This window comes from Tyto alba, unplaced genomic scaffold, assembly GCF_018691265.1.
Source record: "Tyto alba isolate M040663 unplaced genomic scaffold, T.alba_DEE_v4.0 Super-Scaffold_39, whole genome shotgun sequence".
In the NCBI taxonomy this organism is placed as follows: Eukaryota; Metazoa; Chordata; class Aves; order Strigiformes; family Tytonidae; genus Tyto; species Tyto alba.
This window is the reverse complement of record NW_024881314.1, coordinates 7,295,336-7,405,686: the sequence shown is the minus strand read 5'-3', so window position 1 is coordinate 7,405,686 and position 110,351 is coordinate 7,295,336. Positions and strand designations below refer to the sequence as shown.

At 53.4% G+C, this 110,351-nt stretch overlaps 8 protein-coding genes across 20 annotated transcripts; 5 read left to right on the top strand and 3 right to left on the bottom strand.

Annotated features, from left to right (window-relative positions):
* Window positions 1-520: 520 nt before the first annotated feature.
* Window positions 521-45,423, bottom strand: TMEM104 (transmembrane protein 104). 6 transcript variants are annotated; one of them, XM_042802402.1, is made up of 10 exons: window positions 45,408-45,423; window positions 43,936-44,046; window positions 41,746-41,867; window positions 39,687-39,768; window positions 38,720-38,822; window positions 38,226-38,306; window positions 33,706-33,805; window positions 32,829-32,937; window positions 16,641-16,734; window positions 521-4,161 (listed from the first exon to the last, which is right to left on the bottom strand). In XM_042802402.1, exons 2-10 carry the CDS (start codon window positions 43,978-43,980, stop codon window positions 3,401-3,403), a joined length of 1,497 nt encoding a protein of 498 aa, XP_042658336.1. In that variant the 5' UTR covers window positions 43,981-44,046; window positions 45,408-45,423; the 3' UTR covers window positions 521-3,400. The 6 variants fall into 6 exon arrangements, with proteins under 6 accessions (XP_042658336.1, XP_032858243.1, XP_042658335.1 ...); XM_033002352.2 differs by having other exon boundaries at window positions 45,352-45,418; XM_042802401.1 differs by lacking the exon at window positions 45,408-45,423 and adding an exon at window positions 45,161-45,176.
* Window positions 45,424-45,605: 182 nt separating this feature from the next.
* NAT9 (N-acetyltransferase 9 (putative)) lies at window positions 45,606-50,306 on the top strand. Its single transcript, XM_009977008.3, has 6 exons — window positions 45,606-46,030; window positions 46,819-46,928; window positions 47,848-47,988; window positions 48,203-48,262; window positions 48,447-48,541; window positions 48,632-50,306. Exons 1-6 carry the CDS (start codon window positions 45,954-45,956, stop codon window positions 48,776-48,778), a joined length of 630 nt encoding a protein of 209 aa, XP_009975310.3. The 5' UTR covers window positions 45,606-45,953; the 3' UTR covers window positions 48,779-50,306.
* A 1,660-nt stretch (window positions 50,307-51,966) lies between these two features.
* SLC9A3R1 (SLC9A3 regulator 1) lies at window positions 51,967-62,270 on the bottom strand. The gene is made up of 6 exons (XM_042802565.1): window positions 61,834-62,270; window positions 55,485-55,646; window positions 54,522-54,675; window positions 53,875-53,915; window positions 53,226-53,324; window positions 51,967-53,101 (listed from the first exon to the last, which is right to left on the bottom strand). Exons 1-6 carry the CDS (start codon window positions 62,227-62,229, stop codon window positions 52,937-52,939), a joined length of 1,017 nt encoding a protein of 338 aa, XP_042658499.1. The 5' UTR covers window positions 62,230-62,270; the 3' UTR covers window positions 51,967-52,936.
* A 2,099-nt stretch (window positions 62,271-64,369) lies between these two features.
* On the bottom strand, window positions 64,370-80,967 carry RAB37 (RAB37, member RAS oncogene family). 6 transcript variants are annotated; one of them, XM_042802722.1, is made up of 10 exons: window positions 80,843-80,967; window positions 74,687-74,797; window positions 70,173-70,283; window positions 68,047-68,088; window positions 67,815-67,881; window positions 67,676-67,728; window positions 67,183-67,248; window positions 66,341-66,397; window positions 65,986-66,062; window positions 64,370-65,871 (listed from the first exon to the last, which is right to left on the bottom strand). In XM_042802722.1, exons 1-10 carry the CDS (start codon window positions 80,900-80,902, stop codon window positions 65,766-65,768), a joined length of 750 nt encoding a protein of 249 aa, XP_042658656.1. In that variant the 5' UTR covers window positions 80,903-80,967; the 3' UTR covers window positions 64,370-65,765. The 6 variants fall into 6 exon arrangements, with proteins under 6 accessions (XP_042658656.1, XP_042658657.1, XP_042658658.1 ...); XM_042802723.1 differs by lacking the exon at window positions 66,341-66,397; XM_042802724.1 differs by lacking the exon at window positions 67,183-67,248.
* A 4,458-nt stretch (window positions 80,968-85,425) lies between these two features.
* LOC104366649 (CMRF35-like molecule 7) lies at window positions 85,426-90,171 on the top strand. 2 transcript variants are annotated; one of them, XM_009973603.3, is made up of 8 exons: window positions 85,426-85,468; window positions 86,473-86,719; window positions 87,576-87,905; window positions 88,240-88,372; window positions 88,890-88,999; window positions 89,355-89,395; window positions 89,503-89,613; window positions 89,829-90,171. In XM_009973603.3, exons 2-8 carry the CDS (start codon window positions 86,677-86,679, stop codon window positions 89,901-89,903), a joined length of 843 nt encoding a protein of 280 aa, XP_009971905.3. In that variant the 5' UTR covers window positions 85,426-85,468; window positions 86,473-86,676; the 3' UTR covers window positions 89,904-90,171. The 2 variants fall into 2 exon arrangements, with proteins under 2 accessions (XP_009971905.3, XP_032858441.2); XM_033002550.2 differs by lacking the exon at window positions 85,426-85,468 and having other exon boundaries at window positions 86,435-86,719; window positions 89,358-89,395.
* Window positions 90,172-95,843: 5,672 nt separating this feature from the next.
* Window positions 95,844-98,991, top strand: LOC104366647 (CMRF35-like molecule 7). The gene is made up of 5 exons (XM_033002430.2): window positions 95,844-95,877; window positions 96,296-96,631; window positions 97,093-97,180; window positions 97,408-97,492; window positions 98,932-98,991. The coding sequence occupies exons 1-5, from the start codon at window positions 95,844-95,846 to the stop codon at window positions 98,989-98,991; spliced, it is 603 nt and encodes a 200-aa protein (XP_032858321.2).
* Window positions 98,992-99,306: 315 nt separating this feature from the next.
* On the top strand, window positions 99,307-100,358 carry LOC122154420 (CMRF-35-like molecule 4). The gene is made up of 3 exons (XM_042802766.1): window positions 99,307-99,420; window positions 99,538-99,879; window positions 100,053-100,358. The coding sequence occupies exons 1-3, from the start codon at window positions 99,360-99,362 to the stop codon at window positions 100,232-100,234; spliced, it is 585 nt and encodes a 194-aa protein (XP_042658700.1). The 5' UTR covers window positions 99,307-99,359; the 3' UTR covers window positions 100,235-100,358.
* A 90-nt stretch (window positions 100,359-100,448) lies between these two features.
* Window positions 100,449-105,991, top strand: LOC116964067 (CMRF35-like molecule 9). Of its 2 annotated transcripts, XM_042802765.1 has the most exons (7): window positions 100,449-100,562; window positions 100,675-101,016; window positions 101,856-101,937; window positions 102,776-102,882; window positions 103,444-103,496; window positions 104,096-104,233; window positions 104,517-105,991. In XM_042802765.1, exons 1-7 carry the CDS (start codon window positions 100,523-100,525, stop codon window positions 104,622-104,624), a joined length of 870 nt encoding a protein of 289 aa, XP_042658699.1. In that variant the 5' UTR covers window positions 100,449-100,522; the 3' UTR covers window positions 104,625-105,991. The 2 variants fall into 2 exon arrangements, with proteins under 2 accessions (XP_042658699.1, XP_032858346.2); XM_033002455.2 differs by lacking the exons at window positions 100,449-100,562; window positions 100,675-101,016 and having other exon boundaries at window positions 101,109-101,937.
* The last annotated feature ends 4,360 nt before the right edge of the window (window positions 105,992-110,351 follow it).

The following is a 110,351-nucleotide window of genomic DNA, read 5'->3' as shown; positions in this document are numbered from 1 at the left end:
GTTTTTTATTTTTCCCTTCCCCGGCCGTTGCTCTTCAAAGTGCTGCAAAAGACCAAATCCATCCCTGATGCCAGTTTGATCTCAGATTTATGGCCCAAGCCCCGAAAGCCTCCGCTGCTTGTGAGGTCCTTGGAGAGAATCACAGCAGAAAGTGTTTATTTCCATCATAAAGATCTGTTTTAATATTTTAACATAAATCAAGCTGCGTTTTATGGTGATAATAAATTTGTTGGCAGAAACAGCCTTTGCAGCCTGAGGCAGTGGAGCAATTCAATTTGTTTGGTTTTAAGTGTAAGGAGCCGTAATTGAGAAGGGGAAAGTACAGATGTTTTAATTGAGTTTGCAGCTACCACCCAGAGTCGCGGGAGGCTAATAGAGAAGAAGAGGTGAGGGTCTCCATTAGCCTCTCCGCTTGCCATTTCTCCTTGGCCTGCAGCCCCATCAGTCACAGCCATCCCCTCCAGGAATAGCATGCATGAGAGGAAGAAGGGGGTGAAAAAAGAGGCCAGACTAAACCAGATGTATAATGTGCATTTTATTGGTTTTAATCCCATTTTTGGAAAACTAGTTACAGTCAGGACAAGCATCGTGTGAGAATCTGTAATAATGAATTGTTAGTGTTGATAACGGCCAAATAAAAATAGACACATTTGTGAGGGGTGAGAGGAGGGAGCTCCTGCCCCGCACCGAGCCCGGGTCACCCAGCATCTCCCCAGCCAGCGCTGGCTCTGCTGAGCCATCCCCTTCCCACTTTCTCCAGTAATTTTTAAGGCATTGCTGTCATGCGTTAGATGAGAAATGTTCTCTCTACTGTAGAGTTTCTTTCGGTTAAATTTGTTTTGGTGCTGTGCAAGGACAGCGGGTGTCTGGGAATTGGTGGTTATTTATTTAAGAAGCACTTGTGCTCCATGGGGACCAGAGTCCTTCTTGGTAAGGTACCCCAGCAAAGGCTGGGGCCAGGACGTGAGCCCTCATCGTGCCACTGCCTCCCAAACCTGGATGGAAGCAGCTCTTAGAAGTCGCTGCCACACAACGTGCCGAGGAGGAGGTGGCCACCCTGGCCAGGGACAAGAAGGCACATCTTTAAATGTACCAGATGGCAGGAGAGGGTGTTTCAGGCTGGGCCCCCTGCTCCCACCCCAGGCAAGGCATGGGCAAGGACATCCTGCCTGACGTAGGGGCAGGAAGGGAGGGAGGGAGACCAAGGGCAGCCCTAAAGGGGAAGGATGGAGGAGAGGAGATGAAATACCAGAGAACAGCCCTGTTCAGTGGCTGGCAATGACATGTGAAGGCAAGAGGCTGGGAGGGATGGAGGCTGAGCCAAGTGCCTTGCAAAACACAGGCAGCCTGGGGCAGACAGCGCACCAGGAAAGGCCTCAGCCCCTTCCCTAAATCCCCACCTGGGCACTTGTGCACAAGAGCAGCCCCCACTGCCCCTCCAGCTTCCCAAGGCTCAGTTCATCAGCATTAAATTCCTCCCTCTGGCTCTGCCCAGCTCCCAGCTGCCTCGCAGGTGGCTCCCAGCTCCGCTGCCCCACGAATTTGCCCTTCAACCCACCTTTTTCTAAATGAGACACCCAACACCAGCTACCTGCCCCCCTCCTCAGCTTCCCCAGAGCACTTGGGGATGTTTGAACTCATGGGCGAGGGCTGCCAATGCCTCTTTAGGATCAAGCTGGAGGAGGCAAACAGTCCCTCCCTGGATGCTCTCCAAGCAGCTCGGCAAGGACACACTGGTGGTGCTCAGGCTTGAGAGGTGCAGGGTTTTGCTTTAAAAGCCATGAAGTGTTTTTATACAGCTCCAGGTACTTGCACATTCCCCCAGGAGGAACACTTCAGGTCATATGGAAACCAGAAAGTCCTACTTGAAAACAGAGCTTGATTAAAAAGAGCTGCAGTTCAAAGCTTGCTTTAGTGAGCGGTGACACTTAATACTGCAGCAAGTGCAGAGGGCAAGAGGATCTAACAGAAGTGACATGCACCTGGCTTTGAACTTGCTTTAATAAGGGGGTTTAAAATATTTCAGGTGGAAACTTTTAAATTTCTCCCTTTTGTTAAGAAAACCCATGACCTTTGCCCAAGGGCCTCAGAGCACAGAACCCAGTGCTGTTTGTCACTGTATTACAGTGACCACCAGAAGCAAAGACTCACCTAGAGCCCTGGCTGCCCACGGTAGCAGGCCCAGCCCAAAGCCCATCATAACCCTGTGCAGAAAGAGAAGGCGGTGGGAGGGGAATTCAAGCCCAGTTCCAGCAGGATTTCAGTTTTTGCTCCCCTGTAGCACTTGGGAGCTCTGCTCTGGCAGGCAGGCAGGGCTGAGCCAGGGCACCGCTGCTTCCTCCTGGCACCAGCCCATACCCTCGAGTTAACACCCACCTTGTTTCAAGGCTCATTACCCAGCGCAGGAGGCTGGAAACGCATCAGTGTGCACAGCCAGACCCCTTGCGGGCCTCCCGCGTGTCCCGACTGGGTAATTAGCACCTCCCCAGCCGACAGGAATCCTGACCGCTGGAGTCAGGGGCTGGCTGGCTGTACCAGCCCCGTGCGAAGGTGGGAAGGGAGAAGGGTTCTGCCAGCTGCGTGCAGGAGCCAAGGGAAGCACAACTGCAGTTTCCTTTCCCAGGGCAAAGAGCTGTATCCCTGCGTATGTAGGGGCATTGCTCTGGCTGGCTGGGGCTGCCACAGCACAGGATGAGAAGTGTGAATGTAAACTCCTGGGCTGGAGAAATCCAGCTCTAAGTGAAAGATCCCAGGCAACCCATGGTGCACAAACAGGTTAATGCCGCTAGGAAAAAAAAAAAAAAAAAAAAAAAAAAAAAAAAAAAAAAAAGAGCACAAAATTATTTTCTTCTGAATTAGGTCCAATCCCACTCTAATATCCTCCCTCAACTGGCCCAGGAGGTTAGTTTGAAGGGGTCTCAGCAGAAAGAAGAGACACAGTTATCTCAAAGTCCTGCCGGATTCTGCACAGCACATCCCTGCCTTTGGGAGAAGGGACATTTAGCCGATTAGCATAGTGAGCAGCCAAGGCTGTCTGCTCTCCTGTGTGCTGAGACCCGCAGCACACAGAGAGCCACTGTAGGGACAGACAAAGTGATGCTCCAACAGAGCTGAAGGCAGAAATGGCTGGACACTGGGTAATCGTGCAGGCTGCCAAGGGCTCAGCCCCATGGCTTTGTATAGAGGGTTTGAGAACCAGGACTGTAACAAGGCTGAGTCCACTCCATCCACACCCAAAGTGGAGTGAAGAAAGTCTGTGCCCAGGTTGAACCTGTGCCACCAAGCCAATGGCCTGGAAAATTCCCTTCATGTTGACTCTCCCCCGCTCCACAGTCCCAGAGGGGGAGCTGAAATGCTGAAGTCTCTGGAACCCAGGAGGGAGCATGCTGCTGCCCCCACATCAGAGTTTTGACTCGCTCAGGACGATGTTTGCAGTCACAAACACAAAGCAAGAAAAGCCCCATATAAGCACGAACACAATCCAGAAGGTGTGCCGGAAAGGCGAGAGGTGCTTGTTAACAGTCCCGCTGCCGAAGACCAGCTGAGTGTCCTTCCGACTGCAGTACGCGAGGAAAGCTGGAATGAGATACTGGATCCCGTTCCCAGCATAGGCTCCCGTGATCCCCACCAAGGACTCCAGATCGTGGGTGCAAAAGGCCACCAGGACTGGGGGAATCAGTGTGATGGCAGGAAAGACAATCCTATCCACCACCCACGGGTAGGTCCCCCCTTCTCTGTGGAAAAGGGTCTTCCAGTTGTTGCGCAGGGTCACTGCGATGATGGGGAAGTTGGTGCTGATGGTGAAGACAGGGAAGAGGCCCAGGAAGTAACGAATGAAGGCAACGTTGATGATCTTGCAGTTGGTGAAGTTGAGCGTGTACATGTCCATGAGGGTGTCATTGCGGAAGCAGTAAATGGCAGTGAAGGACAGGAGGCTGTAGAAAGCCAGGATCAGGATGTAATCGAGCAGCACGAGCTTGTTGACATGCTTCTTCTTGGAGATGGGTGTGATGAGGGACGGCAGGGAGTGCTGGCACATGAAGGAGTAGACGCACACCCCAAAGAGATTGCGGATGCCCGACAGCTGGGCCATGGATGGGTGACCTTCAGCTTGGCCTCTGCTGATGCGGATAAGGGCCAGAATAATCATGAGGATGAAAGCTGGAGAAAGAGAAGGTTTCAGGTCAAGGCCAGGTCTGCACTCCTTACGACCCTCCTCCCATCAGCACCAGCAGTCTTGGCACCAGCTCACTCTCTTCTGTTCCACAGGAGCATCTCCTTATCTCTGGAGAAGGTGGTACAGCAAAAGCAAGGTGCATGGGAATTAATCCCGACTTGCTCTCAGTGCTAGTCAGCAGACAGGGGAGTGGGCTCTGGACAGCCTTTGGCAGGCATCTCCCTCCAGTCTCCTTCCTGCAGGGACTCACCCTCCCACCCCCGACAGCAAACGCTTGCTCTGGGCCCTTCAGAAGCCAAACGCTACCACGGCTGGCTGAGCACACAGTGTATGGATGCTTCTGCCATGCACCTTGGCTAATTACCACCATTTAAAAATGGCTTAGAGATGTTTGAGCTCTGACCTCTAAAGGAAGAAAAGATTAAACCTGGCTGCAGTCAACCCCAGTATTATTCCTACACATTCGGAACTGGAGCAATGTTTCCAAGACCTCACCTCCATACCCAGGCAGATGCACGGGAGCAGCAGCTACTACCAAGCTTTCCTGTCCCTGTGATCTGTTAAGCATGATAGAGCAAGAACCAGCCAGCCATTTCCAGGGCAGGAGGAACAGGCTGTCTGTAGTTAATCCCAGGGTGGAGAAGCCAGTCTGGAAGGGACTAAAGCAGCACTGAAAGACTGCTAATAAAATTTATCACTTCTAGGCATAAAGTCTGCTCGTCTACCCTTCACTTATGTCAGGGAAAAGCCTAACAACATTTTACAAAGCTTATCACAAAAACCAACGTGCTATGGACAAAAATGAATTGAGGAGATTGGGCTAATGCCCTTATTTACTCTGCGGTGGAAATCTGAGCCAGAAGCAGTTACTGCTAGACTGTTATTCCTAGCATGGCACATAAAGCCAGCAGAAAACGAATTCTGGTGTCACAGAAATCACATCAACCTGGGAAAGATGATCATCAGCTTCTGGAGTTAACAAGTAACAGGGGAAAAAAACCTGCCTGGCAGGACAGCAAGCAGCAATATTTACAGTCTGGTACTGGCAATAAATGGACCACTGTGGCTTGAACAGAACTGTCTCCTGCACTGGTTTGAGGCATCAGAGCAGAGCTGTGAGTTATCAGGTAATTAAAAAAAAAAAAACCAAACCAAACCACAAAATGCTGAGATTACTCCTATGGACAACTTTGAATGTCATAAATATAAATACAGAGGAATTAACAGAGCAGTGCACAGTCGTGTGCCCAAGCCCACAGCAGGCTGGCCACTGGCGCTGTGAGCTGGGCAGGCTCACAGTGGGGTGACAAGGACATGGGCTTGCTCTGTGCCCGGCACTGCTCCGCCTCACACAGGTGGCTGGAGGAGGGAAACCCTGCCAGCGACAAGACCAAGAACGATAGTTACAGACCAGTTCCTGAATGCTGCCTCTTCTGTTCCCAGCAAGCCCAGATTAACCTCAACTGAACGCTGTCTCCCGCGCACCGCCAGCACTCTGAAACCCGGTTTTTCCTCTCACAGAAATCCTCCTTTTCTTCCTGTGGCAAACACCAGCTTTGTGCTGAACGCTTACCAAGCCACACACTGCATTTCATCTCGTGCTGCCTCAGGAAACCTCTTGCTTCCAACTGTTTGCCAGTGACAAGGTAAGCCTAACAGCTCTCCAGGAACACTGGACTGATGACAGTGGATCCGTTCCTTCACGGCACCAGGAGGGCCAGGCCACTCTGGATGTGCCAGGCTCTATTTACTTCCCCAAGAGCAGTCACAGAGGGATAGGGAAAGCAACAGCTCATTGCTCTGGGGGTGTGCAATTCCCCTCGCCTTCACTCAAGCCAGCAAGCGAAGGGCACTGTGAACACAGGTACGGTTGTTGTGCCTCCGCCCTTGCTCCCCGGAGGGGAGACGCTTGCCAGCAGTATCTGCTGCAGCAAGATAGCCAGAAAGATCTGTGTTCAGGTGATGTGACATTGGCTGCACTCCCTGGGGCTGCACAGGCTACAAGGAAGAGGAGAAGGTGCCCTGAGCAATAAGACAAACCAGGTTAGGCAGCTCTGGAAATAGAGAGACCGTTCCTTTCCTCCTCACTTGCGTGCTCAGCCTCTGCGGCCCAATCCTGAGCTGGTCCTGTTCCTGGGCTAGATGTAACTGCAGGGGTCTCATACCTCTTTCCCTACACACTAGACAGTAAATCTCCACCTGCTCTGCTCAGCAGTGTAAGGAGTGACCTATTTCCATCCCCCAAACTCACTCTCACCATTAGCTCAAAGCCTCGCTTTCTGCACTGGCGCTAATGGGACCAGTTAAGGGGAACTCCCAGGTGGGCATCCCCCCCCTCAGAGCATCTCTTCAGTTATAGACCCACAGGCTCTCCTCTGCCCCAACATGTGCTTTTCTGGCAGGGAGCAGTGAAGGAACAGAACCCCTGTGGATTCCCTAAATGATGGATAGAAGTCTTTGGCTTAAGCAGCTAGAATTCATAGCCTTTGTTTTTCCTGAAATATTTATTTCAGAAATTAAACGTATTAAAGTTACAAGGAGTGATGATCCAATACTAAGATTTAAACTACTACTGTTTTCAACAAGGCAAGCTGTTCTCTCCCTGTCCCAGCACTGGTGCTCTGCGGATGCATGAGCCTTGAGAGAGGTGGTGCTGGGAAAACTGGAAACCTCCCAATTCCAGCCCAAGAAGACAAGAGCAGCCCTGCCCCAACAGTTGTGTTTCTTCTCACTCCCTGCAGCAGAAGAGTCTCACTCCCGGAACCAGAGAGCTAAAACATTTGCATGCCAGATTTATCTGTCTGTCCCTAGGAGGAGGCAAGCCCAAAAATGAAACTCAAACCTAGTTATGCTGGATGATAAATCAAGATGAAAAGCAGATGACAGACTCCGACTGACAGGCAGCTTTGAGCAGACAAGAGGCAGCACAGGTTCCTCAGGCACACACAAAGCTCCTGCTCACATCCTCCTCTACTGAAGACAGCAGGCTGAAGGCACACTACACTGTTTCAAGTCACCTACAGTTGCCACATCAACTGTCCAACAGCGTTCCTCCACCACAAGGACCCTGGTGAAGTCAAACATGGGTTCATAAAAAAACCCCTTGATCTGTTCCTCTACACACAGGACACAGAATATAAGCAACATGCTCCAGGGATGAAACACCTCCAGATACCACGACCAACAGCACCCTGAGCCACAAAGTGAGGTGGACAGTGATGCTACCATGGGTTGTTAGTAGGTTACATGAAAACTTTGTTTTAAGCCTTGTTTTAGACAAGTGCTTAAAATGCAATCGAGGGTTTTGCTTGTCCTGATTTTCCAGCAGTGTCAGACCCACTCCAAACCCCCACACTACAGACAGGCTTGGCAGTCAGCAAGGCACAGAGGATACTTGTCTCATCTCTCCTCTAGATGTTTGAGCATCATTTTTACTGAAGGATGTAAGTGAGGCTGTGGAAAAAAATAAAGAGGGGGTATGCCGTAAAGGAGAAGTGATGAATCTCATCACAACTGCCCAGCTGCCTCCCCTACAGATGCCTCCTCTCACTCTGAGGAGCAAACACTGTCTCTTCTCAGGCAAAGCAGACCTTGCAGACAGCTACTGCTGCCTGTCCTGCTCAACTCAGGAGACGTTGATTCAGAGATAGGGCAGCTCTGCTATTGTTCTTGCATGTGTTAGAAGGATGAATACGGATGAGCACACATACAAATAAGAACACTTTGGGAAATAAGAGAGTCTGGGGATATTAAAACATACATTTTTGTGAACTTTGATAGAAGTATAACAGAGCTGCAGAGAAGCAGTGAAGATAATTTAGCCATTCTAAGTTTAAGGATTGTTTTGCAGAGTCAGAGCAAACACCTTTGTAAATGAAAAATGCTGTTTTGTACATAAGCTTCATCTCTCTGCACAAAGGCTACTGCAGAAAAAGTCATCATCCAAGGCTAAAACATGTTTTTTTCCCCCACCACGGTAGGTTCCTGGAAGAACTGATGTTCAGAACGAGTTCCTGGCTTAACCATCCGTTGCAAGACACTATGTTTTTGAGATGTTTCACCTGGTGCCCCACTTCTGTCTCTCTGCTGGTGTGTGGAAAATAATAGAGAAGATCCTGAACTGAGCCATACTGGGAAGCAGGGAGGAGAGAGATGCTCTGCCATGTAATTCAGGAAGAGGTGGCTTGGCAAGGGGGAAGCAAACTCCATAGTGAGGTTCTGCAGAACTGTGGCACTGAATAACCTCTCTGTGATCTCAGGAGGGAGGGCCAAAGACAGATGTCGCCTCCCAGGTTCAACAGTGAACTTCAACCTTCAAAGCATTGCTCTCAGTTAAAACAAGGATGGTTTTAGTGGCTCTAGAAAGCATGGGGGCAGAGAGCCTTAAACTAGGGATGAGCAAAAGCTTTACTGGGGGAGAAAAACAGAACAAAGGTTACGTGACAACCACTTGCACTTGCGTTCACCACAGCTCAAGTCACATCTCCAACTCTGTCCCTACTCTCATTCCTCCTTCCACGAGGAAAGCCTGGTGAGAGCACTGCCGTACCTGCCTGCCACCCCTCCCAGGGATCCAGAGAGGCAGTGGCGTGCAGCCACACCACCCTGCACCCACGGAGCAGCCCATGCCTGGCTGCTCCCCCACCCACAGCCATTTGTTTAAGCAGGCACCACGTTGCGCTGCTGACACATTTGCGGCAGGGCCATCCGTCACTGCTGGCTGATGGTGTGACAGAGCTTTCTTGTCGAAGCGGAGAATCAATATGCCAGGAAATAATGATAATGAATCACCCTTTCACAATGCATGCCACTTGCTTCCCTTTTTATACATTAGGTGGCATGATGGATTCCAAGAGCAGGATGTTTTCATGAGCTGCCTGAGCCCATTCTCTCTAGAAGGAGGAAGATCTCTCCCCACCTTAACCTTGATCCTGGTCTTCCATCAAGCCAAAACACAGCAGACCACTCAGAGGAACAGATCTCATTTAGTTTGTTAGGCAGTTCTTTCAGGAGAAAGGGCATAAAAGCAAGAACATCTGCTCTGTACTTACTGAACAGCACAGCATCATGTCAAGACAGTTCTACCTTCTGCATCCCTACCCAACACTTGTGTTGTCTGCCTCACTACTGATGCCATTCTAGGATGCTGGTGCCTCCCATCAGTGTTTTGGGCAAGTTTAAGAGCCCACTGCAACTCTGGAACTGCCAGGCATTATGGATGCTGTGGCATTTGAAGTATTAAAGCATGGCTGGAGTTCACCATGCTGGCAGAAGAAAGTATCTGAAATGAAGACATTGATTCTTAAATTTATAACTCAGTTATAAACTCAATTACCTAGTTTTTCCTGTAGAAGCTATATCCTGTCATTTGTTCACGACTTCCAGCTCTCTGTAAACTCCAGAGCAGCAACTGATAAATTTCTCCAGCCTTCAGAGGAGTTTTCTACATGAAATGACAGTAAAGAGGTAACATGAAAACCAGGTTTGCTCCATCAGATGTGGGAGCTGGAGTAGTTAAAGATCAGATTTGGCAATGACAGAGCCTAAAACACTGTCTCTAGGAAGATGAAGAATTTATGAGTGCAGAGACTGTGGGGAGGAAAGATGGGTATGTTCATAGAAGACAGCAATTCTCTGGAGAGAGGTGTCAAAAGAAGAGGAAGAAAATTACTGCCCAGAAGAAAGGTACAAGCAAGATTTGTGGGACATCAGTGTGGCTCCTTTCTCTAAGGGAGAGCAGGGACTTGCAGGGACAGTGTTACCCTCCCCGCCCCACAGCCTAAGGCAGAGCCTGCATGGCAGGGGCAGGTTGCTCGTGCAGCAGGGGAACCAGCCACAATGTTGGGCACGTTAAGATCACAAAAGTGTGATCCAGCTTACCAGGAAGGCAAGAAAAAGCCTCTGGGGCACCTCCACTCCCCCTGCCATCTCACCCACTCTGCCAGGTTTGACCAGCTCCTGCTCCAACTGCCTCAGACACTACTGCTGCCCTGGCCTTGGGCCAGGCAGAGCCGGTTTCGTTTACAATGGGAAACTTTATTAAAAAGTACCACCAGGACTTTTTGACTGTCAAAAGCAGTTCAGCAGGGCTTCTCTGCTGTAAAGGCAAAATTTCCTCACTTTTCTTAATCTTCTAGGGTAGGGTTTGCTAGGCAATAACCAAGATTTACAAGTAGCCTCCGGTACTGTGGTAACAACTCCTGCTGTGAAACCAGCGGAGCTGCCCCCTCTCAGCCCCTATCAGCTGGTCTCCACAGACATCTGCACACCAGCAACAGTTCACGGGGAGAAAAATGGCTCTGCACTCTGGTGTTTATCACGGATGCTTTATCTCAACATATGGGAAGGAAAGAGCAGCCAATAAGGCTTGTTTGCTTCTGGTGGAAAATTACCCGTGTAGTTTATTGTCCTCTCTCCTCTGGTCACCTTTGGCAGAAGCACCATAAAGCCTCTGCAACCAGGACTTAGCTCTGAGCACTGCTGCTGACTTGGTCTATTAGCTTTGACAGTCACTTCTCTCTCCATATGGGAATTTACTCTTCTGTGAAAAGGGAATAACACACACTTTGGTGTCCCCATGAGCCTGAGCTAGGGTTGTGCATGCTTTGGAAAGCACTGGGTGCAGAGCACCCATGTCTCATGAAATCTAGGTACTCTACAGCCTTAGCCACACCTTCCCCATCCGGCTTTTGGGCACTACTCAAAGTTTTTTATCATTTTGTTCCAACAACACACACACAACAGAGAGCAGCTTTGCATGCCACACACCCACTCTGAAAACCTGTGTGGGCACCATCATCAGGACCCTTTTGCAGGGATGAATATGTCCTTACATTTCCAGCTCCCCTCCTCCAGCTCTCAGACCCATCAGTTCATCTCCTTCTGCCTGGATAAAGTGCTCTTTTCAGGAACGTCAGCTCCTCAGGCAGGATCTCAGTGGTGCCGTCCAGCACCGCATGTCACTCTCCATCCGCATCCGAAGCTAACAAGGCTCTTTCACTCACACAGGCACTGCTTCACCCCACTGCCCCCCACAAACAGCACTGAAACGAGCTCCTCAGCTGACAGCTCTGAAAGCAGCCATGACAGAAGCACAGCCTTTTAACTAACTCTTCATAAATATATTCACTTCTCTTACTGAATTATTTACCCTGGGCTCTGGCAGCAGCTTTCTCTGCTCCAAAAGGGATGCAAGAACATGAAGTAAGTTGTTGAAGAAGCCTGTCCAAACGAACATGCAACAGTGTCCTGATTTACAGTTCAATTCCCTTTTCCTTGCTACTCCCTCTCACATGCTCCGCTCTGTGAAAAGAAATGGGCAGCGATTAAACTGGTCCCTCCTTAAGGTGTTTGCAGCAAGCTCCATTTCTGACGCGGAAAACAGGCCACCTTGAGGAACACAGACACTGGCAGACAAACCTCTCTGCAGGAGACTGGAAATACAGAACTTCAGATAATTGTCACCAGCTCCTATATCAGCCTCCTCAATAATTCTCAGTCTCTGCAGCTGAAAGGACATAGAGTGACTCCAGGTTTCTGCACTGAATCAACTCTAGCATGGCTGGTTAAGCCTGCTAAGGATGGCAGCGACAGTCACTGCACCAGCTGAAACCTGCTCAGAGTGAGACGGTCTGAGACAAGTTCTCTGCAGAGACGTGCTGAGGAGTCCTGTAAAGAGCAGGGTTCTGGTGGAGAGAGTCAGAGAAATTAGTAGATATGGAAAAGTCTGCCTCACCAGCATGCTCTGGAGAGCCCTTTCCTAGTTTCTTCCTGAGAAGCCTTCTACCAAGTATCCTGGAAGGGGACAGGACAGAGGTAAAAAGAGCTTAACACAAACCTCCTGGCTATTCTTCTCCTTTTTCCTCTCCATCTTACTGGCCAGGGGAAAGAGGCAGAGGAGAGATTTTATTTCTGGGCATATAATTGTGAGATCATAGTTTGGGCAGGGCTGGGAATGCTTTGTCTTGAGGGCTGCAGTTACTTGAATAGATGTGGTATGATATGACTGTGCTACAGGGAGAGAGAACTGAGCCTGCAGCAACGAAACCCAGAAGTTTATTCCTCTATAAAATGTCTCTTTATTAAAATACAATATTTTCTAATAACTACAATACAGCATCAAGAACAGCACACAGAGCAAACGTCCCACATGGGAGCTGTCTGGGGACATTTTCCAGAGACTATTCAATAACAGCAGCGATAATCATGCTACCAATGTTTTTAAAGCCAACAGCCCTCACCTATAGAGCTGGGCATCTCAGGCTGTAACAGGCTGCAATTAATCGGGTTAGCTGCTTAATACACAATAGCCCAATGTTTGCTGCTGAGCCCCACCAAGCCCTGGCCTTTTGTTATCTTTCCTAATCCATATCCTTTCCCATGATGCTGCTACACAGTTATTATCCCATATTATCCAATAATAAAGAGGCAGGGCTGTGCCCCAGCGAGCTGTGTCCCCTCTGCTTTGAGAAGTGCATCAGACTTGCCTGGCTCAGTCCCTTTTGTGGTGCAGTGCCCTCCAGAAACTCGCCCCTAACACCATGCACTTGATCAGGACTGGAGAAAGGAGGGGAAAATAAACCAGCTAGATATTCAAGTCTCTTTAGGGAGCAATCTATTGCCACCACAGATTTAAAGCCTCCAGGAAAAAAATAGCCTGAAGTCCAAACAGCAGAACTGAAAATACCAACAGCTCTAATTTACTGATGGCTTAGTTGGTTTAGCCTTCTACAGGAGACACCCTGTTCCAAGAACTGTGTAAGAGACCTGGAAACAGGTTCCAAAACTGGTAAATGACGGGCTAATAACAGAACTTGACTTTTGCAAGGATGAGGTGGAAGGGAGCTGAAAGGAAGAAAGGAAGGAACTAGTTTGGGGAAGGAACCCTCCTCACCCTAAGGGGATGATTTGTACTTACCCAGTCAACCAGTCTGGGCCCTGTCTCTGATCTGAATAGCATTGCTCAAGAGCTGGGTGAGCCAGCAAGGTTTTATCCCTAACTCAATTCACGGTAAGCACTATTACCAGGATTTAAAACAAGTGATTTTTCCCAACTAGCCCTATCTCCAGGAAAGCAGAGCAGACAGGCTCCCTGTCAGGCCCCTTAGGGTGCTTGTGCTCAGTCTCCCAAGGCACTTCAGGCACAAGCAGAAGGCTGGCAAAGCAGCCTGAGGAGATTTTACAGTTGGGAAAGGGACAAGAGCTTGTGTAGGCAAACCCTTACACACCTGCCAGCTCTGAGAGAACAGAGATCTCTAAGCACAGATAAGGCCAGCAGTTCAAGCACCAACTGCTGTACTGAATTTAACCACTGGCACTCACCCATGCTAGGTGACAATCAGTTTTGCAGCCAAGTGTGTAAGCTGTTACTCTTCAGAAGACTGCCAACAGCTCGATGCCTCTGGAAGCCCTCTCTGCCATCAGCCCCACTCCACCTGGAGACACAGATCCACCCTCTGTGCTCCTATCAGTCCTGACAGGGAACTGCCTCGCCATGCCAGCCGTGTTTCCAGATGAGCTCTCTGTGTTCAGCAGGCCCTGACAGCAAGAGCCCATCTGTCTCGGCTCTCTAGCAGCACAGCACTTAGGCTTGGAAGCTCCTCCTTCAACTTTCTCCTTTTAGAGAGACTTCAGGGGTGCCTGTCCTGGCTAGTCCCTTGCCCTGCGAGTTAAAACACAGCTAGATGAAAGGCTGATCCCTGCCACATCTCCACATTCTTCGAACTGATCCATTTTTAATTTCCAGTTCAGATCTCAGTGTTTCTAAGACTGTATTTTTCAGAGACAGGATGAATTTTTTTTTTTGTCCATGAGGTGTGAAGAGAGATCACCCTAGGCTTTGTTAGCTGATGTGCTGTTTGCAATGAGCACGAGGCTCTTGAAAAAGGCTAGTGACATTTGATTATCACTTAGATCAGGAGAAAGAGGGAAAGCAACTTTCAAAGGCAAGGCTGACACTGTTACAAACACCAGCAGAAGTGACCTTCACACACAGCTAGCTCTCACTGCTGCCAAGAACCACCCTCTCAGCCACTGTCATCTGAATCACCAGTACACCTGGGGCAGTGCAGGTTTACCTCAGCCACTGCTGCTCTGAAATCCAGGGGCTTTTCACCAGGCTGGGGAAAAGGGTGGAAATGGGTGTATGGTGGCACCCGCAGTAGGTGTGTTGCAAAGCCTGTACTGACCTCCCAGCTCAAGTAGGCTTGATTTTTTCAAATTATGATGCAAAGCATGGGTCAGCTTCCCATGCACACCAGGCCAGTGGGCACAGGTAAGCTGAATAAGCCTCTGTCCATGTGGGAATTTTTTACCCAGCACAACAAACAGGGAGGCTGGCAGCTCCAGTGTTCAGCTCTGCTGCTCAGAGCTCTTTGCAGAAGAACCACCTTCAGCACCACATGGCTAAAATCAACTAAAGGGAGATGAAAAAAAGGCACAGATTATAGCAGGACAGAGAATCCACATCTGACCATTGGCATTCAGGCAGGAAGAGTTTAGGAGACCACAAAACACCAGCCAAGACCATTCTTTAGGATCTAAGCTCTCTAAGCACCAACAAAAGATTAACCCATGTTTAACTCGCAGACCTGCTTTTGGAAGAGGGGACAGCACTGATGTGAGGACATGGGAGAAGCCATGGAAGAATCTCAGCAGTATGGGGTCCATCCTTACCCTGGAGTCTGCAGCAAGAGCTTTTCTCTGTTCCCTGCATCACATGGCTGTTTGATAAATTGTCTTTCCTAATAAATCTATCCCTCATTGTACACATACGGAATCCGTTGCTCTAAGTAGCCACTGAGGTGCTGTCAGGGTCATTAAATATCATTATCTGGGGCAGCTGTTCCCCAGCGTGCTGATGCAGGAATCAATCAGGCTAAAGCATGAATTTCCCCTACACTTCTCCAAACACTGTCTTTGTCCCTTTCCATCAAGCGATGAAAAAGTGAATCAGTTCTACCTTTACACCAAGGTTTAGCAATCCTCATACTGGAAGGAGCTGGCTAAAGGTAAACCAGTAGCAAATCAGGCAGGTGTCATGTTGTCACAGAGATAGGATGAAGTCTGACTGATGTCTTTACCAGGAAAGAGGAGGCAGGCTGATTGGAAACAGGCCAGTGACCTGAGCAGAGATTACTATTTTTTCAAAAAACAAAACAAAAAACCCACCACCCAAAACAAAACAAACCCCCCAAACCCCACTTCGTTTAATACCCCTTAACGAGATAACCTCTTTTTCTGAAGAAGATGGGGGCTTTCAAACCTTTCATGTGCTCAGACAACAAAAGGGAAAAACAGACATTCAGAATTTTCACACCATCTGAGGTCAGAATTTGTCAACTTGAGCTGTTCAACATCTGAGACTTGAGGGCTTAAAATCCAACCTCATTTTCCTGGGTGACAACTGCTTAACCCCATCTCAGATGTCCTCCAGAACAGAGGATCTTTGCTCCTCTGCAGTGACTGCCAGCTACTTCCAAACAGGATCACACTTTGAACTCACAGAAAAGAGGCAATACCCAGCTGAAGTCAGGTCAAGCGTATGTGTGTGGTGGGATACAGTCTGAGAAGCAGCTTTTCTTCCTACTCCAGGTCAGTGATAGGTATAAACAGAGCTAATTCAGTGCTTGAACGGTCTGGACCCATGAACCAGGGTTAACCTGCAGAAATGCTGCCGGTGCTGTAACATTCTCTCTTTTAGCCCTGCATATCAGTTACTGTGTCTAGGTTACACAAAACAAGACAAACCTCAGCATAAGCCTCCATAACACAAACACCCCTCTCAGCCTTTAAGGGCACGTACACACAGCCAGATGCAAGGCAGCTGCATCTTTGGATGACAGAGGCACTGAAAAAGGCCACAAAAATAGAGATGGCTTGTTTCCCTTAATGGAATTCTCTGTCTTCCCAGTTCTTGGCAGTAAGATTTTCGAGAGAACTTACGAGAGTGGGGCTTCCCAAGAACAACATACATTGGTTTGGGGGTTTCCGATGTAGCAGATCCTACACTAAAGGAAAAAGAATGCAAACAGATGATACAACTAAGGGTGGAAAGTCTGACAGAAGTGCCTTTTGTTCTCAGATCAAAACAAAGATTGTTTAAAGTCTGTTGTACATATGCTGAAAGAATAAGAAATTTATTGCTGAACACCAACTGGTGGGTATCATGGTTAGCCCCCACATAGGAGACTTCTAAATCCCTTCTGCCCCTCACACAAACCAGATTAAAGCTTCATCTATCAGCTCGCATCTGATTGAGAACAATTTGTTTTGTTTTAATCAGAAATTTCATCCTAGAAAAAAAAATCCTTTTCCTCAAAGATTTATCAGGCCTGGACAATCGCCTCCTCAAAGAGGTTGCTTTGACAAGCACTTGCTTCTGAACAAGAGCATCTTTCCAAAGAGATGCGTTGGTAGCATGACTTGGGTTCTATCTATGGTAAAAGAGGTGGCCAAGACTTACCTATCCATCTCATGAGAGACGTCATGATTTGAAGATATTTGGTCTTCTGCACATTGAAGAAGGTGAAAGGACCCAGGAGGAGAGTGAATGCTGCCTGGAAGAACAATAAAAACACACATTAGGTTAAAAACCAGAAATTCTGCTAGTAAGATTAAATTATCAGTAAAGTAAAGCTTGCCTGGAAAGTTCACCTCCAGACATGTCTGTCTGTCGTGCATCTTGCTTTGTTGCTGAATTTTATAGCTAAGTTGGCTGAGACATTGAGGGTCAAGCAAGATGCTTGGTATCAGAGAACATGCCTCAGGCAGAAGTAGCGCACAGGATTCTCTTGGATCTCAGCCGCTTGCTATCACTGCTACAGCACTCCTCTACTGATACATTTCAGTAAAAGCTCTCAATGCAGCCTTATGGAACATTAAATATTAAACTCTGGCCTCTTTGTCCAAGTACATGCTCAGTGTGCTCACATTAACATTGATAGGACAGCTTCGGGGTGTCCCAGGCTCAACAGCAATGGAGCCAGGTCTGCCCAGAACATTTTTTCCCACGCTTTAAGTTGCTTGTTTTATAGCAGGAAACTATAGCATAACAGTTAAGCTAGTGACTCGGAAGCTGAAAACCTGTGCAAAGTGAGGAAAAAATAATAATCAGAGATACTCATAAGGATGAACTTCATTCAGTGTGGAAATTAAAGGTACTATCGATGAAGATGGATCTTTCTTTACTGCCCTCTTAGACGTATATTAAGAGACCAGTGTTGCTTGATGAATTAAACTGGGGTATGATGCTGTACCAGTCTGTTGCACCTCTTTCAGCTGGGTTGCAAACATATCCAGCAGAGCTGGAAATCAGGACAACACAGCTTCCCAGGCAAGTTTCCTCCAGCTGTCTCCTAGGGCACACAAGGCTGTGCCCAGAGGAGCGGTGTCCTGTGCAGCACCATTGCCTCTGCAGGGGCACGGAGCAGCACTCGAGCCTTTCCTACTCCAGAGAGAAGAGAAGAGGCTTTACTGCAGAGAGACAGACCTTGCCTGAGTTCTGAATGTGAACTGAGAAAAGCTACTTGTGACAGGGAGACAAAACGGGTGTTACAGAAGAGAGCCCTGCCTGTCATCCATGGGATGGCATTGGCTAGAGATATACCAACAGGTCCAAAAGCCGTAAGCAAGCGGTATCTAGAAAGCCACAGCACACACAGTACAGATTTGTTTAAAATCCCTTTAGGATGCTCAGGACAAATACTCAACTTTAATATTTACATATTGCTCTTTTCCATGACTTCTTAAAGCAGTTCTGAAGAAAGGTGTCACCAGAAGGGAAGAATTAGGACTCAAAAGGGCAGGCTGTGGAGCCTCAAGGTCTCTGTCAACTCCAACAGAGTCAGTGAAAGACAGAATCCAAGCTATTTTAAGACTAGTACAACCCCAAGAAACCTTTTTTAAGACAGTTCAGAATATCTGCAAGGCAAATTGGAAATGCCTTGCATCACAAGTATTCTCAGACAACCCAAGTAAACCCAGAAGAGGACCAGAGGAGAGAACCCTTGGTTTCACACATCGCTCAGTGAAGACATATTCTGATCTGAGGCCATCGTTTACACCAAGTCTTGTTTTTTTTCTGCTGGAAAAAAAAAAAAAAAAAAAAAAGGGACGGAAAGCATGCATAGAATCCAGATTTGTGAAGCAACTGATGATCCTTAGAGGAAACACTGAAATCATGCAGAATAAAACACCACTGGCATAACTGGCAAGACTAAGAGCTAAACCAGTTAAGACACTTCCAGTTTTAACACAAAAGCAAGCCAGACAGTTAGAAGGTTTTTTACTCTTCTCCCCCTTATTAATTTCTTCTAATCAGTAGCTTAACTCCACTCTCCTGCCCATCTCCAGACTGCCACTCCATCCTAGCCTAAGTGCACAAACCCCAGAGGACTAAAAAAATATTTAGACTAAAGAGTGACATAGGTCAAGGACCCAGAGCAAACCAGTCACTAACCTTCTTACTGGAAATTATTCTTGAATTTGTGACTAATCTCTTTCAACCACCTCTCCCAACACACACACACTGTTCAACACAGACTCACTTCAAATCATATTAATATCTCATGCATCAGAAAGAGCTGAAACAAAAAGAGACAGATGAAGGACAGTGATAATTAAAGAACAGGTGTCTTCTGCAAATCAGAATGCACCAGAACCAATTGGCAAAGCAGAACCTCCAACCGTGGCAAGGATTGACACAAGATCACTGAGCACTGAAGCAGCTGGGTCTGAAATGTAGATTTGTCTTAGGCACTGAGGAAAGAGCTGCGTTAAGGTGGATTTGGGGCTCAGTTGCTGAAAAGCAGCAAAAGCATCATTAGGTGCTGGAAGAACCTGGGTCTCCTACATGTTCTCCAGCATCTGCTAATAAAGCAGAAAGAATTCTGGATGTTACGCTCTGCAGTTATTCTCCAGTGCTCAAGGCATCTTAAACAACTAAATCCATTGAGTGACTCTTTCAACTCTCTTCCTCCTCTGTGGGATTTACTGCTCAACTCATGGGGAAGAGATACAAGCTGTTGTGCCTGAATGGTCAGATTCCCCTCCCATCCTTTAAGATGACCAGTGTCTTCTGTTCTTAACAAGATCCTGGAGCTGGTCCAAAGAAACCAAGTGAGAGATGAATTCAAGTGCACTGAAATGTATTACCTTTTGCACTTGATGCCCATTAGTGATCAAAGATAGATATCCACGGATCAATACAAGCAATGCTAAGGCCTGCAATGAGATGAGGTTGCCCTGCTTTGCAAGGATTTGTGCCAACCACTTTTAGGAAGGGGAGCCACAGCACACACTGGACTGCTTGAGAGGAGAAAGGCAGGGCAGAAGAGGCCATTAAACAGCCAGATTAGCATCACTTTGAAGTGAAACTGGGTAAAGCTCTACAGGACTGAGCACAGGTCAGGAAAGAGGGCCAGTTCCTCACCAATAGCCAGGACACAAGGGGCAAGGTCTCACTCCACCGATTAGAGCTAACCTCACCATCAACCCTCAGAAGAGTCCCAAGGCCACGGAGCCTATTTAAAAACACAAAAGGACGAGAAGAGCCCATGATGCTTAGAAGGAAGATGTCTACTTTCTCCACCTCACTATGCCAGACACCTAGATGCTCTTCCGACCTATTAATTAGTTTTATAACTTCTCCCTAAGGAAAAAGTAAGCCCAAATAAGCACCTCAGACATACACCCAAACTTTCCACCCGATGTTTTCCAAGCTCAAGTCTCCCCCAGAGGGATATAATTTACAAAGTGCTTCATTACACATGTAATTCAAACAATCTGAAACCTACATAAAAAACTGCACTAGTCAGCCCTGCCAGAAATCAAATATGCCGAGCTCTGGCACATTAAAAAGCTCTCCTAAGTTTTCCAGTTCACCTCTTGAGCTAGCTGAGATGTTCTAAGAGTTTATCACCCTCTCCCTAAGCATCAGCAAATTAACCCAAGACAAAATGAGCATAGTCTACTTTGATAAGAGATTTTTCTACTAGTGAAGTGTTTTCCTATTAGAAACAAGCAGGTGTACATCGCTGATTCGTTGCTAAACTTAAACAAGGTAAGGGAATCCTCCCTTTGGCTAAGAAGGAAGATCAGATCTATTAAATGATGTTTATATTCAGAAGGCAGAGAGAAACTTTTACTGTGTTTTTGCACAGGACTGGCTATTAAGAGCGATTCCTTAATTTCTCTCCAAGCTCCTCCACTAAAAGGGAAAGGCCAGACAGTTGCCAGGCTCGTTGCAGAGGGTGTGTAGAACCCCCCAACACAGCAAATAAATGCAACAGACAAAATTCTTTATTTTTCCTTCCTTTCTCATGCTGAAAAACAACATGAAGATCCAGCACATTAGTGACTGAAAAAACAGTGGTTTTCTTGCTCTTATTGACATTTCCAGTCAAAAAATTAGAAGCCAGATAGTGTAGAGGAAAGAACAGCAGCTTGTCACCCTGAATTACACTCTTCCCTGCAGGCGAGTAGCAAGCAGCACACCAGCACACACAACCCCTGGGAGAGTCTTCAGATCCGTTCCTCCCACCAAGCCAAGCCACAGCGGTGCAGGCACCAAGGTTTGGGAGCTGCTCCAAGGCAGCAGCTCGGCTGACACCACTTTCCCAGCCGCTGTACCTGTCAGCTCTTAGTATTTCAAAGTGAAAAGCGGGCTGGTCAACTCCAGTCTTCTTGCCACAGGGGAAATGAGCTAGGGCTTACCACTGCCTGGAATATTTTTTATATATATTTATATATTTCTAAAAGTATGCTTTATTAAAGCTCTTATGTTAAAACTTGGTTACATAACCTTGTTTATTGGCTTATTTTAAAAAAAGCAAAAGATCAAGTGTTAATAGGACATCTGGCTGGTTTTATCAGCTTAGTTTCAGCCAAGAGGACCACCAAGAGAGCCCTCAACCACGAAGTGATGGCCAGCTAATGCCAAGAGTCTTTCAGAGCGTACAAACATGCTTCAAGCCAGAAGGCTATATTGACCAAACAGGTTCTTTATTGACCTGAATGATCCATCTATCACTGAACCAGTACAGTTCAATAGCTTTCATCTGCTTCCCAGCATGTGGATTTTATTGAAAAAGCCAATACAGCTCAGGAAGCACAATTAGCATCCCAAACGTAGCTGATTCACTTATTAGATGCAGTAGTTACAGCATTATGGCTAGTGCCTGCATACATTTGCAAGAGGACCATCTGAAAACCAGCTTCATTCATAACTGTCATCAGAACTTGCTTGTTTTCATGCTCCGCAAACTCATCTGTAAGAATTGCATCTGTCTTTGGTGCTTGCCGAGTAGTGAATTAAAAACCAGTAGCTACTGTTTCTTGTTGATTCAGAGCCTGGAAACTTTCAGACAGGTCAAGTAGAAGCAGGGTATTGACCTAAGCAAAGTGAAACCATGAAGATTAATCTTGTTAAATGCAGCAAATACACCAGCAGCAGAGCTAAAAGAGTTTGAGAGTTTTTGAATAAATGCATTTGTGTGGCACAGGACTATCATACCAATGTGAAGTTAGTAAGTCTCAGATATCAGGGCAAGGATCCCTCAGTTTTAATATGAGGATGGTAAAGAAGTGCTGTAGTGCTCTCCCCTTAAATATCTTTCTTTGGTCCCAGCCACCCTTCCTCTCACTTCCTCACCCTCATTCAAAACCAGAACTCACCCCAAACCAAATCCTTCCTTAGAGGCTCTTGTTTCCCCTTGATAGAAGTGGTGTCAACTTCTCAGACAAACTTTGCTTTAGGATAGTATCAACTTCACCTCTGCAGATACTGCTGTTTAGATTTTACAACTGCTGAGCAATAGTACCACTCTCTCAGAAGACGGAGTACAGAAAATATCCTTACTCTAACAGGGAGCAAGCTGACATTTAAAAAGAAAATTTCTGGTTTAACAAAATGGATCACTCTCCTTGGCAGACTTTGACACCTTGGCTGGAAAGCTAAGAGTTCAGTGCTTTATACAGGACTATGGGTGTGCAGCATTCCCACAGCAAAGAAAGACACTGACTGGAAGACACTAGCTCTACTGAACAAGGACCTTCCTGAGGAAGCTTTGATTCAGTGCTCAGATACAAGGAAAGTCTCTTTGAGCACAGTAGGAAAAAGCAGACATTTCATACACACTGTCAGGAGTGGCAATTCTGACACCCATTCTGCTTCTGCAAGACATCCATGAACTCAGAGCTATTTCACAACCCAGATGAGCACTAGAAGGGACAGACAAAACAATCCAACAAAACAAGACTGCACAAGTATAGAGATCAAACAAGATGTTAGGAGAATCAGGGACTGACTGCTCTGTTCTCACCTCAGGTCCTCTCCTCTAGAGTGTGCCTAAAAAGACATCTAGGAAAAAAAAAAAAAACACAAACAAACAAACAAAAAAAACCCCAAACAAACAAGAAGAAAACTTGATTTACCAGTGTTGACACAGGTCAGAGATTTTATCCCTGGATGGCAGCTTCAACCAGACCTATTGTCTTCAGTAGAGTAGTTTCTTACGAATTGGTGTTCTTAGTCACATCCTCAGGGAATTTTTAGGGCTGACTTTGGAGAGAAATATTAAATGCAAGGTGCTTTCCCCACTCCCATTTGGGACTCCTAGATAAAGAAAGCAGAGCTTTATAACATTCCAGAGCTACTTGGAGCTCCATTAACACCTACCTGTAGCCTCTGGTAGCTCCTCTACACCCACTTCAAGTTGTGGCAACTGCTATGCTACCCAGCAGCAGGCTCATGCCAGGGCTTCAGTGCTTTTCAGCTAAAATACGTCAAAGGAAAAGGGTCTTGAGTGCAACATAGTGCCTTCTCTGCCATCTCTCCTCCCCTTCACTACGGTGACAAGGCCACATTTCTCTCCTGCATGAGCTCATATCTCAAGCTAGAGAGCCAGATGGCACATCAGTGAGGGCAGGGATCCAAGCTTTCGTTGGTAAAGCTTTACCCCTTGCAGTGGACAGTACAAATATAAATACATGAAAGAAGTCTGATTGTTCAGGAAGGAACTTTTTAGAGAGCTAATTAAAAAAAAAAAAAAGCTGAAGATCCCCAGCCTTTCAAGGCTGGAGGCAGGGCTGCAGCAGTGGCCGTGCTGATAGGCAGCAAGTTATTAGCAGACAAGCTATTATGAAGCTCTTAAAGTTAGTTTAAAAAGAGATAAACTGGCCACAGAACAAGGATTGCTCAAAGAAGTCAAGAGGTAAGAGGGATTTTTCACCTTCAGTTCCCCCTGTAGAATCAGGAAGTCACAATGGAGGGAGGATGCAACCACCAGACATCCCACAAGGAATATTTATAGATAAAGCAACAAGGGCAGTTATGCTTTCAGTACAGCAGGCATCTGCTGCCACAGCAGCTCTGGTAATTAACGTGCCGCACTCTGGACACCTGGCAGAGGTTTACAGTCATAACTCACACGAAGCATATTGCTGGCACAAAGGAGCCCTCACCCACCCTCTTCCCCAGTACCTTAGAACCAAGACCTCAGCTGCTGCCAGGCCAGTTTTTGCCAGTGAAGTGGCATTTCAGCTACCCGCACCCATGGGTGCCTCTCATGGTTCCTGTGCCACAGCGCTGCCAGCACTTCTTCCAAACTGGAAGACCTTCTGTGAGAGATGGAAAGAAGCGCCTATATCCCCAAAGCTACTGACTTTAGTGGATCTGAATATGACTGAGATTTTTTAAAGCCTCTAGTCGAGCATCAGCTTTTGATTTTGACTGCCCATCCAGCAAGCAAGTGTACTTGTCCCAACTGGTGTCCTTGCAAGCTATGATCTTGCTGGGCATCCAACACACCAAGGACCAGCCAGCAACTGAGCAGCCTCGACGTGCAGCTCTGGGAGGTCAAGGCAGAAGCAACACAAGGACAGCGGGGCAGTACTGGGGGGTGCTGCTCTCCTCTCCCCATCTTGACTCAGGGCTACAGTCTGTTTCTGGAGCTGGTCCATCTCTGAGCACCAAGAACTTTCCACTTTGGAAAGAACACCCTGGAAAACCAGTTCTTCCTCTTAAAGTGAAGAAATCCAGGCACAAAGTGTTTTCAGAAAGTCATCTGGTGCAAGGATTGCAGTCCCTGGCACACCTGGGATGTGCAAGATCACAGCCAGTGGCAAGCTTGCACTCTCCAGGGTAAATACACTTCCATTATCATTTTTCACAACAAGAGAAAAATAGAGGCCAGCAATAACCTCGAGGTGACTGGCATCTGATTTTTCATCACTGGAGTATTTATGGCACAGCCATTTGCAGCATCTTGTAATCACTTTACCACTACCTTGACCCCTGGTTCCCCCTATTCTGCATTTCCTAATTGCATCTGAACAAATGGGAGGAAAGCAGTAAAGTGGATAGATGCAGGAGAGCTGAATGGTTGGTTTGTGGTACTTGGAAGGACAGCAGAGGAGTTGCAGATCCTCCCCACAGCAGCTTGCTTTGATGTCTCACAGGCTATGAAACAGGAGCCTTCCTCCTTCCTGACACTGTGTAACTTTGAGGAGTCATCCCCCACCTCCCCAATTTATTAGCATGGTACAAAAGATTAACCAGTTCCGTTCAACAAAGTGTGAAGGTGTGATCATTATCCACATTCACTGCCCAAAACTCCTGCATATTCATAGCCTCTCCTGGCAGAGTACATGCAACCATAACAATATTTATATTGACTACAAAAGCCCCTGAGTTACACAGCATAAAGGGAGGGGGACATGGACCACAGTGACATGGATGCTCAGAGGGCCCTGCAAACATATCAAGCTACAAATTGCCAGGTTTAGGAGATACTTGGGTTCAGCAAGGATGACTGATGGCCACTAACCCCTTGTCTGCCACAACACAAGCAGTGCCTCCATCACTAAGCCATTATTTTTCCTCTTTACTTTTTCCTCTACAAACTTCTCAGCTTCAGCTGTCTGGAGGATGCAGTTTCAGCGACAGCATTATCCTGTTCACTGTGTCTGGCAGGAGTTGCCTGAAGGGAAAGGAAATGTCCCACACTTGGTCACTACTTTGCAGCAGCACAAAAGCAAGAGATAAAGCCTTGTGCCTGGGGCTAGCGAGGAGCTGGCTTGCTCTCTGCCTCCTCCTTTGCCTTCTCCGTACAGTGCACACCAAACTGGTGCAACAGGCTTCAGAGATCAGCTCTGCCTGAGAGCATTACAGCGACTTCAACTTACAAGATAAATCCCAGCTGCATTATTTGTATTTATAGTCCTGCTTACAGAAGCATGAGCCATGTGTGGGATTTGCTGATGTAGTCCAAAAATCCACATTTTTGGACAAGAGCATCAGTGATCTCACCCAGACATAAAACGTCATTTAGGAGGATGTTAAGAAGTTGCAGACTTATTTAGGTGTATAAGGAGATACCAATCTGTGCAGAGCTCTTTCCTCCACAGCCTCTGGTAATGTTCAGAGCGGCATAACTACACAGTTTTGAAGCCCTGGTGTTTTCTACCTGTATATTAAGGAATTAATGATAATTTCAGGGGAGGAGAGATCCAGACTGCTGTCTTACTCAATGAAAATGCTGGTGCAAATCAGGCAGGCTGCAAGGTTTAAAACCAAAACTGGTATTAAAAAACCGAACAAAATACTGGAAAATAAGCTGTTGAGAAAAATGCTTGTATTGCATCTCCCAAGGGAGTGCTTAGCTGACTTAACAGGTCTTCTCCAGCTCTCGTTTCTAGGATGCTGTCACTACCACTGCACAAAATAACACCGCACAGGGGAAATGCATTTATTCCTACAAGTGTTCCAAAAATGAAAGATCTGTGAGTCTACTGGAACAGTCTAGTCCAAGAAATAAATTTTAAAAGGCCCTTTTAAACGTTTACAACTCTGTGTAGCGAGTGGGTGATCACAAACAGATATCTGTTCTGACACCTGCCCTGTTCGGGAGAGACTGGTTTCCAATATCAAGAGAGAAAAGTGTCAGCTTTGGTGCCTCGCTGCCCAAGTGAGCTTACTCCAAAGGACAGGTTTATTTAGGAAGAGCAGCAGCATGGCCTCTCAGCCTTGCCGGGGTGGCTCTGCTGAGCAGCAGAGGCTGTAGTCTGAGCCCAGTAAACACCACTGGCGAGTTCATAAGTGCAGGAAGTGCACAAAAGCAAATGAAGATATATCTAGGGCCACTTCTTTGCCCACCTTGTTTAGCTGGCTTGCTCCCAAGGTTCATGCCCACCATCCATCATCACATAAGCCAAACCAAGCACTGAAGTGTGCAGGACATTCTTCTGTGGGGAAGCCAAGGGCATCTGAGTTCACCAACAGCCTCTGCCCATCACATCAGCCACTTTGCTTCTCTTACAGGCTGGTAGAACCTGCAGCACACCTGGCCAGGCACACAACCAGCAGCACAGCACCCTTCCCTTCCGCACGGCCTTTGCCTGTCAGATGGAGGTGGCAGAGGGGAAGGATGGGCCCTTTGGAAAAGCTCAGCATCCGAATAACAGTGTAACCCAAGCTCCACTTAAGGAAAAAAAACACTTATTGTTGTGAAGTGAACAGACAGCTCTGTGCAGAAAACACATTTCAGTCCCCCGCACTATTGATTTTTCTGTGAAAAGAGACAAGCTAATCCTTTAAAGTTAGTTGCTTCAATACATGGTCTTACAGTTGCTTCACTACTGTACCAAAGGCTGACTCTCCTACCCAGCCCTTGCAGCAGGGAGGCTTGAGTTCTGGCTGATGATTCTTTTACTCAAAATGCTATCAGTTACCAGGAAAGCAAGAAAAATCACACACCAGAAGCTGAACTCCAGCTCTTAGGTCACCAGTACAACAAGTTTATATTCCGTTTTCACAACACCACACTCAGCTGCTTCTCCTCCTGCTAGGTCAGGAAAAACCTCTTATTCACAAAGCCAGTTATTATCTGAAGTTCTCTTCACATTAGGAAGCACAAGGGGTGTGGGAAAACTCCAAAAGAGCTAGTTTATCTGTCATAGGCATATGACAAGTGAGCAATCAAAAGAATTTATTGACAAGCCCACAGAAGAAGAATGGACCAGGATGAAGGAGGCAGGATTTATGCCATGTTAACAAGGCTGTGTGCCAATTTCAACCTTATTAGTTTCGTAATAAAAACAGCTGAGAATTGCCTTCCCATCCCACATTCAGACACCATTTATTTTAAACAAACTTGGCTCATGTCCTTCTCCAACCACTTCAGAGCAAAGCAGCAACTTAACTGACCTTACTTTTTGGAAGCTGACTAGATGAGAGGCATGAGAAGACTCCAATCAGCCCCTGAGACCAGGCTTTTAGCCAAGCAAAGCTGTATTTCAGAGGCACCTGTAACAAACAGTTAGGGCTACTGATATTTATGCTTAATGCAGTATTAATACATCTTCTGCCACAGCAATGGCTCAAATCTCAGGTGCTTGTACATACAGAAATGGTGTAGTATTCTGGACCCTGAAGAAGCTTTTCCCTATTTTGAAGGCTTTCATAACTGCATCTACACACAGAAGTAGCAGCTGCCTTTTTTGTACACTTGTTTCTATCTCTATATCAGTATCATAATAAAACACGTCAGAGTATTTGTGGTAAGGAATATAATGCAATATCTTTGGCAAGAAGGTCTTACCATGAATAACTTCTTTTAGGATATGCAGGGTGACATGCTAATAGTGCCTCAGTCCTGCTGCATCCTGACTGTAAGCTGGGACAACCTGGAACATAACAATGCTACAGTTTAAGCAATTTATTTTAACAAGGTGATGGCTTTACACCAGCAAGGTGAACTTCCATCAGCTTCCCTTCCTTTCCCCTAGCTCACCCTAGGAGCCCAGAGCAAGCACCCCAAACCTTTCTGATTGATGCACTGTGAAATCAGCCCCCTCTGCTCCGTACACCTGCCACCGAGGCAGCTACCTTCCCCACCGCTGGTTCTCAAGGTCTCTAGACACTGAGACCTGTAAGAATAAATATCCAGGAGATAGCAGCTGTGACCCATTTATTACTGGATGCTGCTGCAGGACACAGCTGAGAAAGGCAGGGCAGAGGAAAAGCACTTGCTGCAAAGGAAACAAGCAGAGCAAACCCAGGTGTCCTTGGAAGAAGCGTTTTGCTTGCAGCACTGCTCCAGCTCCATTTCTCCAGCTCCCAGATGGCAAGAGACAGCTTAGATCAAGCATGGATATTCAAGTACTGCCATGAGGGCTCTCTTCATATCACTGCTGGGAGGTAGAAAATAAAACAGAAAACCCACAAAGAAAGCCCACAGAAGCCAGAAGGCAACCATGGACATAGAGGCCACGAGAGTTTCATGCGCTGAACAAGCTGATAAAACTGCCCTAGTACAGGCAAATGTATCTGGAAAGATGCATTCTGACAATAAAAAAAAGTCACAGATACCTTTACCCAGAGCAGAGGGTGTGCACACACACGCGGCACAGTCAGGAAGGAGAAATGCCGGGGAGGGAAACAGAGCACGTAGGCTGGTGGCACAAAGCACGGCGCTCTAGCCTGCAGCTGAAGAGGGCTGGGAAGGCTGCACCGCACCGAGGCAGACGGGATCTACATCAACACTTATCTGTTCTGCCTTCGCATTTGCCGATTAAGTTCTGCTGGCACTGAGCAATTGTACATGTCCTCAGACTACCTCCTCACCCCCCTGCACAGTCTCCCGCAGCTGCGGTCCGGCCCCGCTCCGGTCGCTGGGTATTCTGATCAGAGCGTCAGGCTGGGGTGACATTGTCCCCTCCTGAAGAGGGACAGTAAGCGCCTGCAAGCCCACTCATTTTATTCACTGCACAAGCACGTTTCCAACTGGGATAATCTCCATTAAACCATCTGCACTCCCATCTTCGCTCGGCCTGCACCCGCTGGGCTGCCTGCGATACTGCAGCATCTGTGAACCGGCAAAGCGGATGCCACGTCCCTTTCCCAATCAGCTAAAAAACCAACAGAGACTCAGACAGAACAGATGCACCTGGTAGCTTTGACGCGCTACTGAGCCAGGCTACCAGGAGTACCTGTGCCAGTGCCTCTTCTGAAAGGCATACAGCTCCCCCTGAGAATTTAAGCCATTTCCTTTCCATCATGGGAAGACACCATGCGCCAAATTGCCAGAAAAGGAGGGCTGAGAAGAGAGTAGAGGTTTTAGCTACAACGGCCACCCTGGTGCAGAGGAGAAGCACTGTTTGCCAGGTCATGAATGTATTTTGGATCAGACACTCTGAATGGCTGCTGATCCCCAGGATTTAATCTCTTATTTATCTCAGTATCTGCTTTCTAGAAACAGGGACTCTCATGTCACATTCTCACATCACTGTAACAGAAAGACAAGAAAGCATTATCATGACAGATCCAAAACTTAAATCTGCTGCCCCCTCTCCACTGCCTACAGGGAAGATGTCCAGCTGACCTTACAGAAAGCATGATAGAGCGACTGCACTGAAGTGTGAATTCAGTGCAGAGGGAACTCAACCCTGTCCTTAGCATTGCCATCAAGACAGCCAGGGGACTCGGGAGTCACTTCAGCTGTCGAGGACATGACAACATAGTGACAGATCTGAAGCAAAGATAGAAAGCCATCGATCTGCTTTAACTGTAATCAGCACTTGCCTTCAACAAGGTCGCTGGGCCATCTAACACATGCCTTTCTTCCTGCTGATTTGCCCTGCGTGATCTTGCCCTCACAGGCATGGAACAACACAGCAAGGCTTGCCTTTTAAACCTCCCAGGAATCCTATTGTCCCAAATATTAGCAGCAAGCGATGGGAGAGGAGCAAGAGACTATTTCAGTATTTCCTGCACTTGCCTTCACTTATTTGTTTTGCAAGCCTTTATTTTCCAAGGCAATTTACAAACAAGAAGCAAGACAGCCGTTTGTTCAGACAAAGGTTAATAAGGGCCTAGTGGTCTCTGAAGACTCTGCAGTCACACTTAGGTGTGAAATTTTGAGGCAGCAATAAAGATGCTGCAGACAAGCAAGTCTCAAGAGAAGGATTTAATCTGTCTAAATATTCTCATTATGTACATAGTTTTCAGCTTCCATTCACAGTGATCAGAGCAGAGAGCTTCCAGAGGCCTTTTTGGACAATAAACCGTGAAATAGGATTTTTTTACATCCGTCATTATTCCCCTGTCCACCCCCAGCTCAAAGAGTCAATGTTTGAAATGGTTTTTGTTGAAAAGAAGACATGGTGTCGGGAGAGAAAGAGTTGACAGGAGGAAGGCAGCACAGACCTTTGGCAGACTGGTGGTACTTGGCACAAGAGAGCTCCCATTGGCACCATTTTCCAAGAAAATCTCAAATAGATTATTTCTCCTGGTAGTCCAAAAAAGACTTTCTGTGGGGTCATGCACAGAGTAAGAAATACAGCACTACATCCAGAGACCTATTTCACTGGAATGGGCAAAAGGTTGCAGTTACATCCACCCACCTTGCCCTTAAAAGTCACTTAAGCCTAAATACAGTACTAAGACAAGGTGAGAAAACTAGAGGCAAGCATCTAGGACAAAAGGGCTGATCCAAAAACTAGCTGCTTGCTTTTGGGATCGCAGTGTCCATCTGTCCCCTTGCCACAGGGGAACTTAGCCTGCAAAAAGAGACCTTGTTTGACCACTGAAACATGGAACCTGAATTATTCCAACAAGCAAGAATTCAAAGAAAGAAAAAGACAAGAAAACAGAGCAAGCTCTCTATGGGTATGATCCCCTGGGACCAAGAGAACAGCTATGTTCTTGATGCATCTCACCCCTCCTCACTTCCCTGTTGCCTTTTCCCCTTCAGACAGGCAGGTTTCAGCTTTTCTTGCATGTTCAAGACTCCACCTCAATACAGAAGAAGTTTGGACAAAATTTGAAGAGACAGTTTACCATTCAATTTTTTGCTCAAAGTCAAGCAACTTCCTACCCTTGCCCTTCCATGCCCAGGTTTCTCAAAAAATTTAAGAGCTTTAACTACTGATCACTAGCTGTCCACATTGCAAACAGGACAGCAGTAGAAAAATATTAACCAGCGGTCTCTTCAGAGACAGCCTAAACTTGAAGACTGTGTCAGTGCTGTGGGACTGAACGTTTTATAAATTATTACTTCTGTTATCTTTCTCTAGGCAAGCAGTCATCATCTTTGTTTTCTGGAAAATCAAAACACACAGGTCAAGCAGAGAGTGGGACCAGGAGAGCTGGAGGTAGAACAAGTCCCAGTTTACTCCCATACTCATCCAGGAAGAAATATGAGACATCTTAACAAAACCCCACAACTCAGAGGTGATGACCCAGCAGTCTCCTGAGCACAGTGATTGTGAGACATGACACCTTCCAGTAACCCACCACAGACTGGAATGTTCTCCCACAAACAATCCTCCCCTACTTCTGAGGGGGAGCAGAGAAAAGCACTGAAACCCTCATCTCAATTACTGAGCTGGGGAGGATTAATCACTACTGAAGACTTTACAGATATTTATTCTCCAAATCCACAAGAGGAGACAAGCAGAGGGAAAATCTCCTCAGAGTTATGTGCACAGACGGCAAATCTAATGCTTAGAGAGTCTTAATTTTTTAATTTTTCAAGTCCCAACAACAATTATCTTCATGAATTACAGACATAATATCCAAGATATGCAGGCAGTAATTAATGCATGTCTGCCTTTTTCTGACTATCTCCTTCTGCTGGGTCAGGAAGAGTTATTGGAATTCAGCAAGGAAATCTTCAATCTTCTGGAAGTTTTAAAGAAACAGACCAAGACACAATTTAATAAAGCAATAATATTTCTCTTAAATAATTAACTAGGCTTTGACATTCACTGATATTTCTGAGGCCTAGCTCTTACTTTTGCAATAAAACTGGAACAAGTACACTCAGGGATGTGATTCACCACAGGACCAGAATCTACTAAACTACAAAACTGCTTCAAATAGTCTCTACACCTGGATTTCTCTGCACACACATGGCCACCTTCACTCTTTTTTCTTAAAAGTCTTACTGAGACCCTTAACAGAAGCCACGCTATGCAGCACTCCCATACCTCCCTCTTCTCATTTTGCCCTACTGACATCTGTCTCCAGGTATGAGCACCCAACTCTTTCCAAGCTCAGGAGCAGCAGTGTTTTATCATCCTCTGGGAAAAATGGGAAAAACCTTGGTTTCACAGCAGAACCACAGCACAGTAATAGAGGCAATAGACAATCCTAAACTAGACAGAAAGCTATTACTAAAGCAGCATATAGCACTGGATGTTGTTTAAGTGGGCTGTTTCCATCATCTCTCAAAAAGTAGATGCTCCTGCAGCATAAACAATTTTATTCACATAAAGAATGCACTTAAGAGAGTTAATATACTCAAGGATATTGACAACAGTTATCTCAAAGCAACAATTACTTAGCCAGCCACTGGAAAAAAACCCCACCTTTTGGCATGGATGTATCACCTGCTTAAGCAATATAAAACTACACAACAAGGACAGAACTCTACTTAAAATCATAAGGATTATACTGATGGCCACCAAACTGAAACGCAGCCATGTCACCAAGAATAGAGAGGGCGTATTTGGCCAAAAATGTCAGACAGAACTGAAAGCTTCACACCTCTCTTGTTCACTGGAATCACATCATCACTACAGGAAAGAGCCCCTAACCAATAGAAATAAATTTTAATTGGAAATAATGGTCATCCCAGTTTCAGAAACTCACCAGATACAGCCTGTAAGCATCAATCCGTCGAATTGGCCCCCAGCACTTGTCTGTATCGTTATACTTTGTGCCATCTCCAACACTGCAAGAATGGTTGCCAGTGACACTGCTGGGAAAGGAAGGAGAAACAAAAGACAGTAATTAACTCTTAGCAGATGTCTTCCCCCTCTCCTGCATTTATGAAAGAGGAATGGTCAGAGACCTGAAGTGTTCATTCCTCTCCTCCCTCCCTGAACACCACTCCTCATTGTATTTTCTGGACTGTGTAACAGAGCAAGTCACTGAGTACCATAATCTAAAGGCAAATTCTTGAATTGCCTGCAGTTATTTACAAGTTTGGTTATTTGGCCATCAAGCTAGCAAGTTTGGGTCGTCAGATCACTGACATTTACCATTTCCAAGTCAGAAGTCCACATCCAGCCCAGATTTGATCAAATATCTTTCATTATCTGTTTCTTTGAGAAAGGAACTGGTCTCAGTCCAGAGCCAAGTCCACATAATGACACCACTTGCTGGTCACAGACTTGGTAAGCATCACACCTCTCAGCTCTTACCCAAAGAGACAGAGAATCTAAAATATTGCACAGGGTATGGCAATCAAACTGTTGAGCAACAAGTCCCATGGCTGCAAGCTGCTGAAGCTGAGAACTCATCTGAAGTCATGTCAGCTACTTTTCAGGCAGGCAGCAGGCACTTGGGTGGGGAATATAAAACAACTTCACCTCCCCACCCACAAATGGTGAGATGTCCTTGAGTCATTTCTCTACTCTGGTCTTCAGAAAGTAGAGCTGATCCTAGTCACACTTATCACCCCATTAAATCTAAAAGCCTGCTCTCTTCTGTTAGCACACAACCCCACAGCAGTAAGCACACTTACCAGGTCACTTGCATGAGAGAGACAGGTACAGCTGCTGCGTAGATTGCCAGATCCCCATAGAGGTAGATAATTATGCAGAAATAGAAGAGGTTGACACCCACTGCAGAAAAAGGAAATATTGTACAGAGACAGCAGAGTACACAGGAACTCAAACTCTGCACTTCAAATACACAAAACTTTTTCAAGGTCTTAAAAGTAAATCATCATCTGCTTCCATAGTTTACTTCTTCCTGCAGCAAAATCCATCCAAGGGTCACATCAGCAGCTTAGGGAACTCGGCCAAAACACAAGAACTGACAGGACACAAGGTACCTCAGAGCTCAACTCTGCCTCCTTCAATACCTGGCCCTGACACTAGACCCTCTAGTTCAAGCATATCCTCCAGTCACTGGTCAAGACCAACAGGTCTCACAGAAGCCATCTGCCAGATGAAGCTGTCAACTTGGAACAGCCACAGGCAAACATCGAGCTGATGCTCACAGACACTGTGTGAGTGTAGTTTGACAAATAGTGAAATGAAGAGAGAAGATGCCTTTAGTCCTCTGTCGATTCCAAACTGCTTGCAAACCTGCAGGACCTTCACGTTAGGGATTTGGCTCTGCAGAGCTCAGGTTCCACAGCATTGAAATGGAGTCACTTTGGGAGATTCCTTGTCATCAGCAACTTGAGCCAAGGTTCAAACCTGCAAAGCTTTGAAACCCTGTTTCTGCAGCCCTCTCACCCTACTGCCACATGCTGTTCCTGCCCCATACCATTTTCTTGGGTGCTTTTTTTTTTTTCTTTTCTTTTTTTTAAGCTTCCTCTGCCTTCACCTATGAGATTAAAAAAGTCTTACACAAGTTAATTGGGTGCACAGAACAGCCTTGCTGGGGCACAACAAGACACTACTGTAGAGTGCTAAAATCTGCAGGGATTAAGAAATGCTTGATGCGACCCCGGGATTCTTTTCTTCCAAGCAATTCAGTATAAATCTCACCAAGGAAAACCAAATTGTATCGTATTTTAGTTCAGAGGCAGGTGAGCTACAAAAGAAACAAAAAGCCTCAGATTTGTTTAATTTAGGAAGTTGACACTGAAGGAAAACAGCTCAAGGAACATGCTCATACCTTCAATTTGTGATGCCACCTGATGCTTAATCCCAGTGCAGCTTGAGCAAATCAATTCACCTCTCCCAAGCCTTGCATGCGATAACTATCAAACAAGGACAGCATTACTGCAGGAATGCAGACTAATATTTCTACAGCGCTTGGATGCCCCAAAATTTTACCATGTTTTGCCATTATACTGCCCCTGGATCTCTGAATGTCAGGAAACATTAATAGGCATTCTCCTTTGTTTAAATAAATTATTCAATATGCTGAACCTACTTATCATAAAACATTCCTAAAAAAATGGCAGTATTGGGAAAGCAGCAAGAAGACTTCCCTGCTTCTGGAAGGCAGCACAAAGCCAGTACTCTAGAGTTGTTCCTGGTTTGTCTAAACAATCAAATGGAGATCTTGTATGAAATGATGACAGTTTCTGCAGTTCCCCCCTCGTTTTCTACCTCTGTGAAAGATTTAAGAAGGCTTCACAGTTAAGGAGTGTCTGTATTGTTCTGAAGATGGCAACAAACTACCTACTAGTTTTCTCCAATTTTCCATTAAAAAAGGTTGAAGGCTATAACAAATATCTGACACAGGACAGAAGCTGCAAGACACACCAAGTACAGGACTACACAGACTCAGATATAGATTGTGTTTTGGGATTTGCTATGGATCTCAGGCCTCAGAGGTCCCCCTGCCCTCCCCAAAAATAATGCTGACAGAACCAGCTAAGCCACAGCAGCACCACCTGGGTACCCACCCACCAGCACACACTATATCCCTGTTTCAGTGCTGACTTCTCTGTCTGTGAGAAGTGCAGGTGACACTCCTCTCCCTAACTCATCCTCTGGAAGGCAGAAAGACTTTATCATCAATTCTTTTATAAACTGCTCCTGACCCTCCCTGATCAATACTTTCATTACTGGACACAAAATGGGGAAAAAAAAATAAAATCAATGACTTCCTGTAGTGAAGCAGCATGATAGATGTGCCTAGAATCCCTTATTGCAATAAATGACTGCTTGGTCTCAGAAGAAAGCACCCAACATCACAAATTAAAAAAAATAAATAGATAGAAAAGCAGTTCTTCAAAGCCAGATCTTTTGAAAAAGCACACAGGCTCTCTCTCTCTTAAATCTGAGTGAGCTCCCTTTAAGAAAGCAGACAGTCTGAAATTGAGATTTATCCCCAGCTTACCTCCCAGGTCTACAGACTCAACTCCTGTCAGACTGTTGAAAATAAAAATCAGCCAAGAGAAAGGAGCAGAGAACTCACTAGAAATCAGAGGCTTTGAAGCCCTCGGATACCTTGGGTTTGGATCCATGCTTTGTATATCATGAGCAAAACCCCACTGAGACATTTGCTAGCTGCAAAACCACAGGGGTTGGTGCTTGGAGCTGGGACTTCCCAAATGTGGCCCAGTTCCTCAGCACTAGGCAGCAGCAACTGGTCACTGAGCAAATGCCCTTACTGAAGGCCGTTCTGTGCAACTCTCAGAAGGAAGCACCTCAGCAAGGATCTGCAGAGGGAGGTACTTGTCTCTTCTCTGCAACCGCTCAGCAGACCGGAGGGTGTCTCTGAACTAGGACTCAGCAACAGTAGAGGGATGGAGCCTCAGTGCTGAGCCCAGAGGAAGGGAAAGCAGCAAATGAGTTACAACTGCCCCAGACCTTTGCAGTGTGTGTACTTCATCCCATCTGGAAGCCAGAAGCCATTTCAGGCTATGGTCTGCAGATGTTCCAGATGCCTTCCTGCAGAGGGATTCATCCCTTTGCATCGTGCTGAGTAGGTCCTGGGGAGGATCCCTAACACAGAAATCAGATAACCCTGGCTAAAGCAACATTAAGAAGGGGGATTAAGATTTAGAACACTAAGCAGTTTATGTCACTTTGCTAGGAAGTGTACATCAGTTCCTGACTGGACAGGGGACGCGTATTTCCAGCACCCTCTCCTGGCTGAGCAGCAACCAGCACCTAGACAGAGAAGTCTAGAAGGCAATTGCCCAATGCCTGGATGGCTTTGGGGGGTCCTTATCATCTCCCCCTGTGAAGCACATGCAAAAAGCAGGGGCCTTCTGGAACTTGCTTATGGGCGCACTCTGCCTTCTGTGGTCCCGGAAGCCTCTACAGCTGAATCCTCAGCAATACTAAGTCCTGTTATACAGTGGTTGCTCTCAAAGCACTTCCCAAATATTACTCCCCAGAGAATGATCAAGAGGTAGGGAAGTGTTCATGGTGTTTTACAGCTGGCAAAGCATACAAGCAAGAAGACTTGCCTAGAGTCAGAGCAACTCAGTGCTACAGGCAAGATCAGGAACAAGACATTTCTGAGTCTCCAACCCATACTTCAAGTCACTTCTCTGACCCAAAAAGTGGCAGCCTCACCCACGGTGGATTATTTTGATAGTCCTAAGTGATTTAAATCTATAAAGGCCCAGAAAAGGCAGGCAGGAAAAATAAATTTTTTTCAATTGTACTTTAAAATCAGAAATAATATAGTTCAAAGAATCTTCACTTCTTAAGCCCAGCTGTCCTTCAGAGGCAGTAGGCTTACACTGGCACAAAGCTGATGTAATGTAATGGAAAAAACCAGCCCATCGTGTCTTTGTAAGATGGCCAGTGAACAAGAGAAAATGTCACTTTCCAAAAGAAATGGGGCCTGACAGGCTCAAAACTGAACAACCATGGTGTCTAACAATTTTCTGGTTCTGCACAGCACTTCAAATGTGCTGTTTACAAATTTCAGAATACCTAACATTGTAGTTTGCATTTCTATCACATGCAATGGATATGGCTTTATTGCAGCATGGTCACAAGTTTGTTCCCTGGCATTCAAGAGACATTTTAAAGAAAAGAGACAAGACAGCTGCTTATCATACACACACCAGGGACCCTTTCAGCATTTCATGTCCCAGCAGCTCTCTTGGTGACTCCCCAGACACACACAATTCTCAGCTCTCCCCAGCAATCTCTCCTTCAGACTGATACTTACAGGGTTCAGGGAAGCTCGTACATCTTATTCTGAAATGCTACAACCAAGATGGAACTAGCAAATGCTACAGCTGGGCTCTACTGCTTTAGACAGTGGAGATCACAGAGAATAGATGCAGTTCACAGTCAGGTTAAGGGCAGTCAGAAAAGGCACTGACTTACACTTACCTGTCTCAAGAAACTGGGCCCATAACCTGCAGCGTTTTGGCTAGTTCTGCTATCACCACAGTACACTCTCCTTCATGCAGGTTCTGGCCCACCTGGCCCATAAATACTCCACATAGGTGGATTAATACAGTCCACAGAAAGGAGAAGTGACACTTTTGAGTGGAACTATCACAAACTCAGGATGCAAACCCACACTGAGAAGCACGCAAACTTAAGGAAAAGCCATTCCTTATGGAGGTGGACCTGAATGGTCTTTTGAAAAATGTGAATCACTTACCTTTATTGAAGAACATGGAAGCCATCTGGCCCATTTCTACTCTCTCAGTGATTTCAAAGATATTGGGTGAGCCACGTCTCTCTGTAAGTTGAAAACAAGAAGTGTTTCAACCAATCCCTCCAATAAACCCAGAAACCAGACTATCTGAAGACACTGGGGAAGCTCTAGCAACAGTTTGAAGGACAGTGTGTATGACTCCACAGCTGCAGAGTCACCAGTCCAATTACTCTGCTGAAGTTAGTTTTAAAGTGTTTTCAAAGTAAGATGTTCTCATCTTAGTGACCTAAAAGGCAAAGATCTTTATCGGACTACATGTGATGAACTGAATTCTCAATGAGTCTTATCTTGCAAGTGCTAAGGTCTTTGGTATGTGAGCACATGGAATTATGAGTGAAATGGAGAGGAGAGTCCTGCTCCACTTACTGGAGCCCACTGGGACACTGTCTGCAGGGAAGAGGTCTCGGATCCAGTGAAAGCACAAACTGGGTACTTACGAACTGACAGGATAGGTCGTGTCTCTGCTCGCTCATACCCATCTTGGAGAAGAACATCACTGTCAGACACTCCAGAGGAAGAATCCTCATCCTCATCATCCTCCTGGAAGAAAAGATCAGACTACTGCTGAGATGTTTGCTACCCACAGTACAGGCTGTGGCACCACCAGTGTCATGGTCTCACTTCCAGAAACTCAAAGAAGGTCACAAAAAGGGATGGGCAGGACATGCAAGCAAAGACAACACCAGGGAGCCCTTGGCCATAGACACACCAGCAATGTCCAATTCACATAGTGTTAGGTGGCACAAGGAAGTTAGAAACTTCTGGCAGATCTGCAGGGTTGCAGAACTGGTGAAAAAAAAAAAAAAAAAAGATCAAAACAGATATAGTCTTAGCTAGTCAGAGCAGACAGATCTAGCTCCTAACTCCAACCCACTAAAATACAGGCAGGGATCTAAATTAGTGCAAAGAATTATGCCTCACACTGATCCAGAAAAGCCACTACAGCCAGGATCCAAAAAGCCAAAAGTAAGCGTTACAGCAAAGATATACTTCAGGACTGTCCACTCACTGGTACATAGCCCAAGTGACAGCAAGGACATTCCAGCCTGTCCCAGTTAAATGACCTGAGATCATCAAGGATTTATAGACCTCAGCACACTCCAAATGGCACCAATATATCCCCTGCCACCTCTCCACATTCACTGAGCAGCGCTTCTGGGCAAGGAGAGCACAATCAGTAAAAAATGTGAACTGCTCAAGAGATTTTTCAAAGCAGGAGCAGAAAATCCTGTCTTTAATGAGCAACCCCACAGGGAACTAATAACCATATTTTATATGGCAAAGTTAAGTACAGTAGAAATTTACTCCTTTAGAGTTAACAATGAGGCAAGGCAAAGATGCAGAGGAATCTCAGGCAAGTCCTATAGGATAAAAGAACAATGTGAAATTAAATCCCACACAAACCTTGCGTTTTTCCATTCTCTTCCATCGCAGCTGGGCATTTGCAGCAGCCATGGCTTCTACCACAAAGGTCGTAGTCATATAGCTAGAAAGAAAAATTCATTTGATATCAATAATAGTCAACAACTGCCACTGAAGGGAGATGGAGAATTATTCCAATCTGTTTGCAGGAGCAAAGAGACAAACCAAAACAACCCTTTCACCACCTCCCTATACACACTGCAGTTTTGGTACAGTGGTTCATCTCAGCTTGCTGCTCCATTCTGTTCTTGAGATTAAGGTGTTCAAGCAGACCACAAAATGCAGTAATATATCACATGCCTTCAGATAGAAGACAACACTTTAGATATCTGGAAGGCACCTTCCTAGTGTTTTTGTGGGCTGAAGAAGGCAAGTAGACTTCCCCCTTTGTTAGAAAGCAAGCTTCCTTCCTCTTTTTAAGGCCTAGTATGAACACAGTACTATTCTGAAGTTACTTATAAGGGCCTGTGACAAAGGTATTACAGTGCCTTAAAGAATCTTACAAATGGCATCAGAAGCAAAGCAGCAATACAAGACCAAGGAGCAGATTACACATGTGCATGCAAATACACTTTGCTGGAGGCCAGAGGAAAAGATGTCCAGGGAGACAGTGGGAGCCACTGATGGAAAGAATATCATTACCTCATCTAAAACAGTCCTATAATAATAAAAAACCCCTCAAATCAATCTTATTTAAGGCTTTAAAGTGGTTTCTCACTGCTTCAGGAACTGGACTTACTTATCAAGCTCAAATGAGAGATTAGTTTTGCAAGAATAAAAGCAAACAGCCCTGTCCTGAGGCCCATGTAGCAATTTCCACCCAGACTCTTCTTACACTGAAGGGTTCCCAGCGGGCAGGAGGAAGTCACAAGCACCAGAACAAAAAGCAACAGGGCAACACAGCTCCTAAAGCACGTAGTACTTCGAGCTGCATCTTCTCAGTTGAGTCCAGCGCAGTTTTGGAACGCAGGTTTGAGAGCCTGTGCTCTTCTTTTGACCTTGAAGGATTGTCTGCTGGTGCTGAGTTTCATACATTAGTGTAAAAGCGTAAATTCAGTGTATCTAAAATGAATTGCTTCCAAAGCTCCCAGTTACCAGTACTCCTGGAGTTTACATTTTACCATGCCTTTGCAGCACACAGATTTGAGATGGGGAACTTAAAAGCATTGCTAATCAGTACAAACCATACAGTACCTCTATATAGCAGCACCTAACAGATCTGAAAAGCTCTGCCTTCAAATCAAAGGCACATTGAGGCTGAGAGAGCTGGTTACTAACAGGAAAGGAACTTCTAAATTCCATTCTTACAAACAGCAGGAAGGGATTTTGTTTTATTTTATTTTAAAACCAAGCAAGAAGCAAGCAGGAATTCACAGCCCAACAGAAGATGGCAATTCTATTAATAACTACTTAGACATCAGTGCTGTATCAACAGCCTTCAGCTCCACCTGCTGCTCCAGCAGGGAGACATCTGGGCAGAAGCTCGTGGTGAGCCAGAGTGAAAATCATGAGACCAGCTTCAAGGTCTTGAGCAGCAAAGGTCAGGGACGGGGATGGGAATAAGATGGGCCTGACTATACAGTAATTTGTTTTCCTGACACTCTAGCAGCTGCCCAGAGCATTGCCAGAAGCCAAGAGAAAGCTAAACACAACAGCTCTGCATCACATCTGCAAGTCACAAAGCAGAGAAATGACCCTGTGTCACCTGTGACCTGGTTAGTGTCTGGGGAACTGATCTGTGACAGAGGCGAGAGTAGGATGTATCCACAGTGAGGACAGTGTCAAAAAAGGGAGCTGGGAGAAAGGTCCCGGAAGACTCCGGACTGAAGAAAAAGTCTTTCCCATCAGTCAGGAAATGGGATGTAGCACCGTACTGCAGGTAGTCAGACAATGCATCCCTCCAAACGTCCACAGGCAACACAACTGCAGAGACCAATGCTCAAGCAGCAGAGGGACAGGCTCACTTAGAGAAGCAGCAAAAGTCTTAGTGCTGCCCTTACAGCCCCATGCAGCTGAACCCCCCAGTGCCCTCACATCCTACCTCATAAATCCCAGGAACATTAGGAGAATGAGGCTGACGAGCCACCCTGCTGTCGCAAAGGCCTTCGGCATGGTTAGGGCTCCGGTTCCAACGATGAGATTGAACATGTAAACCAGACCAACCTGCAATCATCCACATAATCCAACATGAGAGTATGCAGCTGTGCCAGAGATCATCCAAGACACCTCACATACATACTGATTTAAATGGAGAGAGCAATCTTTGAGCAAGCAGGGTGGGAGCAAGCCCATGGCAGAAATAAATATAGGAAGGGACTGATAACCAAAGAGAACAAAGTTGAATGTCAGCACATTTCTGGAGAAACTGATAGTCTGCTCCATTTTTCTAATTATTTTGAAGTATTTTGTTTCCTTCTAACTTTTAAAGTTAGAAAGCATGTAAACTTTTTGTTTGTTTGTTTTAAAATCCACTGCCTTCTACCAGAAGGGTCTACACTGAGGACAAAGGTCTCCCTTGTTTTCTGACCTGAACCTAAGTAGTTACGACTACATATATAAATTACCTTTCAGAATCTCTTGTTGTTCTTTATTCTTAGTCAAGCAGGAAATATCCAAACAGAATTCTAATTCAAAGCCTGCTTGCTATTTTACCATTAAGCAGCTGAACACATTCTGAAGAAGGGATTTTACTTCTGGAGAGGAAAGGATTTTATCCTCTCTAGCAATAAGCTTTTTTCTGCCCAGGGGCAAAAGATAACTCTGCACCTGGACAGGACCCCCCCAGACTATAAATTTAGCTGACCTCAAGATCAAAAATTGCCCCAAAGTTTTTGGTTTGTTTTTTGTTGTTTTTTTTTGTTTTGTTTTGGTTTTTTTTTTGTTTTGTTTTGTTTTTTTGTTTTTTTTTGTTTTTTTATATATAGGTCAGAGTCTCTCCAGAGAAGAACCAGTAAAGAACTGTATCCAAGTACAATTTTCTGGTTGTGAAGCAATTAATAGCTGGAGAACTATTCCTCAGAGACCCTGGGAACACTCCTGCCCTTCATTCACTGACATAAGCACAGCAAATTCAGCTTTTGACGAGTCACCCAGAACAACAACAACAAAAAAAATCAGTCACTGTAGCTTGCAGAAAAGTTCTTTCCATTCAGCTAACAGAGTTGTCATTACTTAAACACAACTCAAGTGCCCAGGGCCATAGTTTACTCTTCAGTGAAAGACTTTTGAAAAGATATCTCAGGTGATTCTTCTTGACTTTGGTCAAGTAGACAGAGATGAGAATGGTGCCCGTGTGTTTGGTCTGGCTAGACATCTTCAGGGAAAGAGGAGAGAGTCATAACCTTTGAGATTAGGCTCTAGGAAATTAATACAACACTAACATAACAACATAAGAGCAGGTGACACTAGTCCTTTAGGGTCCAGATGTCCCAGTTACTGCCTTGTTCTCCATTTTCTCAGTTGTGACCTATTTCTGCAGCCTAATATCGAGTTCTTCTAAATTCAATCATTAACACGGGGATAAAAGTTTGCAAGCATTTAAAAGCCAACACAGAGATTTCAGGACTAGTTCTATATTTAGTGAGTTCACTTCAGAAAAAAACAAAAATGTTTGCCAAGTGTTTTTAAGAGCTGGCACTATATGAACACTTGTGGCTATGAAAACCAGTATTTCCAGTAACATCAGAAAGTAGTAATTGGCTCTGCAGTCTCACAGGACACCACATTACAAGGAAGAAACATCTTAATTATTAATTTTAAGTGAAGTGGTTTAAAACAAATTGCTACAACACCTACAAATAAGTAAACTTTATGAAATTCAAGGGAAAACATATATAAAGTAAAAAAAAAAGGAAAGTGGGATAGTTTCAATGTTACAATCCCCCCTGTTTATGCTAGTTCCATTGTAGCAATTTGGGTTGACAAAAACATTAACAAAATACAAGGAAGTGGGTTGAAGGACGAAAGAGCTGGTATGGGACATGAAGCTCTTTTTAACACTTTTAGAACTATACCTGAAGTAGACGTCAACCCTTTACATCATATAAAGCGATCTGTGATGTAAAAAAAACCCAACAACTACAAGTACTAAGTGTTTTTAAGTACCCTTTAACCTCCAACATTTCTTGAAACACTGGTTAGGTCCATGGTAAAGTAGGATATGAAAACATAACGTGGAGAAAAGAGGATTTTGAAAAGACTTGTGAGCAAACCCACAAACAGCAGTACTTACGTAGGGAGAGTAAAGCTCTCCTGTGTCAGTAATGCCACCAGCCATGTTGAAGACAGTGGGGAGACTCACAGCAAAGTGAGGAGGGTGTTTTCAATTTCTCTTGCCTTTAACCTGGGAAAACATCATAAAGTTGTGTTAGCTTTGTCAGAAAGAGGAGTAACTCATGAATCAGACTTTGCATATTGGTCTTCTGATATTTGAACAAAAGAGGATTTCAGCAGGACCTTGCACTTCAGACACACATACCCCACTCACCAGCACCACTTGGTTCAAATACTCTGAAAAGTTCTCGTACCTGTTTAACTTGTTTAAAAGTAACCAAAGGGCTCTGCCCTTTCACAGCACATGATGACCAAACTTTACCTTCCCCAAACAGCCAGAGGGGCCATTTCAGACACTAAAACCTCAAGAGGAAGAATGCCTGCCTTGAGGATGAGCTCATTCCACTGCTTCTCATGCAGCTACTACTCTTACAAAGCACGTGCCTCCTGCAAATTAAAGCAGTATAAACAACCTCCAGCCTCTCCTCAGAGTCATAAGTACAGAAATAAGTAGACAAATGAAAATAATGGACCTATAAAAAACACACCAAGATGTTTTGTTACACATACTGAGGTTTCCCAAGCAAAAGTATTTTGGGGAACTTCAAATGGTCTTAAAAAAACTATGGGGGGAGAGTCAGCACCCAAGCCCTCTGAAAGGTTTCAGTCGGTAAATAATTAGCCATAGCTGAATTGTTTTAAAGTTTTATCAATTTTCTCATACTTCTATAAATGTTCCTACTTAGCCATGACAACTGGGACAAATCATCGGTGCAAACTTCATAAGCTAAGCGCACTATTAAGAAACCCAAATAGTTCATAAACTTACACACGGGTTAGAGGACAGGGCCCAGCCAGGCAGCACAGCTCGCTGCGGCCAAAACCAGACCCGCCTTCAGCAGAAGAGCCCAGACATCTTTTATAAAAGACCTCCACTCAAGTCACTGAAGCCAAGCTTAGCGAACCAAGAGAAAGCAGCAAGGCCGCGGGCTTGCTCGCAGCCCGGCGTGGCCGGGGAAAGCGTGGCCGTGCCGGGCACCCACCCGGGAGGGGCCCTACCCCACGCCACGGAGCCGACCAAGGCCTCCAGAGCCCCTCAGCTGGCAACGCTGCTCGCCCAACCTGCCCTCCCCGGACAAACTCCCCCCGCCCCACAGAGCCCCCCCCGGCCCCGGCCTTCTCACCCCTCCCGGGCCTTGTCGCCCCAGCTCAGCGCCGCCCCACACCGGGACCCCCCCCCCTCCCCCGCCTCACCCCGCAGCCCCGCCTGTGGGACCCCCACCTCGGGGCCCCTCCCCAGGCCTCACGCCACACTCCCCCTCACAGAACCACTCCCCGCACACCCCACCCCGCCCGCCCCCGCAGCCCCCGGTACCTCCCCACCGGCAGCCGGTGCCGGGAGCACCGCCCCCCCCATCGCGGGCCGGTTACGGCGCATGCGCAGCCCAGTGGAAGGAGGGGGGGGAACGAGGAAAGGCGGGGGGGGAAAACACCTTCCGCGCATGTGACCGGCTTCCCCCGGGGCGGGGCGGGGAGAATGAGAGAGTGAACCAACCGCGATTGGGCGCCGGAGGCACGTGAGGGGCGGGACGATAACGATGTAGGGGCGGGGCACGGGCTGTGGGTGGCCCCCGCGCATGCGCGGACGGGCGCCGGGGTTCCCCTCAGCGTCTCCGCCCGGGCCCGCCGCATGTCGGAGCCGGGCGCCGCCGCCTGGGTCACCAAGAGTTGCGTGAGGCCCGTCGGGGCACCCCCCGGCCGCTGCTGAGCCTCCTCGGGCCCTCGGCAGCGCTGCAGCCCTGCCCTGGGGGGAGCAAGAGAGGGGAGCGGGAAGGTCGCTGCGGGGGGAATTGGGAGGAGCTGGGGCCTGTCCGCTGGGTGAGAGCGGCCGGCGGCGGCTCCGGGGCGCTGCCCCATCCCTTGGCCTCGGTGGAGACGTGGAGCGGGGTGTTGGGTCCCTCTCTCGGTGCAGAGGCCATGAAGATCAACCAGAACACGGTGCTGCAAGGACAGAGGGTGACCCTGGTGCCATACACTTCTGCACATGTGCCCCGGTACGTGGCTCCTGTCCTCTTCACCGTCTGCTCTTTTTCAAGGGTGTGCGGTGCTCAGAAAGGGTGCTGGCCTGGGAGCTGCAGGGCCCTCTTCCCCCAGGGAACCCCACAGCAGAAAGAGCGCTCGTGGAAAAGGCAGTCAGTTTTCCCCATGGTGTCTGGCAGCAGACGTCCCTGGCAGGTCTGTGCTCTTTGCAAGGTCTGCTGACAAAGAGAACTCTGTCCGTGCTGCTGTGCACCCACGGAAAGGGAAATACCTGGCTGTGAGTGAGCTGTCAGCAGTTCTCTTGTTCATTGATGTCTTTCCCTCATGACAGTGGAAGAGCAAAACTTCAATCTATAAAGCCAGATGGATATTTGATAAATTAGAACCAGGCATGCAGGCAGTTTGTAAAGTGCTGGCCTGGCCAGCTGCAGCCTCAGCACAAAGATGCCAGTATTAGTCTTGTATTAGTCTTTTTGTCACTGTCCAGGAGATGTTGTATCAATCTCAGTTGGGATGAAATGCGCCAGAACTCAATGTTCAGTACTTTTAAAAACATCACATTTGCGTTGGGCATTCTTCAGACAAAGTGACAGGATGGACAAACTTGCTAAATTCCCACGGAGAACACCAGTTCCTCTGTTAGATAAAGGAGGGAGGCTTGTGGATGCTTTTCAGTTGCCGCGAGTGCCAGGCTGGTGTTTCCAGAACTGGTTGATGGCAGCCCGCTCCTCAGAGCACTTGTGGAAGTCAGAGTGCGATGCTGCAGCTCAGGCAGCGATCTGGTTGTGGGTCCCATTGTCAGGTACCACGAGTGGATGCAGTCAGAGGAGCTGCAGCGCCTGACCGCCTCTGAGCCACTCAGCCTGGAGCAGGAGTATGAGATGCAGCGCAGCTGGCAGGACGACGCAGACAGTGAGGGTCTTAATCATTTTCTAAGGGTGGGTGGGCGTGGGGAGCAGGTCCCTTCTGTCCTGTAAAGGGCCCACAACGGGCTGAGGTTATCCAGTGAGTGGGCTCTACTTGCTGAAGCAGAGGGGACGCAAGATCTACAACAGTAGCTTTGAACCGACTTTCTGTTCATAGTTGGTATATGCTTAGAGAAGTAGAGAATGTCCAGGGTTGTTGGTGTTCTTTTTATGCAGTTTTTCAAAGATTACAGTGATTTACTTCTCACAGAATTATCTGCTGAGATGTTGCTGCACAGTCAAGACTCCCCAGGTCTGATTGTCGTAAAAAGGTAGAAGGGGATTGTTTTTTATCCGGAGAAATTGAATTATTTTATAATTACCTGGTTGGGGTGTGTTGACTGAATTAGTTCCCTGGCTCTCCTACAGGTAATGAATCACTGCCCATAAAAGCCTGGTAGAAATATAGTGAGCTGGAAAATACTGAGGCTGGCAAAGACGTCAGGCTGGAGCATTTGTCTTAGCTGGCATTAAAAGCCTTACTAAAAGCAAAAATAATATGGACTAGGTGAATCACTAGGTCTTAGTCTCTTGTGCACCAAAAAATTCTTTGCCCAAACTTGCTACTGAGTGAGACAAGGCAGGGAGACCTTAGACATGGGATGGAAGATTTCATGCTCCTTAAGTAGGCTGTTTCTAGTCTTGGTGTCTGCATCACCATCACAATAGGTTTTTCAAAATATTTCTTATGTTTCTATGGATGGGAGCAGGCTTACTTGGCATGGGAGGCTTAATTATTAGCTCTTCCTTACTGTTAACATGTAGAAACTGTTGTTCCTCTGTCCATTGCATGCCTTTAATTTAATCCTTTAGTAATTTGTGAATAATTCTCAGCATGCCCTGAAAATGCTTTTTGTTTTCCCCAGAGTGCACCTTCATTGTGCTGGACACGGCGCAGCGGTGCGGGCAGGCGTGTGCGGATGAGGACTGCATGGTAGGGGACGTGAATCTCTTCCTCACTGACACTGAGGATCCGACTTTGGGCGAGATTGAAATTATGATTGCAGGTCAAGTTCTGCTTCATAGCTTGGACCTTTGTCTCCGTGGCTAAAACCAGCTGTAGACAGTTGTTGCGTACAGCAGTGTTTTATTCTCATTGCTTTACCGTGGCCGATCAGCATCCTTTGCTGGTCCAGGTCACAGTCTCTTCTGAGAATTGTCCAGCATGGCTGATTTGTTTCATGTAACTGGATGCTGACTTCTGTGGGCTCTCTCTTTCAGAGCCCAGCTACCGAGGCAGAGGGTTTGGCAAGGAGGCAACTCTGATGATGATGGCCTATGGTAAGGGTGGCTCAGTGCCTGGCAACGGGAGTACAGTCAGGATGTGATCTATAAGTTGTATACCCAGTGGTACAGACAGGGTACTAAGGGATGCACCTGCCCCAGAAACTGTGGTCCTGTGCCTTAATAGATGTGGCAGATGAGCAGGTCATAGAAAAGCTTCTCTTTCTGATCTCTTTTGCAGGAATGAGAAACCTGGGAATCACCAAATTTGAGGCTAAGATTGGTCAGGAGAATGAACCCAGTATCTGCATGTTCAAAAAGCTTCATTTTAAGGAGGTGCTGTAACAGCCCATCTTCTACCCAGGGAACATGAGCAGCATTTGCCCTGAGGCTGGGCTTGAGCTGCTTTTCCTCTGTATGATACAGGTTGCTGTGAACAGCATTTTCCAAGAGGTGACGCTGAGGCTGGATATCAGTGACCAGGAGAGACAGTGGCTCCTGGAGCAGACGAACCACGTGGAGGAGAAGAGCTACGTCGAACCGAAGCTGCCAGCCAGGGTGCTGGAGACCTGACAGACACATCCAGACACAGGCCTGTTCCCAGGGAGGAGTTGGACGCTGTTGCAAGGTCGGGGTGCGGAGGACACCAGTGAGCCGACGCTGCACTTGACTGTTTTCATCTGTCTCTTTCAGTTACTTTGCCAGCTTTGCACCTTGTTGCACCAGCCAGGAATACTGCCTGAAATTTGGACTTGGAGAACAGTCACTAATTCACAGGCTTGACTAGGAATGACTATAACCTTAACATGCTGTTCCAGCATAGCCTAAAATCACCAGCGGTTAATTGATTCCTGGTGCCACCAGTTTCTGGACAAGTAGCACCTACCGTTCCTTCTTCCACTGCCCTTTCAGGATTCATCAGTTTGACAGGCAGCCTCAGTACACTGGCAGCTCAGGCTGATTTGAATAAAAAGAATCACAGAGATCTGAGGTGCGTGAGCATGATCTGGGAGCACTGGGGCTTATCTGCTCGCTTTGGCTGCTGAAAGGGTGGTTAGAAGTTTTAAAAGACAGCAGAGACTTTTTGAACCCTATTTTCTGGGTGTGGTGGGTTGCAGGGGGGCACTGCTGCGTCCTGGAAGTGCAAGGCCCAGGTATGGGGTGAGCACAACCAAAGGGCAAGTTAACATGATGAAAATTACTGATATCAGCTGAGAGAGACTAGAGCCTCGCCACGATCTCTGCATAACGGTGGGGCCGGTGGCTGCAGGAGCCTGCTGAGACAAAACCCCTTGAGGGCTGTGCTTTGGACCTGGAAACCTCAGGCCATCAGTGAAGGGATATTGCACTTCGTTTTACCAGGCTGCTTTTGCAAAAGTGAGGAGGAAGAGAACACAACTGAAATAAGGCAGAATGGTGATTCCCTGCTTCGAGAAGCTCAGGACTTGCTCTGCTGAGCCTGGGGGCTCCATTCGCTGCTCTCCAGTAAGATCAATGAGGGGAAAAATACCTCTTCCTGGGGACAGATATATTTAGGGCAGGAGCTAGCCAGCCAGCCTCCGCAGGGGTAGATCAGAGATCCGTGGCTGCAGAAGAGGCACTCGCCTGACTCCCCCTGGACAGACTTTTTAATGCAGTTATTTAGCCTGACCTTCCCTGCCCTACGCAGTGTGCTCTCCACAGCAGGGAAGCTTGCTAAGAGGAGAGGACAGAAGGTAAGGAGGATAACTGACGCTCCTGTATGTTTTCTCAGTGTAGTAGCAGCCGTAATGGCTGATTCTACACCAGAGATTATTTATTCCAATTATGCAGTATCAGGTAATAGCTTTCAGATTTGCCCAGGGATGTTTTTATCGGAGATTGGTAGACTGTGGAATTTTTAGTGTTACTGTGCCTGTATTTTTAGGGCCTAGGGGTTTTAGTTTTCCAATTTTAGTTAATTTAAATACATCATTCCTGTGACTAATATTAAAACCAAGCGTGGGAACAGCGTATCATGGTATTTTAAACAACAAGTATTTAGCGTGGATTTAGTTGTAGCGAAAGCTTTGTGCAGTAATAAAGTGAAGAGCAGCTCTACTTCCAGCTGGGATTACCATGACAAGGGCCACTAATCCTTGTGTTCTTCGTCACCTGCTGCAGGCAGGGATGGATTCTATCCCCCAGACTGAGATTAGCAGAACCTGCCGGGTGAGCTGCCGGCTCTGTGCTCCTTCCCTGGAGGATTTGATCCCTCTGCATGAGGACTAACGTTGGACTGGCAGGAGAGATCTAGCTGGAGAGGGATTTTCCCCCCTAAAAAGTGACCAAGGTGGGAAAAAAATTTCTTTTATATTAAAAAAAAAATTTCTTCTGGCGCCAGGGATGAGGGGGACACAGTGAAACCATGCTGCCCTCCCCGTGCCCGGCCGGTTGCTCTGGAGCCAGTGAGTGCCCCTCTTGGCATCCCCGCTCCCCCAGCAACGCCGGCGCGCTCCCCGCCTCCATGGGCGGCTGCAGAAAGCCTTTGCCCTGGCAACCCAAAACAAAGTTGGGTCTGTCCTGGAGCCACAGCCCTCCCTCGGGGTGGGGGGGTAGGATCCCAGCAGAGCTCAACTATCATTCCCACCCAGAACCAGTCCCCAGGCTGCTTGCACTGGACAAGATGTTCCTGGGACCCACTGGGTGCCCCCACTCCTGCCCCAGCCCATGGCCCCCTTGCCCCCAACCCCAGGCAGGGACACCTTGCTTGGCCCAAGGGGGTGAGGGGGGAAAAGGAGGGGACAGGGGCTCACATCCACTCGGCAGGGGATGGTGGAGGACAAGGCAGGTTGAAATAGGCTCCCCCAGCTTCCACAGGGAGTGACAGCCTGCAGATGTGGTGGCACTTTGTCACTTGGTCATCATTTGAGCTGCTGACCTCTGACCACACGCCTGCTCCGGTAGAGGAGCTTGTCTGGGGGGTTTGGAGCACGGAACAGGAGTGTGCAGAAGGGGAGGAAGCAAAGATGCTGGGCAGAGGCTGGGACTGCGGGTCCACAGCACACCCCGGCCACTGCTGAGAGCCCCCCAGCACAGCGTGGCCCTGTGCTCACCCACTGCAGCACCGGGGCTCAGCTCAGCCCTGGCTAAGCTGCCCCACCTGGGCTTAAAAACAGCCCTGGGAAGCAAGCAGGGTGGCAGAGCCAGGGGGGCATCCTGGCCCCACCATGCTGAGCCCCCATCCCATTCCCACCGCAGCACCATCACCACGCATTTCTCTACCCTGCTCTCCTTCTGCTTCACTCCCCGGCCAGGGCTAAAATCCCTCTATTTAGAGGAACAAGCAACCCTCACCCCACCAATCCTCCCTGCAGTCCCCCAGGCCAGGATACAACCCTGGGGCTCAGGCTCACCCCAACCCACCCACCCCAGAGGGGCAGGGGGCAGATTTTGGCTGCCCCTGGCCAAGCTGCCACTCTCCAACCAGACCAGGAGACACAGATTAGAGCCTTGCATCACACATACACACGCACACACACCCCCCAAACTCCCCAGGGGATTAGAGCCCTTTAATCACCTTGAGGCATTAACCCACACTGGGACCAACCAGTCCCTCCCCAATCCCCCCCAGGCCTGGCCCCAACTGGGTGCTGAGGGGCACCCAAACCAGCCCCAGTGTCCCCACCACTGGGCTCATTACCTGCCACCTCTTCCCCCCTGGCCCCCACAGCACAGTGAGCCCCCGTTGAGCCCTCACACGCTCTCAGGCTTCAGAAGGATTTAGCCTTAAACTGGACACATGAAGTCAGGAAGGTTTATTCCAGTAAACAGAATTTCTCTTGAGCTTGACAGTACAACACCACCCAAATGGCAACACATGGAAACAAAACATCCACAGGAAGAATTTTCACAATACATTTAAAAAAAAAAAAACCAAAACAAAACAGAAAGTGTGATTGGAAACCTCCTATTTTGGAAAAAAGAGTCTATTGAGAAGCCTTTAAAATAAACACTCTCAGATTCAAACCCTGACCAGCTCCGTCTCTGGGAGCGAGCAAGAGCAAAGGAGATGATTATTGCTTGCTGCACTGGCTCCAGACACCCTCTCCTCTCCCAAAATAGCCCTGAGGACAGGGTGCTGGGGGCTCCCTGCCATGCTGGGCACCTGTGTCCCTCCGTGCAGCTGGAGGGGCAAAGGGACAGGGTCATTGTGGACGGAACTTGCCAGGTGGGGGGTCAAATACCCCAGGGAGGAACTGCTGTGGTCAGCAGCCAGGCAGGTGGGGTTTGCTAAGTCACTAAAAGCCTCAGGTTTTGCAGTTGAAGGGCAATCTGGGGAGTCGGGGTCGGGGGGCTCAAACAGAGATGGAGTTTGGGGTGGGGAAAGAACCAGGGAACAGCAGAGATAAGTGTTGGGCATTAGGCCACCCCAAATCCTCGATCCCTCCCCCAACCCCCTTGCCTGTGCCTACCAGGGTGTGCAGGACTTCAAGGTAGGGCTGGAGGAGCACCCAGGGATGGGCTTACAGGAGAGGGGACCTCCCAGCACCCCCCCCCAACACAGCTCTCTAGCCTAAAACCACCAGCCAGGACCCTGCTGTGGGGATGCTCACTGGCCACTGAGCCCCATCGCTCAGGCCAGGGCGGTGGGGAGCAGCCCCACATCCCCACTGGGAGCCTGTGGCGAGGAGGAAGGGGATGCAGGAGAGGTGGGTGTGAGGCCGGGGGCGGGGGGGGGGGCAGCAGACCCTTGCCCCCGCCTCAGGGCCTTCACAGGTTGCTGAACAGTTCGTTTTTCTTGCTCCAGTCCATCTGGGGTGCCCGCTTACTGGTGCGCTTCTGATGCGCCCGCTCCTTGGCCACCGCCAGCGGGATGTCGAGGTCCAGGAGGGAGCCGGGTGCCGAATGTCGCTTGTCACCCTCCTGCGAGTCAGGCTGGGGGGGGGGGGGCGAGAGGCTGCATGAGCCCCACCATGCCTCCTGGGACAGCCCCATGGTGGGGGCTCAGCTCGGACCCCTATTTCCAGCCACCACCTCCCCCCAGCATCCCCAGCCCTACCTCGCTGTGGGTCTCGCTGGAATTGGGGGACACGGTCAGTGGCCCGGGGCTGGACGGGCTCTCGGACACCGAGCTGGACCGCGGCTCTCCGCCGTCTTCCTGGGGGTAGGGGGGAACAGGGAACGAGCGTGAGCAGGGCGGCTCCAGCTTTGTGGTTTGGGAACAGCCCCCGGAGTTGCAAGTCCCACCCCAGGGAACGCGAAATCTGTCCTCCCCACATGTAATCCCCTGCGAGCTCCAGGCTCATAAATAACCTCGAGCACTGCCCATCCAGGGAGGGGGAAGGATTAAAGCCTGGCTTGGCTGCCCTGGCTTTAGTGGGTGGAGGAGGAGGGTGGTTGCTACTTCCCTGGAGCAGCACAAGGGCTCCCAGCCCTGCAGCATCATGAGGATGGAAGAGGAAGAGGAGGAGGAGGAGGGCAGGCATTGCAGCTACCTCCACGGCATTCAGCCCCACAAGCAGCCCTCTTCCTGGGGAGCACCAGCTCCCAGTTCCCTTCCCAGTGGCACCTGCTCCAGTGTGGCAGCCTGGGAGCACTGTGGTTGCTGGTGGCATCACCCACCCTCGGGCAGAGGGGACACCTAAGCAGGCAGGGTCTCTGCCTGGAGACTGGCATAGCTGGGATTAAAAGCAAGAAGAGGCTCTTACCTTCCCTATATCGCCATTGGCAACTGGTTCTGGCAGGGGACCTGCAGGGCGAGGACACGGGTGCTGGGTGAGGATGCGTTTGCTCTTCACCCTCGCCGATGGGCACAGCAGTGACTGGCAAAGGCTGTACATGGCCAGCGGGCACCCAACGCTGTCCAGGTCCCAAATTTTTGAACCCACCCCTCACTGCCAGCCCCACAGCACAGGGGGGTGCTGCCAGGCACCAGGCACATCGCCACGATGACAGCCATGACATGGAGCCCAGTGGGATCCCCCCCCCTTCCCCACTATCCTCCCAGGGTCTGCCCTGACAGCAGGGAGGGGGCCACAGCTGAGTTGAGGCTGCGGAGGAGAGTGAAGAGCAGCTGCTGCCCGTTTGCTCCCCAAGCCATAAACCCTGCCAAAGTGCAACCCAGGGCCATAAATGTGCCTTCCTGCAGAGCCCACATCAGCCCCACCACCCCAGGGCCCTCAGGTGGGCAGGGAGATGCCAAGGTGAGGTGACCCTGCTTGGCCCCAGGGGGGTGAGACCTTCACCTCCCAGGGCTCAGGGACTCCCCCAGCACACCCAGATTGGGTGACAAGGTGACACAGAACCAGCAGAGGTGGCACAAACACCCCTCCCTGCAGCACATCCCCCAGCCCACCTGCCAGGTGCTCCTCCGAGGGCACCACCTTGCACTTCTTGAAGAATTCATCTGTGAGGATGTCCACCACCAGCAGCCTGGTCTCGTCACCGCTCGCCTTGATGGCTGCCACCACGTCAGCGTGCTGCTTGCCCTCCATGCACACCCCGTTCACCTGCGGGCACGGCACCATGTCACTGCTGGGGCCAGGGGACATCCATCCCCCAGGAACTCCGCAGAGGGGCTGGGTACCAGCCTTGGTACCGGTCACAGCCCCAGCACGGCCGCCCCACGGTCCCCACAGGTATCCGCAGCCTCGCAGGGATTAGCAGTGAAGCCAGCAAAACCTCATTAAAAGCAGATTTTCCTCTGAGTGATTAGCACAGCATCGTACGGGCAAAGCTGGCAGGGCGTGCCTGGCAGGGCATGGACTCGGGGCTGGCACAGGAGGTGGAGCACGGGCAAGGTACAAAGCCCTTGGGCCATGACACGGTCTCCAAAGACCCCAAAGCTTCTCCCCAAGAAAGGCAGCAGCCCCACGCCCTGGTGAGTGGTGGGGTCGGAGCTCAGCTGATTCTTGCCCTTGTGGGTCACCATCCTGCCAGGCACAAGCCCTGTCCCCGTCCCCACCCCGGTCACAGCCAGCAGCAGGGCTCAGGGCCATCACCTCGTCCTCAGCCTGTCCCACCTCAGTGACAGCCCAGGGACACTCCTGCTCCAGGCAGGGGACTGTGCTACTGCTGCTTAACCCACATCCAGCTAATTAGTGCTCAGCTCCAGCCCTCTGCAGTGCTGCTCCCCGCCACCCGCACCCCTGGGTGGGGACCGGCAGGCTGACACAGGTTGGGTGGCTGCACCGTGAATCACTGCCGGCACCGGGGACACCGCTGCGCACCGTCCCGGCAAAAAGCACCTCCCTCCCAGGCACCGGGATGCAAGGGAGCGCTGAGCTTTTTGGGGAGACCCCCCCCTGCCCCAGCATACCTCAATGATACGGTCATGGGGGGCCAGCCCCGCCGCCTCGGCCGGCGAGTCGGGGTCGACAGCGCGTACGTACTGCCCCGGGCGGTTCTTGTCGCTGTGCAGGTTGAAGCCGTAGCCGTTGGGGCCTTTCTTCATGCGGCACAGCCGAGGCCGCAGCTCCTCCTGCAAAGGGGACAGCTGGTGGGAAAACTGCTCCCCGAACCCCCCCAACACCCAGGGACAGCACCAGGACCACCAGACAGCTGCTTGGGTAGCAGGGACACCATCCTCAGGTGGTCACCTGCACCCACAGGCACCTTGAGTTAGGACACAGGGTGCCAAAACACCCTATGAACCCAGGCTCTGCTTAATTAATTAGCTGCAGAGCACACTAATTGCAACAAAACCTTAAAGAAACATGTTATTATCTCTGTTGCAAGACCCCGATCTTCCTTTCGGGATCACGATTGCAGGTGGAGGAGGACACACAGCCCAGGCTGCTGGCAAGCACCCCCATCCCACCCAGGAAGCCTTTGCTACTGGAGAAGTCTCAGCTGCTGGTGCAGGTCCCCTCCATCACCCCCTTGCAAGCTGCAGCCCCCTCCCCAGCAAACCCAACCATGGGAACCCCCACCCCAAAGCACCCTGCGGCCACTGCTGGCAGGGAAGGGGCACCCGGGGCTTGGGCAGGCAGTGGGATCCAGACGGAGCAGCCCCAATATCCCGGCATGACCCTCTGCGATGACAAAACAGAGAAACCAGCTCAACCAGGACAGTGCAAGGTGGGACGTTCACTTCTCCAGGAAGCAACACCCAGCTCATCTGCACCCGGTTTCACCCTGACCTGTGGATCCACCAGCACCCAGAACTGGGGAACCTGACTGGGGCAGCCATGGCCCCACACCCAGGCCCTCTAGAGCCCATCAATAGCACAATTCCCCACATTGTGAGCAGGAGCATCCTCAGGAGTTTGGCAAACAGAAGTTGCACCTTTGCTTGCCCAGTGGGCAGCCGGATGCCCGGGAACCATCAGAAGAACCAGGCGCCGGCACGCAGCACCCTCAGAACCGCCCCAATGCCAGCACCCAAACACCACTTCTACATATTTATATTCAAAATGGTTTGGTCCTTCCTTGACCACCAGCTCCTGGGCTTTGGTAGGGCTCTCCCAACAGCCAAGCCATGCTTGAGCTCCTAAAATATTCCTCATCAGGGCAGTTAATATTTATTCTTTCTTCTGAGATTGTTTTTCCTCCTCTGGTGCCCATAGCATCACTGGGGACATGCACTGCAGGAATTTCCCCTACCACACCCACACCATGCTACTCTCTACCCCGCTATACAGCACACTCACTTCTTGCTTTTAAAATCCCTTTGCCCCCTGCCTCAAAAGCCTGGTCCTCAGGGTGCTGGCACCCCACACCTGGCAGCACTGCAGTGGCCCAGGGTCCCGCATGGGCCAGGATGACACATTTGCAATCGCTAAGCCCGTGATAAAACCCCATCCTCTTGCACAATGTCTTCCTGCAAGGGTCAAGCCCCGGCACTGCTCACCAACGCCCCGGGGAGGGAGGTGCACGCAAGCACCCACCCGGGTCTGCTGGGGAGCGAAGGGGAGCCCGGGACGCCGCAGCGCTGGCAGTCACACAGGACTCGGCTGGGCAATGCCCGGTGCGACAGCCCGGCTGCACCCCAAGGAGATGGTGGTGTCTCCCTCCATCCTCCACACAGGCTGGCAGCAGGTTCCCGGGCTGGGTGGAGGGTTGTGACACCTTGACTTCGCCCCGGCCACCCCTTGGTGTCCACCCCACCCCCCCCCCCCCCCCAAGGGCAGGCAGCTCTGCCCTGGTCCCCATGCTGGGATGGCAGCAGGCTCACAGGGTGCCCAGCCTGCTGTGACTGCACCCTCCACCCAGGCAGCAATCCCCAGCAGGACTGGGGACAGGGAATACCTAAACCAAAACCAAAATGCAGGAGCCGGTGGAACCTAGAAGAAGGCAGCACCTCCCCAAATCCCCTGCCCTGGCTGGCCCTGGAAAAGGGGTTCGAGCTCTGCGAGCACCCACGCTCTCAGTGCCCTTGGCAGCACCACGGGGTTGCTCCACGCCGATAGCTCAGGACAAAGCTGGAGGGAGCACCCGGCAAGCTGTGCTGGCAGAGCTCCCGGGCGAGGAGAAGGAGGAGGGAGGACTTTGCTTCTACCCGTACCAACAAAGCCCTGGCAGCCCAGGCTCCCCGAGACACTGGGGCCATGAATTGGGGGGGGGGAAATAGTCCTGCAGGATGGACAGATGCCTCGGGGCAGGGGGACAGGTCACGGCAGCGAGGGAGGCACCAAGCCCTCAAAGGCAGCGGCGAAGGCAGGAGCACCCGGTGTGAGGGCAGCCCGGCCGAGCCATGACCTGGCCCCCCCAGCATCCCCCTGCCAGCGGCTGGCAGCTCCTCCAGCCCAGCATGCCAGGCCGCCTTCGCTCTCCCCAAATCCCTCGTGCCAGCAGAAACCCTGCGAGCAGCCACCGTTCTTCCTCCCCGAGAGAAAAATATAAATGCATCCGATGCTCCAGGGGCCATATCCTGCCCATCCACAGGGTGAGCACCCCATGGTAGAGCATCTCTCCAGCCCCAAAGTCTCCCTGGCCAGAAGGGACCTCAGGTGAGAAGGTTTGGGGTCAACACTCAGGATGCCAAGAAGTCCCATGGCTGCAGAACCAGGAGCTGAATAGCAGGAAAACGAAAATGCCCCTAATTTTTATAAGCTTTTGCGTCCTCTCCTCCAACACCAGCAGCCCTCCCACTTTGCTAGGGCATGGATTAGCTGGCAGAGCTTTGTTATGAGCAATTACAATCTCCAGCAGGGAGGGCAGCGGGGGAAACTGGACTCAGCCCCCGGCACGGACATCCCGTCCCACCCCTCTCCTCTGCACCCAGGGGTGGCAGAGGGACATCTGCCTGCAGGTATGCCCACTTGGGACGGGGAGATCGGCAGCATCGTATCCCTGTTCCTGTCCTGGAATGGGACTTGGGGCACCTCCAAACCCTTCTCCTTCCAGGAGCTTGCCGGATCATTCCTCCCCAGGATTTTCAGCCATCCAGCAGGACCGACAGCCCCGGGAATGTGGGGACTCCAACTGCACAGTGTGCCAGGACCTGCTCCCCAACTCCCAGCCCCCCAACAGCAATTTCAGAACAGCCTTTGAAGCCCCAAATCCCAGGAAACTCCCTACAGCCCTACAAGCAGCAACAAGCCCATCGACAGCAGCATTCCCGGTTACTCAAAGAGAAACACAACGGCTCCGAGGACGCCTGGGCCAGCACATTCACACGGGTCCTGAAATCTGGCGCACGCATTCGGGCTTCATACAAAGGAGATGCAAAGCAGCCTCCTCGCAGCATCCCTGTCACGTCCCATTTGACTGGAGCTGCTTTTCATGCAGCTGCCTTGAGAGGAAATTTAATTCATTTCCTAATTAGACACCAGCTACTCCCAGTGCAATGCTCCCAAGTGTGTGTGTGGGGGGGATCTGCTCCCTGTTACACCCCAAAACCCAGCCCCTGGGAGGCTCACCCGGGTTTTACAAGAAGGAATGAGCACTGCTGGCAGGGAGGGCTTTAATTTAGCACTAAATTTGCAAGAGGGAAGACCAAGGGCTGGTAGCAAAAGCCTTGCTCTGGTAAAAGCAGCCCCAGCCTGTGCCAGGGCACTGGGCTGGCAGCGACCAGTGCTGCTCTGCTGATGCCATGCGGTTTGCATGAAACGTTCTCAAGACACTCCCAAGCAGCTGAAGCCTCCGGAAACGCAGGCGGGGGGGAGGACAAGCTGTCACGGCTCCCAGCCGAACCCTGGGGACAGTCCCTGGGGTGCAGGGCCCCAGGAAGCGGGGATGGCCTCAGGGGTGTAAAACCGTCACCTCTCTGGCTCAGCTGGAGCAGCTCCCCAGGTGCCTTCAGGGAGGCTCAAAGCCTCCACCACAGCATCAGGGGGATTTGCACCCTCAAGGTTTTATAGGAATGAGAAGGGAGCCCATGATGACCCCCCCCAAAACCTCCTCAGCCTGTGCCCAGCACTGGGAGCTGTGGGAGTGCCCGAGCCCACTGGCACAGGGGGTTCCCATCTGTGTAGGACCCAGCAGGGTTTGAGAGGGGTCCGATCCTGCCTGAAGGTGGGAGATGTTAAACCCTTGCTCAGTCCCATGCAGGAAGCGGGTGCTGCCGGCCAGCTCTCCCAGCAGCGAGCGTCTCCAGGCTCGATAAGCAAATAAAGGCAAGTCCAGCCCAATAAAGCAAACAGGACTCTGACACATGCAAACCTCCCGCTCCCCACCACAACGATCTGGGGGGAATCCCACCAACCCGCAGAGCTGGGGCTGCAGGGGGGATGGGGCCACGGGCACCGGCTGCCCACCAGCAGCCAGAGAACAGGCACACCAGTGTGTTCCCGGCTTGCTGGAGAGAAATCCCTTTCTGCCTGCTCCAGCTTGGCTCGGCATCCCGCCCGGCATCTTCCCACCCTGCTTGGTGGGTGCCTGGCAGGGGCGATGTCTCCAAACCCGTTCGCCTTTGCTTTGCTACCCAGAGCACCGGGCCCTTCCCCCAGCCACAAGATTTCCTGTTACCTGTTGAGAAACCATGTGGGGCCGTGCAGCAGTGTCACCCCATGTCACCCGCTTCCTGCTCCAGTACAGAGAGAAACCACCCGTGGTAACTCTGCGTGGGCTGCACCCCGAACCTGCCCCCCCCCCCAAGACTGTGGGGCATCTCTAGCCAGGGCCACCCCCCCAAAGCCCATGGAGCATCTCCAGCTTCCCAGGCCCTTTGCATTGCCCCGGCCAGCACAGCCCCTGCGAGCAAGCAGCCACCTCGCAGCACGTCGGGGCTCCATCCCCCATGGGGACTGCACATCCTCAGCCCCACAAACCTGGCAGGGGACTCACCCAAGCTGCATGAATATGTCTCTTTTATTTTTCTCAGCCCATGGAGAGATCTGGGAGCAGAAAGCACAGGACAGACGGCCTTGCTGGCCCTGAGGGAATGCTGGCACGGTGGTGTACAGGAGGGCAAGCACGCTCCCCCCGCATAGGGCAGCACCACAGCCTGGCACCGGGCCAGACCCCAGGGATGCCACGGGGGACAGCAAGCAAGTGGGGCAATGACGGACAGAGCCTGGTTGTTCCCACCTTAACAAACCCATCAGGGAGGTGTCGAGGTGGTGGTTTAGCTGGACAGGGATGAGACCAGTGCCCTGAGGTGGATCAGCCCGACTGGGGGCAACGGGCAGCTGTCACCGGGCTAAAGTCCAACAGGAGACACAACTAATAAAAATACCTGATCCTCAGCAAAACCCTGTGTGATAACAGCTCAGTGAGGCACCAAAGTCTGCCCTGGAGCTCAGCACCAGCACTGGGGAGGCCTCGTGGCACCAGCCCTTCACAGTTGGTCTTTGGGAGCAGGTCCTAAGAGCTGCTCAGGTGCCCCACCCCAGGGACATCCAGACCTCTGTTGTGACAACAAACATGTTTTTGCTGGGTAAATAAAAAGCAGTATTATCTCCATCAGCCCACAACGTCTCTTAGGAACTGCTCTGGGCAAGAAAGGTCAGCTATTTCTCAATTCCTCACCTTTCTACATCGCTTTGTTTGTGCAACCACTAACTCCCACGCGCTGCTTAAGGCCGACATTCCTGAATTACTAAGTGTCTGTACCCGTAGACCGACGGACCAGATCAGTCCCCTCCAGCCCAGAAGGGCTCCACCACCTCCGCTCCCCAGCAGAGACCGGACACACTCAGGGCATGAGTGACTGCCACCAACACCTGCAGTCACAGCCCCCCCCCAGTACCCTACCACAGCTGTTTTTCTGTTGTATTTTGGAGCAGGTTAAGGCCAGCTGCCCCCCTGGGCAGGGGCCCACCTGCACTTCGAAGCTCTCTTGCTTTTCTCACCCCGTTTTATCGGCCCTGCTGCACAAGGATGGGCCGAAGGGGGGGATGCGCGGTTATGAGTTCAAACAGCCCCGTGTGCCTGCCCGCCCCCACTCATCACCCAACACAATAGGTACTGAAAAGTGTTAAGCAAAAAAAAAAAAATAATTAAAATAAAAAAAGGAAAAGCAGCAGGGCGCAACGGTGCCCCGGTGCTCCTGGGGAGCCGCGTTTAAAGCAAAACAAAAAAAGAAAGAACCGAAAGCGAAACCCCACAGGGCACCCCGGGGAGCCTGGGGCAGACGCGGCGGTGGCTGCTCCCGCTCGCTCGACTGGGTGGCGACGACCGGGGCCGGTGCCGGGAGGCCCCAACCCCCTCCCCCGGACACCACCTCCTCCCCCCGAAAACTTTCCATCGCCCCAGCTCCCAGCTCCCCCCGGTCGCCCGTTTACCCGCGGGCCGCCGCCGCCGCTGGGCTCCCGCGCCGGGGGCTCCGCCGGCTCCGGGGCCGTCTGCCCGCCGCCCCCGGGGGGCTCGGTACCCGTCCCGCCCCGCTTCTGCAGCTGCTCGTCGGCCACCGGGTCCACGACGAGGAGGCTGACGGCACCGGCGGCAGCGCGGATGCGCTCCACCACCTGCTGATGGCTCTCCCGCTCCACGTTCTCGCCATCCACCTCCAGCAGCCGGTCGCCGGCCCGCAGCCCCGAGCGCTCGGCCGGTGAACCGACCTCCACCAGCCGGATGAACTGGCCCGGCTTGCCCTTCTCGCCGTGCAGGTGGAAGCCGTAGCCGTCCGGCCCCCGCTCCAGGCGGCAGAGCCGCGCCGCGGGGCCCGCGCTGCTGCTCATGGCGGGAGCGGCTCCGCCCCCCGTACCCGCCGCCGTGCCCGCCGCCTCTGCGCGCCCGCCCGCCCCGCCGGCCGGTTTTATACACGGGGGCGGGGCGCGGGGAGCGCGGCCGCCAATCGAAGAGCGGGGCGGGGCGAGACCCGCCAAACAAGGAGAAGGGGCGGGGCGGTACCATGTAAATAGAGAGGGCGAGGTCACCGTCGTTGGGACGGGGGGCGGGGTTATGCAAATATAGCCGCGCCCCTGCTGCCGGCAGCGGGATCCCGAGCCCCCTCCGTGGGACCCTGAGCCCCCCCTCGTGGGGCCGGATCGCTCCCGCGTGGGGTCTGGCCGCTCCTCCGGGGCCACCTGCGCTTCTCCTCGCATCCCCCCGCCAGCCGACCGGGGCAGCCGCCCGCTGAGCCCCCGCCGAGAGCCCCGACGGTGGCTGGAGAACGGCGGGGCGCTCCCTGCTCTGCACGACTGGGCTGGCACATCTCGGCCTCTCAGGGCACGTCCTCCCCGTCCGGGATGGTTACTCCTGCTGCCGGCCCCGGGCAGAGATCTGGAGGGATGCTCGGAGCTTCAAAAAGAGAAATAAAAACCCCAAACCAAAACTGCGTGGGGAAGCGGCACGGGAGGCCATGCTCACTGGTAACCCGCTGTGCGGTGGAAATGAGAGCAGCCCCACTCCCCCGAGCTGCCCTCAGCCCCTGCTCAGCACCCTGGAGCTGGGGAACCCGGAGGTGGGTAGATGGGGAAAACCCTGGGGGGCGAATTTGCTCTGCCCCAGCCTCAATGGGCTCTGCTCCCGGCCTGGGAAGCAAAAATGGCTGCAGGGGGTTATGAGAGTGTGAGATCCCGGGGTTTGGGGTCAGGCAGGGCAGAGAAAGGCAGCATCAAACCGGGGCTGCTCCTGTACCCAGGCAGGGCTGCTGGTGCCAGGTAGAGCTGGCCCCTGGCTCCTGGGATTGTCCCGGGCACGGAGGTGCCATCGGTGTCTCTCACTGCAGGCTCCAAGGCCTGGCTGAAGTTCAGGCTGGCCAAAGGTCCCCAGGGCAGCCAGGATCACGTTTAACTGTGCTGCAGCCGGGCGAGCAAGGAGGTGACGGCAGCACGCTGCAGGACTTGTCCCTCCCGGGCAGCTCTGCACCGCAGCCCTGCTCCAGGGAGCCCAGTGCCCGAGAAACCCCCCATGTGCTGGGGGTGGCCGTGCTCCAGCGCCGGGGGGCTGAGCTGGGAAGGGTGGGCTCATTTGTTTCCTCCACTCGGCTGAGCATTCGCCCACAGCCGCTCGGCCCTGAGAAAGGCAGCGGAAAGGAATCCCACGGCGGCTGGTGGCAGATGCCTGCAGAGAGGGAAAACCAGGGCAAGCGTGTTGTGGTACAGCCCCAGGACTGGGGGGGGGGGGGGGGGTGTCCATTGCCTGTGGCATCAACAGATCCCTTGGCAAGGGGGTTCTGAGCAGCACAGTCCTGCAAGCGTGCGTGTTCAGGGGGGTAACAAGGCGAGGACACTTTTCAGGAACGCTGCCCTAAGTCAGGAAATAAAACCCAGCTCTAAGAGGACTGGTTCGAGCATGGGACTGTGATAAGAAAGAGAGACAGCAGGAAATGAAACAGCCTAAGCTGCTTTTGGGACCGGCAGACCCCGGCAGCGCCCGCGGGATGGCTGGGTGCAGGCATCACCATCACACCCCAGCTGCCTCCTCCTGCCACGGCCCTTTGCGGCTCAGCGTGACATTGAGGGAGCCCAGGCCGGAGGGGGGGGAAAGCAGAAAAGACCCAACGTCTGTTTGTGTTGAAGCCATCCAGCATTTTTTGCAGACATCAGCCAAGCGGCAGCAGCAATGCCATTGGTGGGAAGACAGAGTTATTTGGGGAATGCTGGACTCCGCACCATGAGAACAGCAGGGGAGGAGGTTGGTTTTAATTTAACAGACCATGTTTACTCTTCCCCTCTCACCTTTGGACTGTCTGAAATGTGCAATGAAAGCCCCGGCGGGGAGGAAGGGGCCGAGGGTGCTTCCCCCTCCCCACAGCTGCTCCCAGGGGCCCCCCCCGCCCCGCTGCTCTGCAGCGCCTGGATGCAGCAGCCTCCCACGTTGCAGACCCAGGGCAGGGATTTCTCACGCAGTAAAAAACCAGGCAGATACAAAGCCTCAAAAATACCCAGCTTTAATCTGTAAACTTGCAAAGAGAGACCTGGGAGCAGAGCTGAGGCGAAGGAGGCACCGGGGCAGGTGGGAGACAAGCGGCTCGGGCGCAGGGCCAGGGAAGATGCTGACAGGGACGGATGTGCCGGACAGTCCCCAACTCCTACATGCAGCAGTGCCATACCCTCCGCAGCTGCCCTTCACATCAGCTCTTCAGCTACGTGACCAAATATTCCCTGTCTCACCACCCCAGGTAGTGCTTGGGGGAGCCGGCAGCGTGCTTGAGGGGTCGGCAGGGCCAGGCTGAGCGCCGGGGACGTGCAGCAATGCGGGGCCCAAGTCTTGCACCCTGCGCCCCGCTGGTGCCCAATGTAGCAGAGTTTGCTGGCTGAAGCATCTCAAGCATCTGGTCTCCAGAGAGTGGGTTTCAGCTGCTATTTGCCAACAGCGGGAAGAAACAGTTGTGTTACACGTGCAGGGATGGGAGAAACCCAGTCCGCCCTGGGAGCCAGCAGGCACAGCAGCCCCAGGCCACTGCGGGCACCTCCTCCCCACCAACTCCAGCCTATGTGAAGCCAGAGATGGTTTTGTCTGGATTGAAAAGTTTTTTTCTCATTAAAAAAAAATCTCTAATCCTGTGGCTACGAGAGGGGAGAAATAAAGGTTTTTCCAAATTGCCGTGTGTACAGGAAGTGCCCCAAACATCACCCGGGTGCTCCCAGGGGAGTTTTATTTCTCCTGCCAGCTGCACGGGCAGGGAGCAGGCTTGGCTGGATGCTTCCCCATCCTGGCCCTTCCCTCTGGAGGAACAGGGACACAACGGGGACATCGCTGCCCTCGTGGTGGCAGGAGGATAAAAGCCGACAGCAGCAACCACAGCGGCGAGGAGCCACGGCCGAGCGTGGGCACCGGCTGCACCCCGGCGTGGGGCAGAGGGAAGCCAGAGCCCGGCAGCACCGGGGACATGGGGGCTGGATCAGGCTCTTTCATCCGGGATGGCTGAAGGAGACGAAAGGGCTGGGGGCTGCACGGGGGCTCATCCATGGCACACACACGGCCCCTCCAGCTGCACCGAAGGGCCCTCGGCGTGGGGCCGTATCCTGCATCCTGCTCGGGTGATGGAAGCATCCCCGTGGCTCGCTGGCCGGGCTGGCAGTCATCACACCGCAGTTATTCCCTGGGGGCACGCAGTAAGCTCCAGGCGTTGCCCCACAGGGCGGCAGGATCCGGCCCCGTGATCCCCGTGCCGGGGCGATGGCTCTCCTCGTGCGCCGCTGTACTGTCCTGTCCACGCTTGGCTTGGCAGAGCCTGCTTCCCTCGGACCCTTGAGGGCAGGATTGGGCCCTGCTCTGCCTCCTGCCTGCCTGCGCCCCTGGGGCTGCTGGCTCCTCCCTGCCGCTCTTAGGCGAAGGCACAGCAGCTGGATTTCTTCTTCTGCGACTCGATGTAGTCGTGGATCTGGAAGCGCGGCTCGTCCGGCGGCTGCACCGCGCGCTGTTTCAGCTCCCTGGGGTGGTGGGACCACGTTACCCCCACCCGCCTGCTCCAGTGCCAGTGTGGGAGGTGGTGGGGCTGCAGGGGACACCTCCCTTGACCTGTCCCCTGTCCCCCAAGTACTCACTTGGCAATGGCCAGGAAGGCCAGCTCCACGTTCATGCCTGTCTTGGCGCTCGTCTCCATGAAGGGCACCCCGTACTCCTGCAAGGGCAGCGTGGCCCCATCAGCACCCAGCCCTGAAATGCCCTCCTGCCCCGCTGAATCACCCCTGTCACCTGGATGAGGCTTGGGGACAAGATGCCATCCCCTCCCTGCCTTGCTCCAGGTTTTGTGTGCAAGCAGCTGCCACGCTGTCTGTGCTAGAGCCAGGTGGGTCTGGGCTCCCATCAGAGGGGGTGGCATGGCTTTGGGGGGGACCCTGAGCGACGTGCAATTGTCTGGGGGGGGCTGCAGCTGGGTTAGACTCTAGCATGGCTCACCCTGGCCAGCGATGCTCCATCCTCCGTCCTCACAGCCCTCTCGCTGCTCACATCAGCCTGCCGAGGGAAGGAAAGTGTCACCGCGTCCGAGGGCCAGCTGGCACCCTGGGGGCATCTGGCAAGCAGGCAGTGTGGGGTGCGCAGGGGGCTGCCAGGAACTGGGGGTGTCAGGGACCTGGGAACATCCAGTGCCCAGAGAATTGGGACCTGTTGAACATCTGGGACCTGGTGGCATCGAGGATGATGGGGGCGTCTGGGACCTGGAGCAGCATCCAGTACCTGGGAACATCCAGGACCCAGGGGAGATATTGATAAGACCCCAGCTGGGGACTGGGCATCAGGTACCCAGCATCACCCAGGATTCAGGGGGCATCCAGTCCCAGGGGAAAATCCAATACCCAGTCGAGCATTGGGCATCCGGTAGAATCTGGGACCCCCGGAGAATATCTGTGACCTGGTTGAGCATCTGGGACCTGGGGCTACTCGGGATCTGGGGGTGCATCCAGGACCTGGGTGGGCACCCATACCCAGCAGCATCCCGCACTGGGAGCATCCCGCACCAGGAGCCTCAGCCTCGTGCTGCCCCCACTGGCTGTTGGGGAAACTGGTCTCCACAGCCCCCTCCAACCCCCCCAAACTTCTGGGGTCACCTCTGGGCCTGGCTGAGCCCAGAGGGCAGCAGAGCTTGGCAAAGTGGGGTGGGTAGGCAGGCTGCACCCAGCTGGCAGGCAGAGCACCCGCTGAGCCCTATCCCTCTGCAGCCACCTGGCTGGCACAGGCAGGGCTGGCATGGCACGGCACAGCACGGCACGGCACGGGGTGACGGGGAACCCTGCACGCACCTTATTGCCCAGCAGCATGATGACCACGTCCTTCTGGGCGTACTCATGGATCTCTGTCAGCCAGGCCTGTGGGGCATCGGGGCTGTGTCGGGGTGAGCGGTACCCCCATCCCTCCCCTCCCAGCCCACAACGATGGGGAAACCAACTTTTTTTTTTTGGCATGGGAACCATTCTAGCATCACAGCCGAACTGTGTTAAAAACGCCCTGTCTCCTGGCTACAGCCCAAGCCTACACATGGTTCACATCCATCCCAAACCACGTTTTCTCCCTCCAGCCATTTACCATGTCCCTAAACAAAACTCACCCAGCCATGCAGCACCCAGCCAGGCACCCCAGGGACGAGCTCCCAGCTGGCTGGGCCTGTCCAAAACAGCCGGTGCTTATGTGTAAAACAGGCTCCAAATTGCCCCAAACACCCAGCAAGCCACACAGGGCACCCACGACCTCGATCCCCGGGGAGAAACACACTCCTGACCCACGGAGGGGACTCACGCGGATGTTGTCGAAGGACATCTTGCTGGTGATATCGTAGAGCAGGAGCAGGGCTGGAAAGGAAGAGGCAGAAGCATCACCCTGCTGCAGGGATGTGCTCCGACCAGTCTCCCCCATCCTCACTGGACCCCAAACCCACCTTGGGCATCCCTGTAGTAGGCATGGGTGACGCTGCGGAAACGCTCCTGGCCTGCCGTGTCCCAGATCTGCCAAGAAGCCATCCCAGTGAGTGCCGGGAGGGGAATGCCCCCCACAGCTGGGGGTGCCCCTGTGGCTCCCGGACCACTGTGCTCAGCCTGGGGGCGGGGGGGGGGGGGGGGAGTGTTTCCAGCAAGCTGGCTGGGAATTGCTCACCCCATCCCAAAACTCACCTGCAACTTCACCTTCACACCATCCACCGCCACCACTTTGTTCTGCAGAAGAGAAGGAGAGCGCATTCATCAGCCCAATGCGCACCTTGGTGTGGGTGCTGGCCATGCCCCAGCCCTTCGGCTGCTCTGCCCCGGCCGGCAGGATGAAACCAGATTGCCCATGGGGCTGGATATTGAAGCCTCATTGCTACAAACCCTGCTCCTGCTGGGGGGCTGCGATGCTGCCTGGCAGCTAAAGGGACATCCCTGAGCAGCATCCCCTCATGCCAGGGAGGGAAAGGGCAGAATCAGGCCCTGACAGAGATAGAACAGCAAGATCCCAGCCTGCTTTGGATCCGATGCCTGGCTCATCTCCTACAGCCAGTGCCCCTGTCCTGTGGCTCCCAAGTCCCCTAACGAGCTGGCTAACGAACGACGCAGGCTGCTCTGCAACACCCAGGGACACTGACCCTCTCCAGCTCCTACCCAGGGCTCACAGAAGCCCCTGCCCATGTGGCCAGGGGAAGTTCAGCAGAGCTGGGGAAGTGGGGAGATCTTGTACGAATTACATGCAAATGTGCATTTATTAAGAACATCTTGGTGTGCTTTAATAACGTCTGCCCACCATAAAGCCCTGACCCTTCTGCCAGGATTCCTCTGCTCCATGTGCTGAAGGAACCACCGCTGCACTAAAAACTTGGGCTATTTGCACCAGTTTAAGGCCTTTGGATGCTATGAGCTTCCTGGGGATGCTCAGTGGGTGATGCTGGGGGTCCAGCTGAGGTTTCTTTGCTGGTGGGAGCCTTGCTTGGCCCTTAAAGGTGGTTGCACACACTGAGCTGGGGGGTTGAAGGTAGCATATGACTTTATCCAGCATGGCAAGAGGAAATCTCCTGGGTCAGGGCAGTTTGCAGCCAGGCATTGGGGCTGCTCAGCCCTGCAGCTGGGCTGGGACTGGGGAAGGGAAGCAGCATTTGCAAGTGAGTGGGGAAGGCAGTTATCGGGGCTTAAGCAATCGCTGTACCCAGCTCGGAAGTGCAGGGACTTCTCTCCAGAGGCCCAAGCAAAGACAAGCAGGAGTTACCAAAGGGCTATTTTAAGACTCTTAAAGAATTGTACTTGGAGGGATGATTCTGGAAAGAGGAGACCCCTTTAAGTAATTTGCTTGCCTGGAATTGTTTGAAATGGAAATTCAGCCCATGTGGAGATGATAAAAGTTGAGGAAATGGGCTGAATAAAACAAAAAAAATGTGCCCTAGGAGACTCTGGAAATTACCTACCAGTAGCAAGCTGTGAGCTGATGGAGGGGATGCCTGCACGGGGCAGAGCGGGTACCTACGAGCTGGCAACACCCCTGGGACCACCTGTGCTGAGCTCAGCAGTGGGAAACGGCAGATTTTCCTTCTTTCATTACTTTATTGGAAGGACAGGCCACGAGACCCCTCCAAAGCAAAGCCACAGTCCTCTCCCCCAGCCCCTGCTCACCAACCCCCCCCCGCAAGCCCCGGGCAGCCCGGGCAGTGAAGGCAGCAGAAAACCAGAGCAGCTGCAGCTGTGGAGGCAGAGGAAGCGCCGACCGCACTCGACACGTGTCGGCAGCCACGAGCAGAGCTCAGACCAGGGACATCCCCCCGTGACTTCCAGCCTGCTGAAACACCACTCTACCCTGTGCTACAAACAGCTCTGCCGACCCGTGCACCCCCTGAGAGACCCTGCAGCTGAAATTCGGTGAACAGAGAGCAGCGGGAGGGTTTAAATGGGATACAGGGACCTTAATAACCCCTCAGCAGCCCATTTCAGCTCTTCCACGGCACAAAATGACAGCAACCAGTGTTTGTCCCCCTTAGACATTGGCCTCAGTCTGGCCAGTGGAGTGCGCTGGCTGCCCACCGCACACCCCCAGCTCACACCCCCAGCCAGGATGGGCTAAGCCGAGACGTTTTGCTGATTTAAAGGCAAGAGGTGAGATTCTCAGCAAGCTCTTCCATCTGTTACCGCTCTCCCAGGGAGAGGTGGAAGGGTTTCATCAAGCACTTGCTGCCGGCTGGTGCAGAGGCTGGAAACCTCCCATCTCCCCTTCCCAGTGCCCCATCATGGTGGGGTGCGGGTCGGGGCAGGCAAGGGGCTAGCAGCTGTGGTGGTCTCACCCGGAAATCTATGCCCACGGTGGCTATGAACGTCCCGGAGAGAAAGGCCCCGTCTTTGAACTGGAGCAGGAAACAGGTTTTCCCCACGCCTGAGTCTCCAAGTAACATCACCTGCAAGATGGGCGCAGGGAGAGGTGTCAGCGGGATGGGGAGCGGGTAGCACCCCTGGGTGAAGCTGAGCCCTCCCCGTCCCTTATGTCCCTCCATTTCTTTCCCCAGGGCTGGTCCTGCCAGGACTGAGGAGCCCCGTGAGAGCTGGGGGTGGGATGGGACCCCCAAGGGTGCAGCCATTCAGTGCCCCAGGGCAGTGGAGCAGTCCCCAGCCACCAAAGAAGTGGAGAGCAGAAGAAGAGAGCCGGTGGGAAGACAGGTACCGCAGCAAGAAAAGATGTCTCCTGGCCAGCCCCTGGCCATCTCCCAACCCAGAAGGCTTCTTGGAGAACCCGTGCAGCTCCTGGACACATGGAGCCACCTCTGCCCCCAGCCCGGGTATGCCCAGCCCACGGGCTGGTGCGTGGATTGGGCAAACCCCGCCGTGTCCAGGACTCTCATCCTGTCGGTGCCCAGGGCCCTGACTGCCACAGACACCAAAGCAAACACGGTGCTTTTCCCCTCCTGCTAAGCAAACAGGCTCAGTCCAGGATCCCAAGCCGTTGTGGCACTGCTGGACCCGGGCAGGCAGCAGCCAGGACTGATGCTGGTTTCGATAAGCACAGCCTTACCTCCTGCCCCGACGCCTCTCTCCTCCCTGCTCACCAGCAGCAGCCCTTTCCTGCCCAGCAATAATTAACCTGATGCTCACTGCATCTATCCCCTGCCTAAAAATGGCAGCAAGCAGGACTCCAGCAAGAAGGTCCATCCCCACAAGCCCACCCTGCAGGGACACTGGAGCCTGCAAAGCAAACCCACGTGGCCCCACAGCCCCCCCCGACCGGGCAAACACAGCGAGCCATGGCCACCGTGCACAGGGATGGCACAGCAAACACCCTGCGGGCCAGCACTGCCAGAGCTGGGGGCTGAACATGCTCACTTTGAGGGTCAAATCCTTCCCCAGGACACCCCAACCCAGCCCAGACTGGAGGGCAGCTGGGAACACCACCCAGTTCTGCCTCCACCTCACTCCAGATCAAGCTGGCAAATGATTTCCTCCCTCAGACACAAAAATCGCCCTCCACTGAAAGGAGCCAGAGCAGAGAGGATAAAGGCAAAGGAATAAAAGCGGTTTAGGGAAGGTGGCAGCATGTGGGATTGATTTGGGAGCCAGCTCATCGCGGCAGCAGGAGCTCTCAGGCATGGCACTGCTGCCGCTGGGCACAACCTGGGGCTGCATATTAAATTTTTTGGGTAAAAGGGTCCTCGGCTCGGTGCCTCCCCTGTGCTGCCGGGAGGAGGAGGGTGCTTCCGCAGGGTGACCCTCGGCTGAGCTGGGCTGGGGAAAAGGGGGGTACTGGAGGAGGAGGGTTCCCACCCCGCTGCTTGGCAGGGCCGTGGGGGCACCTGCAGTGTGGGGGGACTGCGGGGTGGGTGCAGGGCCCTGGGCTGGCTTGGCTCCAGGGCACACACGCTGCCCCCACCTCTGCCGTGCCCTTGGGGTGCAGCGATGGGCTGGATGGGGTCCTGCCTCCCCTGCCCTGTATCATGGGGGGCACCGCTGCCCTGACTGACAGGAGCCCCCCCTTGCCCCAAGAAGGACAGGGCAGGCTTTCAGAGGGCAGAGCTCAGCCGTGCCCCCCTGGGGAGCCCCGTTGCCCATCAAGCCGAGACCCCCAAAAGCCCTTTTCTTGCAGTGGGGCACCTGGGGCCGGGACCCCCATCGCCACCTCGGGGCAGGGACACACCCGGAGCAAACACCTCCCCCCGCCCCCGGGGCAGGGACCCCCTATCTCCACCTCCCGGGGGGTGTGGGAGGGGGAGGACCCCCATCCCCACGTCTGCGAGATCTGGGAACCCCCGGGGCAGGGGCAGGCAGGGCTGGGGGGGCTCAGCTGGGACCGCTGCCTCCTTCCCCTTCCCCGGCCCGCAGCCGCTTCCTGGGCGTGATCGAGGCAGCGGAGGAAGCGGGCGGCCCCCGGGACCCCCCCGGGATCCCTCCCGGTCTCCCCTAGATCAGTGGGGCGAACCCCAAACTCTCCCCCCGGCCGGGCTTAGAGGGTCGATCCCTGCTCCCCACCCCGCGCCTCTGCCCACCTTGCCGGCCAGCTCGTAGTCCCGGGGCAGCGCCGAGGGGTCCCCGCTCCTTGCCGGGGGGTCCCCGCTCCCCGCCGGGGGGGTCCCGCTCTCCCCCGCCCCGCCGGGGACGCTCATGGTGCGTCCGAGCGGAGCCGCCGAGTCGCGGGGCCAGCGGGAGCTGTGGCTCCACCCGACCCGCCCTCCTCCTCCTCCTCTTCTTCCTCCTCCTCCCTGGCCAATGCCACCCCAAGGCTGTGCCTCGGCCGCCTCCCTGCCCGGCCTAGACCCCGGGATGAGGAAGAAGAAGCTTAAGTCTGGAAACCTGCCCCCCTGCATCCCCACACCGGGGACATCGGGGTGTTTGGGTTTGCCAGGGGCTTGGCAGCGCGGGATCCCTCCGGGCACATGGATGGGGAGAGAAGGAACTGCTCACCCCAAACTGAACAGCCCCTTATCCTCCACGGGGTGCAGGGGTGGAGACGCTGGTGCTGCCAAATCCCCCCGCAGCCACACCAGGTTGGTGAGGACGGAAGCTCCTGCTCCCACCCCACCCGCCCACCCGAGGGTGAGGGGGTTTTCCCCATCGGCTGCAGCCCCCATGGCTGCTGAGCTGGGCCCTGGGGTAGCACCAAGGCACAGTGAAGCTGGGAGGAAACCAGAAGCCGTGGCCGTTAGCCGGAAGCCGCACGGTGCCGCGAGCCGGTTCAGCGGTGCCTGCGTCTCGCCGGGATGGCTGCCAGGGCTCCCGCTCCCCCTGGCTGCTCACAGCCCCCCCCCCCCAGCTTCCTACGCTGGCTGTTGGGGCCTGGCTTATAGCACACTTCATTTGGGAAAAGCCCAAGCGTGGGAATGCAGGGAAGTCCTGGGGGAGAGCCAGGAATGTTGCATTACCCAAAAACTCCATGAAACCTCATCCAGCTCCATGGCTGCCCCAGGCTCTTCAGGCTTACAGTCACCACTCCACTGACAGGAGCCTTCAGCCCCCACTGATTTATTCTGCCCAGGATACCCAGCCCATCTACCCCCGCACCCGGGCTCATCCCAGTGCAAACCCCCCAGCCCCGTTCAGGCTGCTGGGATTCAGCGTGCAGGGCTCCCGTGTGGATCCGTGTCCCCGCTGCTCTCGGGGTGAAGGCCACGCGTGGCCACGGGAGGTCCGATGGCAGAGATGCCGTCTGCGAGGGCACCTGCCTCTGCGCCCTCCCCGGCTGCCAGCTCCTGCTCCAGCCAAGCCTTCCTCTGCCCCTCGGGAAAGCGAACCTGTATTTCCAGTCCCGTAACTGCGTTCAGACCCAGCTGAGGGGATTTATAGTTTCTATATGCACTTTGGCCAGGGAAGTGCCCGGAGCTGGAGGCACTTGGAGCTCCCAGAAGCAGCTGAGGTCCGCTGCAGCTTGCTGGGGAGGGGGGCTGGAAGGACATGGCAAATGGTGCCGGTGCTCATGGAGTTGCCTGGGCAGGAAAAACGCCTGGCCGAGCATCACCTCCACACACTGTCCTTTGCTGAAGGAGGAACGAGGCAGCCGGGAGCTGGCAAAGGTCAGGAGCACATCTGAGCCTCCTCTGCCTGCCCAGGGCTCAGTGCTGCTCGCAGGGGCACCCGCGGCTGCCAGCCCCTGGGCTGCTCGGTCCCAGACCCCCCCAACACTGGTACTACATGTTTCCCTGCTCTCTTGGCCTGGACTAGAGAGAAAATCCCCATGGGTAGCAGCCTTGTCCTGGGCAATAGCCATCCCGTGGGTAACAGCTTCTTGCTGAGCCCCAGCCTTGCCACGGATGCTGGAGGGATGCTGGTCTTGCTGTGTGGTAAGGTCCCACGTGCTGTCTCTATCCCGGGCTCCCCAGGAGAGGGGACAGGAGTGTCAGAGCCACTTGCCAGCCCCACGGCAGCTCTGCGAATAGTTCTGAAGCACAGCCGAGTGTTTTTCCCAGGTCTTACTGATGTCGCCCTGACTTTTCACGAGAGCCCAGGGCCGCAGAGGCAGGACACAGGCTGGCTTCTCCCTGGGAGAGCAGGGCTGCTCCAAAGGCGGCTTTTCTGGGTGCAATGCAGAAGGCTGCGTTCAGGCATAGCCCCATCAAGGATTTTGTGACGTGAAGCCTTGTCCATCCTCCAGCCCCCCCAGAAACCCAAAGCCTTGTCCATCCTCCTGCCCCCACCTTGCCAGCAAGCACACAGACAATCCGGGCTCCTCATTCAGCAGCACCAAAGCAAATTCTCCCAAACCTTTGTGCTTAGCACTGCTTGGAATCATAGAAGTATAGATTATGATTACCCATATAAAACTTCTCCCACAAGGGTGAGTGAGGTTGCGCAGCCCAGGGACCAGGGATTGGGCTCTTACCGTAAAACCAATGCCCACGGTGGCGGAGAAGGAGCCAGGAATGAACTTGCCCTGGTCAAACTGGACCAGCAGAGATGTTTTGCCCACGCCGCTGTCTCCGACCAGGATCGTCTGCAAGGATCCAGCAAAGAGGCGTCAGCGCGTGGGAGCGGGCGATGCCCGAGCCTGCAGGCACGGCGGGCAGTTGGGGCTGGGCCTTTTGGGAGGGGGTGCTGGGGGGGTGCAGCAGTGAACACAGAAGGATCGGGAGGCACCAGCCCAGCCCCGGGTCACGGTGGAGCTGCAGTCCCCGTGGGACCCCCATGGCAGCCCCCCAGCATAGCCCCACTTGGCAGCAGATTGTCCCCACAGGCTGCTGGACCCCAGTGCCATGGCCAGGTGGCTTGTCCTGCTTCACCCTGTTCTTTGCTGTCACCTTTGGTCCTGCCATCTGCCCGGGAAGGAATTTCCACCCCTCTGACCAATTCTGTAATAACTGAATTGTGCTCTGGGCTCGGCTTTGGGCATGAGCCCCACTGTGCCCTCTCCAAGTGCAGAGAGGTGGAGGAGAAAGCAAAGCACAGCCTGTCACAGAGAGGGAGCAGGTGAGATGCTCCTGCCCTGGCTCAGGAAGCTTTGACTGGCACAGCCTTGGTGGAAAACCTCTTTGGGAGGATGCTGGCTGCACTGGATTAGGTCCAAAACCATTTAGTAAAGAGAGCATATCCCACAGCTGCTGCACACAGCCACTGCCACAGCCGCCCACCCTCCCCAGGGCACTAGGCTGTCTTCATGCTGCATCAACACCATGTACCTGCAGCATTCCCCACCCCAGCAGGGCACTGGGTGTGAAGTTTCGGAGCCCCTCTGCCTCTCCAGCCCTTCCCAGGAAGCCCCAGGGCTCTCCTACAGGGAGCAAAGCTTGCTTGTCCCCAGGCAGAAAGGACAAGGGAGCTGTGCAGGTGTCAGAGCTGGGGCACTGACATCATGTCCTGCCAGCCCTGCTACCCACACCGCATCCCTGGGGAGCCCGTCCTCCCTTCTGCTCCTGTCCATGTTCCCCCAAATCCCCAGTTTAAGGAAGACCAACAGTGCAAATGCAAACCCCTCCCTCCCCTCTCTGCTGGTGTCTGGGTTTTGTTTGCAGAGCCACTGGCCCAAACATTCCCATCCTTTCAGGAAATTGAGGCACTTTCAACCCTTTCACAGGGACACAAGTTAAAATAAACACTCTGCTAACCAGCTTCTTGCTCAGAAGTGATTTTGGCTCAGTCTTTCAGGACTCGGGTGTTCCTGTAGCTGCAGGCCTGGCAAGTGCTGAGCCAGCCCCGGGGCAGTGTCCCCCCTGTCACCGGTCCCCTGCCCCCCGCGAGGCTGCGGGGCTGAGCCAGTGAGGTGCTGTGGCTGAACCCTCCCCCCCGCCCCCCCTTGCCTCCACCTATGCCGCACTTTGCTGCATTTGTTTTTTCCCCCTCTATTTGTGTTCAGTCCGATGCAGCTCCAGCAGCCCTGCTCTGTCCCAGAACACCTCAGCCCTTTGTCCCCACGGCCGGGTGACATCAGGAAGGACACCCTTCACGTGCTGAGCAGGAGCTGTTGCTTCAGCATCTTCCTGACAGCCCCAGGAGCCTCCCTGCGTGGCAGGTCCCATCCCCGCATCACCTCCCCTGCTCTGAGGGGCCCCGGGGTGAAACCCAGCCCAGCACCACTTTGGGCATGGCGTGTACCCCCCTGTGAAGTGCAGGGCAGGTGAGAGTGAGGAACATGTGTAATCAAGTGCTTGACCAGCCTCGGCAGATCAAGACGTGATTTCATGCCCTGGGAGGCCGTGGGGGACCCACCCACCATGCACGTGCCACAGCACCCGGCACCGTGGTTCCTGTCACCCCACAGACCCCGAAGGAGTGGGCTGGAACCAGAAGCCAAAGGAGCATGAGGACCACAGACAAAGCAGGAACATGGACTGGCAGGAGACCAGCATCCTGCCTTACATAAATCACCACACCACAACCTTCCTGGGGCCTGATATGCTTCAGTAAAATGCTTGTTTCAGTGAATCAGCGTTTTCTCTCAGAAAAACATCCCAAACCCCAAACATCTCTTAGGAAAATCCTGACCTGCCAAGTGGAGCTGTTGGCAGGAGGGAGCCCTGCATCTCTGCAGGGGAGAGGCAGCAATCTGGGGCCAGGTCCGCAGCCAGAGATTTCTGTGCCCTCCCTAAATAGATGCTGGGATGTTTGCAGGTCACTTGTACATTCAGAGCAGCCGCATGGGCAGGGATCCTGCATGGGAGCTGAGGGGATGTTCAGAGGCAGAGGTCTCTGGGTGAAACTCAGGTTAGAGGAGCCAGGTTATCCCTTTCCAGGGGGAAATTTCCCTGCCCAAGTTCCCCTTGGCTTTGCCCTGGGGCCCAGACACATTCCCCACGCAGAGAGTAGGATCTGCCCTGAAGCAGCCACATAGGGAAACATCCCAAGAGTTCATTACTGTGGGGCTCCTGCACCCCCACACTTCATTTTTTGGTGCTACACGCTATTCCCAGGTAAAATACTCATTCTGGGAGGTATAACAAGACCAGCTGTACCCTGCAGCACTGTCTTTGGGAGCAGCTAATACAAAGAAAGGCATTAATTATGGAGGGAGGAGAGCTGGTTGGAATGAGCACCAGAAAGCTTCCAAAGCCCAGGATTTACAGAGAACATATATAAAAGGCAGAGTCCTCTATCAATAATTTAATTGGGATTTATAATAGAGGAAACTCATTAATTGCTTCATGACTTAATAATAACAATAGTAAAAGTTGGCCTGAATCAGTCAAGAGACTTTCCTAATCACTTTAGGAAAATCTTACTGGCTCTGTGGAGGTAGAGCACTGTGGAAATCACTGTGGTCTTCCTGGTTACAAAGTAAACACAAAATAAGAATAAAAACCTCACTGTGGAGTGGATGGGGCTAGCCAGCCATTGAAACCTCAGCTTGGACATCGCTGAGTCACAACAGCAAGAAGCCTCCCAGCAGTGAGGCTCTATACCAGCCCTGCCTCTTTCCAGCACCCTTGGCCACAGCCTGGCCTCCCCAGCACCCCCTCAGCCCCCTGGATTTTTCCAAGGGTTTTTCTTTGCCTGGAAAACTTTGGCAAAAAATGTTCAGAGATTCCTTTTGGTGCTGCAGTTCCTCTCTGTGTGGTGGTGTGGGGATGGAGCGGTGCTTAGCTGGGGTGTATGCTCAGATGACCTGGCCAAGGCACAGAAGGAAACCTGGCCAAGACTGGGAGAGCTGCTCAGTGACAGTCCCAAAGCACCATTCCTGAGCCCCAGCACAACCAGAGCAATTATTCTTTCCAGCTAAAGGAAATTATTTCCACTAGAGTGGGCAGAGGTAACCTCACTTCTCCACCACCCCACAGCTTGCCTACTCCACAGCCCCAGCAGAAAAGTGGGCACAGCTTTTAACACACTCCTGAGTGGACCTGTCTGCCAGCTCTGCCTTAGGGAAGGAGCAAATATCCCTCCTCACACCTCAAACTAGGAGTTTTGAGCTAATTCAGACCTAGGAGAATCATCTCCCTTTGAAATCTCTGCTGGCCTGGTGTAGGTTGCAGAGACAAGGCAGAGCAATGGGACATTGAGGGCAAACCCACTCAGACCTCCCCCACACGTGCTGGCAGCCAGCGAGCAAAGGAGATATTTTGGTCTAACGTGTCTAGGGAAGAGATGTTTTTCATGGCTGTCAAGGCAGTGTAGCGAGGCGATTGCTGCATTTCCAGTGCCAGTCAAGAAGGAGAAGATCTAGGATAGCACATGTGGGTTGAGGTTATCTTCCCTGTTCATTTCTGAGTTTTAGCATGTGGTAGCTGGACTTTAGATAAAACGTAGCAGGCAGGAGCCTGGCAGGGTAAAACCCCAGTCGTGGGGGGCACAGGGAGCAGAGAGGTGCCCTCCACAGGCTTTGCTGCTGCTCTCAGAGAGCTGCTGAAGCTCCTAACCCGAAGGTTTGCTCCCAGGTTAGCAGGATTTGTCACAACAAATTGTGGCAATTGTGTATGTGCACCCCAGCACAGCTGCCTGCAGAGCTCAGCTGGGATGTGGCACTGGGAGAGGTCTGAGAGCAAAGAAGCTGCGGCTGCTTTCAGCCCCTCACCACCTCGTCCTCGCGGTGTCTCACGGATGTGTTACTGAGACTTATTTCTACCTGCTCTATATACAAAATTGTGTGGCCTCTCCCCTGCTCCAGGCAGTGCTCCAGGGTGCCTTGGATGCTGCCTCGAGCTGCCCTGTGCCACAGGGACACCTCAGGGCTGTCCCCACCCTGCCCTGGCACTGTTTCACCTTGGCCAAGCCCCTTACACTGGCTCCAGCCTGAGCCCGGGGGCTCTGCCAGCCCCACCAGGCCCTTTCCCTGGCAGATGCTGTATTTCAGCCCTGTGGACATGAGCTCTAGGGCTGCACATAAACCAAACCCTGGCTCAGATCACACAGGGGATCCCTGTTTGCAAACCTCCCTGCTAGCACCTTGGATCAGTCACAGGCCAGAGGCATGTCTCTCTACCCAGGCACTTGTTCCAGCTAAATGGATCCAAGCATCCAAAAGGAGGAAGAACAATTTGTCAGTGGGTCAAGTCACCTGCAAGCAGCATCCATCATTTCATGCCAAGTGAAATTTTTCTGGAACAGCCCAGAACAAACCTCTGCTGTTCCTGCTTTGATTTGCTCCTGGCCCATTTCCTTCCCAGGTCTTGGTTTAGCCACCAACCAGAAACCACTTAACCTTTGCCTCCAGAGTGCAGAGCCCTCTTGGGGTTTCTTAGCACATCCGAAATGTGATTCCTTGCTCAGAAACAAGATCTAGCAAGGTATTTTCTGCCTCACATCCCCAGAGTGAGAGCAGGCTTGTTTCTGCATGACAATCAACCCAGCCAGGAGCGGCAGCAAAATACCAAGGGAAACAGCGAAGAACATGGGTCTGGGATGGTTATTTCCCTGGATAGCTCTTCTGCCCAGAGACTCATTTCCACCAATGTCATTCTTTAACTGCAGCAATTCGTTCCTGGTGAAGAGAGAGTTAAAGCCTTGCAAAGAATCAAAGTTCCTTGAGTCATCCCTGGAGGCATGTCCTATGTACTGGGTGTACAACAGAAATGAGAGTTGCTAATAATTGATATTTTCCAGCTAATCAAGGGCTGGGCACATTGCCCTGAGTAGAGCAGGATATAGAATAGACTGGGATTTGTGAAGAGGGCTGCGCACAGCCCCAGCCCTTTCCCCTGCCCTGCCTTATACCTGTTTTTCCCCCACTCTTGTGGGCTGTTGGTCCCTGCGTGGTCACTGGGGACTGCAGCAAAGCAGTGTGAGGACAGCAACAAGAAGTGATGGGTAGATCTGGCAGAGATCAGTATCTCCTCTGTGTCTCCTGGAGCTGCAGGGCAGTGTCTGACTGCAGGGAGCAAAAGCCCTGCTCCAGCAGAGCCTGAGACACTCAGGTCTTGCAGGGACAGCAGCAGCCCCGGCCCCTTTCCATGCAACGTGGAGTTACGAAACACAGTCCCGGGGACCCAGCAGAAGAGAAGGATTTTAAAGCAAGGAAGGCAGGGATAGACATCTCTCGGGACTCAGCTGTGTCATGGCAGGGATGTCCCGACTCCTCAGGATGGCTCTGGCAAACAAAGCCCCGGGGTGCAGCTCCCCCCAGCCCCCCCGGAGCATGCACAGGACAGCAGGAGCGGCTGAACGCGGGCTGTGTCGCGGCGCTGGCCCCTTTCCAGCGCTCCTGCCCTCTTTGCTTTGCAAACACGCCCGATCCCCCCGCCCCTGCCCACTGTCAACCGGGAGCTGGCGGGGACCGAGGCCGAGCCCCGTGGGTTGCCCAGCCCCGGCTGCTGCGGAGGGTGGTGGTGAGGGGGGCAGAGCTGCGGCCGCATCCACCCCCCCCCCACCCCCCCCCACCACCCCGCGGGGATGGGGGCGCGGCTGATGGACCCCACCGGAGAAAGAGGAGCGAAGAGTGGAGAGGGACAGAGTTTTCCGGGGAAGTTCAAGCAGGCGCCCAGCCTCGGCAGTTGCTCTCACGCCGCCCCTCCCCGTGCACTCTGCAGCCCCCTCCGCCGCTCCCCCTATCCCCAAGCACCGCCGCTGCCCCCCCCCCCCCATCCCAACCCCACCCCCCCCCCCCAAGCCCTACCTTGTGCAGCAAGGCCTCGTTGTAGCCGGCCCCCCCCGGCCCGGCCGCTCGGGTCTCCATGGCCGGGGTGCCCGGGCCGGTCCCGGGGCGGGGGGGCGGGCGGGGCCGCCGCTGCAGCACCGGGGACAGCGCCCGCGCCGCCGCCGGCACCGGTCCGGCCCGGCACGGCCCGGTCCGACCCGGCACAGCCCGGCACGGCCCGGCACGGCCCGGCACGGCCCAGCACGGCCCAGCACGGCTCGCAATCCGCCCCCCCCCCCCGCGGGACAGCGGAGCGGTGTCGGGCTCCTCGCCGCCGCCGCAGCCCTGCCCGCCCCGTTCGCAGGGTTCCCCCGCCCGGAGGAGGCGGGGGTGAGGGGTGGGGGGAAGTCCGGTCCCGCCCGCGGGCAGGGAGGCCGTGGGAGCTCCCCTCCACGCAGGCAAGGTCCGTGGGAGCTTCCACACAACCGCTGGTCCCTCCGAAGCTCTCCCCTAGCTCCATCCACCGTGACAGAGGACCCCCCCCCCCCCCCCCGCGGCTCTGCAAATAATCCGGGGCTCCCTGCTCTTTCCCTCACCACCGGGGAAACGCTGCCCTTCCTCCCATCGCTGCGGGACACGTCCACTGGGCACGGTCAGGCCGGGCTGGAAGGCAGCCCTGGGCAGAGATGGTTCTTGCTGCCAGCTCTGATCAGCTGCTGAGCTGAGAGCACGAAGCCAGCTCTGCTGTGCTGCCCGAGCCGTGCTTCACACCCGGCTCATTGCCGCTCGCGTGAGGGACCCCCACCCCCCGGATGCTCCAGCTGACACCCCTCCAGCCCTCAGCCCATCCAGCCGTTGGGTGTCCGTGGGCAGTGGCAAAGCGCAGACCTGCGTGGGCACCAGGGCTAGCAGGGTGGCACCCCAGGGAGGGACAGCGGCTTGTGCTAGCTGAGCCATTTCAGCTTCTTTACAAAACTGGTGCTAACCTGAGCATGGCTACCCCGGCAGCTCCCCTTTGGAAGCCCACTGCATTTACAGAGACTGTTAGGGACCTGCTTGGAGTGAAAAACAAATTGTATTTAGAAAAGGAAGGAATCTGTGCCTAAACCTGGAGGCAACAGTCAATATCCCATTGAGATCCTTTTATTTACAACCCCCTTTAGAGAAATCCAATGTTGTCAATTAAACTGGAAAGAAATTAATCTTTACTGAGAAGTTTATTTAAGAGAGACTCGATTCAATCTCCAGTTCCCTTCTTCTATATCAGCAGACGGCCCCAAGCCAGAGGAGCAGACCATGCTTCCAAGAGCCATCTGCACCTATCCAATTGCTGTTTGACTGCCTGGGCCTGACATTGCTAATTATATCTGTCCGTTATTTCCTCTGACAGCAGAGATGGTTCTGTTGGGTCAGATCATTGGTCTTGGCAAAAACAGCCAGAAAAGATGAAAAACAACTCGGAGGGACAGGGGGTTTTCAGGCTTGCCGAAGGCCAATAAGCTAAACCCAAGCCTGTCACAGACCATCCTGCAGCCAGATTCAGAAGCACTGGAATACAATCAACAGTGCAAAAATAAGCAAATTATTGAGCCACAGTGTCTGGATTAGATAATTTACATTATGCCACCAACATAGTGGTTCAACATATTGCACACACTCCACATCAGGTAGGACTGGGAAAATGAGAGCAGCAAACCTCAGGGGGCCTTTAATGAAGCAAATTCAACTCTCTGTACTCTTAAATATGCCAAGAACTTGGCAAAAACCTCACGGGTGTCAGCACAATCCTTTCCATGGCTGTCCCACTGCTGTCATGGCCCCTCAAGGATGGAGACCTCATGCTAACCTGTCTCAAGGGTGTGCTCAGCCTTCTCCTGGCCCAGCGCCCACAGAGCAGGGCACTGCTGTGTCACACAGACCCCGGAGACCCAGATCTGCCGCAGGCACCCTGCGGCTCTGCCCTGGGCACCCATGCTGTGCGGGTGCTCAGACACACCTCTCCCAGGAGAGAAGAGGGGGGGAAGATGGGGATGAACTTAGCCCCCGGTGAAGAGGAGAGGAAGCCCCCAGTGCACCACCAGATCTGAGGCTCCAGCCCTGCTTACCTCTGGAGGGGGATTCCCGGCACATCCCTGCTGCAGGAGAGGCTCTGGGGCTTGGAAAGCATCCTCTGACCCATCTCAGCTGCAGCAGCATTTTTTTTCCTTTTCTGAGTCATAAAGGAGAGCAGCAAGGAGCTGCTTCTGGGTGAGGAGAGTCTCATAAACCCAAATTATCCTTTCCTGCTGCAGGCACTGGCATTACACCAGAGACACATTTGGCCCTGCAGGCTTAGCAGCGCTCAGGAAGGAGACAGTTTTCCTATCTAGTGTGATATCGCCCGGTGAAATGCAGCCTCATGAGACAGCACAGATTGCTGGCAAAAGACAGGCACGAGCACAGCTTGGCGCTGCTCCAAGGCCTTTATACCACCCTAGGACCTGGCCCATCGCAGATAAGTGTTATCAGCAGCTTTAGCAGAGCCCGGCAGCCTGACACTAGCCTCACCCTCCCCTCACACACCGATGAATGGATTTCCCCACCATCCAAAGCAAACCACTCGCTCTCCCAGCCTCCCCCAGACCCCAGCAGAGGTTCCTGGGATCCAGTGGACAGATTATAGCCCCGAGCAAGCGCTGGCTTGCTGGCAGTGGAAATACGTGCAAAGTAATGAAGCCAGAGGAAATGACCCGCAAAAGGAAGGAATTATTTCAAATCAACTTGCAATTTATCTCCATTGTTTGGTCTGGTTTGCTGGTAGACTGTATTTCTGATAGCTTAATTACTTGTCTACTTGCCTTGAGAAGTACAGCTATAACAGCAAAAAATTTAAATCCACCTCAGGAGTTCCTGCTTTACTGTACTCCTTACCTGCTCTTGCTCATTCTCAGCTGCTGTAGTATCTCCCTGAACTGCCTGTACAACACTTTTGGGGGGAGATCTGAGCCTTGCTGAAGTCGTTCCTTCCCAGTGAACTAGGGAGGAGTCAGAATTTCATCCTCTGAACCTGCTGAATTTTGATTTCTTAATTTCACTGCAATAACTAACCCCTGCCTTAGCCCTTTTTGGCTGAGGAGTCCAGCCTAACACACAGCCCAGAGTAAAACCGCTACCACCACAAAGTCTCCAAGTATTTCTCTCTTTTACTAGCTTTGCTAAATCAAGAGATTTGGGAGTGATCTGGGCTTATCTTGGTTATCTGAGATGGCAGCGGAAGGGAGAGATCAGAAACTGCATGCTCTACCAGCCAGCATTAAAGGAGCTGCATTAGCAAGTACTATATTCAGCCTTATCTCCTAAGGACAATTTCACCAGAGTTGCCAAATGTGCCCATGAACGCACAGTCTGAAACACCCAGATTATTTTCCAAAGGCCCTAGGTTAAATAATAGAATCAGAGGTTGGAAATGTCATTGAAGCCCAGAGCAGAGGAGGACTCTGGAAAGGCTCAGCTCTGATGGTGGGTGGTAAGGTGGGATGGGGAGCTGGGGAAGATCTGTTGGTGCTGGGCTGCACATCAAGTGGGTGCACGCATGGATTAATGAGTTACTGCCTGTCCCATGGAGGTTTTGAGCCTTTTTGTTAAGGCCACCACCAGAGAATAAACCCTGACCCATAATCTTGCCAGAGCCAGGGCAAAAGCAGTGTCTGATCATGTTGCCCCTGGGCAGAGGCTGTGGGGCTGCTCTGCTCACTGACATGGCTACTGAGCTGCACGTGAGTGCTTGCTCCAGCCCCAAGGGTGGCTGAGATGGAAAGATGAACTAATTTGTTCCTGTCGGGATGCATCATTGGGATTCCCGACAAGTGTTCCAGCAACACTTCTTCTCTTACAAGATAGTCTTACCTTGTGTTTCTCGAGCCACTTACTGCCAAAAGAGAGGGTCTCAGCTCAAGAGCAGGGCAGGACCCAGCTCTGGACAGCCAGGACCCAGCTCATCCTATCAGGGCAACCTTGTCCTGCCACAGCTGCCCCAGAGACACGCTGGTGCTGAGCCCAATGCCTTCCCCTGCCCTTTGCTGCAGCTTCCCCCGCAAGCGGTTGCATTTATTCATTCCCCCCCCGGGGTGTCTGCAGCACCTCAGTGCCCGTGCCCTGGCTGGAGGGTGTCGGGGTGGGTTCTGCACAGGGCTGTCCCCATTTCAGCAGGGGACCAGGCAGTGCGGCTCAGCACCACACTCTGCTGCATTGGTTTCTCTTTGAATTGCCCCACTCCCTTTCCGCTTTTATCACTTTCAACCTGACACTTGCTTTAATTGGGGTGAGTATCTCAGCCCTTCACAGGGCAGAGCCTCTTGTGTCAGTGCTCCGGGGCTCCTCGCTCCTCCCTGCTCCCATCTTCCTCTTCCCCTTCAGGAGCAGACTCACAGGCTGCCGAGGTGGTTTGGGGTCGAGGCGCTGAGCTGGAGCCATCCCCTTTGCAAAACCCTCATCAACAACCCCCGGCCAGAGTCCCCACTGCAGCCAGGGCCCCTTCGCTCAACAGCTGAAAGGAGAAATATAAGGATAAAATCTCATGTAGGGGTTGTGGCGTCGGTGCTGGGCTGCTGTAAATCCCTGCAGCATCCTCAGGGCCAGGAATATCTGCCTTCAGCAACTGCAACGGAATTGGGAGCTCTCTGGAAGGTAACATGGGCTTGGGGACTGCAGCAGTGGGGAGGAACCGGCTCTGATCTGTGCTGAGAGTCCCAGTCCCAGCCCCTGTGCTGGACTGGGCAGCTGCTCATCCTGCCCAGAAACCAAACCTGAAACAGGGAAAAGGAAGGGGAAACGACACCTCTCATCTGATGGTGATAGCACAGATGTGGCTTGGAAAATTTCCCCAGCCTCTCTACTAAAGTGGCTCTTTGAAGAAGAGCTTCTGGCTGCTCTTGGGTAACTCAGCTGCTCTCAAAATCCCCAGCCAACAGGTGCTTTTGCAGGTGCCTTCCCTGCACATGTTCCAGCCGGAGCTTCCACCTCTGTGCCACTTCTCCCAATCCTCCTCCTGCCCTAAGGGAAGGGTTGAAGGGTGGGAAGGGCTCGCTTTGAAGGGCTGAATCTCCCACATCTCTCCCGTGGGCATGCAAAAACCCTTGCAGGGTAACTTGGTGTCTGCCTCTCCTGCCTGACAGGTTCCCAGGTGGGCTGACACCTCCTTGTTTGTGTTTTGAAGGTCTCAGTCCTCTGTCGCACCCCGCAGCTCAGCGTTGTTTTATGTTAGCAGACCTTGGGTACCATCAGCAGAACACTGTCACCGGGAGAACTGGTACATGGCACCTTGCTGGGAAGCAGCTCTCCTGCCCCAGCATCCACGCTCCCAGTCACACCAGGGCTGGGTCCATGCAGCACAGACCCCGAGGCAGGTGGAAACTAAACCTCAGCTCCTCCAACAACTGCTGCTCCGCGTGCACGCAGCCCAGAGCAGCCCAGCACACGGGTCCCAGCGGGAGCAGAGAGTGGGCCACTGCCTCATAGTGGTTTGGCCATATTTATTCTCTTCAGCATGAGGTTTTCCCCTTTAAAAAGCAGAACTTAATTTTTCATCAGCCCTGAAACTCTTAAACAGAAAGTGAAGGCTGAGTTTAGTCTCTTTAGGTTTTTTGCCTAAGCCATTGCCCTGCTTCTGACCCCCTTCTCGGCTCCCCAAGCCACAGAGCTGCTGGCAAGGGCCAAAAGTACAACTCAGACTGAACGAATTTGGAAAGGAGAGGTTGGTGCGAGTCTCCCTGGCCCAGAGGAGCAGCTGTGTGTGCTGCCCAGAGCTAGAGAAGCGGGGGAAGCGGAGCAGGGGCAGGAAGTCGAAGAGCTGCTCTGGGAGCAAGGGCTGAGCCTGCAGCCGCCCGGCGAGCAGGATGGGGGAAAGGCTCCTGATCTGGACCTGGATTCTCCTCCCAGGTGAGAGCAGGATCTTCTTGTGATGATGGGAGTGGGTAAGCGCTCACTGGGGTGGCGTCAACCTTCCAAAAGTCACATCCCCAGGAGCAGTGATGGAAATGCCTCATGGATATATTTCTCCCCTACTTCCCCCTCTGCCAGGAACTGATTAATTATTTCAATCCTATGCAGAGTTTGGCAACCTTTTCCAAAACTCAGACCCCTAAAAACACCCTGTGGGAGGTTGCAGGGATCCTGTGAATCCTCTGACCCCCCCCTGTGCCATGAAAGCAGCAGGCAGGGCGGGCAAGGCGGACAGGATGGGCTTGCTACCTCGTGCTGGCTGGCAGAGATGGCTTTAACAGAAACCTGAACGCTTTGGGGTGGGCAGCAGCATCCTAGGGGGATTTGGCTTTGGAGGAGAGCAGAGGTGAAGCTCTCCAGGGGGCTGCAGAGCAGGGGGGGATATTTGGCATTTCTTCCTTTCTTTTAAACCTGACCCTGGGTGACACTCGGCGGGAGACTGCACTGCCCAGGGCTGGAGGGACAGCTCTTCTTGAAAGAGCCCGCTGGCAGCAGCACAAGTGGGTTTTAAGGCACGGGGGTTTCTCGAGGAGACAAAGAGAGATGGAGAAGCTCCCCCCGTGCCCTCCCCCTGTGCCCTCTCTTCCTCCTCAGCCCCTGGCCCTGCAAAGCCTCCCCCCACCTTGAACCCGGGGCCCCGGGCTGCAGCCCCGCCGGCTGCAGGAGAGGTTTTCCAGGGGTAGCACGAAGCAGCCTGCGTGGCAGGGGGACGGGCAGCAGGTGAGGGACAGGCAGGAGGCTTGTGTGTGGGCTTGTGCTTGCCCACGGGCTGACACGGCCTCTGTCCCTGCAGGATGCTGGGCTCTGCGGGGCCCTGCAGAGGTGAGCGGCTTCCCGGGGGGTTCCCTGGACGTGTCCTGCGAGTACGAGCCAGAACTGGTGGGCGCCAATAAGTACTGGTGTAGGGGCAGCATCTGGTTTTCCTGCTCCGTCCTTGTTCAGACCACAGCCCCTGGGGATGAGGTGTGGGGGCACAGGGTGTCCCTGCGAGATGACCCCACTCAGCACGTGTTCGTGGTAACCATGGAGAACCTGACAGCGGAGGACAGGGATCAGTACTGGTGTGGGATCCAGGCGGCCTGGTATGACCGCATGTTCGCTGTCGCGGTGTCTGTGCTCCCAGGTAAGCGCCTGGTGTGGACGTTCTGCTTTGACAGAGGTGGGAGGGGCAGAAGGAATGGAGGGAGGGGAGGCTTGGGAGGGAGGACGGTGAGAGCCAGGGATGGAAGAAATCCCCCTCCCAGCTGCCTTTGTTGATCCCCTAGCATCCCCCCTCCTCACTCCTGTGGTGCATGCAGGTCCTCTGGGGCCATGCTTGACGTTTCCCAGCCACCCCCCATCACCTCCGTGCCAGCAGCCTCTGGGGCCCCAAAACCTCCAGTCATCAACCCCAGCTACAGCCCAGGACCAGGTAACACGCACAACAGTGCTTTGTTTCCCATCTGCTTACACCACAGTGCCTACGACAACACCCTATGACCTCCACATGACATGGCAGGAAGAGGCCACATCTGCTCCCACCTTCCCATGGACTCCCCTGGACCTGGAAAACACCATGTCCATGCCAAAAGTCAGAAGCCTGCAGGCAGGGTGAGTGCCGGGGCCACTGGGGAGAAGGACCGTCCCCAGCCCAAGAACCAGCCAGCCTGAGGATGCAGCATGAGGCTCCAGCCTGTCCCCAGGGCTTTGGGGCCAGCAGGGCATGTCTGTAGAAAGAAAAACGCGATGCTAAGGGGGCTGCTGTATCCCTGCATGCTGTAGGGCTGCACTGGTTGGGGCTCTCAGGGTCTTTGTCCAGCTCCTGCAGGGCTGCTGGGGACCCCGACACCCCAGGCAGGCGTGTGCCACGTCTGGGAACTAGTCCATGGAGGTGGGGGATGAGTCTGTCCATCTGGCTCGTGCCAGGTTGGACTGACTTTACGTGTACACATGCATGGATCCCTGCCCATGAAACCTGGGAGAAATCCTTGGAACATCCTTGCCAGTTTGCGGAGCTTCATACCTCCTGGGGTTGTGCTAAGTATGGGCTCGAAAGCCCTCCCTGGGGCACAGGGATGCAGAGGGGGCCATGCAGAAGAGCAGCAACACCCTTTTTTTCCCCTTCTAGCACCCTAAACCTGCTTGTACTGGTCCTGACACCCTTCGCTGCGGTGGTGCTAGCTTTGGGCGTCACTATCTGCCACAAGATGAGAAGAGCATCGTCGGAGAAGCGCAGAGGTACAGGTGATCTGGGGGCCCAAGCTGTGGCCCTCCTCCGCAGGGTGGCTGCGGGGATCCCTGTGCTGCTCCCCAGCACCCATACCCCCACCCCAGAGCACCACAGGCTGCCCTCCTGCTCCCAACCTGGGGGTGAGCAGGCCTTGGGGGCGAAAGGGGCTGGAGCCCTCCCCAGGACCCCAAACTGCTGAGCCCCACAGTCTGGGGGGCTCTTGGTAAAGTCAGGCCAGATCTGGGGTTGCACAGGAGCTGGTGTGGGCACCCATGGAGAAGGGGTCAGGACTCCCAAAAATGCTGCCCTGTGGCAAAGGGAGCTCCGTGTTGGTCTGAGCTGTTTCTCTTGCTCTTCCTGCAGCAGCCTGGGCCGCGGAGAGGAAGAGGGACAAGGATCTCCAGGTATCGTAGGTGGGAGGGCAGTGGGATGGGGGTCCTGTGACGGCTCCACCATGAGGGAGCCACTGCCAGGAGCCCTCCTTGTCCTCAACACACCTCGTCCCCTCCAGGTCACAGCAAGCCGGGAGCAAGTAGACACTTCCAGTAACATCTACATGAACAAGGAGTGGGAGCTCAGCTCGCTCGAGGATGACTATGAGAACAGCCCGGGCAAGTGGCAGGTAAAGGGGGCTGGGGCAGCTCCCGGGGCACACAAGTTACCCCATGGGTGCTCCTGCCCTGCAGTGAGCAGGACCTGCCTGGCTTTGGGGTGCAGTGAGGAGGAGCTGCGCTGCTTTGGGATCACACTCCTTTCCCTAAACCAAACTTTCCCTTCCCTTTTACAGCCTGTCCCAGGCAGCAGCTCACAATCTTTGCATTTCTCCCCCCATTTCAGGACTTTGAAAAGAGGCACAAAGTTTCGGTTTCCAGAGCTCCAAAGCTGCAGCCGATCTACCTGAACACGCACTGAGCGGCTCGGTGCTCGGCCCCTCGCTGCCAGAAAGCCCCGTGTCTGGGAATGGCTACCCCTGCAGCTCTCCCAACATCCAGGGTGTGTTTCCCCACTGCTGCCCGAGCTCTCTCTGCATCTCCTGTTGAGATTCCCTTTATCCTGCAAAAGCAGCCCCCGTCCTCTCTGTGCCACGCGAGACCAGGGATTGACACACATGCCACCAGGCCAGCTGCGCTATTTTTCCCCACTGTGCCATAAGGTTATTAAAGAAGATGAGATCAGAAGATTTGGGATGTTGTTTAAAATATCCTCCAGTCAGGGGTTACAAGCCCGGCATCCCTGGTCCAGGCTGTGGGGGACCAGGGGTTGCTGCACCCAGGCAGCCCCTTCTCATCCTGCTCGGTTCTTGTGCTCAGCAGTAAGGAGCACATGGGGAGGAGGGGAGGTCAGCGTCTGGTTGGAGATGTGACCTCCAATCCCTCCCTGGCCCTGGTGACTCCAAGGTGCCCCAGGAAGGAGGTGGTGCCGCGGCCAGTGTGGTCACCCCATTCCCACACAGCCCTCAGACTTCTGCTTCTTTATTTTTATCTGGCACCTCGTTCCCTTCCCTCTGGGTCTTTGCACAGAGAAAAGGGTCTGAGGGGCAGGGTAGGGTGGAGGGAGGGTCTTGGGGGATCCTGGCTGCAGAGGGTCCCATCCTGCTCCTCCCAGCCCAGCCTCCCATGCAGATGTCAGGATTTCAGCTGTGTATCCCAGGCGGGGTTGCTGCGGAAGGCAAAACTTGGGTAGGTCTCATCATCTACCAGAATATAATCACCCTGCTGCAAAATGGAAACCTACGCAGCAGTTTTAGAAAGAGGAAGAAAAACCGCAAGGATGGAAAGAGAAAGAAGCTGTATGCAGGGTGTCCTGTGGCAGCAGCCTGGGCAGCAGCAGCCAAGCTGGAGCTTAAGCCAGGGGGAAACTTGGCTCCATCCCCACCCCACCACAGGCCAGGGGAGCTCCTCTGGGCGCCACTTGCTCCTGAGGGCAACCTAAACCTTGTCATCTGCAAGAATCTTCGGTGCTGAAGGGAGCAAGGAGCAGGAGCAAGGGGGGAGCCACTCTCTGGACCAGTTCCAGTGATGCAGCCATGCTCCCAGTTTTCCCCTGAGCCCCAGCATGGTCATACCTGGGATGAAAACACCAGAGGAGGAGGAGGAGGAAGCCCCACATCATCCCAACCACTCTGTCCCAGCAAGTACCACTGGCAGAGCCAACCCCCAGGTACCCAGCCACAGCCCTCAGCTGATGTCTAGATCACCCTCGCATCCCCCTCTCCATGTCTCTCACATCTCCCCCTTCCCCCCAGACCAGCTCGGTGATTCAGACCCCAGCAGAGCCCAGAGCTGGGGCCAGGCACCCACACCCCCAAAAGCTGGCAGGTTCTGGTATGTCCCTCTCAGCCCAAATGCTGAGAGGCTGAGCTGACACCTTCCGGGCTCCCGGGAGGCTGCACCCACCCCACCATCACTCCTCAGCCCAGCTGAGGGGGAGCACCAGGCATCCAGCACCTCCAGGAATGTGAGGTGGTCTCTGCAAAGATTGAACAAAGATTAAAGCTCCAGTGCTGGTTTTGCCCCATTTTGGTGTTAGAAGCTCTGCTCAGCTCATGTGCTCCAGCGTTTCTCTGTGGCAGCTGTTTGGGGTGAAGACCCCTCTGCTCCTACACGCCCCTGCTAAGTGGGATGTGCAGGGTCCTGTGTCCCATTTCTGAAGCTGCCCACCCTCCCCTTTGCAGTTCAGATGTGCCAGTCTGCAAAAAGCATCTCAGCAGCTTTTCACCTGCTGCAGAAAACCCCCAGCCCTGAGGCGAAGCCCAGCTGGATAAAAATAACCCTACGGCAGAGCAGCGCGCTTCGCTGCCGCCTCTTGCGTGAGCAAAAAAGCAGCGAAAGAAGCCAAGACCACACAGGAGCTCAGCATCCCTCAGCTCACTGCCCTGCACGGGAGGCTGATGCTTGTGGATCTCCAGAGCAAAGCAGGACCATGGGGATATCACCGGGCTGGGGCTGGCTCCTTCTCCCAGGTGAGGACAGGCTCCAACAGTGCCAGTGACACTGGTGGCACCGAGGGGCCGGGGCTGCTGAGCCCCACCAGGGTCACAGGCTCCACATCGGCCACTGACAGAGCTGAAACTCACCGTGGCCTCATGTCCGGGGCTAAAAGCTGGCAGATGGGTTCTCCTCCAAAGTGCTTCTTTCCAAAGGGAGCTGAGGAGGAGCTCAGGGGAATGCTGACTTTGCAGCCCTGTTTCTCTCCAGTGTCGCTGTGGGTTTCTTTGCAGTTTGCCAGGCTCTGGTTGTCCCCAGGGAGGTCAGCGGCCGGGCAGGGGGGACGCTTTCGCTCCGCTGCTGGTACCCCCGTGGCTATGAGGGCTACAACAAGTACTGGTGCCGGGGGGACAGCCGGGACTCCTGCCTCAAGGTGGTGGAGACGGCGGGCAGGGAAGTGCCCCAGCAGAGCGGCCGGGTCTCCATCCAGGACAGACACATCTTCTGTGTGGTGCTGCTCACTGTGAAGAACCTCTCGGAGGTGGACGCTGGGATTTACTGGTGTGGGGTCGAGAAGATGGGCAGGGATCTGATGGAGCTGGTGACAGTGAGAGTGCTCCCAGGTAAGCCCTGATGTCCCACTGGATGGAGGTTTTGCTGGTCAGGACCCTTTCTTTGGAGAGGCTATTATCTTGTGGGCCAACAGTGACCTGGGAGGAGGCAGCGATGCAGGATAGAGCCCCTGGGACCCAGTATAAACCAGTGGCAGAGGTTAGGAGGGGTGACAGGTTGCTTTTTCTTGAGGATGCTCGCAGATGCAAGCAGAGCGTGCTGGAGCCCAAGGCAGGGTTCAGCCCCGGGTTGGTTTTGGGGCTCCCAGCACTCACCACTGAGCAGGCAGGATGGCGGAGCCACCGGCTACATGTGGCAGCGAACGCTGAGCCTCAGCGCCGGGGCCGGGGAGGGCCTCCCAACCCCCCGTCTGACCGCCAAATGGTGTAACACTGAGTTTCTAGAAAAAGAAAAGGGTGTGGATCCAGCCCCATCAGCCTTGGGGAAACTTCTGGTTCTTGGTGGGCAGGGAGCTGGCTCGCTATGGGAGATGTGGCCCAAAGAGGCAGGAGGGAGGCAGGAGGGAGGCAGGAGGGAGGAAGGGGGGAGGAAGGGTGCGTCCACAAAGATGCTGGTAGGGGACGTGCTGGAGGGGACATGGATGAGTGTTTGCCTGCTGCTGGAGGAGATGTGGGGGACCCATGGTCTCCTCCAGCCCCCAGTTCCCACCAGGACCTTTGTTTATGCAGCTGTGTCATCTAACCTGGCGTCTCCCCCAGCCACCCCCACCCCCTGGATCCTCACCAGTGTGACGGAGCATCCCCTCCACACCAATGCCACCACCGTGGGGTGAGCCCGGGGCCCAGGGTGGGCTCAGGGAAGGGCAGGGGCTCTTGTCACTGTGGGCAGCAGTAGGTATCCCTGTGTGAAGGGGCTCACAGGGACACGCAGGGTCTTCATCTACCAACCTGGGTATTTGGGGGGTGATGCGGTGGGGTCCCAGGCTGTTGTCCCTGCTTTGTGTCCTGCCCCACGGCTGGCTGCGGAGGGGCTGAGGGAGGGCATGGGCACGCAGGGCACTGCAGAAGCAAAGAGCCAGTCTTGGGAGGAAGAGAATGAGCCTCGCACCTCTTCCCTCACCTCCAGCCTGGGGGGCACATCCTGGAGTGCCCTGGTGCCCAGCGTGGTCCTGCTCTCCCTCCTGGCTGCCACCGGCTCCGCTGGGCTCCTCTGCACCCTGCGCAGGAGAAGGAAAGGTAACAGTACCCACGCGTGCCCCATCCCAGGCACACACCCGTGCCCATCCCAGGACCTGGGGGACAAACCCACCCTGGGCACAGGGCTGTGTGGAGCTCCCCTCTCCCAGACACCCAGGAGACCTCCCCGCATGTCTCTTCTTTCTGGCATGCTGCCCCCTCGCACCAAAGCCCCCTCTGTCCCCCGCTGTGAGCCAGGCATTGCCACGAAGCCGGAGCAGGGCCCCATCTATGACAACGAGCTGGACCTGGCAGAGGTGAGGCCCCTGGTGCGGGCAGCGTGGGCAGTGCAGGCAGCGTGGCTGCTCGCCCTGGGCAACCTGGGCACAGCCCCAGGGCTGCGGGGTCACGCTGTCCCCTCCCTCACCGTGGTGGTCACAGTGACACAAAGCAGGACCCCAAGCTGGGGGATGATGATCTCTACACAAACACCTTGTGCCAGGAGGAGGTGACGGGGACGCCTGGCCGACATATTGTGGGAGAAGAGGTTTCCTACTTATCCTAGCAGAGCATCCCTCATGGGCAGAGGGTCCCTGCGGGGCCACCCCCAAGGATGTCCTCATGGTCAGCCCCGGGGACATCCTTGCTGTGGCAGAGGAGGCAAAGAAGCGTTGCAGGAGGCGGCTGCTGCTCTCCCATCACTGCGGCGTCTCAGCGATGGGACATCCTCTGCCCATGATGCTGGAGCCCAAAGACATGCTGGCACTGTCCCCCGGCCTGTGGGACCCCGAAATCCCCCCACCCCTGCGTTGCATTAGCAGATTGACCCACGGCTCTCAGCTGGCAAGAAACCACATTCCTGATTCCTGCACAGGCTGAGGAGTGGGATGTTTTCCTGGCTCAGCAGCAAACAGATTGCTTTGGGTTCACATAAATCCAATAAAGAAATTCTTCTGCGGGAGCTTGGTCTGGAGGGGAGAGGGGACAATCTTGTGCACTCATGTTGCTGCTCTGCTGCTGCTCTCCCCTTTGAGGGTCTCTGGGGCATCCCAGTACTGCTGGGGCTGTGTTCAGAGGGGACAATGGGAACCGATACTCCAAGCAAGGAAGATGAGAGTGGCTGGGGAAGCAGCTGGAGCCTGGCTGCCCAACTTTTCCAGGAAGGCTTATCAGCAGAAAGCAGGTTTGCAATCTCCAGTCACTTCTTTAATTTAGATCTTGCTGCTATTTGCAGCGACTCAGCTCACCCAGTTTTCTGGGAATGAGTAGGGTTATTTAATGATCAGAAGGAGAACCCAGAGCTTTCTCTTTCCATGGTGGGGGGACAGGGAGGGGATGGAATGGGGGGAAGGAGCAGCCTCAGCCTCCTGCAGTGCTGAGGGTTTGTGCTTTCTGCTCTTTCCAAGGGGCATCGAGGACCAAAGACATCCACAAGGCAGCTGCCAGGGAAGCGGTTTTACTTCTTGTGTTTGGGTTTCTGAAACGTTCGGTGGAAACATTTCATTTCAGGAGAAAAACAGTGTTGTCATTCAAAACCCACGGTTGTGCCAAAAAAGGCAGTTTTGGGGGGAAATGAGACACTTCTGCTTGAGAAAACAAACAGAAGCAGCCCAGCTCGCACTGGCAGCCAGCTCGGGAGCTGGGGAGTGGCAGTGCCGTGGGGATGGCTGCCCATCATCCCAGTCCATCATCCCAGTCTATCAGGACTGGCAGAGCATCCCAATGGTCCCATCCACAGGGGCTGCCCTGCATTCGCTTCACCCCAGTCCCCGGACCCCTGCTCTGGCCTGGCCCCCCAAAAAAGCCCCCCAAAGCCCTTTGGGCTCTGTGTACGGGGAAGGAGCTGCATTCACCACTGGGACAGGTATCGCAGCGGAGGAACCTGCTGCATTTTGGTGTTTTGCTGGGAACCAGTGATTGTTTCAGAACAAAAGCAGAAAGTCTTTTTCATGAGACTCCCCCAGGGTGAGTCATGGTGCTTGGGCAAAGGGGAGGAAGCAACCGCCTTTAAAAAAGACATCCAGGGTCTGTGAGTAAATACTGCCCAAGGAAGTGACGGGAGAAGGAGACTTGGGAAACTCCTGGCATGCCAGCGTTCATATGAGCCTGGCTCCGTCCCTCCAGGTGCTTCGTGAATAACCACCGAAAAATCCACATTGGGAGTGAGAAGCTGGAAAATGAGGATTTTCCTGGTTTGGACCCTTTTCCCAGGTGAGACCCAGGAGCACAGGTCAGTAAGTTCCCACCCCATGGGCTCTGGCAGAACTGTGGAGAGGCTGGGACCAAGCCAGCCCAGGAAGTCCACTGTGGTCACAGCGAGAGCCCAGCTGATACTTTTCTTGTGGCCAGTGGATGGCTACAGGGGATGATCTCTGAGATATGCTTGTATTGCTGTCACATGAACCCTGTTAACAAGGCTTTTTGCTCATTTAATAACATGCGCGCTTGACAGGGGCTTTTTTTTTTAATGACTGGGGACACCTCAGCACTGCTCCCCGGCACAGTGGGTGCATGGACACAGCCTCCCTGGGGACAAGGTGCCCCAGAACATCCCAGGCTCAGATCCCTCCTGGTTCCCCAAGGCAATGCCAGGGAACGTGCTTGCAGCCCCTCTCCCTGTCCCCCGCAGGCGGCTGGGCGGTGACGGGCCCCGTGCAGGTGGCAGCCGAGCAGGGCGGCTCGCTGGCAGTGTCCTGCAGCTACGAGCCAGGCTACAAGCTCTACACCAAGTACTGGTGCCGCCCAAGCTTCCTCTGGTTTTGCTTCACCTACATCGCCCAAACCAACGGCTCGGAGGTGACAGTGACACAGGGCAGGGTGTCCATCAGCGACAACCACACAGCGCGTTCGTTCACGGTGACGCTGGGCGGTGTCACACCACGGGATGCAGGCTGGTATTCCTGCGGGTTGAAGAGGAGAGTGTTGTTCAACATGTGGCATGACACCGAGGTGACAGTGTCTGCAGGTAAAGCTGGGCTGGGAGCAAAGCAGGGGCATGCGATGGAGCCTGTCACTTGGGTCACAGCGCTGGGGACAGGGCCTCCCCAGCCAGGGGAACACAGGGGCTGTCAAAGCGAGAACAAGGTCCTTGCAGGCACCAGGACCCACTGGAGGCTGCCCCAGTGCAAATTTGGCTGAGGGACGGAGGAGGCTGTACGGAGCTTCATGCGGAGCAGCGCCTTTCCCACGCTCCTGTTCAGCATTTCTACTTCCACAAGCCTGTCCTTTGGGGTTCCCAGTCCCTCCCAGTAAAACCCTCCTTTCTCTTCCTCCTCCTCAGCGTCCAGTGCATTGGCTGGAGACCTTCATTTCCACCTCCTGCACCTCCATGGCCAAAATGTCAGGACAGAGACCTCTTGTGCAGGGGGCAGGACGGGGTGGGGGGGCATCTCCACTTTGATCTGACTCTCCGTGTTTTCTTCACAGTTGTTTCAACCACAACCAAGGGCAGTGACATGAACCCGTTGGCCACCAACTTCCTGTGCCCCACAGGCTGTGGGGAGCTTCCAGCACTGTGAGTCAGGGCTTGGGGTCTGGGAGAGCCCCCACCAGCATCCCCTGGCCTAAAACACCTTTCCCCCTGCATGCATCCCCCAGACCCGGGTCCCCCCACTTGCAGCAGCCCCAAGGAGCATCCTAGGGGCAAGTGGGGCAGCTGGCAGTCAGACAAGTGCCCTAACCCCCATCCTCATTGCCCAGACCCTACTCAGGCTCTAGCATTATCTCCTTGATCCTGCACAGGTCCCAGTTTGGTGTCACCCTCCTGCTGCTCTTCCTCAGTGTGAAGGTGGCCGTGGCACTGGCCCTGGCGTGCTGGGCCGCCTGGGTGAGAAGCAGGCGCAGGATCCGCAACCGGGAAAATTTGCAGGAATTTGAGTCAACTGACAGCACCAGGGCACCGGGCTGCCCACCCGCCCGGACCACCTCGGAGCCACAGGGACGCCCTCCTGTTCCCTTACCCCCCACCCTGCTGGTGCTGTGCCCCCCATCACGGCCGCCCCACACCAGGAGCTGCTCAGCTCTGGGTGCTTCTCCCCCTGTGAAGCCTCAGCCCCTCCTGGAAGCCCCTGGGCTGGAGAGGGGAGGGTTTGGGGCACAGAGAGCCTGCATCTGCTGAGCTGGATCTGCCAGCTAAAGACAATTTTGAAATAAAGTCTGGATATTCCGCAGGTCCCTCTCTGTTTGGCTGCCCAGGAGGAAGCGAGCTGGGGAGTCCGGCCATGGGCCCTGCTCCTCTCTGTCCCTGCTGCTCCGCTGCCTGCTCCTGCTGGGTTGGTGCTGGGACCCCGCCGGCAGCGTAGGGTCCAGGGCTGTGCTCCCACCCACTGGGGTCCCAGCTCCTTGTTTATGGTGGGTTTGAAGAGCCTTGTCTTCCTGAAGGGCTGGTGCCACCTCCTGGGTGAACAGATGGGAAGCTCTGGGATGGGGGGACCGAGGAAGGGAGTGAGACCCCCTGCCCCTCCCTGTCCTGGGAGTGATCCATCCAGGGACAGGTCCTGGCACTGTCAGGTGGGGACAGCCCTGTCCCAGAGCCACCGTGTGCGGAGAGGATGAAGGTGGCAGCTCCAAGGCAGAGCCACAGGGAACCGCAGGGCTCCCAGGTTGTTCCCTGCAGGGGAAGGGACCCAGGAGTAACTTCACAGGGAGCCTCGGCAGCCCAGAGCCTGGCCTGGGTGATGCTCAGAGCACGGACCCTTTGTCTGCAGAGAGCCACTGTCAGCGGCCAGGGTTCAGGGCCAGGCACAAGTCGGGGACAGTGACAGCTCAGTTGTGTCTCCACCAAGGAACACTCCCAGCACCGCTAAACTGGCTGGCAATAAATCTGTCTCCTCGCTTTCTCTTTTGTGATGGTACCGGCAGTGTGAGGCTTTGGTCCAAGCTGGGACCAGCCCATGGCTGTAGGAGAAAGACCCTGTGACACCCAGCACTGGCCTGGTCCCTGTGCTCGGACTGTGTTTGTCTGCCTGTCCCCAAACCCTCCTTCACCTCTGGGAGCTTCTTACAAAGGGTTTTCCCAGCCCAGTGCAAGCTCAGCGAATTGCTGATGGTTGGGAGGAAGGACACTAGGAGGAACTGTTTTTTCCAGGGGACAAGGGATGGGGACACGGGGGAAACCTGGAGAGCCCTGGGCATGGGGCTAGTGAGCTGCAGAGAGGTGGGGACAGCCTGGGGGGACATGGTGGCCAGGGCAGCAGGGATGAGTGTTCACATCCAGCTAGACAGGGACAGGCGGCAGGGGCTCTCCCTTTGCATTTCCCCCTGCAGATGTACTGCCCCCAGCCTGGGGGCATGTTTGGGGCTCAGAGGGTCCTTGGGCAGGGCTGAGCCACCCCTCGAGAGGCAGATCCCCCGTTGGGTGCCCTGCCTGGCCAGAGAGGCTGAGCAGGGAGGCAGGAAGAGGTGGGACTGCACCCCACCATGGGGGCTGTGCTGGGGGCAGAAAGGGAAGCCCTGGGGGAAGGGGCAGGAGGATGGGCAGGAGTGGGGTGGCAGGGCTGAGGGGACAGTGCTTGGCAGTGCTCCCAGTTACAGGGGAGGCAGGAAATCATCTGAGATCAGAGGAAACAAGAAACCTCAACGCCTTTGCTAAACGTCCAGCAGCAACAGGCTTGGTACCCCAGGCAGAAGAGGAAGCAAAGCCCCAGAGACAAAACGAACAAGGAGCGCGAGGGACAGGAGGATTGCCCGGCTGCATGGCTCAAACCAGCCTGCCCATGCAGCTCCTGCTGCTGATCGCCTGGGTGCTGCTGCCAGGTAGGGCTGAGGGGCCCCCACCCCAGGGGCTCAAGCCCCACAATGGACCGGCCCCATGGGGCAGGAGGTGTCGGTACAGTGGAAGCAGCTCTCCTGAGGCTCCCTGTGTCTCCGCAGGCTGCTGGGCAGTCGTGAACGGGCCCGGCTCCATACTGGGATTCCAGGGGACAACCATCTCGGTGAACTTCATGTACAAGGCTGGCCAGGAGAAGAAGCCAAAATTCTGGTGCTCTCCGGCAACAATTTTCACCTGTTCTGATGACATCGTCATCACCTCTAAGCTGCAGCCTGTGGTGCGGCAGGGCCGAGTCTCCATCCAGGACAATCGCGCACGGCGGGTGTTCACGGTGACCATAGAGAACCTGACCAAGAGGGACGCGGGCATCTACCTCTGTGGGGTGCGAACGAACAAAATCTGGTTTGATGAGCATGTCCCTGTGGAGGTGATCGTGGCCTCAGGTCAGTCCCTGCACATCACTCCTCCTGCACAGCACCAGCGACCACCACGCTGTGGGGCTGGGGCGAGACTGGGGGAGGAGATGGTACCCGGCTGGGGGGGAGGATGGAGGGGGACAAGGGTGGCTCAGTGTCTGGCAGGCTCCCACTTCATCTGTCCCTCTTTGCATTTGCAGCTTCGATGCACATCCCAGCCCCCACCCTCCCTCCGACCACCCCCCAGCCGCCCACCACGGGCACGGATGCTCCACAGGAGAGCCCCCGCTCCTTCCGTTACTTCCCGGTGCTGGCCGGGCTGCAGCTGCTGGTGCTGCTCCCCATGAGCGGAGTCGTGCTCTGGGTCAGCCTGCGGGGCTGAGCCCCCGGCGGGGTCCCCGGGGCCGCCGCCGCTCCGCCCCGGGACAGCGCGGGAGGGTTGGGGGGCAGCACCACGGCCCCGCCGGGCTCTTCCCGCGGCTGCAATAAAGCTTCTCCGCCTCTGCCCCGTGCCTCCGTTTCTTCTCTCCGACGGTTTCCGCGCTCAGGCAGCCCCGGGAGTCCCGGCGCTCCGCCTCGACGGGGCGGGCAGCGTTGCGAGGGTGGGGCGGGCCCCGCGGAGAGGAACCGGGAGCGGCGGGACACCGAGCCCCATCGTCCCGGAGCGGCCATGCAGCTCCCACCGCTGTTTGTCTGGGCGCTGCTGCCAGGTAAGGGGCCGAACCGGAGCCCCGAATCCCGGAGAGGCTCCGGGGGGGGCTCAAGCCCCGACGGGCGGGCACGGCGGCGGCAGCACTCCCACGGCTTCCTGTGTCTCTGCAGGCTGCTGGGCGGTGGTGAGGGGGCCCGGCTCCGTACGGGGATTCCGGGGGACAACCATCTCGGTGAACTGCACGTACAAGGCTGGCCAGGAGATGAAGCCAAAATTCTGGTGCTCTTCGGGACAAATTTTCACCTGTTCTGATGACATCGTCATCACCTCTGAGCTGCAGCCCGTGGTGCAGCAGGGCCGAGTCTCCATCCAGGACAATCGCGCACGGCAGGTGTTCACGGTGACCATAGAGAACCTGACCAAGAGGGATGAGGGCACCTACCTCTGTGGGGTGCGAACGAACAGATTCTGGTTTGATGAGCGTGTCCCTGTGGAGGTGATCGTGGCCTCAGGTCAGTACTTGTGGGTCCCCCGGGTCCGGGGTTGGTGCGTCCCCCTCCCACGTACTGGGAGCGGAGGCTGCAGTGAGGGGTGGCCTGGCGGGGGTGGGTGCCCACGCCACGTGGGGCAGCCCTGGGGTGTGTCACCAGGGCTCGGCAGGTGGCCGCCGTGGCGGGTGCCACCTTCACCCATTCCCCGTGCCAAGGTCTCACCACAGCCCCTTCTCGGCACCCCAGAGTCAGCCACCTCCATTGCTGTGGTGCAGCACCCTGCTCTCTGTGCCCCGTTTTCCTCTCTCATCAGATCCTGCTGGCTGTGTCTGTTCTCTCCTTGCCTTATTTTATAACACCAAGGAGTTCCTCACCCCCCTCTGCCACCTCGTGTCCTGCTGTGGGACAGCCAGTGCCCATGGGCACCAGGCCCTGGGCTCAGGGAATGTCCCTCTCCGTCCCCTCACCAGGGACCAGTCCCCATGGTGGGACACTCGCGTGGGGCTGTTGTGTTAGCACCAGGCTGGGCGTGGGGTGCAGGGTGAACTCTGCTGCCTGCACATGTGCATGTGTGCGTTTTGGGGGGGACTGGGACCGCAAAGAGTCTCCTGGGCAGGGGATTACAGCTCTCCCACCTCGAGGAACGTGTTCTGGATGCGGCAGAGGGGACCCAGCTTCTCCTGGTGTGACAGTAAGTGGGTCACTTCTGGCTCACTGCAAAACCCATAGCATTTTCCCCCACGGAGATAGGGAGACCGACCAAACCTCTCCTCTTTTTGTTACAGCTTCTTCATCCTCCTCCCTGGCATCACCCCGCACCCCTCCCACCAAGCACCCCTATCTTATTAGCTCTGTATCAGTCCCCACACAGACAACTCCCGAGGGGAAAGCTGTGCAACCGACATCAAATATCTTCCACCACAAAGGCTCCAGCCCTCCGCCGTGAGTACCAGCTCCTGCTCGCAATGGCTGCCTCCCTCCATGAGGTCTCTGGTGCAGCTGGAGCCCTGCAGCCCTCTGGGCTCTTCCCGCATCTCTTGAGGATTCAGACCTCCTGCTTTTGCCTTTAGAGACCAGCATTTCATCCTCTCAGCCAGCTGCTCCACATGGAAAATAATCCTAGTGCCCCCGGTCGCTTGGCCCTGGCAAAGCCCTGTGTGTTCTCTCTCTGTCTTGCAGCTTAAGCAAAGTGCGGGTCATCACCATGTGAGAATGGTTTCTCTCTGCAACACTGACTCCGTTTCCTTCCCCAAAACTCAGAGGGACCGTTTGCTTGTGGGAAACGAAGTACTGAGCTGGATCCTGTTCTGCTTTGTAGTCACATGCAGCCTGGCAGAGACAGTGGACAAAGCATGAGAGCAGAGCAGTGGAGCTTTCTCCCTCCTCTCCTGCCTCTTGCAGGTGATGCAGGGAGTGGGCAGAGCTGAGACTTCCCATCAGCATGCCCAGGGGGTAGTTGGCACACCGGCCTTGCCTGGTTGCTTGTTACAACAAGGTCAACAGATAGTGGAGCTAAACCAGAGCAAAATTAAGTGCAGGAACTGATCCTTTAAAATAGTGAAGACACAGCAGCTCTCAGACATGAGTGTCCGTTTGCTTATGCAGTTTTCAGTTTGCTTTGCTCCATGCCCAGCGTGCAGCCGGAGCACCCCCACGCCTGCTTCGCTTCCTCCCCAGGCAAGCCCCGTCGCCCACAGCCACTCTCTGCCTGCTCCGTGCTGGTTCCTCCCAAGGCTGCTTCCGAGGAGAAGCGTGAGAACAGATACTTTTTTTCTTGCAGCTTGGACGTGGTTGAGCACATCCTCACTCCAGGCATCGTAGTGGTTCTTCTTTTGCTTGCAGTTGCTGCTGGCATTTTAGTAATACTGTCCAGAAAGAGGAAGAAGGGTAAGCGAAGCTGTTACTGCCACACACACGCAGTTTCTGCACCAGAGCCTGTCTTCTGCTATATTTGATTTTTGAATCTATATTTCTTTTCTCTCCTCCATTCCCTTCCTGATCCATCCAATTCCTGTGTCCATCACTGAGACCTCCACCAAGGAGGTCTCCTTCCCCCAGGGGAGCAGTGAGACCATCCCACAGGTCTCATCCCCACGGGAGCGGGGAATGGCAGCTCTCAGGATGGGTGCTGCCCGGCACGGCATCTGCTTGAGTTTGTCTGGGCACCATCAGCTCCTCCAGACATGCTCGGTTGGGTAGGCCAGGCTTGCACTAGGCTTGATGCAAAGTTTAAGGCCAGTGCGAAGGACAGGGGGGACAGGAGGGGATGTCACCAGCTGGCAGGTGGGGTGTGATTTTATTTGAAGAACTGCTCCGGTTTAGCTGGTTGATGGGGCAGTGGGTTCCCTTCCTGCTTTACGATGAGATTCGCAGTGGCAGTGCAGTTTCTTAATACATTTCTTTTCCTCTGGTTTCACTTGTGTCTGACCACATCAGTGCTTCATCCAGCTCTCTCCGGAGCAGCTGTAGAGATGGACAGGACTCACGGCGCATCACACATGGTATGGCAAACTGCAATGAGGTCTTGGGACAGCATGCTCCGAGCTCGCCTGGAGAGGGGAAACCTTACACTGAGCTGAGCAAATGAGCTGCCAGAGCCGTTTGCTTCCAGCCAGGTTCACAGCCCTTTAGGCTGGGAGGGATCCTTCAGGCTCTGTTTGGCAACAGAAAGACCTGACCAGGGATTTTGTGTGACTGTCTCAGAGTATTCCTGGGAAGGGAATTTAGGACTGAGCTGAGAGGTTTCCCCTCAAGCCCCTCCAAGCATGGGAGCTGCTTCTCTGGGTGAAACAGCCTTGGGAGCCTGCAGCAAGGCACACCTGAGGAGGCTGTGGGGCAGCTGATCTTTGGTCACTGCTTGGGAAGTGTTTTTTAATGTTTTCTGCCAACTTTTGGGGAGGGGCGGTGTCACTAACCAGATTTCCCTTGGGGAACGTTGGGCTGGTCCTTGCTGCAGGTTAAATTTTCCCCCCAGTGCTCCTGCAGCCGTCTCAGCTTTCATCAGGAAAGGCAGCAGGACAGGAGGTTTTTCCCACCCCTGGGGGCTGCAGGCAGGGGAGCAGCAGAAGGTTAGAGCTCAGCCTTCTCCCCCCTGTGTCAGGAGGCCGATGCCTTGAACTACGCAGAGATCAACCACCCCATGCACACAGCCGAGAGCCAGTTGTACAGCAACACCCAGGCTTTCCACTGCTTGGCAAACACCACGAGCGAATACATGGAGGTCAAGCAGAGTGATAAGGTAAGAGAATGCAAAGCCACGCTGAGCTTGAGGCGGTGGGTGGAAATCTGGGATGGGTGGGCGACAGCATGGGCAGCAGGGTGGGTTGGGTGGGTAGGGAAGGAGGCTGCAAAGGGACATGCAAAGCTGGGGTGCAAACGACCCTGGATGATGTGGGTGCCCTCTCCAGTCCCCACGGCTACTCCTGGATGCTTAAAGCAACCGGGAGAGGTTCCAGCAAATGATGTTGCCCTGGAGCAGCCCAGCGAAGGATTTTTTTTTATTTATCCCTCTCCTTTCCCAGTGTTTGGAAGAGAAAAAAGAGGCTACATGTACCACCGTGCAGCATTCCCCGCCGGAGCAGCAGGAGATCTACGCTAATGTGCCGTCAGCTGCAGCGCGGAGGGTGTGAGCTGGCACCCGGCCCCGCCGGCCACTCCTGCTGCCGGCACTACCAGCGGGACACGGCTGGCTTGACAGCGGACCTGCTGCTCTCCCGGGCTTGGACATCTCCTTGGAGCAACCTCGAAGAGGACAAGCTTGAGCAGGAGGTGTGGGGCAGGCTGGGGATGAAATCATGCCTCTGCATTTGGAGACCTCACCCGTACAGCAGTGGTGCTGGGAATAAAAAACTGCCCCTTGCATTGGGGTATTCCCAGGCCACAGACCAGCCAGGCAGGGTGGGGAAGAGCCCGGCGATGGGAGGCGAGGTTGGGCTGGGGGTTGCGGGTGGGCTGCCTGGCTCCCTGCACCCAGCACCCGCCCTGCTCGCCCCTTTGGCTGTGTTATTCACGTGGGCTGAAGCTCCCAAACCCACTGGTTGCCTCAGACTGATCATTTCATGCCAATGCCAGGCAGAGCTGGCAGCTCCTGGGAAGCAGGACAGCAAGAAATGTTATATCCAAATGCATTTGTTATATCCAAATATTAGGGGGCTCAGGTGGAGGGTGCAGTGCATTAGGGTCTTGGTGCAGAGGAGATAGCAGAGGTGCTCCTGTCCCTCCGGCACGGCATCTGGGAAGCGTCTCCCCCAAACCCCTGGTCCCACAGCCCCCAAGGAGGTTTGCTCCTGCTCTCTCTCCCCCACCACCCCCAAGGACCCCTGGGCAGGGGGCACATGGACGAGCTATAATCGTGACCCTGCTCTTCTCTGCTTTGCTGATAATTTATTTTCTGGCACCCACTAAATATGTTCTTCTCTGTAAAGTATCGCTCCTTTATCAGTGACAGCAGCTGGGCATCTGATAGCATCTAGCACAGTATTTGTCTGTATTTGTACGGCAGTTTTTCAACTCGCTAAAGGGTTTATTGCAGATTGTCTTCCCAAAAGCGGGTCCGGCCCCTCGCTGGTGCTCCAGGAGGACTCCAGCAGCGTAGGAACCGAGATCTTTAAGGACAAGGACTCTGCTGCTCCAGCACGAACCCACAGCCCGCCTCCAGCTGCTGTGGGACGTGCCCTGGGGCTGCGCTTTGGGCACGCTCTTGCCCGCTGTGTGCCCTCTTCCACACGTATTCGCGCTGATCCTGCCCAGCGCCAGGCAATCCATCCATCCTGACAACCCACTCCCCCGAAAAACAGGTCACGGAGGTGGGCATCTGTATGTGAGGCTGAGTCAGGTGTATTTCAAGGCTTCATTTGGAGAGAATTTGTAAACTTTGCTAACGGCTGCAAGGCTTTGTTCCAGTATTTATGTAATTATTTTATTCGAGAAGCTGTGTGGAGCATCCCTGCTCCGACAAAACCAAAGGCAGCTGGAAGTAAATATCAGTGGTATAACAGTTGTGGTTATTCCTATAGGTTATTGCTATATAAGTTTATCTTCCTATATAAGCAAAATTCCTCATGCGTTCGGTCAGGAGGTGGGATCCCTCCTTCCCACGCTGCACGAGGCTGGACTTTGGAGAAGGGAGCACACAGGGAACAAACAGCGACGGTGCAGACAAGCATCACTGCAGTTTGTAATGAAAATGAGGATCCAACCAGGTTCCAGCCATTTCTGGGAAGAAAGGGAAAGCAAACCCCTACGCACCCATGCGGGCAAACTTCTTCTGCACAAATTTAATGTGGAACTGGGTAAAAAAAAAGAAAATCTCATATTGCTCCTCCTGCTCCCCCCATTTATTACTGGAGTTAATAACACACCTTCTCTGAAGGGGTCAGGAGGAGGAATCAGTTGGATTTTTTAGGTAACCGGGTCCCATTATTCCATATCTGGAGGTAGTTTTGATGCTTTAAAAAAATAACTAAATGGCTTGCTTAAATTAAAGCTTTTGCCACAGTGCTAAGGCAGAAATCGCCATTGGCTGTGTGATGGGGGTTTGCAGGGGGGCAGAGGGTGTGAGATTCTCGGGGCTTGCAAAGGTGGGGTGTTCAGCACCAAAGTTTTAATAGCTGAAGACTTTCAAGCTTTTTCAGGTAACTTTAAGAGCATAAGAAGTTTGCCTTTTCTCCAGCTTTGGTGGCATTTCAGGGCAGCTGCCTAGAAGAGAGAAATAACGCCCGGCAGGTGAAACCTCCGTGCTTTCAGCATTGGAAGGGCTGACTCCCGATGGTAAAAGGCCTGGAAGCAGAAAATCTGAGCTCTTCCACACACACATGGGCCCATCCAAGTAGTTTTGCCCAGAGAGGTGAGTTTTCCCTTGCCACGGGAATTTGGGCGCTGTAGCTCCGCGCAGCCGGGCTGGTTTCAGGGGCAGGGATGCTGATTTACGCTGTGCCACCAGCTCTGCCCCAGAATCATGATTTCTGAGCTCTGGCTGCCGGAGTCAACTGGAAGTGGAGATGTCCCATCCTGTGCACAAGCCTTCCTGTAGAACTTGCCCCTTCCCGAAAGGGAACGGTGATTTTTCTGGAAGCACCAAGAGCTGCTTCTCCACCACCTCCTCCAGGCAGATCCCAGCCCTGGGCTGCGGCTTCTGGGGAGCTGCGAGGCAGAGCCTGGGCGAGGAGGGACGGCGGGGGGGATGGATGCGGGAAGGTCCTCAGCAGGACAGGGGTATTCTGGAAATTCATTTTTAGAGCACCTATATTTTATAATTCAAAGGGGGTGACTTCTGGAATAATTTTTGCTGTAACACATATATACTCTATAACAAAATTTGCTAATACTCCAGGGCACTCACATCAGAGAAAAGCCTTCTTCTGGCCAGGGAGGGAAGGCAGAGAGGCAGAAGCAGCAGTTGAGCCTTGCTGGAGAGAAGAACGGTTCCTGGGCAAACGGGGAGACCGGGAGAAGCTGAGGAAAAAGACAAACCCCAGCAGGACAGAGTTAGGGGAGTCCCTGCTGCCTGGCTCATTAATGAATTACTGTAGCCTGCAACCCCCAATTAACACATAGGGAGAGATGAGCAGATATGATGATCCAAGAAGGTTTTGTTCTACTCCTGCTGCAGCAAGGTTTTAAGGAAAGGGTGACCATGAGAGCAGCCAAGCACTGAGCCCTCACTAGAGCACGGGGTGCTGTGGCCGGGGGTTTTCTAGGGAAGCTGTGCAATAACTGAGTTTAATGAATGGTTTTGGTCGTAATCTGGTAAGAAGCTGAGCATGACATGAGTGTCAGGTCTAAACGCAGGGAAGGGGGGATTATCAGGGGGCTGCTGGGTGGAGTGACATGCTTTACCCCTCTCCACCATAAACTAGGAGTCCACCCAGCTTCCTGCTCCTGCCAATCTGGGGAGGAGTGCTGGATTTGGGGAGCACCTCCAAGTTTTCCTTGGAGCATTTCCCTGTTCTCCATCAAAAAGCACTTGTGCTTGAGGCACCTTGCTCCCCCTTCCCCAGGGATGTGTACCAGGGCAGGCACCCTGGCTAAGAAACTGGTGTGGGGGAGCACAGGTCTTGTACCCCCAGGGCTGTGCAACCACTTCCCAACCTGCTCGTGCTCCCTGGTAAACTGGGAAGCGAGAGGTGGTGGGAGCACCTCTGACTTGTTTCTGACAAAGAGCCTCTAAACGCCATGAAACTGCAATTTGTCTCTTGTGCCTTTCAGGGCGGGGAGCTTGAAAAGGGGAAAAACACCTGGAAGAACAAACTTCTTCCAGCAGAGGAGGGATGATGAGGGGATTTTTTTGCCCGTTTTAATGACAGGCCATGTGTTTTCTGGCTTAAGCCTCGCTTGTGCATTGGTGAAAGCGCCCGTGAGGGTGCGGAGGCAGAGCTGGGCCTGTGCGCGCTCTCGGGCTCGCTTCGGGCCGGGGCACACGAGGCTGCCCCGAAGCGGGCTGGCGGTTTGTTATCTGTGCCTTGCCTCTGGCCAGCCTTTTCCTGCCCGCAGCGGAGATGCTGAGATGGTCCTGCAGCTCTGGGCCTTTTCAAACACGGACCAAATCGCTCCTGTCCACGGAGGAGCCCCCCTGCAGCTCAGCAGCCCGCACCGAGCCCTCCTGCAGCCCAGGGAGCCTCTCTGAGCGAACCCCTGTCCCCCCAAACCCCTCAGCCTTCCCTCCGCTCTGCCTGCGGAGCCAGGCAGCTCACAGGTCGCCACCGAGCTCCCCGGAGCTGCTATCGCCACCGGGCACCGCTTCCTCTTTCCCCTCCCGAAATCCTGCCCCCCGCCAGCGGTTTGTTTCGGGGGGGTGGGGGGTGGGGGGGCGGCCAGCGAGGCCACGGGCAGGGCTCTGCCTCCCAGCCCCCGTCCCGTCCCCCAGCACTGCTGCTGCCCGCAGCCAGCCCGGGAGCTCGCCCGGAGCTCTTCGTGTTGGGTGGGCGTCCTGAAAGAGGTTTTGAGTCTTTTGTTTTATTGCAGCAGAAACGAGAATGGGGAGGTTTATTTATCTTACTTTATTTTTATTTTATAGGATTTTATTCTTTATTTTATCTTATTTTAATCTTTTTATTTACTTTATTTTTATTTTTTCATTTTTATTTTATTTTAATTTTATTTTAATCTTTTATTTTACTTTTTAAAATTTTATTTTATCTTATTTTAATCTTATTTTCTTTTATTTTACTTTTATTTTTAAATTTTTATCTTATGTTAATCTTATTTTCTTTTACTTTTTGTATTTTTTATTTTTATTTAAATTTATTTTATCTTACTTTGTTTTTATTGTTTTAGTTTTTATTTTTTTTTATTTTACTTTTTTAAATTTTATTTTATTTTATTTTTTCCTTAAAGCAAGCTCAGCAGCCGGACAGTTGTGTGCATATGCCCCCGCCATGCCCACACCTTCGTGCAGGTGTTTCCTGCTCCTTCTGACAATGCGGGGGGGGGGACGGGGGGGTCGGGGGGGGAGGTGGCAGCAGTCAACTTGACCTTCACCCCTGGGCACCCAGAAGCGCCCTGTGCCAGCGAGGGAGGCCCTGGCCACACCGCCCAGGACCCGCGGGTGGGATGGGGCCCGCCCCTCCGTGGGAGGCACCCAGAGCCTTCCCACGCGTGGACGTGCCAGTGGTCCCCCCCACCCCGTGCTCACACGAGCGTGGGCAGCACGCACTCACCAGTGCGAGCACAGCCCGACACCCAGTGCACACGCATGAACGTGCTCATATACACTCCCCCACGCACACACGCACGTGTATATAAGTGCCCACAACACCCACAACCCACACGCAGGTGTGCACACACCTCCCGGTGCACACCAGCAGAAGCTCACGCACACTGTGCTGCTCACAAGTACCTGAACCCCAACACGGCAATGCACACGCGCAGACCCTGGTGCACACGTGCACGTACATCAAGCTGATACCCTCCAGCGCGTATGTGCACACACAACCATATGCATGCACACACTCACTGACGCATGCATGCACGCAGACACACCCACACACAACCCAGTGCACAGATGCATATGCATGCACACCCGTGTCTACACATGCACACCCTGGTGCCCATGTGCACAGGCGTGCACACATGACACTCACGTGCTGGAACATACACACACCCCAGCGCACACAGGCGTGCACACACAGGCCTACATAGACATGCATGTGCACACAAATACCCCAGCACATGCCTGCACACACAACCACACACATGCACAGCCAGGTGCACACATGCACAGGCACACAGGCACAGCCCAGTGCGCACACACACACACACACACACACACACACACACAGCCTGGTACACTGATGCACACTGGTGCACACACACACACACATGCACACACCACCCCGCACACTCCGGTGCACGCACAC

Bases quoted from the DNA above. Each gene is read 5' to 3' on its own strand.
- TMEM104 (XM_042802402.1), bottom strand. From the start codon at position 43,980: ATGGCTGGTGGCATTACTGACACAGGAGAGCTTTACTCTCCCTAC. The intron at 39,769-41,745 runs GTAGGATGTGAG...TTTTCTTTCTAG, and splicing joins ATGTTCCTGGGATTTATGAG to CTATATGACTACGACCTTTG. The intron at 4,162-16,640 runs GTAAGTCTTGGC...CTCTTTCTCCAG, and splicing joins GTCTCTCATGAGATGGATAG to CTTTCATCCTCATGATTATT.
- NAT9 (XM_009977008.3), top strand. From the start codon at position 45,954: ATGAAGATCAACCAGAACACGGTGCTGCAAGGACAGAGGGTGACCCTG. The intron at 46,929-47,847 runs GTGAGGGTCTTA...TGTTTTCCCCAG, and splicing joins CTGGCAGGACGACGCAGACA to AGTGCACCTTCATTGTGCTG. The intron at 47,989-48,202 runs GTCAAGTTCTGC...TCTCTCTTTCAG, and splicing joins GATTGAAATTATGATTGCAG to AGCCCAGCTACCGAGGCAGA.
- SLC9A3R1 (XM_042802565.1), bottom strand. From the start codon at position 62,229: ATGAGCAGCAGCGCGGGCCCCGCGGCGCGGCTCTGCCGCCTGGAGCGG. The intron at 55,647-61,833 runs GTAAACGGGCGA...TCCCCTTTGCAG, and splicing joins GCGGCGGCGGCGGCCCGCGG to GAGGAGCTGCGGCCTCGGCT. The intron at 53,325-53,874 runs GTAAGAGCCTCT...CCCTACCCCCAG, and splicing joins CCAATGGCGATATAGGGAAG to GAAGACGGCGGAGAGCCGCG.
- RAB37 (XM_042802722.1), bottom strand. From the start codon at position 80,902: ATGGAGACCCGAGCGGCCGGGCCGGGGGGGGCCGGCTACAACGAGGCC. The intron at 70,284-74,686 runs GTAAGAGCCCAA...CCCATCTTGCAG, and splicing joins CCGTGGGCATTGGTTTTACG to GTGATGTTACTTGGAGACTC. The intron at 65,872-65,985 runs GTGAGTACTTGG...CCACCACCCCAG, and splicing joins GCCTTCCTGGCCATTGCCAA to GGAGCTGAAACAGCGCGCGG.
- LOC104366649 (XM_009973603.3), top strand. From the start codon at position 86,677: ATGGGGGAAAGGCTCCTGATCTGGACCTGGATTCTCCTCCCAG. The intron at 87,906-88,239 runs GTAAGCGCCTGG...CTTACACCACAG, and splicing joins CGCGGTGTCTGTGCTCCCAG to TGCCTACGACAACACCCTAT. The intron at 88,373-88,889 runs GTGAGTGCCGGG...TTCCCCTTCTAG, and splicing joins GTCAGAAGCCTGCAGGCAGG to CACCCTAAACCTGCTTGTAC.
- LOC104366647 (XM_033002430.2), top strand. From the start codon at position 95,844: ATGAGGATTTTCCTGGTTTGGACCCTTTTCCCAG. The intron at 97,181-97,407 runs GTGAGTCAGGGC...GATCCTGCACAG, and splicing joins TGTGGGGAGCTTCCAGCACT to GTCCCAGTTTGGTGTCACCC. The intron at 97,493-98,931 runs GTGAGAAGCAGG...TTCCCCCTGCAG, and splicing joins TGGCGTGCTGGGCCGCCTGG to ATGTACTGCCCCCAGCCTGG.
- LOC122154420 (XM_042802766.1), top strand. From the start codon at position 99,360: ATGGCTCAAACCAGCCTGCCCATGCAGCTCCTGCTGCTGATCGCCTGG. The intron at 99,421-99,537 runs GTAGGGCTGAGG...GTGTCTCCGCAG, and splicing joins CGCCTGGGTGCTGCTGCCAG to GCTGCTGGGCAGTCGTGAAC. The intron at 99,880-100,052 runs GTCAGTCCCTGC...TTGCATTTGCAG, and splicing joins GGAGGTGATCGTGGCCTCAG to CTTCGATGCACATCCCAGCC.
- LOC116964067 (XM_033002455.2), top strand. From the start codon at position 101,414: ATGGGCACCAGGCCCTGGGCTCAGGGAATGTCCCTCTCCGTCCCCTCA. The intron at 101,938-102,775 runs GTGAGTACCAGC...TTTTTCTTGCAG, and splicing joins AAAGGCTCCAGCCCTCCGCC to CTTGGACGTGGTTGAGCACA. The intron at 104,234-104,516 runs GTAAGAGAATGC...CTCCTTTCCCAG, and splicing joins AGGTCAAGCAGAGTGATAAG to TGTTTGGAAGAGAAAAAAGA.